At 42.9% G+C, this 144179-nt stretch overlaps 1 protein-coding gene across 1 annotated transcript; it reads left to right on the top strand.

The window, feature by feature from the left end:
- Nucleotides 1-80233: 80233 nt before the first annotated feature.
- PROM2 (prominin 2) lies at nucleotides 80234-136911 on the top strand. The gene is made up of 20 exons (XM_056569790.1): nucleotides 80234-80296; nucleotides 81234-81297; nucleotides 84530-84619; nucleotides 99777-99976; nucleotides 100090-100164; nucleotides 103713-103776; nucleotides 103869-104028; nucleotides 112459-112611; nucleotides 115663-115786; nucleotides 116101-116192; nucleotides 116671-116752; nucleotides 117201-117347; nucleotides 118759-118830; nucleotides 119986-120078; nucleotides 120951-121004; nucleotides 123666-123746; nucleotides 125497-125565; nucleotides 127053-127142; nucleotides 127563-127660; nucleotides 133335-136911. Exons 1-20 carry the CDS (start codon nucleotides 80234-80236, stop codon nucleotides 133351-133353), a joined length of 1890 nt encoding a protein of 629 aa, XP_056425765.1. The 3' UTR covers nucleotides 133354-136911.
- Nucleotides 136912-144179: the final 7268 nt, after the last annotated feature.

Here is a 144179-nt window from a genome sequence, read left to right as displayed (position 1 = left end):
TGGAGGGCTACAGTTTGGACACCACTGTATAGTGGTCTCCAATCTGTGCCCTTCAAGATGTTGCAAAACTACAACTCCCAGCATGCCGAGTGGGGGATCTGCTCTTTCACCCCCGCCCCTGCCCTGTGATTCTCTGGTCAGTCCTGACCGGCCAATCGTAGGATAGGAGGAGTTGGCACCCCTGCCACTTCACTCCTATCCTTCAGGATGGTCAGAGCTGTCTAAGGATACCCCCCCCCCCCCCCCCCCCAGGCATTGTCACGGGATGCCTGCTGATTGATTTCTTACTTAACGCACCAGGATGTACATTTACGTCCTATACATAACCGAGAGCATCGGATCATGCGCGGCAGGTCCCCACTGCTGATAGCAGCCAGGGACCTGCCGGTAATGGTGGACATTCGCGATCGCCATTAACCCCTCACATGCCGTGATCAATATAGATCACGGCATCTGCAGCATTGCGGTCACTAAAATGGATGATCCGATCAGGTCCCCTCACCTGCCTCCGCTGCCTTCCACAGGTCTTCTGCTCTGGTCTGCGATCAAGCAGACCAGAGCAGAAGATAGTCGATAACACTGATCAGTGCTATGTCCTATGCATAGCACTGAACAGTATTAGCAATCGAATGATTGCTATAAATAGTCCCCTATGGGGACTAATAAAGTGTAAAAATAAAAATATAAAAAGTTAAAAAAAAGTTTTAAAAAATGTTAAAAACCCCCTCCCCCAATAAAAATGTAAATTGTCCCATTTTCCCTATTTCACCCCCAAAAAGTGTAAAAAAATAAATATTTTATATACATATGTAAATATCCGAACTATTAACCCCTTAACGACGCAGGACGTATATTTACGTCCTGCGCCGGCTCCCGCGATATGAAGCGGGATCGCGCCGCGATCCCGCATCATATCGCGTCGGTCCCGGCGCTAATCAACGGCCGGGACCCGCGGCTAATACCACACATCGCCGATCGCGGCGATGTGCGGTATTAACCCTTTAGAAGCGGCGGTCAAAGCTGTCCGCCGCTTCTAAAGTGAAAGTGAAAGTGACCCGGCTGCTCAGTCGGGCTGTTCGGGACCGCCGCGGTGAAATCGCGGCGTCCCGAACAGCTGCTCGGACACCGGGAGGGCTCTTACCTGCCTCCCCGGTGTCCGATCGACGAATGACTGCTCCGTGCCTGAGATCCAGGCAGGAGCAGTCAAGCGCCGATAATGCTGATCACAGGCGTGTTAATGCACGCCAGTGATCAGCATAGGAGATCAGTGTGTGCAGTGTTATAGGTCCCTATGGGACCTATAACACTGCAAAAAAAATGTAAAAAAAAAGTGTTAATAAAGGTCATTTAACCCCTTCCCTAATAAAAGTTTGAATCACCCCCCTTTTCCCATAAAAAAAATAAAACAGTGTAAAAAAAATAAAAAATAAACATATGTGGTATCGCCGCGTGCGTAAATGTCCGAACTATAAAAATATATAATTAATTAAGCCGTACGGTCAATGGCGTACGCGCAAAAAAATTTCAAAGTCCAAAGAAGCGTATTTTGGTCACTTTTTATACCATTAAAAAATGGATAAAAAGTGATCAAAAAGTCCGATCAAAACAAAAATCATACCGATAAAAACTTCAGATCACGGCGCAAAAAATGAGTCCTCATACCACCCCATACATGGAAAAATAAAAAAGTTATAGGGGTCAGAAGATGACATTTTTAAACGTATAAATTTTCCTGCATGTAGTTATGATTTTTTCCAGAAGTGCGACAAAATCAAACCTATATAAGTAGGGTATAATTTTAAACGTATGGACCTACAGAATAATGATAAGGTGTAATTTTTACCGAAATATGCACTGCGTAGAAACGAAAGCCCCCAAAAGTTACAAAATGGCGTTTTTTTTCGATTTTGTCGCACAATGATTTTTTTTTCCGTTTCGCCGTGCATTTTTGGGTAAAATGACTAATGTCACTGCAAAGTAGAATTGGCGACGCAAAAAATAAGCCATAAGTCCTTAAAGGGGTACTGCTGTCACGCCCCCCTCTATAGGCTTGCATTGAGGGGGCGGAGCATGATGTCACACGGGGGCGGAGCCGTGACATCACTATGCTCCCTCCTCGTGATCGCCAGTAATCAGACCCGGAGCGAGCACGCTCCGGGGGCTGATTCTAGCGGGGTACGTCGTGGAAGATCACGAGGGTCCCCAGCGGCGGGACACCCACGATCAGGCCTCTTATCCCCTATCCTTTGGATAGGGGATAAGATGTCTTAGCGCCGGAGTACCCCTTTAAGGCCCAAAAGGGCTGAGTCCTTAAGGGGTTAAGTACCAGGGCGTCAGGGCGTACCTGTATTCCCTGGGTCCCTAAGTGGTTAAGGGGTTAAGTCCTGCCTTATTGTGCATCTTGAAACAGCCACACCACATTCTTTCAGTGAGTCCTGTATTTCACCTGAAGTTATTTATGGGTTTTTCCTTGCATCCCGAACAATTTTTCTGGCAGTTGTGGCTGAAAGTTTAGTTGGTCTACCTGGCCATGGTTTGGTTTCAACAGAATCCTTATTTTTCTACTTCTTAATTAGTTTGAACACTACTGATTGGCATTCTCAAGTCCTTTGATATTTTCTTATATCCCTTTCTAGAGATGAGCGAACTTACAGTAAATTCGATTTGTCACGAACTTCTCGGCTCGGCAGTTGATGACTTATCCTGCGTAAATTAGTTCAGCCTTCAGGTGCTCCGGTGGGCTGGAAAAGGTGGATACATTCCTAGGAAAGAGTCTCCTAGGACTGTATCCACCTTTTCCAGCCCACCGGAGCACCTGAAAGCTGAACTAATTTATGCAGGATAAGTCATCAACTGCCGAGCTGAGAAGTTCGTGACAAATCGAATTTCCCTTTCCTGTTTTCTAGCGTTCAACTACCTTTTCCAGCAGATCCTTTGACAATTCTTTTGCTTCCTCCATGACTTAGAATCAACAGCATCAATGCAGCACTGGTTGAAAGATACAAGGGCCTTTCAGGAGTCAAGAAAGTCATTACCTTTTATACACACCCACTAATTACAAGCAAACAGATCACAGGTGAAGAAGGTTGCCTTTAATAGCCATTGTAACCCTTTTGTGTCAAGCTGTGTGCATGTTATCAGGCCAAATCACCAATGCAGGGATGTGGAATTCCTATAGCCCGACACCCAGGACAAGCAGTTCCGGGCGCCGGGCAGGTGAATTTGTCCGGCCCTTAGCCCGGACCGCTGCAATCTGTATGGAGCGGGCTGCCGACTCCTGCCCGCTCCATACTCTGCAGCCTCCGGCTGTAAAAACCTGTGTCCTCCGAAGCAGAGCAGGGGAGATGAGAAGCTGTGTATGTCTTCTCTCCCCTGCTCTGCAGACGTACGGAGGGAGATGAGGGGGCGTGGCTTCTTGCTCCCCGTGCAGACCTGCGTCCTCTGCCTTCGCTCCCCCCAGCTGTAGCTTCGGAGAGCTGAGGGGAGAAGGCGCGTCTACACGAGGAGATGCATGCAGCACTCTGCAGTATGTATGGAGCGGGCTCGGGATCCTGCCCGCTCCATACTCTGCAGCCCCCGGCTGTTCTCAGTAGCCGGGGGCCACCGCTAATAGCCAGCATGCGGCGATTGCCGCGGCTAGCTATTAACCCTTTAGATCGCCGCTGTCAAAGCTGACAGCGGCATCTAAAGGGACATGTGAATGCTCCCTGGTGGGCTAGTGGGGTGGATCGCCCCCCCCCCCCCCGCAGCGCGATCGGGGGGGGGGGATCCACTATAGAGGTAGCCGGAGGGCTTACCTCTGTTCCCTGCTGTCCCGCTCTGTCATTGATAGATCCTGGCTGGACCAGGCTCTATCAATGGATCACAGAGCACATAGATTAATAGAGTTCAATAGAATCTATTCATCTGTCTGAGGAATCTAATGATTCCTCATATAAGTCTAATAAAGTGTAAAAAAAAAAAAAAAAGTTTTAATAAAAGTTTGAAAGACACACATTAACCCAGTGGTCTCCAAACTGTAGCCCTCCAGATGTTACAAAACTACAATTCCCAGCATGCCAGGGCAGCCGTTGGTTGTCCGGGCATGCTGGGAGTTGTAGTTTTGCAACAACTGAAGGGCCACAGTTTGAAGACCGCTGCATTAACCCCTTCCATGTTAAAAGTTCAAATCACCCCCTTTTCCTATATAAAAACATGTAAACATAATAAAAATAAACATTTTTGGTATCGCTTCATGCTTAATTGTACAACCTATTAAAATATAACATTATGTATGCCGTACGGTAAATGTAAAAAAAAAATACCAAACCACAGATTTGCAATTTTTATAATATCCCAGAAAAAAAAGTTAAAAAGCGAATAAAAAGTCAGATCAATACCAAAATGGTACCGATACAAAAAACAGATTATGGCGCAAAAAATGAGCCCTCATACAGCCTGGTATGTGGAAAAAAAATAAAGCTACAGGGGTTAAAAAATGGCAATTAAAAAAATTTGAAAAAGTCCAGATCTAGTAAAACATGACGTAAACGATACAAATCTGGTATCACTGCAATCAGGCGCCTAAAGTATAAAACTAACATGTTATCTCAACCACAAGGTAAATGGCGCAGAAAAGAAAAACCACCAAATCTGCAAAATGATCTTTTACTATTTCAATTTCACTTCCCTTAGTTATTGAAAAATTAAAAGGTGTCGTTATAGTAGGTAGTTATGGCTATTATAGGGCGAGGAGGAAAAGAATGAGAGCATAAAAGCAAAAATTGGTAGACATGTGCAATTTGTTTCGTAACGAACGCGGAACTAAACGAATTTTCCCGTTTTCGGATGTTCATTACGAAAAGAATGCACATAAAAAATAAATTACAAAATCCCGAAAAAGCATACGAATATGAATATACAGTTAACGAATGCATTTGTTAACGCATAGCGAATATGCATGTTAACGAACATGCATGTCGGGGCCATGCATCAACTGCTATCCGGCAGCGCATAATGCTTAAGCTGCTGCCGGATAGCAGTTGAAGCAGCCCGGGCAGGTTCACTCACCTTTCCACGCTGCTCCGGGCCTTCCTCCGGTGGGTTCTGGGCTGGTCCGGGGCCTTCATACGGGTCTCCCTCTGACGTCGTTATGACGCCGCCGCGCACGCTGTCCCGTCATCAAATAGGAACGGCGTGCGGCAGCGACGTGATGACATCGCTACGGAGGCCCAGTAAGGCCTTGCGGCAGACAACGGAGGACCGGAGAAGACCAGGAGAGCCCAGCAGAGCCCAGCGGAGTACCGAAGAGGACTAGGAGAGCCCAGCGGAGGCCCGGGGACACCATCGGGAGCAGCGGGGACAGGTGAGTAGGACTTTACTTTTTACATTGCACGAATCCCTCAACATACGAATTACCATTGTATGTTGAGGGATCACTAGACATGTGCAGAAACAAAAATCAGAATTAACAAATGCATTCGTTGTTTTCAACTAATGCATCCGTTTTCTAAACAAATGCATCCGAAAATGAAAAAAAAATTTGCGGATGCATCTTAAAACCGAATATGACGAATGCACAGCATTCCGAATATTCACAGAACCGAAAATTAAAAAAAAAAACGAAAACGAACATAACGAAAAAATTTTTTTTTGGGTTCTGCACATGTCTAAAAATTGGCCCGGACAAGTGGATCGTCAGGAGGGACAAGTAGATTTTGCTCCATTTTAGTCTCGTGGACAAGTAGTTTTTTATAAAATTTCCACACCCCTGCCAGGGTATGTAAACTTTTTATCAGGGTCGTTTGGGTAGTTTGTGTTGTGATTATGATGATTTAAAGAGAGTAAACACAATTGTTTGACAATAAATGGCTTCAGCCAACCACTAACCATGAGTTGCTAGTGTTATCATTCATATTCACTGAACAATGGTTAAGAAATCATAAATCCTGCAAGGATATATAAACTTATGAGCACAGCTGTGTTGCATACAGTAACACTGTAAGCACCGGAAAGCTGAACTAATTTATGCAGGAAAAGTCAGCAACCGCCGAGCCGAGAAGTTCGTGACGAATCGAATTTACTGTAAGTTCCCTCATCTCTATTTACAACAGCTGAAGTTATATAAAAGCATACAAGAAATAATACAGTATATAGAGAGGTATCGATGGCTTCTCGGTGAACTACCAGGAGATCAGTGGATATGTAATTTTCCATGTATTAATATGTTATATCTTATATTGAGCTATCACCAGTAGTAATACATGCCAATGGAATTTCTATGATGTTTCCTCATGGGCCGCAGGTTGGAAGTACAATCGGTATAGAGGGAGATGTTGTGTGGAATGGTAATAATATGTTTATGGATTTCATTGTAATAGGGGTTTAGTACATAGAGCCGTGCAAGGACTCAACAAGGATCTCATCACTATCAGAAAGACGGGATATATTGTGATACAGCACTGAATGAGGCTGAATCGTCACTGGGTGGAGATACGGCACATGTGAGATGATTTTATCACCTCCATCATTTAATCCTAAAGCTAATAAGGATGTTTCTAGCAAACATAGTAAAGAAATGTTTTGTTTCGTTGTTTTATTTTTTCCTTCTTTCCTTATTAAATGCTGTATTTCCATTGCCTGCTTCCCCAACACCTGACATGACATTGACACATGGCTAAATAGTCCCTTTTTATTTGTGGTGCTGGAGCGCCACCCGGTGGCCTTTGCTTCATTTCTTATTCATACAGATGAAATGTGACAATATTTATTTTGTTTATTTATAATAATCGTAATTAAGAGTTAGGATTATTTTGCTATTATTATTTCTATAGCTTTATTCTACGGCAGTGGTTTTCAAACTGTGGCCCTCCAGCTGTTGCAAAACTACAATTCCCAGCATGCCCGGACAGCCTTTGGCTGTCCGGGCATGCTGGGAGTTGTAGTTTCTGCAACAGCTGGAGGGCCACAGTTTGAAGACCGCTGTTCTACGGGATCAATTCTTTGATAGTATTTTACATAGAAGAGATAGCAAAGATGTAACTGAACCCCCCATTACAGTGCTGGATTTTGCCACCCTGGTGGCAAAACATTAGATAGGGTAAAATAAGGCTTCTCACCATGTCTGGATGTGCTCCTACCCGTCTGCGATAGTGTAGAAAACAAGTTTTAAAAGTATCCTGCGCAGTATGCTATTAAAGGGGTATTCCAGGATTTTTTTTTATTTGACTATGCTACAGGGGCTGTAAAGTTAGTGTAGTTCATAATATAGTGTCTGTACCTGTGTGTGACAGTTTTCTCACAATTCTTATGTGATTTTCCCCCCCAATATTTATTTTTAACAACATACAAAATGACTGTTGTCTCAGATTTTTCCCAGGTTGCAATGTGGCCGAGACCTGACATCACTAGTCAGCTGATGACAGGGAGCCTGTCTGCTTCAATGGGTGGAGGGATCGCTTGGTGGGAGAGAGATCAATTAGCAACTAATGCAACAGCTGTAGGCACCCTGATTGAAAACCACAGGTCTTTTGAATGGATGCAGCTCATATATGTTTCAATGGGTGGGGTGGCTGATGTGTAGGAGGGAAGAAAATGGAATTATGGGATTTGTACGCAAAAGAAGAAAACTCAAACAGGAAATACCAGTTCACAAGAAGCTAGCCACAGTGTTATGGTAATCTCACAACATAGCCATTTAGCCCCAAGACAAGCGCAGATCCTTCCTAAGCCTGTCCATTACTGCCTGCCAGGTATGTACTAAAATCACCTTATGGTGGATAACCCCTTTAAGGCTCAAGTAGCCACCAGGGCAGGATTAGAGCCTGAATAGGAGTGATTACAGCCCGAAGTGCCATAACTACTTCTCCATGCCACATGCCCCAATGCCACGTGCCCATATGACTACTTCTCAATGCCACATGCCCTAATGAATACTTTTCAATGCCACACATCCCAATAACTACTTCTCAATGCCACACGCCCCAATAACTTCTTCTCAATGCCACACGTCCCAATGACTACTTCTCGGCACCACACATGCCAATGGCTATTTCTCAATGCCACATGTCCCAATGACTACTTCTCAATGCCACATGTCCCAATGACTACTTCTCAGCGCCACACATGCCAATGGCTACTTCTCAATGCCACATGCCCCAATGACTACTTCTCAGTGCCACACATCCCAATGACTACTTTGGTCTCACTAGCATACTGAGCGGGACACTTTTACGACTTATTTTCTACACTATCCGACAGGAGGACATCCGAACTTGGTGAGAAACCTTATTTTACCTTATATAAGGTTTTGCCACCAGTTCCATAGCATTAAACCTGGTGAAAGGTTCCATTAAAGCCTTGAAGAGGATAGTATCATAGAAACATAGAAGGGGTAAGCAGATAAGAAACATTTGGCCGATCTAGTCTGCCCAAAATTATTGTCAAGATTGTCAAGAATGGATAAGTTGTACAAGGGCCATTCTGCATTTCACTGGTTTATCTTGGGCATCTGGTCAGAGAGCACTTCTGATGATACGCTTCACTGAGTGTTGCGTCACAGATTGCCACCAAAAGAGTGAGTTAAGTGGAGGCCTTAATATTGCATCTTATCCACAGTTTACTACCCATAAAGATCATCATCCAGTAGTATCCATAATTTGGACTTAGAACCCTGCACCCATATTTTTGCAGAGGAAATTCCCACATACACATGCTAGCAAAATATCAGCTAAAGAAGCATTCAGTACAAAGGGACAGTGACCAAATCTGCATTCTCTTGATTCCTAATCTCTACTATCAAAGCTGTATTTCAAGGGACTTGTATTTTATGGAATTGCAAAAGGAGTTCAGTAAAGCTACACGTTGTTCACAGGAATCCTGGCATTTCTGGAATTTATAAAATAAAAAAAGGTTGTGGTTCATTGAGGGATATTAAAGGGGTTATCCAGGAAAAAAACTTTATATATCAACTGGCTCCAGAAAGTTAAACAGATTTGTAAATTACATCTATAAAAAAATCTTAATCCTTTCAGTGCTTATGAGCTTCTGAAGTTAAGGTTGCTCTTTTCTGTCTAAGTGCTCTCTGATGACACCTGTGTCGGGAAATGCCCAGTTTAGAAGCAAATCCCCATAGCAAACCTCTTGTAAACTGGGCAGTTCCCGAGACACGTGTCGTCAGAGAGCACTTAGACAGAAAAGAACAACCAGAATTTCAGAAGCTCATAAGTACTGAAAGGATTAAGATTTTTTAATAGAAGTAATTTACAAATATGTTTAACTTTCTGGAGCCAGTTGATATATATATATATATATATAAAAAAAAAGTTTTTTCCTGGATAACCCCTTTAAGTTAACACCACTTAGTTACATGACACAAACAGCAGGGACTTCTAACCCCATCGTAACCCACAACATCATCCTTGATGCCCATCACACTTGATGCCAATGTTGCCAACATCATCCTTGATGCCAATGTTGTCACTCCATAGAGAGGAGTCCTGCAAAGGCTTCTGCCACTCTTCATTGCAAGAAGCATAGGACCAACCTGATCTTTCCAGTTGCATAGTCTGCCTCTATACTACATAGGCCCTTGCTTCTTCACTTCATTATTTGTACACAGACCTACAATTGTTCAAAGAAATAAATCCAAATATGGCAGCACTGGTCTTTCCAATATGAGAACAAGCCTGGCTTTCTTCTGTAATCTGTTAAAGGGGTACTCCAGCCCTGAGACATCTTATCCCCTATCCAAAGGATAGGGGATAAGATGTCTCACTGCGGGGTCCCACCGCTGGTGACCGCCGCAATCTTGTATTCGCCACCCACCTGTTTGAGCTGTACGCCGCGTGACGCCCCCTCCCATATACTTGCATAGCAGGGGGGGTGATGTCACATGGGGGCGGAGTCGTGACGTCACAATTCTCCAGCCCTGTGGTCGCCACCCGGCTGTTTGTGAGCTGGCGCCGCGGCATACAGCTCAAACAGGTGGTTGGCGAAAACAAGATTGCGGGGGTCCCCAGCGGCGGGACCCCCACAGTGAGACATCTTATCCCTTATCTTTTAAAGGAAATCTGCAGTAAATACACTCATCCCTTTATCAGCAGGATAGGGGATAAGTGTCTGATCTTGGGGGTCCAAATGCTGGGACCCCCCCCCCCCCCCGCAATCTCCTGCACGGGGCCCTGGCTCTGCCGCCGACACGCCTCCTCTATGTTTCTCTATGGGAGAGGTGACATTTGCGCCTCCCCGCCTCTACCATAGAGCTCTATGGAGGGGGACATGTCCATCGAGCTCAGTGAGCTCAACGCTACGCGTATTAGCTGGCGCACAGCGCGGCAACTACATAGGCCCGTTCGGGAGATCATGGGGGGCCACAGCGGCCACCCCCCTCGCAATCAGACACTTATCCCCAATCCTGTCGATAGGGGATAAGTGTTTTTCGCTGCAGTTGTCTTTTAAGGCGCAGATTTTTTTATACATCAATTTAATAAATAAAAGTTGAGCTCTGATTTGTTGTTGCAGACTGTTCAGTGGATTATTATGGTAATTTGCCACTAAGGAGGAGTCCTTTTTCCAGGGCTGCCTATATGCACAAGCCTGAAGTGCCTCTATATAAGACAGGCCTTAGTGGAAGCGCAATGGTTAACCCCTCAAGCATGTTGTTGTAGGGGGTAGTGCAGCAATAACTTGTTAGATGCAGTTTTTGCAAATGATTCAAGCAGGTTTCAATCAATAAGGGCACTGCAAGCTTAACAGTGGCACTAATATACAGTATATAGAAGAGAGTTCATCATAAGTTTAGGGTAAAATCAACAACAATTCTCACAATCTGCTCTACATGCATGCCACAGTGATGGCGCAGATTTAGAAACTGAGACAGCACCATCTGCAGCAAGTGTAAGCTGTATATTACAGTTAATGAAAAGTTAAAACCCCCAAATTAGTTTTGGTAGGTTTAATTCAAATCAGCAGTCAAATAAGCTTCAGAACCAATGGCCGATTGGAAATTAACCCTACAACCACTGGGCCAAGAACATACACCAGGTATAGGATCTAAGTGGTAATGTATAGCATAGCCACCTATCTTGTTTGGCCAAACAGTCAGCAGTGAAATAAGGCACCTCACTGCGGAGAGTAGAGGAGCTAGAATACTTGTTTTTGACAGAAGTCCTGCTCCCCTACAGTTTTCACCCTACACTAGGATTCAATGGAAAAAAAACTTGAAGGAGAAGAGATTCTCTATACCTTGCTGCTCAGTTAAACAGCTTCCGGACATACAGCATATGCTTCACTGCTCAGTCTACAGGAGCAGGGACAATGTACTGTGTGCCTTACTGCTTAGTGAACGCTCTCACCCACTGGAGCTAGCATGGCCACTTACTTCTGGAGCAGATGAAGTTCATTAATTCATTCTAAGTCAATTTAGATACTATGATCAATAGCAACAGAAGGAGTACCCACTCTGCAAAGTGGGTGCTGCATGGCAATGTGTTGTCATGGCAGCTGGGTGGCTTATAAAGGCCTGCAAGAGGTAGGGCCTAATAGCTTGTCTTTAGGCCATACAGTGACAAGCAAAAAAACACTACAACACTGAGGTAGTGCCATTTTTGTTTTCCCCAGACAGCCCCTCAGATGGCATATTCTATGGACACACCAACAATGTTGAGTTGTGGACCCCCAGCTGTGGCAAAACTACAACCCCCAGCAGTTATAGTTTTTCAACAGTTGGAGATCCACAATTTGTAGACCTAGGCTGTACAGATTTCAGAGGTAACTGCCACACCTAGGCCTTAGTGCCTAATGCCCAAATGTCTCCCTAATGTCTTTCCGTTTCCGGAAGAGCCAGGGTCCAGTGATCACAGGGGGTCCCAGTGGTTGGACCCCGAACCTCAACATGCCCCCCTCCCTCCCCCATGATCAGACATTTATCCCCTATCCAAATGATACATTTTTGGCACAATAGTTCTCCTTTAAAGGTGTACATGAATGGACTGGAGTCAACAGAAAAAAAATCACAATCTGAAGCTTTTTTTTGGCCGGTAAGCTTTAAGAAGCAAATATAAAAATAAGGAGCTGACAATGGAAGATATAATAGTGTGTAATGGAATGTGAGTAGGAGAATAAGCTGCCATATCTGGGACAAGCAAATCTCATCTGCTGCCAATTTTTATCTTCTCCGTAAGTAAAAAAATAAATAAAATAATAAAAATAAAACCCATTCCTCCCCCCATTTTACAACATCTTCAAAACTGATTCCTGAAATAGACTCTTTTTTTTTTCTTCTCAGGTTGTCTGCCGGCCAGAATTGAAAAAGACGGACGGAGTCTTCAAAGCCGAGGAAGGTTTTAGCTTTGCAAATCTTCAAAGATTTCAAAAAATAATTTCTAAGGCAGGTTGTTAGAGACCCTACTGTCAGCCCGAAGCTTCTATGAGAGCCAGTTAAAAAATATTTCCAAATATCCATCCACAGGTAGATTTTTACTTTTTTAGAAGGATGTATCTGACTCAGTTAATCAAATGCGCGGAATTGTATTTCTTCTTCATTTTACAAACTTGTATATTTCTTCCTGAACCGTTACAGTGGGTTAACCCTTTCATGTAAGAGCGCCCAGTTAAATCCAACAGTGAGTGCATTAAATAATGTGTCAGACTTTTTTTTTTCTTCCTCCTTTGATGCACGCTAGTCGTTTTATGTTGAAGACAAGGGACTTTGCACTTACTCCTCTGTTGAGGGCCACTTATATCAAATGTAGGTTCAAGTGTGCATGATGCCTTTGTAAAATAATGAACATATAGAAATATTCATGTGAAGAGGACAGGATCTGTCTGGATGACACCGTATCATGATATATTTACAATGGCTGATCAGAATCTTATAGGAGACCATTGTGTGCCTCCAACTAATTCTCCCTTGTGGAAGTTTTCAAGGGGCACTGAGCCACAGATGATACACATGCCATAGAGCCATCACTACAAAGGGTTCTCTGGGCTATACTATAACCCATACAGTGGGGATTGAAAGTTTGGGCACCTCAGGTAAAAATGTGTATTCATTTGCATAAAGAAGCCAAGGAAAGATGGAAAGATCTCCAAAAGGCATCAAATTACAGATTAGACATTCTTATAATATGTCAACAAAAGTTAGATTTTATTTCCATAATTTACACTTTCAAAACAACAGAAAACAAAAAAATGGCATCTGCAAAAGTTTGGGCACCCTGCAGAAATTATAGCATGCACTGCCCCATTTGCAAAGCTGAGACCTGTCATGGATTGTTTTCAATCATCATCTGGGAAGACCAGGTAATGTCAACCTCAAAGGTTGTAAATGTCCATACTCATCTGACCTTGCCCCAACAATCAGCACCATGGGTTCTTCTAAGCAGTTGTCTAGAAATCTGAAACTGAAAATAGTTGACGCTCACAAAGCTGGAGAAGGCTATAAGAAGATAGCAAAACATTTTCAGATGTCAATATCCTCTGTTCGAAATGTAATTAAGAAATAGCAGTCATCAGGGACAGTGGAAGTTAAAGCAAGATCTGGAAGACCAAGAAAAATATCAGACAGAACAGCTCGCAGGATTGTGAGAAAAACAATTCAAAACCCACGTTTGACTGCACAATCCCTCCAGAAAGATCTGGCAGACACTGGAGTTGTGGTATACTATTCCACTATAAAGAGATACTTGTACAAATATGGTCTTCAAGGAAGAGTCATCAGAAGAAAACCTCTTCTACGTCCTCACCACAAAAATTTGCGTTTGAACTTTGCAAATGAACATATAGACAAGCCTGATTTCTATTGAACTTTTTGGCCGGAATGAGCAAAGGTACATTTGGAGAAGAAGGGGAACAGAATTTAATTAAAAGAACCTCTGTCCAACTGTTAAGCATGGGAGTGGATCAATCATGCTTTGTGGTTGTATTGCAGCCAGTGGCACAGGGAACATCTCACAAGTAGAAGGAAAAATGGATTCAATAAAATTTCAGAGAGGATGGCTAAACACACCTTTGAAATCCATAGGGGATTACATCAAGAGGCGTAAACTGAAGGTTTTGCCATGGCCTTCACAATCTCCTGACCTCAACATAATTGAAAATCTATGGATAGACCTTAAAGGAGCAGTGCGTGACAGACAGCCCAGAAATCTCAAAGAACTGGAAGACTTTTGTAAGGAAAAATGGACAAAGATACCTCAAACAAGAATTGAAAGACTCTTGGCTGGCTACAAAAAGTGTTTACAAGCTGTGATACTTCCCAAAGGGGGCAGTACAAAACATTAACTCAGCAGGGTGCCCAAAGTTTGCAGATGCCTTTTTTTTTTTTGTTTTCTGTTATTTTGAAAGTGTAAATGATGGAAATAAAATCTAACTTTTGTTGACGTATTAGAAGAATGTCTAATCTGTAATTTAATGCCTTTTGGAGTTTTTTTTCTATCTTTCCTTGGCTTCTTTATGCACATTAATACAAATTTTTACTTGGGGTGCCCAAACTTTTGATCTCCACTGTACTTAGTGGTTTTGGTAATTTAGTGTATATATAGGTTCATAACAGTTAATTGAAGGCACAGTTTGTGTTATACCAGTTAATGATTCTTTATTTATATAGCACACACAGAATCCGCAACAGTCCAACTGGTACCCATCTCCATTGGTGCGCACAATCTGAATAAACCTATCTATATGTTTTTGGAGTGTGGGATGAAAACCCACACAAACACTGGTAGAACATCTAAACTTGTTGCAGATGTTGTAGACCTCAACAATTCAGGTCACAGACACTCCAACCAGGTAAGTACCAATAATCATTCACCTTTGTAAGTCTGACATCTCACAGCCCCAAAAAAACAAATAAACAGACTTTAAGAGCACAGCATGATAAGTGGATAGGAAAGGCCTGTAGTCTCTGCAACTGTAAGCACCTCAGGTGGTCATTGCAGCCGGACGGAGGATCAGCGGACAGCAGACATTTCTGATCCTCCATCTGGCTGCAATTATCGTCTGAAGTGCTTAGAGTTGCAGAGAGTGCGGGACTTTCATATCCTCTTTTTATGCTGTATTTTTATGTTGGTCGTTGGGTTCGTCCACCGTCGCTAGTATAACCCAGTTAGGTCCCTTCTGTATTGCTGCTATCCTAAATCTATACTCTTCAAGTGGACTTCACTGGCAGTGTTGTATTAGTAATGCTGCTCCATACTCTGTTACCGTTAAGAACAGCACAAGTAATAAAGTTTATAAACAACAACATAAGCTACGTGATTGAGAAAAAAAAAGGGAGTTACATGTGAAGAGTTCTAGTTATTTTGTCCAATTCCCTGGTATATCACACAGTAACATATCTATTGAGGATGCACAATATGCATTCTCACATGGACCCAGTTACTGTATGTAAGGTGGCTTTTTGCCATAAAAGATCAAGGACATCATTAAAGGGGTTGGTCGCTTTTATTATTTTTTTAATCCCTTAACCTGTTCAAGACGTAGGGCGTATGCATACGCCCTGCAACCCGAGTCCTTAAGGACGTAGGGCGTATGCATACGCCCATGGGAATTCCGGTCCCTGCCACTATCCGGTTGGGGACCGGACCGGGATGTCTGCTGAAATCATTCAGCAGGCATCCCGGCACATCGCCGAGGGGGGTCCTGAGATCCCCCATGTCGCCGATCGGAGAAAATCGCATGTCAATTAAGACATGCAATTTTCTCCTATTCCGGGCTGATCGGGTCTCTGGTGAGTAATAGATAGTGAGGTTGCAGCGCTGCGATCTCCTCCTATCCCCTGCCATTGGTCAGAAATGAGTTTTGACCAATGGCAGTGCACGACAGGGGGTTGCCATGGAAACCCCCCACTCTACCCACCCCTGGATGTTGAGCAGAACGTGTGGAGAAGATGGCGGCCGGTACCTGGAAAGAAGATGCCATGGGGACCGCCGATCATCGGTGGAGACAGCAGAGATCAGTAGCACAGGTAGGAAAGCGACGGTGGGGGGGGAAGGAAGGTGGCAGTAAAGCGATATTTACTGCTGCCCTTCTAGTGGTTGCCAAACTGCAACTCCCAGCATGCCCAGACAGCCAAAGGCTGTCTGGGCATGCGGGGAGTTGTAGTTTTCCAACATCTGGACGGAATTTTACCACTAACATAAAATAGAACATGTCACGAAAAAACAATCTCAGAATCAGATTAATCGGTAAAAGCATCCCAGAGTTATTAATTCATAAAGTGACAGTGGTAAGAATTGCGAAAAAGGTCTGCGTCCCTAAGAGGAAAATGAGCTGCGTCCTTAAAGGGGTATTCCGCCCCTAGACATTTTATCCCCTATCCAAAGGATAGGGGATAAGATGTCAGATCGCCGCGGTCCCGCTGCTGGGGACCCCCGGGATCCCCGCTGCGGCACCGCGCTATCATTACAGCACAGAGCGAGTTCGCTCTGCACGTAATGATGGGCGGTACAGGGGCCGGAGCATCATTACGTCATGGCTCCGCCCCTCGTGATGTCACGGCCCGCCCCTTTCAATACAAGTCTATGGGGGTCGTCACGCCCCCTCCCATAGACTTGCATTAAGGGGATGGGCCGTGACGTCACGCGGCTCCGTCCCCTGTATCGCCCGTCATTATGCACAGAGCGAACTCGCTCTGTGCTGTAATGATAGCGCGGTGCCGCGGCGATCTGACATCTGTCTAGGGGTGGAATACCCCTTTAAGGGGTTAAGGACTGAGCCCTTTTTCGCCTTAAGGACTGGGCCCTTTTTTGCAATTCTGACCACTGTCATTTTATGCATTAATAACTCTTTTACCATTTAGTCTGATTCCGAGATTTTTTTTTTTTCCGTTACATATTCTACTTTAACATAGTGGTAAATTTTTGTAGTTACTGGCATCCTTTCTTGCAATTTCATGATAATTTTGAAAATGTTGCATTTTTCTAATTTTGAAACTCTCTGCTTGTAAGGAAAATGAATATTCCAAATAAATTATATATGGGTTCACATATACAATATGTCTACTTTATCTTGGCATCATAAAGTTGACATGTTTTTACTTTTGGAAGACATTAGAGGGCTTCAAGATGCAGCAGCAATTTTCAAATTTTTCACAAAAATTTCAAAATTGGAATTTTTCAGGGACCAGTTCAGTTTTGAAGTATTCAACGTATTCAAAATGACATTCAGAAAGTTTGTTAACCCTTTAGGTGTTTCACAGGAATAGAAGCAAAGTGAAGGAGAAAATTCAAAATCTTCATTTTTTACACTCGCATGTTCTTGTAGAGCCATTTTTTTAATTTTTACAAGGAGTAAAAGGAGAGAAACCCCCCAAAATTTGTAACCCCATTTCTCTCGAGTAAGGAAGTACCTCATATGTGGATGTAAAGTGCTCCGTGGGTGCACTAGAGGGCTCGGAAGGGAGGGAGCGACAATGGGATTTTGGAGAGTGAATTTTGCTGAATAGTTTTTTGGGGGCATGACACATTTAGGAAGCCCCTATGGTGCAAGAACAGGAAAAAAAAAAAAACACATGACATACTATTTTTGAAACTACACGCCTCAAGGAACGTAAAAAGGGGCACAGTGAGCCTTAACACCCCCCAGGTGTTTGACGACTTTTCGTTAAATTCGGATTTGTTAATGAAAATTATAATTTTTTCACTAAAATGCTGTTTTTTTCCCCCCAAATTTCACATTTTTGCAAGGGGTATCATGAGAAAATGCCCCCCAAAATTTGTAATCCCCATCTCTTCTGAATATAGAAATGCCTCATATGTGGATGTCAAGTGCTCTGCTGGCGAACTACACTGTTCAGAAGAAAAGGAGTCACATTTGGCTTTTGGAAAGCAAATTTTGCTAAAACGTTTTTTCTTTTTGGCGGGGGGGGGGGGGCATGTCGCATTTAGAAAGCCCCTATGGTGCAAGAACAGTGGACCTCTCCAGCCCCCCCCCCCCCCCCCCCCACACACACACACACACATGTGACCCCATTTTTGAAACCACACCCCTCACAGAATTTAATAAGGGGTGCAGTGAGCATTTACACCCCACAGATCTTTGTAACAGTGGGCTTAACTGAGCTACCCTAACTCGGTATTTTCCAACCAGTGTGCCTCCAGCTGTTGCAAAACTACAACTCCCAGCATGTACGGAGATGTAGTTATACAACAGCTGGAGGTACGCAACTACAACTCCCAGCATGGCGAGATAGCCGTTTGTTGTTCATGCATGCTGGGAGTTGTAGTTTTGCAAGATTTAGAGGGCCACAGTTTAGAAACCACCGCACAGTGATCTCAAAACTGTGGTCCTCCAGATGTTGCAACACTACAAATCCTAGCATGCCCAAACAACAAACAGCTGTCTGGGCATGCTGGGAGTTGTAGTTTTGCAACATCTGGAGGGCTACAGTTTAGAGATCACTGTATAGTGGTCTCCAAACTGCAGCCCTCCAGATGTTTCTAGGCAACTAACCGACTTCCCTAGTCTGCACCTGGGAGCCAGCCGCACCTGATCGCCGCCCACCGCCAGTCACCATCGGTTCCCCCGTTCTGCCTGGACTACTGTGGGTGGGCAGAATGGGGGAACCAAACTTTAATCCCCCCCTGCCCCCGATCTGCTATTGGTCGGTTGCTTCTGACCGACCAATAGCAGGGATAGGAGGGGTGGCCCCCTGCAACCTCACTCCTATCCCTTTGGGGGGATCGTGGGTGTGTTGGACACCCCCGATCCTCCTTATTTTCCGGGTCACCTGAGACCAGTATGACCCGGAATCGCCGTAGATCACCAGTCTGAATTGACCGGTGATTTGCGGTGATCGCCGACATATGGTGGGGGGGGGGGATCTCAGGACCCCCCTCGGCGATGTTGCGGGATGCCTGCTGAATGATTTCAGCAGATATCCTGATCCCAGACCGGCTAGCGGCGGGGACTGAAATTCCCATGGGCATACCCATACGCCCTCAGTCCTTAAGTCCTTAAAACGGGGGCATATGGATATGCCTGCCGTCCTTAAGGGGTTAAATAAATCAAAGCAGTAATTATGAAGAAGTCACTCACACACACTATAAGGCTTCCCTTCAGCCCCCGTTCTCTTACATCACCCGGCTCTACGTGTTCTTCGTTCCCTGCATACAGCTGGATGGCTTATCATCCATACATGACTGCCTATGGAGGATCATGTGATGATACACATCACCATGCCTCCTTGTCACTCCATAGGCAGTCATGTATGAACGATAGACCAAAGATCGAGAGATGTAAAAGAACAGGGCCTCAGTAAAGCCTCCTAGTGTGCTTGAATAACTTCTACATGAGCACTGCTGTGATTTATTAAAGCAGTACTCCAGGATTTGAAAACGTATCCCCTATCCTAAGAATAGGGGATACGTTTCAGATCACCGGAGGTCCGACCGCTGGGGCCCCCACGATCTCCCGTACAGGGCCCCAGCAGTCAGTGGAAAGGGGGCGTGTCCGACCACTGCATGACGCAGCAGCCAACACACCCCCTCAATACATCTCTATGGAAGAATCGGAGCGCTGAATTTGGCAGTCTCCGGCTTTGCCATAGAGATGCATTGACGGGACATGTTGCCGCCACATTATGCAGTGGTCGACATGCGTTATTTCGGCAAAGAGCTGGGGCTGACCGTGATCTAAAACTTATCCCCTATCCTTAGGATAGGGGATACGTTTTCTTATCCCGGAGTACTCCTCTAAGAAAAATAAAGGTTGCCATACACTTTAATATGTAAAAGGATATGTGGCATGCCTGGACTGGAGTCTTCAGGCATGCCTTATGTCCTGTTACAGGCTGATTAAGCTTGAAAAAAGTCATAACATGACTGAAATGTCACTTTCAGATTAAACAAGTTTAACTTACTTCGGCATATTGTTAAAAAAAAAAAAAAAGACTTTAGCTGTGCTGTGGATTTACAAAGACCTCCTAGTATTAGACCTTGGCTAAAACTTTTCAAAAAGGTATTGGTTCTGATTTTGACTCAGATGTGCGGGTGTGTTGCTGACCCTGCTAGCTGACTATGGTATCATTGTGCAGAACACACCTGGCTACCTGCCCTGTCAGGTGGGTGTCACTTTAACGTGTCTGCTCCAGGCCCACTGCTCAGGTTTATATGTATTGTGTTTCATAATTTATTGCACTGTGTTATCTATTGTTAGATGCGCTTGTATGCCTTATTGTCTCTTCAAGAGTTAATCTTGTCTGTGCAGGAGGATGCTTAAGGGATCACATGATCACTTTAGCCAATCAGAGCCTCCTGTCCAGCATTCTCCCTCTCTGCCCAGACAGGGAGGAGCTAGTCAGTCAGAAGAGAGTTTGGAGTGAGTTGAGGAGAGGAGAGGTCAAGTCCAGACCTCTGCTGTGGACCTGTACCTCACAACAGGATAAGAGACCATGTTGCTGCAACAATCTGTTCCTGAGCGACATCCCCTTTCACAGGATCCTGCTGACCAGGTAGTCCATCAATCCAGACCCATGTTCGCTGTGGGGAGAAAAGCCAGTGAGCCGACAGGCCCCATTAGCAAAAGAAGAGGATTACAAGAGTGAAATCCTCAGGCAGCTCCGGTCCATACACGTCCAACGTGGTGGTAAGCTCTAACAGGATTCCACAAGTGATGTGCAGGTTCAGTGATTGTTAACTCCTAACTCTATTTGAAGCTCACTGTATTGAAGTCAAGCAACAAGATAGTCAAGGAGGACTATAAGTCTAATTTCTCCACAAGAAGCAACTGTGATTACCAAAAGTATCCTTCACGAATTATAATCTCAGTTCTCAGTCACAACACCCCATCAGTACACAACACGCCATTAACCCCAGCTCACTACATGACTATTCTCCCTGCCATTAGGATAGGTTTCCTGTGCACTCAGCTAGAAAGGGAATGTGAAACAGCTGGGGGTGTAAGCTCTTAGGACGGGGACTGCCAAGTAGGTAAGGACAATGGTTTGGGTGCAGTTGAGGGCTGCACTTCTTTGTCCCTTCCATTACACTGACTATCTCTTAACTCAAAACAGAACTCTTTCCTGTACATGCATGATATTTTCCTCTCAACTAAAAAGGGGATTGATTGACTAAGCAGGGCTCGTATACCTTCTAGGGTTTTCTATCCCATACATGTGCCTAGTTATTTGAAATCACTTGCTTTTGCCATATCACTAAATAACCATTATGCACACATTGGGCCTGATTTACTAAGAGTGGAGTGTAGTTTTCTTCCACATACAGGGAATGACGAGGGGTCACAGAGGTCGGACCCGTTACCCACCCTCCCCCACCACCTGATCTAAAACTTACCTCCTATCCTGAACAAAAAAACTCAAACTTTTTTGATTTATTTAAATTAACTATTTCATTTTCTTAAACTATACTTACGTAAAAGATACTCATCATATAACAAATTTTTGTACTGTAAATTTCCATTACTTTTTCTATAACCAGATAATGAGATAAGTCAAATTAGCCAAAGCAGATTGCATTTTCTCCATGTTCCTGTTCTAGAGGAGAAGGCGCCACTCACCAGGTGTTATTGACTTATATTTTTCAATCACACCATTGCTATTAACTGATGAAAGCAATTATTGTTCGATATACAGAATCATGAGTCATGGCGCTGAGGGGGTGTTGTGATTCTTAGCTTCATGAAGCATCTTTCATTAGCTACAATTAAAGGAACACTCCGAGCAAAGCTGATACTGTGTATTGTCCAGTGCAGGACCGGAAAGGCTCAACTGCTCTCAATATTTCTTGTTTTTTCTGTGTCCTCCTTGCCAATTGTGGTCAAGATGAGATTCTACTTTTCTTGCACTATGTTTTGGCTGGGCTGCACCGGGACAGGGTCCCTGTGCATCTCATTGTCTTTGAGCTTATATTCATTCCAAGAAAGACACACAGCTCGTTGGTGTGTGGGAAAAATCTCATCTGCCCTCCCACACTGAATTAAGCCTTCTAGGAAGTCAATGGCCAGGGGTCAGGCCTTCTATCCTAAGTTGTTTTGTTGTGTGGTGCCCCAGCACCGGAGGCTGTCCCGGACCTTTGGACTATCTCGGGCAGTTCGTCAGCACAGAGTGTTGGGCCCCCACCAGTTCTACTGGGATAATGTTCATGTTATAAATATGAGATCAAGTAATATATTTTTATAAATTAATTTTGTTATTTATGTGTATATAAGTTGTAATAAGTGTACTGTGCCTTTAAAATTTGAGCAGTGAACCCCATGTGACTCTGCCTGCCAATGAGACCCGAAAAGTCTCCCCTGTACAGTGAGGTACAGGGGAGGAGTTAGTCAGTCCACTGTTAGTTTCACCCTAGTGTGACTCAAGTGTGCTGTGTGTCGTGTGCTCTAAGTACTGGTACTCCTACAAGGTTCACTTGCAGGAGGAATTCAGGACCCTGCAGAACAGTCTTCAGTGCCTTGGAAGGACCCTAGCAACCAGAATCTAAAATTACAGGCTATAATTCCATCCGGTGAAAGCACCTCAAGTCTCAGAAAGGCAACAGAGCTCGCAAGGGGTAAGCTGCACTCTCACACCAAGGCCAGCTGTCTGTGTAATAACTTCTGCACAAGCTCAGTAAAGACAGTTATCCGTAACCTGACGTCGGTGTGTTTGTTTGCTCATCATAATTGGCACCAAGGCACCTGGAATATGCTGGGCACCGATTCATAAAAGAGACATTGTGGAGTTGGAATGGGTACAGAGGGATGCAACTTAACTAATAAGGGGCATGGAACATCTTAGCTATGAGGAAAGATGAAAAGAATTACATTTGTTTAGTCTTGAGAAGAGACCTTTAACCCCTTAAGGACGCAGGACATACTTAAATGGCCCCTTTTTCGGGTCCTTAAGAACTCAGGACGTTTGAGTACGTCCTGTCAAATCCCGCCCCCCCCCCCCGCCGCTAGCCGGAGGGGAGCCGGTGCCCGATGCCTGCTGAAATCGTTCAGCAGGCATCGCGGCATATCGCCCAGGGGGGCCATGATGAACCCCCTTGTCGGACAATTCAGTCCAGCGATCTGCGGCAGATTCTGGGTCAATCGGGTCTCCAGTGACCCGGAATTACAGGCTGTTCGGGGCCGTCTCTGATGGCCCCGAACAGCCATAGCCAGCAGGGGTGAGGTAGCACTGGTGCCACCTCACGATCGCCCTGATTCGTCGGCCGGTTTACCGGCCGACCAATCAGGGCACCTGCTGCGGGTGTCACTCCCGCAACCCGCTCCACCGCTCTTCCGGAGCACGTGAGCGGGTGAGGGACGTGGACCCCGTCAATGTTGGGATCGGGGCCCCAGGAGCGGCGGCGGGACTGACTTGTGCCCGGAGCAGCAGCAGGAGGTGAGTGACAGCCTCCTGCTGTTGCTTAGCAACAGCTCCCAGCATTCAAAAATGGCATGCTGGGAGCTGTAGTTATGCATCAGCAGGAGGCAGACCACCATAACTCCCAGTATTCCCTTATGGGCATGCTGGGACTTATAGTTTTGCAACAGCTGGAGGCCCTTTTTTCTATGGAAAAGTGTACCTTCAGCTGTTGTATAACTACAACTCCCAGCTTGCACAATCAGCTAAAGTGCATGCTGGGAGTTGTAGCGGTGCATCTGCTGGTTGCATAACTACAAGTCCCAGCATGCCCGTTGGCTGTCGGTGACTGCTGAGAGTTGTAGTTTTGCAACAGCTGAAGGCACACTGGTTGTGAAACACTGAGTTAAGTAGCAAACCAGTGTGTCTCCAGCTGTTGCATAACTACAATCCCCAGCATCCCCAGCCAAAGTAGTATGCCTCCAGCTGTTGCATAACTACAAGACCCAGCATGCCCTTCCGCTCTCCGTACATGCTGGGGGTTGTAGCTTTTGCAACAGCTGAAGGCGCACTGGTTGCAAAACACTGAGTTTGTTACCAAACTCGGTGTTTCACAACCAGTGTGCCTCCAGCTGTTGCAAAACTACAACACCCAGCATGCACTGATAGACCGTACATGCTGGGAGTTGTAGTTTTGCAACAGCTGGATGTTTCTCCCCCCCCCAATGTGAATGTACAGGGTACACTCACATGGGCGGAGGTTTACAGTAAGTATCCGGCTGCAAGTTTGAGCTGCGGCAAATTTTCTGCCCCAGCTCAAACTGCCAGCGAGAAACTACTGTGAACCCCCGCACGTGTGACTGTACCCTAAAAACACTACACTAACACACAATAAAATAAAAAGTAAAAAACACTACATATACACATACCCCTACACAGCCCCCCTCCCCTCCCCAATAAAAATGAAAAACGTCTGGTACGCCACGGTTTCCAAAACGGAGCCTTCAGCTGTTGCAAAACAACTACTCCCAGTATTACCAGACAGCCACTGACTGTCCAGGCATGCTGGGAGTTATACAACAGCTGGAGGCACCCTGTTTGGGAATCACTGGCGTAGAATACCCATATGTCCACCCCTATGCAATCCCTAATTTAGGCCTCAAATGCGCATGGCGCTCTCACTTTGGAGCCCTGTCGTATTTCAAGGCAACAGTTTAGGGTCACATATGGGGTATCGCCGTACTTGGGAGAAATTGTGTTACAAATTTTGGGGGGTATTTTCTGCTATTACCCTTTTTAAAAATGTAAATTTTTTGGGAAACCAAGCAATTTATGAAAACATTTTTTTTTTTTTTTACATATGCAAAAGTCGTGAATCACCTGTGGGGTATTAAGGTTCAATTTACCCCTTGTTATGTTCCCCGAGGGGTCTAGTTTCCAAAATGGTATGCCATGTGGTTTTTTTTGCTGTTCTGGCACCATAGGGGCTTCCTAAAGGTGACATGCCCCCCAAAAACCATTTGTCGCTCCCTCCCTTCTGAGCCCTCTACTGCGCCCGTCGAACAATTAACATAGACATATGAGGTATGTGCTTACTCGAGAAAAATTGAGTTTCAAATACAAGTAAAAATTTTCTCCTTTTTACCCCTTGCAAAAATTCAAAAATTGGGTCTACAAGAACATGCGAGTGTAAAAAATGAAGAATGTGAATTTTCTCCTTCACTTTGCTGCTATTCCTGTGAAACATCTAAAGGGTTAAAACGCTGACTGAATGTCATTTTGACTACTTTGGGGGGTGCAGTTTTTATAATGGGGTAATTTGTGGGGTATTTCTAACATGAAGAACCTTCAAATCCACTTCAAACCTGAACTGCTCCCTGAAAAAAAGCGAGTTTCAAAATTTTGTGAAACATTGGAAAATTGCTGCTGAACTTTGAAGCCATCTGGTGTCTTCCAAAAGTAAAAACATGTCAATTTTATGATGCAAACATAAGGTAGACATATTGGAAATGTGAATAAAAAAATGTATTTTGAATATCCATTTTCCTTACAAGCAGAGAGCTTCAAAGTTAGAAAAATGCAAAATTTTCAAATTTTTCATCAAATTTGGGGATTTTTCACCAAGAAAGGATGCAAGATACCACAAAATTTTACCACTGTGTTAAAGTAGAATATGTCACGTAAAAACAGTCTCGGAATCAGAATGATAACTAAAAGCATTCCAGAGTTATTAATGTTTAAAGTGACAGTGGTCAGAATTGCAAAAAATTGCCGAGTCCTTAAGGTGAAAAAGGGCTCAGTCCTTAAGGGGGATATGATCAACATATATAAAGTACAAGTATATAAGAGGTACAAAAAAGATACCAAAAAAGATGGTTAAACCCCCTCAAAAGACAAGAAGGCACTCCCTCTGGCTAAAGAAAAAAGGTTTAGTCTCAAGGGGTGACAAGCCTTCTTTACCATAAGCCAAAAGAAGAAGGGGTCCCGACACTCAGAAGCTTATGAAATCTCAAAGGTTTTATTTATGCAACATGCATAGCATACAGGGTAGGTACGCATTACGGCTCAATAGCCTTTGTCAACCAGTACAGGTAAATGTTAGAATGCAGCTTATATAATTACATCCGGTTCACAGGTACCACGTCATTAATTACTATCATTCAAAGCACATGATGTACTGTGAAGATGTATACATATTGAAAACAAAATTAAAAGACAAAAAATGAGAAAACAAATCATTAATGGAAAAATTTCATAGCGGAGATTTCCGTAGAGTGCAGATTCAGTTCCCGCTCTGTAAAGAAATTAGCAAATATATACATTAACTCATGTCATTCAGGTCAACATATATCTATAATAATCGTGAAAGTTCATAATCGCGGTTCATACCGCGCGGCTCCAGAGTCCCTAAACGGTGTATCCAAAACGCTTCTTTCTGGATCAGCAATTTTTTTATATCACCCCCTCTCCGTGGTTGCACGATCTCATCAATCACCTGATACTGTAATTGAGATATAGAATGATTTTTATTTTTGAAATGTGCAGGGATAGGGAGAAGAAGATTTTGGCATCTGATACTCGATTTATGGCGATTGATGCGGTCTCCTACACGCTGGGTGGTCTCCCCAACGTATAGGAGACCACACGGGCATTTTATTGTGTATATGACATTGCGAGATTGGCATGTGAAAAATTTGGTAATGGGGATTTTTTTTCCGGTATATGGGTGTGTAATTTGATTACCTTTGATCACTTTGCTGCATTCTTCACAGTACATCATGTGAACAGCGAGGAATTTTTGAAACTTAAAGAAAACCTTGATGCGCAACGATGAGGTCGTGCAACCACGGAGAGGGGGTGATATTAAAAAATTACTCATCCAGAAGGAAGCGTTTTGGATACACCGTTTAGGGACTCTGGAGCCACGCGGTATGAACCGCGATTATGAACTTTCACGATTATTATAGATATATGTTGACCTGAATGACATGAGTTACTGTATATATTTGCTAATTTCTTTACAGAGCGGGAAATGAATCTGCACTCTACGGAAATCTCCGCTATGAAATTTTTCCATTAATGATTTGTTTTCTAATTTTTTGTCTTTTAATTTTGTTTTCAATATGTATACATCTTCACAGTACATCATGTGCTTTGAATGATAGTAATTAATGAAGTGGTACCTGTGAACCGGATGTAATTATATAAGCTGCATTCTAACAGTTACCTGTACTGGTTGACAAAGGCTATTGAGCCGTAACGCGTACCTACCCTGTATGCTATGCATGTTGCATAAATAAAACCTTTGAGATTTCATAAGCTTCTGAGTGCTGGGACCCCTTCTTCTTTTGGATTATCGTTACATTGGTCCTCGGGCACCTACTATTGATTGCAGTGCCGACCTTCTTGGGACTTTGGCTTTCTTTATCATAAGAACTGTGAATTTATGGAACACTCTATCTCAGGAACTGGTCACAGCAGAAACAGTTATGGGCTTCAAAACAGGGTTAGATACATTCCTAGAACAAAATAACATCAACGCATATGCAGAAAAATAGAATCACATCCCGTCCCCTTTATTCACCCATACCCCTTCCCTTCACATCCTTTGCTGACCTTGACGGAAATGTGTCTTTTTTTCAACCATACTAACTATATACTATGTAACTTGTTGTCTCATTAATATTATCCATGTTATTTACCTTTATGTCTGATTCTGCTGTTTATGAACACACTATAAAAAAGTGTAATACAATAGGAGCCTATAATTTTAATATCATAGCAGCAGCAATTTAAAAAAAATAGTTTGACCTAATTTATACAGTATAGTGTTAAAACATGCAATTTTCTGATCCATTATTCTACATTGCTATATCCATTCTCTGAGTATACAGGAGACTAATAGATGCCACCAACAGTGCTTGTGGGTTCATTCAATTGTAAGAGGGCAACTTGAGAGGAGCCATTCTGTTAGATTCTTGTATAAAGCTCAGTGGGTAATTAAATAGAGGGACGTGTGTCATACGGGGTTATTTCTTATACTTCTCCATGGCAACCGCTGAGATTAATGTAAATAAGTGATTTGTTGTTTACATAAGAAATCTGTAAGATTATAATTGACAACTGTTACAATATGTCTGTGTGCCACTTACTGAAATGTACCCAGGGGATGCATTAGGGGGGGGGGCAACCAGTGTGATTCCCAGGTGCCCCATCCACAAGGGGGCCCCCAGAACAGCTATAGGACCACAGGCACACTACTGCATTTTACAGCGATTTGCGCAAAATCGATGTATAATCTTCCAATGTTGTGCAAATGCAGCACATTGCAGTAATATGAGACTGATCTTATAGCTATCTGGGCTGCACAGAGCCCATAGAGTGGCACAAACACTCTTACTGGACCTTCAAGGACCTTCCTGAGGATGTCATCACAGTGTACACAGAGGAAGAAGTAATATGGAAAGCATGGTGTAATGTCTGTTTATCTGTATTTTGTATTTTCTGCTTTGGGTCCTGTTCGGACATTATGTTTCTGTGTTAATTCTTCCTGGGATAGGAAGACTTAACTTTCCTGACTCCAGCACTGGGAGAATATATAAGGCCTCTTCAGGTGTTGTTCTTGGCTGGTTATTATACCTGTTACTCTGGCCATGTTTGCAATATGTTCACTATGTATGTTTTAGCACATGTATTCTGTGTTTTAACCTTGTTGATCTGTCCTGTTTGTACTTTGTCAGTGTTTTAGTATTCTTGTATGGTTATTTCTGCATATGCTTTGTGTTTCCTTAGTCAGTATTCACACTTTGTTTTGTCAGTCCTGTTTTGACCTTGTTTAATCCTGGATCTCCTAAGATAGAATCCTGTTCTGAGCCTTGTGCTATCCATCTATCTAGGAGTGAATTAGTCTTGTGTGTGTACCCGTGTTTTGCTTGTAGTTAGGATTTTTTTTCCTCCTAGGCTAGTATTCTGATCACTCTGGAGAGTGCCCACTAGCTAGGATCCTATTTGGTTTTGGTATTGATGTCCCTCCATGATTGGAGGGAGGTGTTTAGTGTGTTCCTTGTTCTGAGTCCAGTGTGAACAGTGCTCTTGATTTCCTGACCTGTTAGTATGCAATATCCTGCTTTGTTTGTATTTATATATCTGTTTGTTGTCCCTGTTATGTTCCTGACTTTTTTCCCGACTTTGTACAGTTCCGTTTGTTTTGTTGACTTCGACGCCCATGCACTTTAGTGCAAGGAAGGGAGCGGCTTCAAGTTGTCAATCCGTCATTTAGGGCTTATGGGCAGTAGCGCTGCTATGGGGGTCGGGGGGGGGCAGGCCACACCAGGTGACACCCCCCAAGTGGGGTGACACCATCAAACGGGAAATAATCCCGCTATGGTGTCACCCAGCAACGCAAGCAAGTGTACTGTCTCTGGGAACGCAGAGGAAGTACACTAGAATGGTGGAGCAGGACAAGCCAGAAGCAAAGGAGAGACCTGCTCGTGGGAACATGGATTAGGTGAGTATAATTGTTGTTCTTTTTTTTTTTTTTTTACTATGTTTGGGGCACTATGGGGGCATTATACATGGGCATTATATCTGAGGGGCACATTACAGGGGGCATTATATCTGAGGGGCATGGGAGAAGGGACATTTAACGTAAGGGGCATAGAACAGGGGGCATTATTAGTGAGGGGAACATGATGGGGCATAATATGAGAGGGGCACATGACAAGGGGCATCATAAGTGAGGGGCACATTACAGGGGGCATTATATGAGAGGAGCACATATGAAGGGGCATTGTATGTGAGGGACACAGGACAGGGGGCATTATTTGTGGCACATGACAGGGGGAATTATATGTGAGGGGCACAGGGTTACATGGGGCAGAGGACGAGGGCATTAGTATTATATGTGGGCGCACAGGACTGAGAGAATATGTGGGGGGAACAGGACGAGGCATTATTATGTGGGGGAAACAGGATGGGGCATAATTATTATGTGTGGGCACAAGACAGGGGGCATTATTATTTTGTTGGGGCACAGGACAGGGGGCATTAATAATATGAGGGCACAGGACAGGGTACAATGTGTGGTAGTATTATATTCAGAGGGTACAGTGTGTGATAGTATTATATTCAAAGAGTGCAGTGTGTGGTAGTATTTTATATCCAGTGGGTACAGTGTATGGCAGTTTTATATGCAAAGGGTACACTGTGTGGCAGTATTATATTCAGAGAGTAAAGTGTGTAGCAGTATTATATTCAGAGAGTAAAGTGTGTGCCAGTATTATATTCAGAGAGCATAGTGTGTAGCAGGGTTATAATGATTATTGTTTTCATATAAAGGATCAGAATAGCCCCTGTGAACAAGGTCCCCTACTAAGGATGGGACAACTGGTCCTGACAACACCATCTGTGCCACCCCAACGGGTCACCACTGCATCTCCCCCTATGACCTGACAGCTGAAAAACCATTATTCTAGTTTCCATTGTATAGAGATTCTTCTGCAGTGGGCACTGTTATTGACGTAGCTTGGATAACATATTCGAGGATTTATTTTATCATTGTGTTGTTGTGTACATATTAGCCATGTAACGTAAAGGACTACATGCCAAGCTATAAAAAATGTTCCTACCTAAGATAAATTTTGAGCCTGCCAACCAGGAATGGTTCTTTGCTCATAAATCCCTGTTTGCAGGTCATAAGGAGTGCAAAAGAAATGGGCAATTAAATTGAGATTACAAGGAGGGATATTTATTAAAACCTGTGCAGAGGAACAGTGGTGTAGTTGCCCATAGCAACCAATCAGATTGCTTTTTTTATTTTTAAAGAAGCCTGGGGAAAATTAAAAAAGCGATCTGATTGGTTGCTATGGGCAACTGCACCACTCTCCCTCTGCACAGGTTTTGATAAATCTCCCCCAAGGGGGGAGATTTATCAAAACCTGTGCAGAGGGAGAGTGGTGCAGTTGCCCATAGCAACCAATCAGATCGCTTTTTTAATCTTCCCCAGGCTTCTTTAAAAATAAAAGAAGCAATCTGACTGAGTTTTTTTTTTTTTGTGTATTACAGTGTTAACATGCAGTATGTTAAATACCCACTAGAGGTCACTTGTGGACAGAATTATTAAACCTGGGAATATGTACTTTATTTCTAAATCTAAAAAATCATCTTTTTTTTAAAACTATTTTGTTGTTGTTGTTGTTATTTTGTATTACTGTATATTTATGTAAATGTTCCACTAGTTTGAGAAGCATTCTCACTGGAAAATAAAATGTCACATAAAATGAATTATTGCAGGTATGGCAGATCTGACCAAGCAAAGGCCGCTGCTCAGTTTTTTGCAGTTTGCCAACATCACAACCAGTGCAAATTTACATGTGGAGCCAGCGTTATCAATGGTGTAATTACAATTTATTGCCTTGTCTCCTAAGGCCAACAGTCCTAAATAAACCAATAAAACAACAGTGTTGCTATTTATTTATTTATTTTTAAAGTTGGCCATACATTTGACATTTAGGGTCTGGTTATCTGACCATACATCAAGATATATATATATATATATATATATATATATATATATATATATATATATTATTATTATTATTATTATTATTATTATTATTATTTTATTTTATTTTAAATAACATAATACGCTTACACAAAATGACAAATGATTAGTCATAATCAGACATTTTCTTATGATTGTTTCAGCCAACAATGGTCCCGCTGTCAGCCATTATGAACGATTGTTTACAAATAATTTTATACAGTAATGGTTGGCCGAAATAACCAAAATCTGCCATTGAATGTCTGGTCACAAAACCGGATTCAGGACAAAAATGAGCTGCCCAGTTTGGAAATTTCGCAGCCGTAGGCACAAAATGTGATGTGAATGCAGCCTTATATGTATGGTAGCTTAAGAGAAGTGTACAAGCCAGAAGATGGTAGCCAAGGGGTAACAAGCCAAGGCATGTAACCTACTGACAGCAACAGTGTTCACTTGACAGTCATTATGGGGGAGATTTGTCAAAACCTGTGCAAAGGAAAAGTTGCCCAGTTGCCCATAGTAACCAATCAGATCGCTGCATTCATTTTGCAGCGGCCTTGTTAAAAATGAAAGAAGCGAGCTGATTGGTTGCTATGGGCAACTTTTCCTCTGGACAGGTTTTGATGAATCTCCCCCATTATCTTTAAGGCTAAGTTTCCACTTGGTTTTTTTGTGTGCGTTTGTCCCAAAAAAAACACTATAACAGCCCCCATGGGTTTTTTCATTGAAAAAACGCTGCAGCCAGATGTTAGCTGTAAATCAATGAGAAATTGCTAAATTCTATTTCCACTTTGCATTTTTCAGTTTGCATTTTTTTTTAATCCTTTTAGCGGCGTTTCACTCTTTTTTAGCTCCTTGGCAGTTTTGCAAAGTCGCAGCATGTTGAGCCTATGGCGTTTTTCCCCCTGAAATCACAGCGTTTTTCTCCCATAGAAGTCTATGGGAGTAAAAAAAAGCCAATAAAAACAACATGTGGGTTTTAACTTTGGCATTTTTGCAGGAAGTTATTATTCTTTTTTGGACTTTAGCGATCCAAAAAAAAGTGATGGAGATTCCTTTTAATAACATTTCGTAGGGTACCATTAAATAAAATTTAAAAAAAGATACAGTAGTGATGGAAAAATTTGTATTTAACGAAATGTATCTTTTTTCTAACAAAATTTTAATACATTTTTAAACAGGGATCAATTTATGTGTGCAGACAGGGCACCAAAAATATAGCCGACAATAATAAAAATGTAGTGTGTGTTTTTCACTTTTTTTTCTTTTTTTAACATTTTTTTAGGTAGTACTACTACTCCCAGCATGGAACACACTGTTCCAAGATGGGAGTAGTAGTACCTGTACTAATTGACAGATCGCCCCGTGTGTCACTTCTGACACCCGTTGCGATCCTCCTATATAATGTATGGTTCAATCCAATGACAACTCTCTGTGGGAAATATGAATAGGTGTATATACAGGTCAGTGCAGGGGACCATAGAAGAGCGGCCGCATCTATACATTATACAGGAGGATCCCATTGGGTGTCAGGAGTGACACTCGCTGCGATCTGTCTATTAATGCAGGTACTACTGCTCCCAGCAAGGAGCAGAGTGTGCTCCATGTTGGGAGTAGTAGTACCTGCAGTTAAGGACAGATCACAGCGGGTGTCACTCCTGACACCCGCTGTGATTATTCTTCATCCCTAAGATGCGGAGCGGCTTTCTCCTGTGCTCGCATCTCTGCTCTGTACTCTGGCCAGCCACTCACTCATTCATATTTTCCCCTGAGTGATTGGCTGCCACCACCTGGCCAATCCCCACTCTGGGTGGAAAATATGAATTTGTGATGTGAATTTCTATTCACATCACTGGCCGGCCCGGAGTATAGTGCAGAGATGTGAACGCTGTATAGAGCCGCTCCCCATTACTGCTATATTAAGGACGATCACATCGGGTGTCAGGAGTGACACACGGGGCGATATGTCTATTAGTACAGGAACTACTACTCCCATCACGGAACAGTGTGTTCCATGCTGGGAGTAGTAGTACTACCTAAAAAATAGGGAAAAAAAGTAAAAAAAAACACACACATACTACATTTTTATTATTGTCGGCTACCTTTTTAGTGCCCTGCCCGCCCACATCAATTGGTCCCTGTTTAAAAATGTATTAAAATTTTGTTATAAAAAATAGAAATTTCGTTAAATACATTTTTCCCATCACTACTGCATCCTTTTTTTTTTTTTTTTTTTTTTTTACTTTGGTACCCAACAAATTCTGAAAAAACGTCAAAGGGGCCAAAATGCAATTTCCACTCAAAGGCAAAAAACGCTGGAAAAAAACATCAAACACAGGAAAATGCCAAACACAGGAAAATGCTGTGGCTTTTTTTCTGGCGTTTTTTTTCTTGTGTTTTTTTGGGCCACAAAAAAAACAAGTCGAAACTTAGCCTAAGAGCAGAATATCTGTCCCTGTAGGAAGCCAGAAAGGGAATTGTTGCCAGTGTTTTCTGTTCATGTAGGCCCAGAGGAAAAGCCAGTTCATTGTGAAGAGTGTTCCAGTGTTCACATTCTGAAGGGGGAGCTCCAGTGCTGTGGACCCTAGCCAGCTTGTAGCATAGATGAAATTACTGCTGAGAGGAATCTGCAGGACAGTCCAGACCATCTGGGGTACTTGGTATAGGATGATGTTGGTAGTGAGTGACTCCGGAACATGGCTGTGACATTTCCCAGTACTTTTAAGTGTGTTACCCTTATTTTAGAGATTGAGCCTTCACTTGTTGTTGTGTCTGTTACTGCATCTTCAGTAAACCTTATTGCCCAAATTACTGTCATCATACGCCTGCACCTTACAAGCATTTTAGGACATTTTAGGACATCGTCAATTGTTAGACATAACTCTGTCCCACATCAGGGGAAACAACGTCCCGTCTACTCCTTCGGATCAATCGCCATCAGTCGTCAGCCGCAACTCCGTCCCCAGTCAGGCGAAACACATCCCACCTCCTCCCTCACACCAATCGCCGTCATCCTTCAGCCACAACTCCCTCCTCCTTCATCCGAAACTCCCTTGTCCAAAACGCTGCCATGCCTCAGACGATTCTCAGGTGCAACTTCCTGTTGCATAGCAGTGCTGACGTTGCACAGCATGTATAGCAGAGTCAAAACTGTGAAACTTGCACGTGTACTACAGACACTACATGTTCTATAGAGTTTGTATAGCAGAGCCGACACTGACACATGTACAGCAGAACCCGTATAGCAGAGAGCGACACTGACTCAGCTCTACTACACGGCAGGAAGGTTTTTCGTCTGAGGAATAATGGAGTTTCGGATGAGGGTGTTTAGGATGATGGAGGAGGGAGTTGCGGCTGATGCCTGACGGAGATTCAGGGACGTAGGAACCGGAGGGGACAGGGGGGATGGAGCCCCCCAAGAATTCTGGGTGGGGGACCGATAATAGTTTGATTCTGTGCATGCCGCCGCCACGACTATCAATAAGTGCAGTGAAGAAATACCTCCTTCTTCTGCAGGCCCTGCCGATGCCTGCGGCCTGAGTAATCAATTTCTGTCACTTTAAGGGAGTGAGGCATTCTGGGTGATGAGCCGACGTGCCTGTGCGCAGCTACGTTACTGCAGCGTAGCTCTACTTGCCCGCCAAAGAGGAGCTGTGAAGAAGTAGTAAATCTGTGCTGCCGGGACCTGGTGAAGAGACTCCAAAAGGTAAGCTCCAGCTATTAATCTTAGAAATATGGCTGCAATTATATTTCTCACAGGAATCGTCACTCAGCTTTCCTAGTAGGAAAGCTGAGTGATAATTCATGTGAAAAATATAATTACAGTCATATTTTTCTCACCCAGCTTTCCAAGACTTCGGAACAGCAAAGTTTATGGTCACTGTACAGGGAGATACAGGTCTGTATACAGCGGTTTTAGTCAGTAACAGTATGATGCATTAGTCAGTCACTGTGTGATGTAAAGTGTGTTCCTGATGAGGCAGTATTATTTGGTCCTGTTATTGATTATATTCTGGTATTTTTGGTATTGTTAGTCTGTACATAGTGGTTTTTACTTAGTATGGTGGTATTATCTAGTCTTTTTGTGCTGGTATAATTTGTTCCCTGAATACTGGTATTATTGGTAATATTGGTCTTAGTATTCAGGATTTGGTCAGTAATAATATGGTGGTAATATGTATGGAAATATTGTATTTCTCCTTGTATACTGGTTTTAATGCTTAAAATTGTCCTCTTCTATAAGGCTTTTACTTATGGGACTTATTTTTTGCTCCGTGGTCTGTAGTTTTATAGGTATCATTTTTGTTTTGATGGGACTTTTTGATCACTTTTAATAAACTTTTTTTTATGGTATATGAAGAGACCAGAAATCAGCAATTATTGACTTAGGTACCGTATTTTTTTTTATGTTTACACCATTTACCATGCAGTTTCACTAATGTTATATTTTTATAGTTCTGTCATTTCCACATGCGGCGATACCAAATATGTTTATTTTTTTTTTACACTTTTATTAGGGGAGGGACGTGATCACTGATGTCCGGCATTAGCAGTAAATGAAGAGCGCTCAGCTTGTAAGCGCACTTCATACACCCAGACTGCTACCACGGCATACATGTACACCATGTTTTGTCAAGGTGTCAATGGTGCCTTCACTAACCCCTCGTCCTGACCTCACACACACAGCCTACCTCCCACAGTCCTGACAGATCCCTATCCCTTAAATTCACTGCTCCCTGAAGGTACCTGTGATGAGGAGCCTGTATTGTCATTCAAAATTGAGTGACCCCACTAAGAAGACTCGGTGTATGAACTAAGTGTTGGCGCAGAGAGAGGTGCACATCCATTGTGACATCGTCCAGACCAATAGGATTGAGACTTGCCTCTCTCTACCCTGGATTGAAGCAACTATTAGGTGTATGATAAGCCTCTAGAGATGCCAATCAAACATATCGATGTCCTGATAAGACAAGCTTCCTCTATGTACACCTATTGGACCAATTTTGAGCAACTCCCAGAACGATGTCATAATAGGAGGTTTTATAAACCCCTGACAGCGACGTTGACATTGAGTCATGGAGCCTCTTGATAAAGCCACGAAACTGTGGCGAAACTGTCAAGGGGGACCCGAATGCATTCATTTTTTTAATTAGCTAGGATAGCCAGTGTGCATAATAGTGGTCTGCATAAGGAGATACAAATAAAACGGGCGGGATGGTCAAGGTGCTCTTACATATACAACAATGATATAAGATGCACTAACAGGCTATACCTGCTAATTAAATCACCCTTTTGTGTGTGTTTAACAGACACTACATGTTCTATAGAGTTTGTATAGCAGAGCCGACACTGACACATGTACAGCAGAACCCGTATAGCAGAGAGCGACACTGACTCAGCTCTACTACACGGCAGGAAGGTTTTTCGTCTGAGGAATAATGGAGTTTCGGATGAGGGTGTTTAGGATGATGGAGGAGGGAGTTGCGGCTGATGCCTGACGGAGATTCAGGGACGTAGGAACCGGAGGGGACAGGGGGGATGGAGCCCCCCAAGAATTCTGGGTGGGGGACCGATAATATCGATGTCCTGATAAGACAAGCTTCCTCTATGTACACCTATTGGACCAATTTTGAGCAACTCCCAGAACGATGTCATAATAGGAGGTTTTATAAACCCCTGACAGCGACGTTGACATTGAGTCATGGAGCCTCTTGATAAAGCCACGAAACTGTGGCGAAACTGTCAAGGGGGACCCGAATGCATTCATTTTTTTAATTAGCTAGGATAGCCAGTGTGCATAATAGTGGTCTGCATAAGGAGATACAAATAAAACGGGCGGGATGGTCAAGGTGCTCTTACATATACATATGTGTTTAACAATAAAGAATACTTGTTTTTATAAGTGGTGTGGGAAATGAGGGATTATTGGACCACCTTTTAGTTGGTCTATGAGTTAATATATTTTACAAATGCCCTCCACACACTGGTCTCAATAGTATGTATAGTTCAAAACCCTTTAACGCATGTGAACGGGCTGCAGCCCAATGAGAGGTGAGTCCAGTCACTGATCCAGTCAGTAAAAAACAAGCTGTCCTTGGGCTAAGAGCTGTCTATTTTCCTTAGCCTTAGGACTATTGACTATTATGTTCCATCAATGTTAATGATTATATCTGTATTGTGTTTCTAGTCACAGACTCAAAAGTTGGTAGGTGTTTGATAAATTCAGCTTAGTCTGAGCTTATGGTAAATCTATTATATGACATCTTAAATGGTCAAGGTCATAAAACTTTGCATACATCAATGGTACAAGAGAACATAATAAATGTTGTTTGTATCAGAGATAAATGCCCTTTTCTCCACTTCTATTTTACTGCTCTTCATCCTAGTAAACTTATCATCCACTCAACTCAAGTTGGTCTTAAGAGAGGAGTTAGACTTAATAAGGATTATCAATCACGGCATCCAGTGTTAGGAAAATGTTTTACTTCTTCACTCAATATCCATGAAAACTTACAGTATAAAAAATGGTAGGACAAATAGATGTTTGTCCTGCGATGACTTATATGATAAGTTTTCATTGTCAGCAACAGTGTGATGTAATATGTATGGTGATAATATTTCTCCTTGTATACTGGTATTAATGGTAATATTGGTCTCAGTATAGAGGATCTGGTCAGTAACAGTATGATGGTATTGGTAATGTATATGGTAATGATAGTCCTTCTTGTATACTGGTATTACTGGTAATATTGATCTTAGTATACAGGATTTGGTCAGTAACAGTATGTATGGTGATAATATTCCTGCTTGCATACTGGAATTATTGGTAATATTGATCTCAGTATACAGGATTTGGTCAGTAACAGTATGATGATAATATGCTTGCTGATAATATTTTGTAATAACCATAATAAAATACCAAAGCCCCAAATTGCTGCTTTTGGTCACATCACATCCCAGAAAAAAATGGAATAAAAAGTGATTAAAAAGTCAAGTATATGCAAAAGTGGTACTGCTAAAAACTGCAACCCTCATACAGTCCAATATACGAAAAATTTATAGTTATAGGTGTCAAAATAGGACAGTTTTAAGCTAATTTTTCTTACAAAAAGTAAAGAGAAGCATGTAACCATGGGTATTGTTTTAATCGTATTGACCCACAAAATAAAGAGAACATGTCAGTTTTACCGTTATGTGCACTGCCTAACAACCAAAGCCACCGAACTTAGCAAAATTGAATTTTTTTGGTTTGCTCAATTTGCTCCCCACACATAGTTTTTACATTGAGATGTACATTTTATGGCAAAATTAAAGGTGTTATTACAAAGTACAATTGGTCTCGCAAAAAAAAAAAAAAAAATTATAGGTCTTACAAGGCAAGGAGGAAAAACAAAAAAAGGCAAAAATTGAAACTAGTTGTGTCCTCAAAGTCAAAATGGGCTGTGTCTTTAAGGGGTTAAGTGTCACTTTGGACACATTTTGGGTGCATTGTTGGAACCAGTTATTAGTTTCCATAAAGTTACAGTATGTTCTCAAGTTACGGTGTTTTCAGTATACAACGGTCATCCAAGAATGAAGCAATAAAGTTCAGGGCCTCTTGCATATATTTACAGAAAGTCATGTCATTTTTCATTTGTGCCATTAGGTGGCAGCAATCATCCATAGAAGACAAAAATCAGGTAAAGCACAAATAATCTATGACTGTAACTTATACAATGGAATTCTGAAAATCCGTACCTAATGTGCACACCTAAGTGTCTATTAAGCGAGCACAGGAGCTGCGCTCCCTTCATGGGTGGTGAGCGACAGCTACTATCAGTAACCGGATACTCACTGCTGATGACAGGGAGCAGCGATCCTGACACTGTATGTCAATAACCCCTTAGAAGCCATTGTTAATGTCTATCACGGCATCTAAAGGAATAAATTACAGTTGCTGGTTAGTTCAGTGGTCTCATCGGTCCCCCAGTAATGCAGCCTCGCAGTCATGCTATATCAGTAGAGTGCTGATCACACTGCACAATGCTATGCAATAGTCATAGCATTGTGCAATGAAGGCATATCAAAGTCCCCTATGGAGACTCAAAAAATTTTAAATAAAAAAATGTTTTTAGAATGATGTAAAAAACCCATCCCCCTAATAAAAAATCTAATCACTTTTCATTTTATAAAATAAATAAATAAATAAATAAACAAACATGTTTGGAATCGTGGCATGCAGAATTTTCCAAACTAGTCAAATATAATGTTATTGATCTCTCCCGAAGATCGACATAAATGTGAAAAAACAAATAACAAACGCAAAAAATGCTGATTTTCGTCACAACATATCTCAGGAAAAAATAAATACAAAATGATCAAAAAGTCTCATCTGAACAAAAAACATACTGATAAAAACTACAGATCATGGCACAAAAAATGTGCCCTCATACAGGGTTCAGAATAGGGCAGTTTTAGGGTATTGACCTACAGAATAAAGAGAACATGTCATTTATTACCATTAATTCTACAGCGTAACAACAAAATACTCCAGATTTTGCATGACTGGAATGGGTCTGTAAATAGGAAAACAGACAAAATGCAGAAAAAAAAGCTGTGGACGTTTTTCTGGCATTTTTGTTTACGTTTTTGTTGGTGGAAAAAAAAGTGAAAACTTTATAAGTGGTACATCACAATTGGCCCTGACCAAAATTCATTTTGTATTGGGATTAAAGTTGCACCTATGTGTCAGTAATGATGCTGAGAGCGGGGCATGGTTCCCCATGAAGAGAAGAGATATTTGGAAGGGACGTTTTCTTCCACATAGGTTTTTTTCAGGCGTTTTTAGGAATATTGCCACTGCAGTTTTTGAGCCAAAGCCAGAAGTGTATTTAAAGGGGTACTCCTCCCCTAAACATCTTATGCCCTATCCAAAGGATAGGGGAAAAGATGTCTGATTGCGGGGATCCAGCTGCTGGGGACTGCTGCGATCTCAGTTGCGGCACCCCAGACATCCAGTGCACAGAGCGAACCTCACGATCACGCCTCGCTCGTGATGTCACGGCCATGCCCCCACAATGCAAGTCTATGGGAGGGGGCATGACGGCCGGCACGCCCCCTCCTATAGACTTGCATTTAGGGGGCATTGCCATGACATCACAAGCCTCCGGCGCTGCACCCAACGCTCTAAACGAACTCCGGGTGCAGCATGGAGATGGCGGGGGTTCCCAGCAGCGAGATCTCTGCGATCAGACATCTTATCCCATATTCTTTGGATAGGGGGATAAGATATCTAGGGGCAGAGTACCCCTTTAAAAGGAATAGGAAATATAAAGGAAGGACTCATGCTTATCCTTCCTACTGGATTCACTTCTGACTTTGGCTCAAAAATATTTTCCAAATAAAACACCAGAAAAATCCTGTGTGATGAATTTAATTTCATGAAAGTGAGTCGCAATAACAGTTCCTAACTTCCATATAAACGTCTAAAGTGTCCATTTCTGGAGCTGATGGTGATGCCATAGTATTTTTCCTAGCAGGGATATTGGAGTCTGTACAGGACAATGCATGAATAGGTGTGTCTGTGCATATATATTCCTCATACAGTATATGTTCGTATATCTTGCTGAACCAGTTTGAAACCACCCACAAAAAGTTATGTGGATGAGTTGCTGCATTAATTCCTAATTCCAATCCATTTGTCAGGTGGAGCTGATCTCATCGCCTGTCACTGTCTCAGTACTCTACTAGGAATTTACTTAGATTTCAGGGTATAATGTTTTGATGTGTATGAAGCTTTTTGGAAACATCAAGGAATACATGGGAAAAATCCTTCATGCTGAGAGATATTGTAGCATGATTACTAGGATATGCTGGCAGCATTCTCCATTTCACTGCATGAGAGGATCTCTATAAGAAGTCTAAGGAGCTCATCTTGTGCAGCAGTAAGCCAGGGAGTGAAGCACACAGCAGCACACTTCTCCAGGCCTGTTTTGATGATTAGTAGGTGTCTTGTTACATGCAATCCTGCGGTCCGGTGTCCCGGCTTCAGGCGCTCCCCTGCTACTATGGGCGCTCCTGCGGTCTGGTGTCCCGGGCGCAGGCACTTCCCTCTGCCCCCCTATGGTACTGTGGTCCGCTCCCCGGATCGTGGGCACTCCCATGTTCCCTGCCCCTACTCACCTCTCCACTCTTCTATGCATCCCCTAGTGTGCGTGAGTGCCGGCTTTGAGATTTAAAGGGCCAGCGTGGCGGTAATTGCAAGGTGCTGACCCTATAAAGGGGAGTGACTTCCCCTTGACCCCTGCCGGATCTTTGTGTCTACTAGAGCCTTCGAGAATGTGTTTTCTGTGTGTTCTGATTGTCCGTGTACCGTACCTTCCTGCTAAGTTCCTGACCTTGCTCCTGTGCCGCCAGCCTCTGACCACCTTGCTACATCCCTGTCCATGCTCCTGTGCCACCAGTCCTGACCTTTTGTCTGACCTGACTACAAGCTTGCTTTATCCACAGGAGCTGGTTTCTTCTTTGTGGGAAAAAAAGACGGATCTCTTCGTCCATGCTTGATTACCGGGGACTCAATAAAATCACCATCAAGTCCTCTCCCACTAATATCTGAACTATTCGATGGCCTACGGGGAGCCAAGATCTTCACCAAGTTGGACTTGTGAGGGGCATATAACCTTATCAGAAGTCGGGAAGGAGACAAGTGGAAGAGGGTTTTTAATACTCGTAATGGGCATTAAGAGTACCTTGTGATACAGTTTGGTCTCTGTAATGCCCCGGCTGTTTTTCAAGAATTTGTTAATGACCTTTTCCGAGATCTCCTTTATACCTGCGTGGTGGTGTATCTGGACGACATTTTGATCTTGTCGCCCAACTTAGAAGCTCATCGCACTCATGTCCATCAAGTTCTGCGACGTCTTCGGAGCAACCGTCTCTATGCCAAGCTCGGGAAATGCCTTTTCGACAAATCGAGTTTACCCTTCCTCGGCTATATTGTCTCCAACCAAGGCCTACATATGGATCCTGATAAGCTGTCTTCGGTTCTTAACTGGTGGCAACCTTCTGGCCTACGGGTTATTCATCGCTTCCTTGGGTTTGCCAACTATTATCGGCAGTTCATTCCGCACTTCTCCACCTTGGTAGCTCCGATTTTGGCCCTTACCAACAGAGGTGCCAACCCCAAGTCCTGGTCATCTGCAGCGGAGGAGGCTTTTTCTCGTTTGAAGTCTGCATTTGCCTCTGCACCCGTACTAACGAGACAAGCCGATCTTGACAAGCCGTTCTTCCTCGAAGTGGATGCCTCTTCAGTTGGTACCAGAGCAGTTTTTACACAGAAATCCTCCAAGGGCAAAACGCTGACCTTTGGCTTCTTTTATAAAACATTTTCTCCTGCTGAGAGGATTTACACCATTGGTGATCAGGAACTTTTGGCCATTAAGCTCACCCTGGAAGAATGGCATCACTTGTTAGAAGGAGCAACTTTTCCCATCAATATCTATACGAACCATAAAAATCTTCTTTACTTACAGTCCGCGCAACGTCTGAACCCTTGGCAGGCCAGATTGTCACTTTTCTTTTCCCGGTTTAACCCCTTAAGGACCAATGCAAATAAACCTGTACGCCCCTGAAAGACCAGGCCTGTTTTTTCAAATCGGGGATGTCTGTCTTTATTAGAGAATAACTCTGGTAACGTTTTGCCAATCACGATAATTCTGACATTGTTTTTTTGTCACAAGTTGTCCTTCATGTACATAGTAAAAGTAAGCCGATATCATTTGTAGTTTTTTTTTACAATGCAAAAAATCATGACATTTTTACAAAAATTTACGATTTTTTTGCTATTTTAACACTAATTGGTTGCATATATTTATACATACTGACCAAATAGTTTATGAAACTTGTACTTTCAGATGTCTACTTTATTTTGACGTAATTTTTTTGTTTTTAATTAACATTTTAAATTAGTTAGAAGCCTAACAATTTAACTTGAAATTTTGAAAATGTTGGAAATTTGAAAAGTAATTTTTTTTTTATGTGCTATGCAAGGTTTGCAGAAATTAAAATGTAGTAGAACATAGGAACACCCCCCAAATGACCCCATTTTAAAAACTAGACCCCTCAAGGTATTCGCTAGGGGGTACAGTGAGTATTTTAACACCATTGTTTTTTGGCAGGAATTATTACAAAGTCAGTGTTAAAAATTCGAAAATTGCAATTTTTCACAAATGCATCATTTGGGGGGCATATTTTTTGTACATCACTTCTGATATTGAAAGAAATGCACCCTATATTTTATTTAGCTGCTTGTCCCATGTTCGGAAATACCCCCGCTTAGGCCATATATGGATCCTTGGCCGCGTGGTAGGACTCAGAAGGAGAGGAGCGCCATTTGGTTTTCAGGGCAGAACAGCACCCCCACCCCCACAAGTGACCCCATTTATATACCGCACCCCTACAAGTTATTGTCTGGACCAGGGACCTCTCTGATTGGTCCTTGGTCGGCTGGCAGTATAACGCGTCTGTCTGTGACAGTTAAGGCTCCTGATGGATATATCCGCCATGTTGTGGGAATAAGCACCCGCTCATGGCGAATATATCCATTACTGCTGCGGCTGGGTAGCTCAATGTGTCCGCTCATGACTGCTGGCGGGAAATCCGCCGCTATGAGTGGACGCACAAAGCTACCCAGCCGCAGCAGCGTGCTCATTACCGTGACTGCTGACTAATGTGTAGGATCACGTGGCGGACATCTGCAGCATATTACATGCTGCGGATGTCCGCCAATGGGATCCTACACATAATGCATTTTTTTTTATTAGATTCATTTAATAAATGTATTTTTATATATATATATATATATATATATATATATATATATATATATATATAAATTATTTTTTTTACACTTTACACTTTTATTACATTTTTATTTATTTTTACACTTTTATTTTATTTATTTATTTATTTTTACACTTTTTAATGCTTTGGAATACTTAGTATTCCAAAGCATTGCAGTTATATGCTGCCTGCCAGTTTTCACTAGCAGGCAGCATATTTCACTAGCAGGCAATACCCAGGGCAGACCTGGGGGTCTTTGTAGGACCCCCGGCTGCCCAGGTATGCAGCAGCACCCCGCGATGCTCCGGGGTGCTGCAGGAGAGACAGAGGGAGCCCCCTCCCTCTGTCAGAACTCCTTACAGCGCGCGGTCACTTCTGACCGCGGCTGTAAGGGTTAAACTGTCGGGAGTGAAGTGAACTTCACTCCCGGCAGTGCGGCCACACACAGCACCCCGCGATCGCGATGCGGGATGCTGCAGGAGTGACAGAGGGAGCTCCCTCCCTCTGTCATAACACTTACAGCCTGCGGTCACTTCCGACCGCGGCTGTAAGGGTTAAAACTGCCGGGACCGAAGTTTACTTCGGTCCTGGCAGTGCAGCAGGGTCCCGGCTGTGTGATACAGCTGAGTCCCTGCCGCGATCTCGTGGGTGCACTGGGCAGCACCCACGAGAATAATGGACGAGTATAGACGTCCAGGTGCGGGAACGCCCGCCAACCTGGACGTCTATACTCGTCCATGGTCGTTATCGGGTTAAGCCTCCGATGTGGTAGACCAGGAACCTAAGCCTCGTCATATAGTGCCTCCTGATCGATTGATTTTGTCAGCACCAGACGATCTTCAGCAAGTTCCCCCGGCAAAGACTTTTGTGCCCACTCGCCTTAGGGCTCAGGTGCTGAACTGGGGACATTATTCCTTATTGGCTGGCCACACAGGAGTACATAAATCTACTTTGCTCATCACCTGTCATTACTGGTGCCTGAACCTGGAGCGCGATGTTGCTGACAATGTCCGCACCTGTGTAATTTGTGCCCATGACAAAATGCATTGTAGAAAACCTGTGGGCCTCTTACAGCCTCTGCCCGTCCCTGAGTGTCCGTGGACCCACATTGCCATGGATTTTATCACGGATTTGCCGTCTTCCTACAACTGCACGGTCATCTGGGTGGTCGTTGATTGTTTCTCTAAGATGGCTCATTTTGTACCACTGCCTGGACTTCCTTCTGCTCCTCAGTAGGCAGATCAATTCTTCATTTGTCTCAGACAAAGTGGTTCAGTTCGTTTCCAAGTTTTAGCTTGCCCTCTGCTCTCGTCTCAAAGTCAAATTGGATTTTTCATCAGCATACCATCCACAAACCAACGGCCAAGTAGAATGGGTGAATCCAGTCCTTGGAGAGTATCTTTGCCATTTCGTTTCTGCTCGGCAGGACGACTGGTCCAATTTGTTACCCTGGGCTGAGTTCTCTTACAATCATCGTGACTCTGAGTCTACTGGTACCTCTCCCTTCTTTATTGTCTACGGTCATCATCCTCGTCCTTCTCTTCCTATGCCCGCCTCTTCTGATGTACCAGCAGTAGCTGTTTTGGTTTGGGACTTTCAAGCTATTTGTCAGGAAACTCAGCGTTCTTTAGCTCTCCCATGAAGTCCCAGGCAAACAAGAAGAGGAGATCTCCACCAGTCTATTCTCCCAGGGACAAGGTTTGGCTCTCTGCAAAGTATGTTCAAGCAACCTAGTTACAAACTGGGGCCACGGTACTTGGTTCCTTTTAAAGTTCTACTCCACATTAATCCGGTTGCATACAAAGTACATTTTTCTCCTTCTCTGCGTATCCCGAACTCCTTCCATGTCTCCCTCCTCAAGCGATTGGTTCTTAACTGGTTCTCTCAGAAGAACATCTCTCCTACTCCTGTTTCCGGGGCCTCTGATGTGTTTGAAGTTCAGGAGATTCTTGCCACCAAGACCATCAGGGGAAAACAGTTCTTTCTGGTGGACTGGAAGGGGTTTGGTCCTGAGGAGAGATCCTGGGAACCTGAAGAAAAGATCTTAGACCGGGATCTGCTTCTCAGGTTTCTGCACCCTGGAAAGAGGGAGGTACTAATGGGGGGTACTGTTACGAGCGCTCCGGGGTCCAGGCCACAGGTGCTCCCCTGTTGCTATGAGTGCTCCTGCAGTCCGGTGTCCCGGCCGCAGGTGCTTGCCTCTGTCCCCCTCTGGTTCTGCAGTCCGCTCCCCGGATCGTGGGCACTCCTGTGTCCCCTGCCCCTACTAACCTCTCCACGCTCCTATGCATTCTGTTTGCCGGTAAGCGCACACCCGTCACCTAGTGCGCTCACCGGCTCTCTGAGATTTAAAGGGCCAGCACACCGGTAATTGGTAATTGCCAAGCGCTGACCCTATAAAGGGGACTGACTCCCCTTGACCGCTGCTGGATCTTTTTGTCTCCTAGAGCCTTTCGAAAAAAGCATTTTCTGTGTGTTCTGGTTATCCGTGTACCGTACCTTCCTGCTAAGTTCCTGACCTTGCTCCTGTGCCGCTAGCCTCTGATCACCTTGCTACGTTCCTGTCCACGCTCCTGTGTTGCCAGCCCTGACCTTTTGCCTGGCCTGACTACGAGCTTGCTTTATCCTTCCTGTGCCACGCTACACCTCGGCAGCCTGTGTGGACAAGTCGTATCAGGGGTACCGACCTGGGTGTCGCCTGCCGCAGCAAGTTTATCCCGCTTTGCGGCGGGCTCTGGTAAAAACCAGCAGCACCTTAGACTCTGTTCCCTGATCCGGCCCACATCATCTTCCAGACAGGTCCAGTGGATACACTTCTCCATGACTAGGTGTTACAGGTCTGAATACCCAGATCTCGACTGATCAAAACATTTCATATGTCTCTGCATGTCTTCTGTGGTTCCCCTGCATAGTGGAAGGCTGTGATGCCTCTGTACAGGGAAAGGTTGCATCAGCGTCCCCTTCATTCTCAGAATCGGTTGGGGTCCTAAAGGGTGGACCGCCTTGATGATAATGTGAGGGCATATGCTCGTGATAAGCCATCTCTCTATGTGATAGAATACCCTTTATGGTCAGTCAGACGACTGGTGTCACAATGACAAATTTGAAAGTGTAAACCTGGGCTTGGCGCCATAGGCTGTTGGGTATACATTATTAAGTGAAACCTGAGAGCATTACTAGATTTATGTCAACGGACCTTATCAGCTAACATCTAAAGCTGTACAATTACTCAGAATTTTCCGTGTGAATGAACACATCCAATTAAATCATAGTTGGAACAACAGGAAGCAAAACACACGTATAGCATCTGCAAGTCTTTCCACTAGTTGATAAAAACAGAAGAGTTCAAGTTAATGGTCCACTTCATGCGGGTCTCCTCCGTCTTTGGCTACAGATCACCTAGAAGGATTAAGCTCTCTTTATCTTCATTGCAAACAAAACAGTAGTGGAAGAACACTGTCTACCAGATATATAGAAAGGAACTTAAGTCTATTATTATTTTTATTTCAAAAACTTACTAGAAGAAAAGAAGATTTAGAAAAATGAAGACCTCCAGGAATACCTATAGAAGACTTATTTGTCATTCTTAAAATGTGCTCATAGGCATTGCAGGATGTGGAAAAGATCTTTGTTAGTGTTAAGCAATAATTTTCTTCAAGTGAATTAGCCACCAATATGTCTCCAGTGTAGGCTCTCCTTTTATTTCCTCTACACATGATGATCCTTACCCAGGAATACAGAAAGTATAAGGACTGTTGCCTGTGGCTGCTGATAATACTTAGGTATCAGACTCACCTGTCCATTCACAGGAATTTGTGACTCAGCAGAGGAGGATGTGTCTTGGATGCTCTTGCAGAATTCTGGGCCTGTCCCAACACAAATAAACAGGTACATCAGGTTCATCGAAACACATGCATTTACACTCACATAGTCCCAGGAGTGTCTGTATAGTTCTATTCTATTTTCAGCTGCCGACCAATCTCAGCAGGAGCCAGGTGTTTTGGATGATATAAAAGAGAAGACCTAAGGAGTCTAAAGAATGAATGAATGGTGACAGTGCAGCTATAGAAGATGGGTTCCCTGGATTTCAGGATAGGCTACTTGGACATCTTGTACTGGTTGCTCTGTCTCCAGTTCTTCAATATGGGGTCAGTGGCTCCTCAGACATGTGAGCTGGTGAATGACACAGGAGCACTACAGTTTTACACATTGGAAAGCCATCAAATTTCTGTGATAAAGCAAGATCCTGGAGGAATGGCCCCACTCTTTAGGATGCAAAAGTTGTTTCTGAAAGCAGTCCAACCGAACCCCTTCCCAGAAGGTAAGAAACCTGGAAACGTGTTTGATTACTATAGAACACATAGGGGTTTCCTTATTTAGGACATGGTAACATGGGTCACTGGTGCATAACTATTTTAACCTGGTGTCCTACATCATTCCATGCCTTTTTATCTCCATAAAGCATGATATTTAGGGTCATAACTTAGTTCACAGTCTTTTCTTCCAGCTAAATGAGGGTAAAATAGAGACAAAAACAGAAGAGTAGGACCATGTGATGTATAACTACACAGTTATCTAGAACTTATCATTGAAGAAGAATACTTAAAGGGGTTGTCTCGGGAGACCTATCCATGTGCCCAGTTAGAATATAAAGTATGAACATGATAGAAGGGGGAGTCTACTCTTTAGTAAAGAAATGCGTTGGGATCACTATCACCTGGAAAAAACATGAGCTCAGTGGATATGGTTCTTACCTGGAGAATGATATTGTTCTTACCAGGAGGAAGATAAATGTAGAGGTTTTAAGGAATGTCCCTTGCAGAGGGATGGAGAACCCTGAAGATAGTTCAGAGCAGTGGGATATTACTTTTTAAAGAAAGATGACTACAATGAGATAAAGAAATTGAATGCAGAAGATGAGTACATGAAAAGATTTTCTAGGATTTAAAATAAATGGTTGGTTTATAGCATTACTCTTGTCCATTGGCAGAGTCTGGTATTTAGGTGAATGGGGCTGAGATGCAGTAGCACCCGTAGCCCATGTAAGAAAAAAAAAAAAGATGCTTTTTCTAAAACCTCGACAACCAGCCTGATAGATGGTTAGGCTCAATTCAGTGCATTGGCTTACACAGGTGTTTGTAGTGTAGAGCTATGTTCACTTGCAGTATTTTAAGTCGAAAAAGTCCTAAAAAAAAGTAAGTTTTTTGATTTTTGGATTCTAATGAACTCAATAGTAAAACATCTGGTAATTCCCAAACAGTAAAAAAAAAAATTATGGGCAGAAATTTAATTGCAAGGTGCTTTTTTCAGCTGTTTATGGTTCAAAAAGCATCCTTCCTCTGGCCATTTTAGTCCAAAAAAAAAACCACTCATATTGAAATAGCATAATAGTAAGTGCAAACAAACAGATAAAAATTGTAAAAAAATAAATCTCAAATGGCTGAAATTTTTGGTTATTCTCTGCCTTAAAACAGATGAGTTTTAGGCTAAAAAATTTACATCTTATGGACTTGTGTTCTATGGGGTAATAATACTGAGCTTTTAGCCTTTTTATGGGCACATACTATACCCCTGTGAGACAGAACCCTTAGGCTATGTTTACATGGCAGATATTGCAGGTGGAATCTGTAGCAGGATTTTGCACGTATATATATATTCTCGTAACATATATTCTCCTTAAAAATACCCATGAATTAATGTTGTGTGAACAAAGCCATGCTGAACATATAACGACAGTACTGTTTGCCTTGACAAAATGCACACACTTGCAGAGTCTTGTGTTGCAATTTTTTAAAAGAACTATTTAGTTTGGGGTTTATATAAAATTGTGAAAGTATTATTGCAATTTTTCTTGAGATTTTTACAGAATATTTGTTGAGGTAAAACAGAAGGGCCATTAGATACAGTGATGTGAGCTCCTTAGGACTCGTGCGCCTCTGGAGCCCTGCAGATAGTGTTTTAGAATGTCTTGCCTGGGGATAGATGAATAAAGTCAATTATATAATGCCAGCTAGGCTATGATCATAGACATGTAAAAATCTGTATATTAGAGTGTTGTCTGTGTGTGTGTGTGTTACATCAAGGGGAATTATCAGCAAGGAAGCAAAATGGACCAAAATTGGATATCAGTGTCCCTGGTCCCCAATGTAGGATGGGGGCAGAAAGTAAAGCATACTACCATGCACTTATTTCAGCTCTTTCTCCTGATCGTTGAGACCCCAACCACTGAAAACGGTTGACATTTCTCCCATTTATGACAACTCAGTTTACCTTCTATGGGAAACCTGATATAAATACATCCTGACAAACTCAGCTCTGCTACACATGCACATGAAATAATTGTGATACTTTAGATACACTAGCATCTTTTTTTTGCACATATTTCAATGGTATTTGTTGCATTTTATATTCTAGACATGTTGCGTTCACTTTTCCGAAACTCATCAACCATTGAAACTTCTCAGGTGAGTAAACAATTGGAAAGGTAAAAACAACAAGACTCACTTATCATGAAAATACTTTTTTGAGTCATTTTTTTTCTTCTTGTCATTACCTGTATGCTTCTTTTTATTGGGACGTGTGACAAATTGTGCAGCACACCGTCAGGAATATGTCAGGTCAGATTTATCAATGGAGTACACATCAGCCCCTCTTTGGAGTGCCGGTATGCAAAAATAACTATTAAATATATCTAAAAACCTTACTCAAACCCAAGCCCCTAACAAAACTGGTAAGCAAGGTGTGAATACACCCAAAAATGGATCAAATGTATAATAAATGAAGGGTAGTGATGAAATAATGATGCAAGTTTCACCAAATATAGGCAAAATGTCAATGATGTATTCAACCCAATGCAGTGAGGAGGTTAGGACACAGCTGCTTGACCAAGTGTAATAATATATGACCCCAATTGTTGGTCAAAAATGGAGTTGAACTATAGCACACAGCATACTGGCCAACGGGACCCTTCAAACAGTTTTGCCAGGAAGTGAACAGACTCAAACAGGCAGATGTCACAGTTCAGTAGTCTTTGATTTATTGCAATATTTTACATACAACGATAATTATCATTTACATAAACATAAACTTCTGAGTTTCCCAAAACTTGGCCAGTCCCAAAGTAAATTTTTGTTTGGTGCAGTGTATCAGTATCCGACATATCACAGACAAGCTATCTGCTTCAGAGCAACTCCTCTTTGCTGTATGGGTGGGGCTTTATCTCCAGAGCCTTCAGTCACTTCCAGAACCTAGACCCAAACTCCAGTCTTATGTCACTGAGGCAAGAAGTCTCAGTGACACATTCCTCCCATCCACCATTTTACCACTGCTTGCTTACAAGTTATATATATATATATATATATATATATATATATATATATATATATATGTTAGCAACAAACATTCAGTTACACCCAACCAATTGAACTCTCTACAGTACCACGTCATATTCTATGGGATTGGGGTCTAATTTGCACTAAGTGCAATGTAGCTCAAAAATAGCATTATCCACCCAAAAGAAACAGAGCATTAACATTGCATAAAACATCAATTTTATTTAAATCCAAAATAGGGATCCCTTGGTAAAGTTTGTGGTAACGAAACGTGCGCCGGGGCTGGCAGGATTCAGGTCTCAAATGTTGGGTAAGCTACATTCACTGCCACAAATCAATTACTATGTAAAGTGGGGAAGTGCAATAGATTGTGTGGTATTGACTGGAGTCTGTGTACCAGCCGGCACCAGTATTGGCACAGTGCATTTTAGGATACTTTTCGGTGAGGTATATTTATAGCTGTCCCCATCAAATATGTGTAATAGTGTGATCTAATTACTTCATGACACCTGATTCCCATATTTATAAGTGGTCTGTCTCATAACATCTCTGTTTTAAACTACTTAATTTTTATTGGATTTAAATAAAATTGGTGTTTTTTGCAATGGTAATGCTCTGTTTCTTTTGTGTGGATTATATATATATATATATATATATATATATATATATATATATATATATATATATATATATATAGTGGAAGGGATAGCATCAAAGATCGCTTGGCAGCCTACGCTTCACATGTAGAGACAGGGACACTGTAGGTAAAGTCCAAGTCCAGGCTGAGCCTGGGTTTATTTTAAATGTCAACACAACAATACGGCCTTAATATCAGGCCAAACATACAAAATAAAAACCTGTTTGGCTGAGTTCTACCTAAACAAGGAACGACCCTAACTATACCAGAGACACACTAAGTGCCCCCATACGTGAAACAAACAGAAGAACACGGCCACCTTCAACATGGTTCTTAGCATTTCATCGGCAGCTGCACACAGGCCAGCAGACCCAGGCTTTATAGAGTCTGCACTCAGCCTCACCTGGTACGTAGGAGTGACCTCCCACCCATCACTTCGTCACTCCAGGAAAAACCGTCCCGGGCTAAGCGGGTTGGATCTGCTATACTACAACTAAGGTGTGTCAGTAACATAGTATCACTGACACATAAAACTGTTGGTTTTCCTTCACCAAACCCAGGCCTTTCGGTGACACATATCTGTCCACAAACTACCTAAAGCAGCATAGGAGAGCATCCTAGGAGAGCTATACAGTCCCTCAATAACTCCAACTGTCACTGTCTCACATACCCTTCCCCTCTGTTCGAGCTTATGGAATCGGACACTTTTAGCCATCAAACAGTGAAATCTTGACATTGCGTCGACATTGCCCAGTAGTTTTCCGGCCCTGTGTTCAACAGAGAAACTAAAATTTTGTAGTGTCAGGAACCACTTCGTGACCCTGGCATTTCTCTCTTTGGCTTGAGACATCCAAGTTAGTGGAGAGGGGTCTGTGATCAACCTAAAGTGACGACCCAGTAAATAGTACTTGTGCGACTCAAGGGCCCATTTGATGGCCAAACACTCCCGCTCAACAATACTATAGTTCCTCTCTGCAGGCGTAAGCTTCCTACTCAAGTACGTGACTGGGTGCTCTTGTTCATCTACCTCCTGGGCAAGTACTGCACCCAGTCCCACATCAGACGCATCTGTCTGTACAATAAACTCTTTTTTAAAGTTAGGGGTGATCAGGACTGGTCCTTTACAAATTGCTAGTTTAACACCTGGAATGCTCTTTCTGCCTCTGGATTCCAGGAGACCATGATGGACTTACTGTGCCTTGTAAAATCTGTAAGAAGTGCTGCTATACTCGCAAAGTTTGGGATGAACCGATGATAATAACCCACAATACCTAGAAAGGCCCTCACCTGTCTTTTTGTTGTGGGTTGTGGCCAGCCCTGTATAGCCTCCACTTTATTGACCTGAGGTTTTATAATGCCCCTACCTTATATGTACCCCAGGTACCGGGCTTCTTCCAGACCTAAAGCACATTTCCTAGGGTTGGCTGTCAGCCCTGCTTCTCTAAGAGAATTAAGTAAAGCCTGTAACTTCGCTAGATGGCTATCCCAGTCCTCAATAAAGATAAATATGTCACATAGGTACGCTGATGCATACTGACAATGGGGCTTGAGGACAATATCCATCAAATTTTGAAAGGTGGCTGGAGCCCCATGCAAACCAAACGGTAGGCAGACATATTGGAACAGTTCATCTGGCGTAGCAAAACCCATCTTTTCTTTGGCCCTATCTGTTAGGGGAACCTGCCATTGGCTTTTTGTCACAGCTTCTGGGACACGGTAAGGTTTCAAATTGACCTTGTCAATTGTCATGCTTTATGACGTTAGTACACCCGGTAATTCAGATAACACATCAGTATTTCTCTGTATGAACTCCAGGGTCTCCTGTTTCTGCGACTTTGACACAGACATTTCCCACCATTTCAATGATTTTTAGGGCCCTTACCATTTGGCCAGGAATTTACTTTTCACAGTAGGTACCAAAATTAATACCCGATCACCGGGGTTGAAGCTTCTTATTTTGGACGACCTATTGTACACTCAGCTTTGAGCTTCCTGGGCTTGCTGTAGGTGTTCCCTGACTATGGGAATAATTGCAGAAATCCTATCTTGCATCTGAGAAATGTGTTTGATCACACTCCCTGCTCCCTATGAACGTCTACCATAAACTAGCTCAAAGGGAGAAAAACCTGTGGATGACTGGGGAACTTTGCAGACTGAAAACATTACATAAGGCAAAAGACAGTCCCAGTCCTTCCCATCCTTCCCAACCACCTTTTTAAAATACTTTTCAGTGTCTTATTAAATCTCTCCACGAGACCGTCATTTTGGGGGTGATATAGTGACGTACGCAAATGTTTGATGTTAAGCAACTTACATAACTCCCTTGTGACCTCTGACATAAAGGGGGACCCTTGATCAGTAAGGATCTCTTTCGGTATACCAGTACGGGAGAACATATGGAACAGCTCCTTGGCAATAGGGCCAACGAGGTCCATTGCGATCGTCTCAAATGGTACTTCTATGATGGTTAATGGTACCAGGGGACTCCTGTAATGGGGCATAGGAGCTGTTAGCTGACACTCAGGGCCGGACTCACAATACCGCTTTACATCAACATGTACCCCTGGCCAGAAAAACTTTTGAAAGATACATTCCTTTGTCTTTTCGGTCCCTAAGTGACCTCCATAGTGGTCCCTAAGTGACCAAAGTGGGCAAGGTCTAAGACCATTCTTCGGAAAGGCTGTGGCACTACCAACTGTTTTATTACCTCCCCACGGACCTTAACATTTTCCCTAGCTTTCACTAAGGTGGGATCTCGGAGCTGGGCATTCCCAAAATTATCCTGTGAGACCCTCAGTTCAGGCATTGCAGCCACCTCTTCCTGTTCCTCGGTGTCACCGGCAAGAACCGCTAGGAGAAAATTATCACCATTTTCCTGGGTCATCCCTACTGTCTGGACCATAGCATCGGAGTCAAACGGATCTGGATCAGCAACAGGGTGTGCATTACCTACATTATTATTTTTCATAGTACATGAAACCTTGGTTTGCCACAATTCCCAAAACAGGGGAAAACCTCTTCCCAGGATTACTGTGTGCATTAGGGTCCTTACAAGACACACCTCGTGAGAGGCAAGTCCACATGGAGTCTCTAGCTTTACTAGGGCGGTGGGGTATGCCTTGGTGTCCCCATGGATGCACAGGACCCTTATGACATGTCCCATGACTGATGCAGGGTCTACCAGGCTGGCGTGCCCCAGTGTAACCAAGCTTCCAGAGTCCAGTAGTGCCTCTACAGGATAGTCATTCACTTTGATATGACACATTTGTTGTTCAGTTTCGAAAACAGCCCTGCCAAGCAAACCGGCCGTGCGAACAAAGACCTCCGCCACGCTGAGTCACATTTCATTGGCTCTACTGTAAGGGGACAGTTTGCTGCAATATGCCCAAGTCCTCAACACTGCCAACATGCTATGTGGCCCCGATTCTCTTGTGGCTCTGGCCTGGTCTGTACTGTCCATAAGGTTCCCATTTTCTCCTTTAAAGCGAGCTGATTAGCCTCTATCAGCAGGGCATTGGTTTCCGCCTGTTCAAAACGGAGCCTCCAGCTGTTGAAAATCAACAACTCCCAGTATTGCCGGACAGCCACTGACTGTCAAGGCATGCTGGGAGTTTTGCAACAGCTGGAGACATCCGCTTTGGAAAACACTGCCATAGGGTATTTTGGTGGTGGATGCAAATCCTCAATTGAGGCCTCAAATGCGCATGGCACTCTCTCGCTTTGGAGCCCTGTCGTATTTCAAGGCAACAGTTTAGTGCCACATATGGGGTACTGTCGTATTCGGGAGAAATTACATTACAAATTTTGGTGGGCTTTTCCTCCTTTTACCCCTTATGAAAAGGTAAAGTTGGGGTTTACACCAGCATGTTAGTGTAAAATGTTTTTATGTTTTACACTAACATGCTGGTGTTGCTCCATACTTTTAATTTTCACAAGAGGTAAAAGGAAAGAAAGACCCCCAAAAATTGTAATGTAATTTCTAAAGAGCACAGAAATCCCTCATATGTGGACGTAAAATGCTCTGCGGGCACACAACATGGCTCACAAGTGAGAGCGCACTATGTACACAAATTGGTGATTTCTACAGGGGTGGCTGATTTTACAGTGGTTCTGACATAAATGCAAAACAATAAATACCCACATGTGATCCCATTTTGGAAACTACACCCCTCACAGAATGTAACAAGGGATATAGTGAGCCTTAACACCCCACAGGTGTTTAATGAATTTTTGTTAAATTTGGATGTGAAAATGAAAAAAATATTTTTTTCACTAAAATGCTGGCATTACCCTACATTTTCCCAAGGGAAATTAGGAAAAGAAGCACCCTAAAATTTGTAGCCCAATTCCTTCTGAGTATGGAAATACCCCATATGTGGATGCAAAGTGCTCTGCGGGCACACTACAATGCTCAAAAGAAAAGGAGCACCATTGGGCTTTTGGAGAGAGAATGTGTCTGGAATTGAAGGCCATGTGTGTTTACAAAGCCCCCATGGTGAAAGTACAGTGAACCCCCCCCCCCACCACCACCACCACAGACACACACATGTGACCCCATTTTAAAAACTACACCCTCACAGAATTTAATAAGGGGTACAGTGAGCATTTACACCCCACTGGTGTCCGACAGATTTTAGGAACAATGGTCTGTGAAAATGAAAAATGTAATTTTTCATTTGCACAGCCCACTGTTCCAAAGATCTGTCAAACGCCAGTGGGGTGTAAATGCTCACTGCATCCCTTATAACATTTTGTGAGGGGTGTAGTTTCCAAAATGGGGTCACATGTGGGGGGGGTCCACTGTTCTTGCACCACGGGGGCTTTGTAAACACACATGGCCCCCGACTTGTATTCCAACCAAATTCTCTCTCCAAAAGCTCAATGGCTCTTCTGAGCATTGTACTTAACCTGCAGAGTACTTTACATCCACATATGGGGTATTTCCTTACTGAGAAGAGATGGGGTTACAAATTTTGGGGGGCATTTTCTCCTATTACCCCTTGTAAAAATTTTACATTTGGGAAAAATCTGCATTTTAGTAAAAAATTAAAAATTTACACTTCCAACTTTAACGAAAAGTCGTCAAACACCTGTGGGGTGCAAAGGATCACTGTATCCCTTGTTACATTCCCTGAGGGTTGTAGTTTCCAAAATAGTATGCCATGTGGGGGTTTTATTTTTTTCCATTTTCGCCCCTTCCCTTCTGAGCCCTCTAGTGCACCCACAGAGCACTTTACATCCACACATGAGGTATTTCCTTACATAAGAGAAATTGGGTTACAAATTTTAGGGAGATTTCTCTCTTTTTACTCAAAAACTGGGTCTACAAGAACATGCGAGTGTAAAAAATGAAGATTTAGAATTTTAAGGGTTAACACACTTTCTGAATGTCATTTTGAATACTTTGAGGGGTGCAGTTTTTTTTATAATGGGTCATTTATGAAGTATTTCTAATATGAAGGCCCTTCAAATCCACTTCAAAACTGAACTGGTTCCTGAAAAATTCTGATTTTGAAAATTTTGTGAAAAATTTGAAAATTGCTGCTGAACTTTGAAGCCCTCTAATGTCTTCCAAAAGTAAAAACATGTCAACTTTATGATGCAAACATAAAGTAGACATATTGTATATGTGAATCAATACATAATTTATTTGGGATGTCCATTTTCCTTATAAGCAGTTAGTTTCAAAGTTTAAAAAATGAAACATTTTATAATTTTTCACAACATTTTTGAATTTTTTACCAAGAAATGATGCAAGTATCAACAAAAATTTACCACTAACATAAAGTAGAATATGTTACGAAAAAACAGTCTCGGAATCAGAATGAAAAGTAAAAGCATCCCAGAGTTATTAATGCTTAAAGTGACAGTGGTCAGATGTGCAAAAAATGCTCTGGTGGGCTGGGTCGTTAAGGGGTTAATGTCAGGCCAAACATACAAAATAAAAACCTGCTCGGCCGAGCTCTACCTAAACAAGGAACGACCCTAACTATACCCATTAAGTGCCCCCCATACATATAACAAACAGAAGAACACGGCCACTTACAACATGGTTCTTATCATTCCATCGACAGCTGCACACAGGCTTGCAGATCCAGGCTTTATAGAGTCTGCACTCAGCCTCACCTGGTACGTAGGAGTGACCTTCCACCCATCACTTGGTCACTCCAGGAAAAACTGACCCGGACTAAGTGGGTTGAATCCGCTATACTACAACATGGTGTGTCAGTAACATAGTATCACTGACACATAGAGATATACATTCTCTCAATAACTCCAACTGTCACTGTCTAACAATATGTATATATAGCATCAGTTCAGCCTGCATTACAAAACCATCAATAGCTTATAATTTGGACACCCATATGCATATCACTGATCATATCCGTTGACATTTATTCAGTCCTCAGTGAGCCATAACATTTTCTTATCTAAACAAATCCCAAAAACTATGCTGATTCATTTCTAAGAATATATCTTTATAGGGATCAGATTTGTTACAGAGCTTCATACTTGCTTTACCTTATTCAGTCATAGAGTTAAGTGATAACATTCTCACCACCTCTAGCCACCGCTATGGGGATCCTATGAGTTGATCGAAGCTTTTCTAATCCAAAAAAAAAAAACAATGTTGCAGCCCACCAGAATTAAACCGCAAAGATAATAGTAGACTTTATTCACCCATGTTCTGTCTAACATTAGGACCTTTTTCAAGCGATCCACTGAATTGATGATAAGTGTATCAAAGGGAATCCAACCACTGGGAACCATCTTGAGAATAGGTGCTCCTGTGTAAATGGAGTGGAGGTCAAGTATACATCCCCCTCCTTTTTACATTTGTCAGCAAGCCCAGATTACTTTCCAATCTGTTATTCCCAGTATAAAGCTTGTAGTGTTGTCAGGAAGGAGTTTTTTCCCCTGGCATGGAGCAATTGGCATCAACCACTTAAGGTTTTTCTTGCCTTCCTCTTCATCAACACAGTAGAGACATAATAGGAATATAGGTTAAACTTGATGGACTCTGGTCTTCTTTCAACCTTATAAACTATGTAACTATATGACTATTACCAATATGTTGATTTGTAAAACATTTCTTATGACAGGTTGTGAAATATGAAGCGGGTTATGTGACCTGTGCCGTTATTGCTATCATTTACCTAATCTTCATGCTGGCCTTTGGAATAACTTTCTGCATATTCCAGTATCGAGGACGGAGGGTGCTCCCATGTGAAGGAGGCGTCTGCCAGCCAACCCCTATATTCACACTTCTTCTGTGTACCTTCTGCTTCTTGTTGTAAGTTTTATAATGTATATATATATATATATATATATATATATATATATATGTAGTGACATATATGTATAACCAGACTGAACCTATGACATTGAAAATGCAGTTCAGTCTGTAGACACCATGTTATAGAGTAGCAGTAGCTGAGCAAATTGTCATATAGTTTTTGTAGGAAACTTCACCATTTATTCATAGAAATCTCTGCTCATTCTGTAGTCAAGTGGTTGGTACTAATAATCCCTAATTAGCACCTCCCACTTGACTATTTAGCCCAGAATATGCAGAGATTTACATGTATAAATGACAGGTTATTCTAAAACTTTTCCCACAAAACTATATATTAATCCACTCAGCAACTCCTGCTCTATAACATGATACCCGCAGACTGGACTGCTTTATCAACGTGAAAGGTTCCTTTTCATAGTGTATATTTTGATATCACAATGTTTCCGATATAAATTGCAACAAAGTCAAATTGAACATTTAGATCTGCTGCATCTGTAGATATGACACCATCCTTCCAAAGTATCCATATGTCATACTCTTGCTTCTCACAGTCACTATGCAGTAAATGTCACATGCAAAACAATGAAATCTATAAGAAAATAGCTCCATCTGTATGACTTCCCATTCTATATTGTCATCTAGAATAACCATCACGTATTCTATCTGCCTGGAATTATTACATTTAATTTGATTCAGCTTTGGGTTAAAAATCCAATAAGCCACACTGGACGTAAAAACTATTTTACCAGTCCTCCATGTCCAGACTAGCCATAGGGATACTCAGTATGTTACATGTACCCACTATTGTGTCATTCACCTTGTCGCTATCAGGAGACATTGATGGACTTCCAGTACCATCCTGCCACAAGGCTGTAAGCTCCCAATCACATCACCATTAGTATGGCATTACATTATAAGCTTTTAGGATAAGCCAAAGGCTGTCCGGGCATGCTGGAAATTGTTATTTTGCAATGACCAGGCACCATGCAAAGGCCCTTTTTGACTGACATTTGTACCTGCTAAAGAGGGCATCCAAAGATGCCTATTGTCATCAACTAACAAGAATAGGGACACCACCTAAGAAGAGTAAAACTATTTGGATACAATATGGAGTTTAGAAGCACTTGTATGTGCCCGCACAACTCCCTAGTCACCTTTAATACAAATATCATGTACAGAAGAGAAACCATTATGCCTTATTTCACAACATATAAAAAAGTTGAAGGCAGTAATAAGAAGTAGTTATATGTGGACGTGCAATGCAGGTGTCATCCTAAACATGTTGGGTTCTAGTAACAGAATAATAATGTACAGGACGAGTACAGTAAGCAGAGGAGAAAACATTCACTTTTCATTATTCCCACATAAAGGATCTGATGGAGTGAGTATGGCAGGCAGGTCACTTGGCCCCATTTCAGTACTGCTGTCAATCCATTTTACCTCTACAGAGCCTGAAAGCCTCATAGAGAGTGTGCTAATGCACCTGAAACACAAAAGAACATGCAGTGCCTCTGGATAGTCAGTAGTTTAAACATCCTTCCCCCAATGGGGTCTCAGCATTGCAGGAGTTAAATATAAATGTCATAGTGTGGGAGATAATATCAGTCTCCATTGTCACATGAAGGTGAATCAGTGGCTAAAAAAGCAGCAGGACTCAGAGCTAAAGGTGTTTTCCCACTAGAAAAATTTAATTAAATATGACATCTATGTCAGACCGGTCAGGATCCAACCCTAGAACGAAAGGCTAACAATGCTTGATAAAGTAATAACCCATTCTGCTATTTAACAGTACACCACAACACATGTTTTGTGTTAAAATTGTAGCACAACCCAATTCATTTCCCTTGGCTCCTAACAGCTAATCATGAGCTCCAGTAGGACATCCACCCGTCTGACTACAGCTGATCATGAGGGTCCCAGTAGAACATCCACTGACATCCCCCCGTCTGACTACAGCTGATCATGTGGGTCCCAGTAGAACATCCACTGACATCCCTGTCTAACTACAGCGGATCATGAGGGTCCCAATAGGACATCCATCCGTCTGACTACAACTGATTATGAGGGTCCCAGTAGGACATCCACTGACATCCAGCTATCTGACTACAGCTGATTATGAGGGTCCCAGTAGAACATCCACTGACATCCCTCTTGACTGACTACAGCTGATCATGGGGGTCCCAATAGGACATCCATCCGTCTGACTATAACTGATTATAAGGGTCCCAGTAGGACATCCACTGGTCTGACTACAGCTGATCATGAGGGTCCCAGTAGGACATCCACTGACATCCACCTGTCTGACTACAGCTGATCATGAGGGTCCCAGTAGGACATCCACCCGTCTGACTACAGCTGATCATGAGGGTCACAGTAGGACATCCACCCGTCTGACTACAGCTGATCATGAGGGTCACAGTAGGACATCCACTGACATCCACCTGTCTGACTACAGCTGATCATGAGGGTCCCAGTAGGACATCCACTGACATCCCCCTGTCTGACTACAGCTGATCATGAGGGTCCCAGTAGAACATCCATTGACATCTACCCATTTGACTACAGCTGATCATGAGGGTCCTAGAAGGACATCCACTGACATCCACCCATCTGACTACAGCTGATCATGAGGGTCCCAGTAGGACATCCATTGACATCTACCCATTTGACTACAGCTAGCCATACCCATGCCAGCTATTTCTCCTGACATTTTTAAACAAGGAATAATAGCGCCCCACAGCAAAAATCTTAATGGACCCTCTAATATGGCATCTAATGTTTTCCCCCAAGACAGAAAGGTCTGGTGTTTGTTTTCCATGTCCTTGGATACATACCCCCATCTCTATTTGCCAACAATGCAGTTCCCTGTGTAGAAGAGTTCTGTATGTTTTTTTTACCAGTAGAAATAGGACCAACAAGTGCTTGGCCCTTCTTCTTCAAGGGCTCATAGCAGCCACATAGTTTGTCTTTATAGTCTTGTCTCCTGACATAAACCTATACCAAAGCTTAGATAAAATCCATGCCGCCTGACCTTTTATTTATTTATTTATTTTTATTTTTTTGGGAGGGGGGGGGGGGAGGGGTTACAAATGAGATAGCCACTTGTTTTTTCTACAAAATCAACAGGCTCCACCAACATTTGTCTTCTGCATATTAAGGTGAGGAAGGCCGCCATTAACATTGGCCCTCAGGTAGTACCTTACAACCCAGCCTGCCATGTCTCATTACTGTACACATTAAGTAGCTGTTGGCCTAACTTGTTATTTTAATGGGACCATCAAGTGTATGGGGGCATCTCCCAGCATTCCTCTGGTAGCAGGTGCCATGAGAAAGAAATAGTTAGCCACCTAGAGATTTGTATATTTAGTGCCGGACAAAAATAATTTATTTAGTGTTTATGCCTGAAGGTGAAGGCTGTTTAATTTGTTACTGAAAATACAGTAGAGGTCCTATTTAAATGTTACTTCCATGTCCCTGCCTCTGACTTCTAGCTATTTGACTGGCCTCTACTGACTATTTGAGTGCCCACAAACAAACAGCATTGCCCCGGTGCTAAAAATCAAAGACTAGACCTGTAAAGAACTACTGATGAATATGGGCAGCAGCTGTTCCTGACACATGATATTCATCTCTTCTCATGTATTGTAAATTTAAACAACAATGCCTATTGAGTTTCATATGTAGCCATTGAACTGGACTGTTCTCATGTAACAATATACAAAGAAGAGTAATTACATTAGTTGAGACATCTAGGTGTGCCATGTTATCTACCATTACTGTATATGCAAATAGATGGTTGTACATTACTTAAATTCCAGTTCTTATGTCATACATGTTTTGCCTAGTTCCAATGTGTGCGCCATGTATAACATATACTTCCAATAAATATTTTAAAGTGCCAGCCCCACTGACCAGAAGAAGACAAACCTGCAATACCAAACCCATGCCCCATAAAGATAAACGCTTGACTCAGCCATGCTTCCGTGTTTTGTGAATGGGGAAAGAGAAGTAAGCCGCTGCCAGACTTCTTTGCCTACTATCATCTAATGGGGGACCCCATCCACATAAGAGGATTATAGGGGACCCCATCCACATTAGAGGATTATAGGGGACCCCATCAACGTTATAGGATTAGCCAGTCTTGTCAAAATTAATGGGTTTTGCCAACATTCTATTGTGTATGGCAAGCTTTAGACCGAATGTATATAATGAAGTCCCCGATTAAGCTGACAAATTATAATTTTCGATGGTTAATACAATATAATAAATCAGTGCCATATTTTTTTTATTCTTCTATCCCAGTGCTGGAATAGTGTGTACTTTCTACTTGAACCAGAAGACACATCAAGAGGTTGGTAGTGGTGTGAAGGACTTGACTAGAACCTTGCAGGCTTTTCGATCTTCTGTAAGCAGTATTCCACAGGTATGGAAACAGAAGCTTTTGTATTTTTATAGGCTATTTTATTAAGTAATGTGAAGTAAAAGGACTATAAAAAATACCCATAGCATGATAAACACTGGGTGACAATGACACAGGTTCCATACAGGAAGCCTATGTATGCATTGGGACATATGAAAAGAAGAAACCCATGTCCTAGTTTATTCTATTCCCTTTGCTAAACTTCCCTTACCAGAAAAACTGCATTGTTTGCTAATTAGGGGATGAGGAATCGTGAAAAGGGCATAAAGGGTTAACCAGCAGACCTGTTTGTCCTGTCTGTATGTCACTGCTTGATGTGGAATTTTACTACATTTTTCTCATAGAGGTGTTTCAGTTTAGTTGTAACATTTTTTCATTCATGGCTCTTTTATTTTAAAGGAAATCTGTCAGTAGTATCACCCGCACCTGTCACCCAGGCTTGTAGTGCGGGTGATACTGATTAAAACGGTACTCACATTGTCCAGATTCACCCAGCCGTAGCCATTTATGCTAATGAGGGCCTTGGGGCGGAGCTCCAATCAGAGCTTGGGGCACGCTGATGTCATCTTCGCCCAGCGGCCGCTCCACCCGGTTCCTCAATATTCGTAACCCCCCTCCCTGCTCCTTAGTCCGTGTTAGTGTACGGCACATGCGCCATTTACTGTATACTATATAAAAATAGCGCAGTGACTGTAAAGGTTCTACCAAAATATATTAAATACAGAGGGTGATTGTATATCCCTAAGGAGATGGGAACCTAGCACACTGAGGGCTTCATATATGACCTCCTGGTAATAATATAATATAAAGTATTGTATGCTGCTTTGTATGCGCCTTAAGACTGATGTCTGTTTACTATTATGCATTGCATATATTTTGCCTTTTTGCACCTTATGTTTATGTTTACTTGTGTTGGCAGGCAGTGAAGCCCATTTTTGTCCTATCCCACCTGTGTCAGCCTTTCCCCAATATTTTAGTTTTTTAACTTAAAATAATAAAGTGTTTAATTTTTAACCTATAAATGACTCCAATTTTTCTGTGGTTGATATCGCTAACTGTATACTCCCGGAAGCTGCGTTCCCCTCGGCTTCACTGCCGCAGCCATTTTTGATAGGAAGCTGAGGGGAACACTACTCCCGAGAGTACACAGTAAATGGCGCATGCGGTGTACACTAACACGGGCAAAGGTGAATATTGATGAGCGGGGCGGAGCAGCCGCCCAGCGAAGATGATGTCAGAGTGCCCCAAGCTCGGATCAGAGCTCCGCCCGTGCCCCAAGGCCCTCATTAGCATAAGTAGAAAAACACGATTTGCAGCAGAACAGCTGGGCGAATCTGGACAATGTGAGTACTGTTTTAATCATGTGATACTACTGACAGATTTCCTTTAAAGGGGTATTCCAGGAAAAAAAACTTTTTTTTTTTAAATCATCTGGCTCCAAAAAGTTAAATAGATTTGTAAATGACTTCTGTTACAAAATCTTAATCCTTCCAATAATTATCAGCTGCTGAAGTTGAGTTGTTCTTTTCTGTCTGGCAACAGTGCTCTCTGCTGACATCTCTGCTTGTCTCGGGAACTGCACAGAGTAGAAGAGGTTTGCTATGGGGATTTGCTTCTACTCTGGACATCTCCCGAGACAGGTGTCATCAGAGAGCACTTAGACAGAAAATAAAAACTCAACTTCAGCAGCTCTTAAGTTCTGAAAGGATTAATATTATTTAATAGAAGTAATTTACAAATATGTTTAACTTTCTGGAGCCAGTTTATATATATATATATAAAAGTTTTTTCCTGGATAACCCCTTTAAGGTCTTGTCGCACCATTTTGGTTTAAAGGGGAACTCCGGCGGAAACAAGTGGAAAACAAATGTTTTCAAATCAACTGTTGCCAGAAAGTTAAACAGATGCGTAAAATACTTCTATTAAAGTAATATTAACCCTTCCATTACATATCATCTGCTGTATACTACAGAGGAAATTGTGCAGTTCTTTCCAGTATGACAACAGTGTTCTCTGCTGCCACCTCCTTGTCAGAAACTGTCCAGATTAGAAGCAAATCCCCATAGAAAACCTATCCTGCTCTGGACAGTTCCTGACATGGCAGAGGTGTCAGCACTTTTGTCAGACTGGAAAGAACAACACAAATTTCTCTGAGGTATACAGCAGCTGATAAGTACTGGAAGGGTTAAGATTTTTAAATAGAAGTAATTTACAAATCTGTTTAATTTTCTGGCACCAATTGATTTGAAAACATCTTTTTTTTCCATCGGAGTTCCCTTTAAAGTCAAGACTTCTGAGCGATAACACAAAGCTCTTGGTCCTCAAAGCAAAAACAGGGCCCTCCACTTTGTACAAAACTCGTAGGGGGAGATTTATTAAAACCTGTTCAGAGGAAAAAATGCTGAGTTGCCCATAACAACCAATCAGATCTCTTCTTTCACTTTTCAAAGGCCTTTTCAGAAATGAAAGAAGTGATATGATTGGTTGCTAAGGGCAACTCAGCAACTTTTCATCTTGACAGGTCTTGAAAAATCTCCCCCCCCCTCCCCATATAGTAGAAGATTGCGCTCACCGTTCCATAGATTGCAAGAAACCTAAGCCTCAACTCCATCCCAATGGTGCAAAGGAGAAGGATCCACCATGGCCGTGATAAAAAGTTTTGGAGTGTAAGCTTCTCCAGCACTTGTCATATTGAATAAAAAAGAGAAGTTTTTATTTCAGTCTGTTGAAAACTGGAAATATTTGGAAACCAACTGGTCTTAAAAAGTATTGAAAACCAACACGTTTCTAATCTCCGTACTGTAGATTCTTATTCATATCTAAAACGAATGCAAGACAACGAATACTGGATATACTTATCTCCAACAGGGCCCTCCAATCAGGATTTTAGCACTTGACTAGATGAATGGCCCTACTGAAATATTGAGCATGGGACTGAGGTCTGAGTGTCATTGACTGGAGAAAGATTAGAGTCTAACCTCACACAACCCCATTTAATTTGTCTGCAACTTCTGATTGTCCTAAAATTGCCCACAGCTGCAACTTTGTTACCAAACAACCCATTCACTTCTCTGTAAAGCATTGAATTTTATTAAAGTATCCCAGTCATTAAAATACATTTTTGATACTGTATGTGACACTCACATGCCAAAAAAATTGATTGGCCGGGGTATGGGTGCTCAGTCCCTCACTAATTGATAGAACAAGCCAGGAAAAGCACAAAGCTGAGCTCTTCTCTCCCCAGCTCACTGAGATCCCCATTTAGTTCAGCAAAATGAAGAGCTTGTGCTTCTCCTGGTTTGTTCTAACAATCAGTGGGGATCTGAACACCGAGACCTTGACTGGTCAAAACTTTTGTAAAATCTGCAGCAGAGAATGATTCCTGCACTCACCACAAATGTAGCCCTTCCGTAGTGAGCAAAGCCTGAACACACAGGGAGAGTGAGGCGGACAACGTCCGCCTCCCTCTCCCTGTGTGTCTAGGCTTTTCTGACTACGGAAAAGCTACGTTTGTGGAGATTACAGGAATCTATCTCTGCTTCTGATTTTATATTGCTTGATGTCTTTTGGTAACCCGATATAGTTAGACTAGATTGAGTAAACTCAGCTTCTGCCATGGTTTAGTGCTCTGTACTCATTTGCATAACTGGTGCCGCCCTATACATTTTCTTTTGGATTGATTGATCAAAACTTTTGACCTGTCAAAAATTATTTTAAATCACATGGACAATTTAGTAACATCATTTTTTTTAGAGGTAAAATAATGGCAGCTTAATTTGGTTACATCCTAGTTGGGTCAAAGTCATGGCCAGACTGAGAACCATCCACGAAAGAGTCCCCCCATGCTGTCTGTGCTGTGCTTACTTATAGCGGTTTCACCTTGCCACTCTGAGACGAATTCTATTTTTCCCACTTTAAATCCAGTATTTGATCATTTTATTTTTGATTACTTTTAAAGGGATTATAATCCCTTCAAATATACTAGTCCGACATTAAAGAAGGACATTATTTTCCATTAAGATGAGCTTTATACACTCTGACTCCTCCATGATCCCTCTCATGTGCGCGTTAATTCATAACTCAAGAAGGGGCCTGCGCTTGTGAGGCCTTCAACCCGTAACTTTATCTGCTTCACTGTGATGAGATCAGAAAGAGAGGATAATAGAGAATCCGGCTGACTGGCGTGGGATTCCGGATGCCAGTATCAGCGCCAGTATATAATTAATGTTGTAAGGAAACAAAGTCATAGCACTAGAAATGTAAGTCATCAGCAAGACATCTTAGCAGCATCTTTTTTTTGAATTTTAAAAAATGCCGGCTATATTTATTTAATGGAAATAAAATTTAAAGAACATTAAATATCAGCAAGGATAAGAGCACTGTAAGTAAGGGGCATGTTGCTCGGCATTTGAGAACAAGCTTCATACGCTCCATTGATAATATGGTCAGACAGCTGGAATCTCGTGGGAAAAAGGTAAGAAATCAAAGCAAGGACTAATCGGAAAAAAAGGGAACGTAGCAAAAGAAGGAGGTCGGCGTTGTGTAACGGCATGACAGGAGGTCACGGTAAATTTGAGATATGCCAGGAGACCACATCGATCCTGAGGCTTTACTGTAGGCCACAGCTACGAAATCTATATGACCCTTCCATCCCCACAGTTTACTGTGCTTAAAGGGGTACACCAGCCCTAAGACATCTTATCCCCTAATGGATAGGGGATAAGATGCCTGATCGTGGGGGTCCCACGCAATCTTTCATGCAGCACCACGCTATCATCAGCATCCAGATCGAACATCGCTCCGGGTCTGATGAATCATGATAACGGCGCCAGAGTAGAGATGAGCTGAATTTTCCACAAAAAATTGTTTCGGTTCGAATTTCTTTGCAGCGAATCGCTATTAAAAACGGCTCGCTTACAGCGAGCCTCAGTAGGGGTCTAGAACACTTTGCCTTGCTGTAACACGCATAGGGTGTGTGCTGGGTTAGTGAAATAATACTGTTGTTCGGTATGACATACAGATCAGAGGCGTCGCTATTAGAACTACTGTCGCAGAGCGGCAAAGTGACAGAGCCTGGAGGTGGCATCAGTATGAGGAGAGCATATAATGGCTGAAGGACAAAACATGAAGGCGGCAGAAGCATGAGGAGACCACATAAAGGCTGAATGACACAGCGTGGAGTTGGCAACAGCATGAGGAGAACATATAGTGGCTGAATGACACAGCCTGGAGGTGACAGAAGCATGAGGAGACCATATAGTGGATGAATGACACAGCCTGGAGTTTGTGGCAGCATGAGGAGACCATATAGTGGCTTAGTGACACAGCCTGGAGTTGGCGGCAGTGAGAGGAAAACACATAGTGGCTGAATGACACAGCCTGGAGGTGGTGGAAGCATGAGGAGACCATATAGTGGCTGAATTACACAGCTTGGAGGTGGCGGAAGCAGGCACAGCATGGAGTTGGCAGCAGCATGAGGAGAACATATAGTGACTTAATGACACAGCCTGGAGTTGACGGCAGCATGAGGAGAACATATAGTGGCTTAATGACACAGCCTGGAGGTGGCGGAATCATGAGGAGACCATATAGGGGCTTAATGACACAGTGTGGAGGTGGAGGCAGCATGAGGAGAACATATAGTGGCTGAATGACACAGCCTGAAGTTGGCGGCAGCATGAGGAGACCACATAGTGGCTGAGTGACACAGCATGGATTTGGCGGCAGCATAAAGTGGCTGAATGACACAGCCTGGAGGTGAATGACACAGCGTGGAGTTGGCTACAGCATATAGTGGCTGAATGACACAGTCTGGAGTTTGTGGCAGCATGAGGAGAACATATAGTGGCTGAATTACACAGCCTGGAGGTGACGGAAGCATGAGGAGACCATATAGTGGATGAATGACACAGCCTGGAGTTGGTGGCAGCATGAGGAGAACATATAGTGGATGAATGACACAGCCTGGAGTTGGTGGCAGCATGAGGAGAACATATAGTGGCTGAATGACACAGCCTGGAGTTGGCGGCAGTATGAGGAGAACATATAGTGGCTGAATGACACAGCCTGGAGGTGGCAGCCGCTATGAGGAGACCACATAGTGGCTGAATGACACAGCATGGAGTTGGCGGCAGCATATAGTGGCTGAATGACACAGCCTGGAGGTGGCGGAAGCATGAGGAGACTATATAGTAGCTGAATGATACAGCGTGGAGGTGGCGGCAGCATGAGGAGTCCACATAGTGGCTGAATTACACAGCCTGGAGGTGACGGAAGCATGAGGAGACCATATAGTGGCTGAATGACACAGTGTGGAGGTGGGGACAGCATGAGAAGACCATACAGTGCCTAAATGACACAGCGTGGAGTTGGCGGCAGCATGAGGAGAACATATAGTGGCTGAATACACAGCCTGGAGGTGGCGGCAGCATGAGGAGACCATAAAGTGGCTGAATGGCACAGTGTAGAGTTTGTAGCAGCATGAGGAGAACATATAGTGGCTGAATGACACAGCCAGGAGTTGGCAGGAGCATTAGGAGACCATATAGTGGCTTAATAACACAGCCTGGAGTTGGCGCAAGCATGAGGAGAACATATAGTGGCTGAATGACACAGACTGGAGTTGGTGGAAGCATGAGGAGATCATATAGTGGCTTAATTACATAGCATGGAGTTGGCGGCAGCATGAGGAGAACATATAGTGGCCGAATGACACAGCCTGGAGGTGGTAGCAGCACGAGGACAACATACGTGGACAGAATGAGACAGTCTGGAGGTGGCAGCAGCAGCATCAGGAGTCCTGAAAGTGACCTGGTGACAGAGTGGTGCTGTGTGTGGCAATACCAGTGCCCGGTGACAAAGGTGGGTGAAAAAAGGAGAACTTGGCATCAGATGTGTGGCATCAGGCGGGTGGCAGGATCAGAATAGTAGCTGAGGCAGGTAGGCAAAAGAAAACATTCTCTTTTGTAAAAGTGTTAGTGAGTACATGTAAGTAGTGAGGATATACATTACGTAAAACAACTTTTAATGCTTAGGATAAAATATATGGACCCCAATTTTTTTTTAAATCAAACAAAAGGAAAGGTGTGAAAAAAAACACAATGTGCCACCTACACCACCAATTATTGATGTGATGCAAAGACCTCTAAAAGGTGGAAGGGGACAATGTATGGTCCATTGTAACCGGTGGGGGTAAAAACTTCCCCTGTTGGTGTAGGTGGCACATGGTGTTTTTTGCACACCTTTTCTTTTGATTGATTTAAAAAAAGATTTTGGGTTGTGGCTGTGTAGGAACCACATTCACCCAGTGGGCCGTAAAGGACATGTATGGTCCCTGACCGTAGTTACAGCTCCACACGTCAACGCTGGTACACACCGACAGGCTCAAGGACTGGCCCACCTTCTGTTCCACAAAATTGTGCAGGGCTGGTACTGCCTTCTTCGCAAAGAAATGATGGTTTGGGACTCTACACCTCGGCTAGGTACAAGCCATCAGTTGAAATGTGCAGAGTCCACCACTTGAAAAGGGAAGGACTGCAGCACCAGCAACTTGGACAGGAGCACATTCAGCTTCTGCGCCGTTGGATGAATGGGCACATACTGTTGTCTCTTGGACATGGCTTTGCCGATGGATTGCTGGCGGAATGACTGACTCGAAGTAGTAGGAGCAGGAGCACCTGGAGCAACAGAAGATGGGTATGACACACAGCTCCCTTCGGCTGAGGTGGTGGCTTGACTGGCTGAAACAGGGAGCGGCGTGCCCGGGGTGATGCAACAGGCTGGACCACCACATTGGAGCAACGTGCCTCCCAGGCCGCTGCATATGTTGCCGCAGTGCCGTGGTGCCAACATTGGGACCCTGGCCAGGCTTCACCTTCTGCCAACACATCTTGCATGTGGCTATGTTAACCTCCTCTGGATACTTGATGAAAAACTGCCACACCGCCGAGAAGCTGATTTTCCACCAGCAGTCCACACTGATTGACTGCTACTGCTGCCGACTCCAGGAACCCCTGTTTCACTATCTCCTGTGAAGGTAGGCTGCCGCGAAGCAGGTGGTTTACCCAAGGCAGGTTTGGCTCCAGACTTTTCACTTCTGCCACCATGCTGACTCCCAACCATGCTACCACCTTGCTGGCTCAGCTGCTGCCTCATGCGCAACCTGCAACCCTCTTCTCCTGATGATGATGAAGCCCCTTCTGCACCCGGCTCCCAAGTGCAATTGTCTTCATCATCATCGAGTTGTGTCTGCACGTCACTGATGTCCTCCTCAGGTTCCTCAACAGTGTCTGCTTCAGGAGCCTTACCGCTTGCAACACCACCTCCCACGCCACTCTCCTCACCACTACTTGCCCGCCTAGCGGAGGAAGCGGCGGATGTCTCCTCCACTTCTTGGCTGGGCAGTAGCTGCTAACTGTCCTCTAGATCGTCCTCACTAAATAGTGGAGCTGAACCTACAGCATAAGATACTTCTGTGGGGGAGGGAACAGCATAGGACATAGGCAATGGGAGGACAGGGACTGCTCCCGGGCCATGCCAACTGAGGGTTGTGTCTGAGGAACCCGCCAACTGTTCACTAGGGGTGTCAGATGTCACTTGTGATGAAGTGGATGACCAGGTTAACCAATCGATGATGGCAGATGGGTTGCTGGTCGAGACACGACCTCTAGCTGATACCGGGAGCTGCCTGATAAATTTAGGCCACTGCCACTCCTATGTGCACGTCCTGGCACTTCTCAGCCTGACATACTAAGTGTGTTTATGAGGGCTGTACAATACGCTCCACTACGCTTAAAACAGTAGTGTGTTTTTTTGCCTGGCCTTTCACAGTATCTGGGCCCTTAAGACTTTAAAAGGAACCAAATAGTACACCACTTAGATTTACGTATGTGATTTGCACTTATGAGGCGAGGAAAAAGCGCTCCAGTGCGCTTAAAAAAGTATTTGTGTACAACAACAGCCAGTGTATACTTTTGCCTGGCCTTTCACAGTATCTAGGCCCTTAAGACTTTATCAGGAACACAATAATACACCATCGAGATGTACATATGTGGTATGCACTTATGAGGGGATGGCAATGCGCTCCAGTATGCTTAAAAAAGTATTTGTGTACAACACCAGGCGGTGTGTACTTTTGCCTGGCCTTTCACAGTATCAAGGCACTTAAGACTTTAACATGAACAAAATAATACACCACTTAGATGTACATATGTGGTATGCACTTATGAGGGGAGGACAATGTGCTCCAGTATACTTAAAACAGTATTTGTCTACAACACCAGCAGTACACACCAGTGCTGCAGCACACAGTCACTGTGTACTACACCCAAAATTGCACTCTCTCTCTCTCAATCTCACTCCCTTCACTATCAATGCTTCTAGACAGGATTTGGGCTTAACCTCCTGAGCGGTATTCCCGAGCGTGACTCGGGGTTAATTTTCCCTGCCAGGATCGGTAACCCCGAGTCACGCTCGGGGTAGAATTGCAGAGTTCCCGGCCGGGCTGCACGATATATCGCAAAAGCAATGCGATATACCGATGCGGCCCCCCGGGAAAACATGCGATTATCTGCTCTGGTCGGCTCCCGTTGCGGGGGCCGGCCAGAGCAGGTAAAGAAAAATACTAAAAGTCAGTGTTTCCCTACCAGGGGGCCTCCAGCTGTTCCAAAACTACAACTCTCAGCATGCCCGAACAGCCAAAGGCTGTCCGGGCATGCTGGGAGTAGTAGTTTCACAACAGCTGGAGGCCCCCTGGTAGAAAAACACTGAGCTAAGTGTAAAAGGAAGAAGTAGTAAAATAAAAAAACTTTTGCTCACCTAGTCCCGGTCCCTGCAGATGTCGTTCCCCTCCGTGCGGTCCGGGGTGTCCTCTCTTCACTATTCATCTTCTAGGACCTTTCACTTTTCAGCCAATCACAGGCCGCAGTGGTGTAAAGCCTGTGATTGGCTGAAGGGGAAAGGGCTTGTTCTGCAGCAAATACACTAGGTTTGAAATCTGCCGGCAAACCTAGTGTATTTGCTGCAGGACAAGGTGAGAAGGGGGGGGGGGGGGAAGAATGTGACAAGGGGGGAATGTGACAGGGGGGGAATGTGACAGGGGGGGGAATGTGACAGGGGGGGAGGGGAATGTGACATGAAGGGGGGATGTGACTGGGGGGGAATGTGACAGGGGGGGGGATGTGACTGGGGGGGAATGTGACAGGGGGGGGAATGTGACAGGGGGGGACTGTGACAGGGGGGGAATGTGACTGGGGGGGAATGTGACTGGGGGGAATGTGACAAGGGGGGAATGTGACAGGGGGGGAATGTGACTGGGGGGGAATGTGACTGGGGGGGAATGTGACTGGGGGGAATGTGACAAGGGGGGAATGTGACAGGGGGGGAATGTGACTGGGGGGGAATGTGACTGGGGGGGAATGTGACTGGGGGGAATGTGACAAGGGGGGAATGTGACAAGGAATGTGACTGGGGGGGATGTGACAGGGGGGCATGTGACAGGGGGGATGTGACAGGGGGGGAGGGGAATGTGACATGAAGGGTGGATGTGACAGGGGGGGAGGGGAATGTGACATGAAGGGGGGATGTGACAGGGGGGGAGGGGAATGTGACATGAAGGGGGGATGTGACAAGGGGGGGGATGTGACAGGGGGAGGGGAATGTAACATGAAGGGGGAGAATGTGACAAGGGGGGGGAATGTGACAAGGGGGGAAGAATGTGACAAGGAGGGGGGAGAATGTGACGGGGGATGTGACAAGGGAGAGGGGAATGTGACGGGGGAGATGTGAAATGGGCGGAGGGAGATGTGAAATTGAGTTAAAAAAAATTGTACCGCTTTTGGTACACATTTTCAGACAGAATCATACCGCCAGGGAGGTTAAGGTGAATCGCTGATGTTCAGTGCAACACACTGCTCTCTGTCCCTCTCTGTAATAGAACGCTGTAGTTACAGGGAGTTGAATCGCTGCTGTAAAAAAAAATTTCTGTGCAACACACACTGCTCTGCTCTCTGTCCCTCTCTGTGCAACAGAATGCTGATGTGAATGGGAGGTGAATCTCTGTTGGAAAAATGCTTTTCTGTGCAACACACAGCGCTGTCTGTCCCTCTCTATCTCTCTGAAATAAAAGGCAGAAGTGACTGGTCACAAGATGGCTGCCATTTATAAAGGGCTGTGAAATCGCAGGGGTGGCTGGCTGCTGATAGGCCGCATGCTGCATGCGATTCAGGGTCATCCCACCTACCCTTGTTCCCACCTTCCCAGGATTCCTTTCCCCATGTCCTCACATTGTCCTCACATGTGGATCCGCCATTTTAGATGCCCTGGAGGCTGGACGGCACTAAATGGAGTTTAATTAAGCGATTTGCGCAATCAAATTGTGGCAATATTCAGATTCGTTGCAAATCAAATTTTTCCTGAAATTCTTATCAAATTTGGATTTGGCAGATTCGATTCGCTCATCCCTAGGCCGGAGTATCGTGACATCATGGCTCCACCCCTGTGTGATGTCACGCTCTGCCCCCTCCATGCAAGCCTATGGGCTTTCATTGAGGGGGCGGAGCGTGACATTACACGGGTTGGAGCCGTGACATCACGATACTCCGGACCCGTGATCGTGATTCATCAGACCCGAAGCGAACATTGAGGGGGCGGAGCGTGACATCACACGGGGGTGGAGCCTTGACATCACGATACTCCGGCCCGTGATCGTGATTCATCAGACCCGGAGTGATGTTCGCTCCGGAGGCTGAGGATAGCACGGTGCTGCATGAAAGATTGCAGGGGTCCCCAGCAGCGGGACCCCCGCTATCAGGCATTTTTTCCCCTATCCTTTGGATAGGGAATAAGATATTTTAGGGCCGGAGTACCCCTTTAATCTCCCTCAAGTATAACCTCCGGCTGAGCATGACTTTGAGGGTGTAATTGTCCTAGGAGCTGGCAGAGAGTCTTAATGAAAGCAATCTGTGGCATAATCATTGCTAGGTAGAACAGTCACAGCAGTGGTAGAGATTTTATTATATCTGTCTATTTTATATTAAACTATTGAATCAAATATTATTTATTGGGGTATCTGCTTTAGGAAACCTATTTTAAAAATCCAATCATGAGACTTAGAGATGGTACATGGGGCCCTAACCAATCAAGCAACATCTCCCTCTCGGGAGTCATGTCCATGCATTGCAATGACGACCCTTTGAGTATTCTCAATTCAACAAGAAATGCCCTCCTCACAGGATAGGGGATAACTTGGGTAATAATGGTGGTCTGACCTCTGGGTCCCCTGTTGTTCCCAAGGATGCATTAAAGTGTGGCCTGCAATTAACAGAGTAGACATGGCATAACTAGAGAAGGCCACAATTTACTGGTATTCTCAGGACCGGTGCTGTGTGACTTCCACAAATGTGCAAGCTATTCTCTATTTTGTGGATAGGGAATAACTGGCTGAAGTGAAAACACCCCTTTAACTTATGAAAAATGGTGTAATGCTTTATTTCTCCTGCAGAGGCACTGCAGGAAAATTCAACGTCTGTTGCTTTCTTACAGGCCTCAGCAGTGATGCCAGTAAGAATGGCACATAACCACTGGTCCTGTTGCTCACACTGTGGTATGGCACATCATCATTTATGTAAATTAAGACAAGCAGGATGACCACTGAAGTGTTGGCATTTCCTGCTGCCATATTTTTTACCTCTTGGACCACCCAATAAAGCTAAGTAGGTTGAACTAACCAAACTCTAGAGTACTCATCTCAGGAACGGTTGAACTAACCAAACTCTATAGTACTCAGGAACCAGAATGCATTAGGGATACTTCCAGTAAGTCTATAATGTACACAGTATGGCTTATTTATTTGATAGCAATTAGGTTTTGTCTATTTAGGATTATATTGGTTTCTATATTCCTATGCATGAATATGGCCTTACAGAATATGTCTCTTCTTTGACTAAAACCTCATTCCGCATACTGCTAAATTGAAGTCATTGTCCCCGAAACACTGGGATGTGGTTTTTAATGTTTATAATGGAATGTAGACAAATCTGTCCACAAATCTGTCCACAAAAGCACTGAACAATAGCTGATGGTCATTCTAGGCACAACCTTCTTTACATTTACAGATTAACTGCAGGAGACTAGGAAAACATGGTGACTCTCTATCAAATATCATGTATGGTTGCCTAAGTCCCATTGTTAGCACAATTGCAACACACTTGTCACACCCTTCATTATCTGCTGGTTGAAAAGAGATTTGTTTGCAATAAACACAGCCTTTAAAAATAATTCAATTTTAGGGGAGGTTACCAAACAATGATAGCCATAGCTCACGAACATAGCTGTAGGCAGGTTAGAGATAGCAGTCACACCTAGTCAGGTTCCAGAACCTTGAGGGACTTAAATACTACTCAGCAGCAGAAAAAGACACTAGGATTCTAAATGGTAGGTAGGGGGCATTGGGGCTCAGGAGCTTCAAAGTACACCTTGCCACAGGAAATGGTATTGTGCCTGTAAAATTTAGTATTGGTCCTCACAGCAGAATGGAGAATGGTAATAGCTCCCATGAGTAATGGGGAAATGGTTGATACATTTATGACCTACTAGACTCCTGGCAACACCACCAACCAGCTGTTTAAAGGGGCTGCATGGAAAGACAAGCACTGCATCTCCTTTAAATATCTAATCCATAGAAGTGTCAAGAATCAGTCCCCCACTGATCTAATATTGATGGCCTATCGGGAGAAGAGGCCATCAGTTTTATAAGGTAGATATTCTACTGCAGAGGTAGAATATTCAATTTCTTGACTCAACAGGGGAACAAGTACCCAGTGAAAGATTAGCGAACACATGGAGAAGGAGAAATGTCGGCACTGCCGCACTCACGATTCTGCCGGAGTATACTGGATCACTGCACCTTCAGGTCCAAATGCCACAAGTCCGGTGCTCAGTCCGCCATAAGCATAAGCGTAGAAAACTTGAAAGAAGAGATCGCAGACGGCACTCACGGAAACAGCAAGAAGTTTAATTCGGGATCGCTGGTCCACGCAACAACAACGACAGGTAAGTCGACCGGTTTCGCGCTACACAGAGCGCTTACACGTGACCTCTGACATCAATTAACCCTTCCCCCTTAAATACATACACCAGGTAATACAAAAATAGAAAACTAGACATTACAGGGTTAAAAGCACAAATATGGTGTGTGGTATAGAAAGACTAGCATTAGTGTTTACTAATTTAGCTATGACAGCGCCTAAAACTGTGTAACACTAACGGAGGTAATGCATAGTATTTAAAACGCTAGGTGTGAACATAGATCCTATGCTAACAACATCCACCTGCACTATGGAAATACATTAAAATCCTCCCGTAGGTTTAATCCTAGTGGTCCTATGGCGTCTGTAAGTATAATCATTTCAGATTCTTTTTGTAACAATAATTTGTGTCTATCTCCACCAAATTTTAAGGGCGCAACTGTTTTTAATCCTAGGAATTTTAAATCTTCAACTTTGTTATTATGTTTATATTTCATATGTTCTATTACTTTTGGGCAGCCTTTTCCAGTAGTGAGTGAACGAAAGTGTTCCCTAATTCTTTTATGCAAAGGTCTTATGGTCTTCCCAATATAGTAAAAACCGCATGTACAAACTAATGCATAAACGATATAGGTAGATTTACATGTCACAAAATCATGGATATCAATATTCTGTGACCCTAAATGTATGTTTTTCGTTTGTATCATGTGAGAACATAAATTGCACTGTCCACATTTAAAACATCCTTGTGGTTTAGATTTTTCTATCCAATTTTTGGGCGTATCATCTTGTAATCTACCTCGTACAATATGATCTCTAATATTCTTAGTTCTGCGAAAAGAAATTAATGGTTTATTCAACTGTGTTTTACTTAAAATATCATCCTGCTGGAGAATATGCCAATTTTTATGTATCGCAGACCTAATTTTATTTTCCATAGGGCTGTACATAAAGGAAAACGTAAAATTTTTTGTTTGATTTTCTGTATTTAATTTAGCACGGTCATTATCATGTGTTTTATGTTTTTTATGCAACAATTGACTGCGAGGTATTTTCCTGACCTTAAGTAGTGCCTCACTCAGGATAGATATAGGGTAGCCCCTCTCTTTTAGTCTGTCCCATAATTGTTTCGCCTGTATTTCAAATGTTTCCGTAGTGGTATTTATCCGTTTCAATCGGACAAATTGTCCGAAAGGAAGGGATTTTTTGACATGTTGAGAATGAAAGCTGTCATATCTAAGTAAGGAATTAGTAGCTGTAATTTTTCTAAATCCAATTTGGATTGGATTTGGATTACCCAAAAGTAATAGAACATATGAAATATAAACATAATAACAAAGTTGAAGATTTAAAATTCCTAGGATTAAAAACAGTTGCGCCCTTAAAATTTGGTGGAGATAGACACAAATTATTGTTACAAAAAGAATCTGAAATGTTTATACTTACAGACGCCATAGGACCACTAGGATTAAACCTACGGGAGGATTTTAATGTATTTCCATAGTGCAGGTGGATGTTGTTAGCATAGGATCTATGTTCACACCTAGCGTTTTAAATACTATGCATTACCTCCGTTAGTGTTACACAGTTTTAGGCGCTGTCATAGCTAAATTAGTAAACACTAATGCTAGTCTTTCTATACCACACACCATATTTGTGCTTTTAACCCTGTAATGTCTAGTTTTCTATTTTTGTATTACCTGGTGTATGTATTTAAGGGGGAAGGGTTAATTGATGTCAGAGGTCACGTGTAAGCGCTCTGTGTAGCGCGAAACCGGTCGACTTACCTGTCGTTGTTGTTGCGTGGACCAGCGATCCCGAATTAAACTTCTTGCTGTTTCCGTGAGTGCCGTCTGCGATCTCTTCTTTCAAGTTTTCTTCCCAGTGAAAGATTACAAGCATCATGTGGGAAATATAACCATACACATTTTACTGAAATTATTGTCAGTTACTGATGACAACTAACTACTCAGTCCCCAGTATATGGACACTAATACAAGAATAGGTTGAGTCTAAGAGCCTCTCTGTTAAAGCAGCACTCTTTTCCATCTGAGTATGAGAACACCATCTATGATCCTTTTAGGGCATATGGACAAGGGTAAATACCCAGGTTGCCCAACTTGTAGCCTGTGGGTCCAACATGGAGGTGCAGGCTGCTGGATATCTCTAGCTGTAACCACACCAAAGAGGAAATTCTCTTTGAAGTTTCATGAGGTCCAGGTCCAGGCCCTGTGCTCCATGTCAAACAGTTGCCCACCCAGGACTTGCCACTTGCATGTAAGTCCTGAGTGACAGCACATCTCCTGCACAGGCCCACCCCCAAATAAAAGGAAAATAGGGGTGATGATGCAATATCACATGAGTGACAGGTGAGTGCGCCCTCAACTGCTGAAAGAGTATGCAATTTCTGGTTCCCCCTGCTAGAGAGCAGCTGCATTGTTTCCTGCCTTTTGTTATAGAGGTGTGTAGTACAGTGTCCAGATTTGGGGGGTGGGGATGCTATTGGTAGTGATGTTGGAGTGTGCTTGGGGGGTTGGTGGTCTTATGGTGGGCGTGTGGTGTACTCCAGAGTACTATTGGTGGTGTGCCACAATGGGAGTCATAAGTGTGGTATTGAGCAATGAACCATCCTCTATGACATCCATATGTCCTAATTGGTCATGTGACTGGTCATGTGATTGGGTTGCCTTCATTAAACCATACTACTCATGATATTCTATCCAAAAGCTATAATTGTGAATTTAAATAATGGTATTGAGAGTGGGGGCACCTCCTGAATAGTCATTCCAGGGTCCAGACTTTAAGAAGCTAAGTAGGAGAACAACTTTATGGGCTAACATACAGATCTGCTCTAAAGTCTACTATTTTTGTTGCTGTATACTTCTACAAAGTCTCAAGCCCTATTGCCCTAATAAACATTACTGAGAACAATCTCTTTGCTGAAATGCTTAGTAGGTAGATGTAATGGGCCTCTTTGTGTTCACTGTCAGACGCAGTGAGTATTATTAAGTTCCCTGCAATGAAGCTAAAAATCTGCTCTATTTAGGACCATGAAACAAATTCTCGGCACATTAGATGTTGTTTTGAGGTTTTTGTATTTGCAGGTTTTCTTCACCCACACGACCTACTTAATGGAAGTCACCGCTGTAATAAGCAGGCAAAGCCATTCCAGCACAGTGTATTGGGCTCTATTAGATCTGCCTGGCAACCTCAAGGAACCATTACCTGGATGAGTTTCTGGTGTCATGGAAAAAAATTAGTATCTTTTCAGGAAAGAATATAATGTTACTGTCTATAATCGTTCAACATGATGGGGAAAGATTTATGGTCTAGATAATAGGAGTCATACATATCAGAAGAGTAAATTAATATCATGTAAATGTTTCTCTTTATTTCAGGCCATTGATAGGCTGGTTTTAGAATATTCAGTCCCAAAATCAAGAGTTCTTGATGATTTAAAAAGTAAGTATAAATGTGTATCTACAAAATACATGCAACATAGTCACATGTATCTCTTGCGTAGAGACCTAAATGCCAACACATGAAGAACAATACCACAAAAGAGTCACAGTTTCAAAAAATAATTTATATCCACAAACATACATAGAAAGGGAAATCCCACAGTAAAGCAAAAAAAAAAAAAAGGCCAAATGTCATGTTAAAGGAGAAGTATCATGGAAAAATACTGGGGCCCCAAGCGATCTCCTGTACTCGGCCATGGCTCTCTCCGGGAAAGCTGGGTCACAACCCCCACACAGAGCGGTGGCCGACATGCCCTCTTCATATATCTCTAAGGGAAAGCCAAAGACAGCCGAACTGCTCTCCCATAGAGATATATGGAGGGGACTTGTCGGCCGCAGCTTCATGCGGGGGTCGTGATGCTGTGATCCTGGAGAGAACCCCAGAGGTCAGACCCCCTCGTTCTAAAACTTATCCCCTAACTTGCAGATCGGGGATACGTTTTCTTCTATGATACTTCTCCTTTAAAAGGGGTACTCCAGTGGAAATGTTTTTTTTATTATTATTTTTTTTTAAATCAACAGGTACCAAAAAGTTTAACAGATTTGTAAATTATGTGATGTGTGTGTGTTATAAATATAGAATATATTTATAGATACCAGTCCTCAAAAGTACTGCAGGTACAGAGTGAAATAGAGGGATAATAGCGAAGAATAAACAGATAAAGAGAAAGAACAATAGTAAAATTAATGCAAAATTTATTTATATCAAATGATGTATGTCGTCACCTTTAGCAGGGCCCTTGCGTGGGGTGAACGGCAATATTAATTAATAACAAAAATATGGATAGTATATATTAATAATAATGAATTAAAAATTAAAAGGTATAATAACATTTATAAAATAGCGCTTGAATAGATATGCTATATGTGGAAATATTCACAGTCGCTATTGCACTTAGTCCATTTGAATAGAATCCGTATGATCCGTATGATACAGTAATACAGTAATAATTATTAATATATACTATCCATACCTTTTAATTTTTAGCGCTAAGTGCATACGGATTCTATTCAAATGGACTAAGTGCAATAGCGACTGTGAATATTTCCACAGTGCTCTCTGCTGACACCTCTGTCCATGTCAGAGCAGGAGCAAATCCCCATAGCAAACCTCTCCTGCTCTGGACAGTTCCTGACATGGACAGCGGTGTCAGCAGAGAGCACTTTGGTCAGACAGAAAAGAACAACTCAACTTCCGGAGGAGCGTACAGCAGTTGATAAGTACTGGAAGGATTAAGATATAAATACATACATACATATATTTGTATACATTATGGATGAAAATGTATAAATTGTATAAAAAATAAATTAAAAAAATATGTATTATAAACAGTGGATAATATTGTGGTTATAGAAGTGTGGATAGGGTTCTTCAGAAGGTGTCCCTAGTGTTTATCTCCTATGTCAGTGTTTCCCTAGCAGGGTGCCTCCAGCTGTTACTGCAACTCCCAGCATGCCCAAAGGCTGTCCAGGTATGCTGGGAGTTGCAACAGCTGGAGGCACACTGATTGGGAAACACTTTCCTATGTATAAGTAAATTAGATTGAGCTGCAATACCTGACACAGCCCACGGACAAGAGTGGCACTGTTTGCGTGTAAAAATAGAATGGGAGAGATTTATCAAAATCTGTTCAGAGGAAAATTTGCTGAGTTACCAATAGCAACCAATCAAATAGCTTTGACAAATCTTCCCCAATACCTTTAGGCATTGTACCCTTGTACCCTTGCTGCCCTGTCAGGTGGCCTGCCTTCAGTGTCCCCTGGGCCTCCTTGTACTTGTCCCACCATGTACATATGTTTACCATGTATTGTACTGTGTAATGTGTGAAGAAAGCGTTGTCACTTTAAGACTGTTTAACATGTGAGTTGTCATGTGATTGTGACCAGGTGACCTAGGGGTGACCAATGGGACCCCACCAGATTCTCCCCCATATAAGCCCTGGGTGGAGCCTCTGCTCACTCTCTTGGAGCTTAGAGCTCTTGTTGCTGAGGTCCAGTGCAGTCGAGTCTAGGAGAGTGTCAGGAGTCATAGGAGGCCTCAAGTAGGCTACAGTCACAGTGTTGTCAGTCACAAGTCAGTCATCTGTCAAGTTAGCGTGGCCTGCACTAAATTGTCCCATTCTACTACAAGTCCCAGCAAGCCCTTAAGGTCTCTGAAGTCACTGGTCTCCTCCGTCGGCCTGGCTGAACTGTATGGACATTTCCATCTGTCCATCCTCAGTAAAGCTACTGTTATCTGTAACTTGGCGTCAGAGTCATTATCGCCTCCGTGCCTAGCCCAAGATCCAGCGGTATACCTTCGGGTGGTATTGAGGGTAAACCACCCACTGGTGTCATGAAAACAAGGGTAATGCCATTTGCCCCTAGGGTAATTCCATATGCCCTGCATCACACCTCATACCACATTCACATATCGCATCTTTTGTGCAAAAAACTGCAGTAATTTGCCCATTTAGAGGTACAAAAGGAGGCCAAGAAATAGACTTCTTTATCCACTTATTGGGGGAAATTTATCAAAACCTGTCCAGAGGAAGAGTTGCTGAGTTGCCTATAGCAACCAATCAGATTGCTTCTTTCTTTTTTTGAAATGTTTAAAAAAAAAATGAAAGAAGCAATCTGATTGGTTGCTATGGGCAACTGGTCAACTTTTTATCTACACAGGTTTTGATAAATCTCCCCCCATTGAGATCAATGGAACATAATGGAAAAACGGCACACATTTTATTATATAACCGTTATTTTAGAGTTTTTTTTATTTATTCTTTTTTTTTTTTAAGCAAAAGATGTGGAAACAAATGGGATATGTGTGAACATGGCCTTAAGCCAAATGCTGCCGATTGACATTAGCGATTCATTCTTCCCAGAATATTGTTGCTCTCTCTTCCTCTTTCTTGCTCAAGTGTTCATTTCAAATGAGCTCTTGAATGAAATGCGCGGCATTGTGCGAGCTTCTAATAGCTCGGAGCTTTGTTAAGAGCAATTATGTTGTTTCGATAAATGGAATCACCAGCTACAAATGCTTCATTTATCACTATCTCTGACGCAGCCATTAGCCATTCATGGCAGGGATCACAGGCTCTGATTTGTAGGGTTTTCAAGTATCCAGCTCATCGTATGTCACGACAGAATGCGTGAGATCTAAATATGTTCTTCTCTGTGTGGTGTCCTCATAGGCTTCGGTCCAGCCGTGAATGATATGGTGAATGCCAAGATGAATAATGAGATTCAGCCTCTCCTAGAAGAGTCGCTCCAGACAGCAAGAGGTAAATGTACTTTCCACCACTGGTACTGTTAAGTTTACCTTAACCACCTTTCTCAGTGCTAATCCAGCCTTTTATTAAAGACGGCATTACCAAAGACAATCTGGTTGCTATAAAATTATTTCTTGACAACCCTATATAAAAAGCAATGTTTGGAGAAACACAGCTACACTCCAGCCCTCTGAAAGTACCTGTGCAGCAGACCCGCCGGCACCGCCCCAGCTTCAAACACCAAAGTCTAAGTAGAAAATGAATGTCCATCACTAGGTGTTCAGGTAAAAAAAATGTTTGCGCTTTATTGGGATACAACAGGATAAAACAGGCACGATGAAACCTTTGACGCATTTCACACACTAGTGCACTTAGTCATAGAGTGGTTTCACAACACAACATGACATGTTAAAATGCTCATGGAATCGGATCACATGACAAACTTAAAGCAAACAGCTGGAAAACATGGTCCGGATTTGTGTCCAGCATAATTACATACTTACACAGGTATAGTTATTAAGCATGATATACATACATATTTCACATAGCAGAATACAGTTTAGAGAATTCAATACACAGTGATAAGGTCCAATCTCTGATTCAATCCCTGTTGGTGGATCGTTTTAAGGGCAAACATCTAGAATGTTTTCCTGTTTAGTGAAAATCCCTATATAGTGGTGCGTAATGCTGATAAGGGCGACAACATTGTTGTCCTGGACTCTGATCTATAGGGTTTTCAAAAAATTGTAAATTGAAAGTTGTAAGTTGAACCATGATATGTTGCAGGATGAAAAAATATATAAACATCTGAAAGAAAACCCCATGGAATGGGTAAAAACTAAACTTACAAAGGTACTGAGAGAAAGAGTAACAATGGGAGTGCTAGATGAAAAATTAGAAAAAGAAAAATACTTGTATGTAGAAAACCCAGTGGTGCCGGTCTTCCATTCGCTTCCAAAATTCCACAAGGGACTCTTTTCTCCACTTGTTAGACCTATAGTGGAGAGATTGGGCGAATGGGTAGACTTTTATCTACAGCCTCTCACAAAAATTTCCCCAACGCACATCAGGGACACTAGCCATACCATCGCCATGTTGGAGAATTTACAATGGGATGATAGATTTGCGTGGGCTACATGGGACTTTGTTGCCTTGTATCCTTCCATTCCCTGGAACAAAGGGATGGATGCCTTATGTTTTTGTTTGAACAATTACAGTACATACTCCCCTGGTCTGAAGGAATATCTCATGATAGCGGTAGAATTTTTGTTCAATCATAATTTCTTTATGTTTGATGAGAAATATTTCATTCAGACCAGGGGAGCTCCCATGGGGGCTAAGTACTCGCAATCGCTGGCAAATATATTTATAATATTTTGGGAAATACAGTTTATTTTCTCTCCAGACAATCCTTTTTTTGATTGCATCCAATAGATAGGGTGTTTAATTGACAACCTGCTTATCATATGGAAGGGTAAAAGGCAACAGTTTGACAGATTTGTAGAGTATATTAATGGAAACAATCTAAATCTCAAATTTACATGACACTTTGACACAGAAAAAAATGTATTTCCTTGATGTAACATTATCCATTTGTGCAAACTATATCATTTTTAGTCCCTATCGCAAGGAAACAGCCACCAATTCCATATTACTTGCCATATAATGTCACCCCATACATGTTACTCAAAATATACCATATCTGGAACTATGTAGGTTAAAAAGGAACTGTACACAGAATGACATTTTTTCACAGGAAGCAGAACAACTTAAAGGGGTTCTCCACTGCTTTAACCTTCTTGGGGCAGTTAGGTAGTACTGTGGCTATATGTTATTACCCCTTTGTTTCCTGCTGGTAACCCTACTGTAGTTGGGTTATTTTTTACCTGATTTTCAAATCCGGAAGCTGGTTACTTCATTAGTTTGCTGGCTTTCTTCGACCACTGTTTTTTTTTTCAGCCGCCGCCGCCATCTTTCCATCGCTACGTCACCCTGCAGGGTGTTGTGTTGGAGGCCGGCCTGCCCCACGCCCCGTACGTGCCCGCCTCCCGCGCTGATGAATATTCCAATGTCATAATCGCGGACCTCCTTCGTTTCAGCTTCTTATAAGCTGATTGCTGACTGGGCTGTTCGCGGCGAATCGGCTCCGTTGTTGGGCGCATGCGCAGTTCGTCCTCGGTCGGGAGGGTCATCTGCCAGAGAGCGCCTAGCAAACTTTCGGGAGTGTTAATACCCCAGCATGTCAGTCCCGAAGCTGAAAACACAATGGCACATGCGCAGATGACCCTCCCGACTGAGGATGAACTGCGCATGCGCCCAACAACGGAGCCGATTCGCCGCGAGCAGCCCAATCAGCAATCAGCTTATAAGAAGCTGAAAGGAAGGAGGTCCGCGATTATGATGGTGGAATATTCATCAGCGCGGGAGGCGGCCACGTACGGAGCGTGGGGCAGGCCAGCCTCCAACACAACACCCTGCAGGGTGACGTAGTGATGGAAAGATGGCGGCGACTGAAAAAAAGCAGTGGTCGAAAAAAGCCAGCAAACTAATGAAGTAACCAGCTTCCGGGTTTGAAAATAAGGTAAAAAATAACCCAACTACAGTAGTGTTACCAGCAGGAAACAAAGGGGTAATAACATATAGCCACAGTACTACCTAACTACCCCAAGAAGGTTAAAGCAGTGGAGGACCCCTTTAACAAGAGAATAGAGGAGAGGGGGTACACTAAAAAGAACTTAAATAGTGCCATGCAAAAAGTCAGTGAAAAGGACAGAAACACTCTAATAAGAGGACAAAAGAAGGTACGAAAAAACAAGCCAAATATTGCTAATAAAATTAATAAAAAAACAGCATTTGTTATGGCGTATAGTGCACAATTTGCAGCTATAAAACAAATCATTACAAAGTATTTACCAGTAGTGGAGATGGATACAGCTTTAAGGGAAGTTATCGCATCGGGTGTGAACATAGTCCCTAGGAGAGGATCGACATTAGGCTCAGTGCTTTCACCTAGCATGTACAAGAGTAAAAATAGCTCTAGACAGGAGAATGTGCACTGGTTAAAATACATTGGTAATGTAGGATGTGGGCATACGAGATGCATTACTTGCAGGTTTATGGAAAAATCTGACCAATTTACATCATATACAACTAATGTAACATATCCTATAAGAAGCTATATAAACTACAGTACTGACTACATGGTTTATTTGGCATCTTGTACACAATGCCAATTACAATATGTTGACTCTACGAGTAACCAACTTAAGGTCCGCATTAGGAGACATATCTCATACATGAAGGGTCTCAAAGTAGGGGTGTGAGCACTTACACAGCATTTTAGTGAGATCCGTGGAGGTAACACAAATTTCCTCAGTGTCCAAGGTATAGAGAAGAGCAATAGAAAACCCCGGGTGGAGACATGAGACATCAGTTAAACAGGGAAACGTTCTGGATGTTCTCCCTTAAAACGATCCACCAACAGAGATTGAATCAGAGATTGGACCTTTTCACTGTGTACTGAATTTTCTAAACTGTATTCTGCTATGTGAAATATGTATGTATATCATGCTTAATAACTATACCTGTGTAAGTATGTAATAATGCCGGACACAAATCCGGACCATGTTTTCCAGCTGTTTGTTTTAAGTTTGTCATGTGATCTGATTCCATGAGTATTTCATCATTTTGTGTCAACAATGAAACCACTCTATGACTAAGCGCACTAGTGTGTGAAACGCGTCAGAGGTTTCATTGTGATAGTTTTATCCAGTTGTATCCCTATAAAGTGCAAAAGATTTTGTACCTGAACACCTAGTGCTGGACATTTGTTTTCTACTTTGACCATATAAAAAGCTGAACCTACAACACATCTAGTTTTGATCTAAAAAAGTTTTAAATTGGGTAGGGTAAAGTGCAGCCCTGAGCATACCCAGACCACTGCCTTTTGTGGTGCCCACCTCCACCCCAACTAGTTGCCTCACCCTATACTACTACAGTGCAAGGTGCAGTTAAGTCCAAACTATAAACAAACATTGTACAGGAGTCAGGGAAGCAGGTCTGGATGCAAAGGATAGATCAAGCAAGGACCAGTACGTGAGCTGGTGCAGAAAGAACTCAAACAATACTCAAAGGTATTTAAAGGGGTGCTCTGGAGCTAGACATCTTATTCCCTATCCAAAGGATAGGGGATATGATGTCTGTTGCGGGGGGCCCCTTCAGCACCCAGCGTTCTAACTAAATGCCAGGTTCTGGCGGTAGCGCTTGTGACATCATGGCCTGATGTCACACCATGCCCCCTCTATTCATGTCTATGGGAGTGGGCGTAATGGCAGACATGCACTCTCCCATAGACATGAAGGGAGAGGGCATGGTGTGAAGTCATGAGGGAGCATGTCTGTGATGCCACGATCACGGCCTCCAGCTCCGAGCATTCTGAAAAAAAATGTTCAGAATGCTGGAGCAACAGTGTAGCCCTTTAAATCACAGACTCACTGGGTATTTATGTCCACCAAGCCCAAGCCTTCTGATTGACCCAGGCATCGTCATAGCAAAGCAAGATGCATCAGCCAAACTCAGGATAATTAATCCCTTCTGCTTGAACCAGATTCCCTTATTACAAAAAGATTATGATATGTTGCACATAAATGTGTATTTTCTCCAAACTTAACCAGCAGTGTAACTAGGTTTTGTATCTTCATATTTTTAATAGTGTTGTCTGGCCACTTACAAGTTATCCACAATCAAAGTTATCATCAATGCATAGGCCACTAGAACCACCACCGATCATGAGAATAGTGGTCCCTTGTCTCTTGGGTTAATAAAGCTTGACCACTACTCTATTCACTCTCTATGGGACAAACAACAATAGCTAAGTGCACTGCTTGGCTAAAAATCTTAAGAAGTTCCAAAAAGAGTGAATGGGAGAAGAGGCCCAGAGCACATGCTGCTACTTCATTCACCCAGGGTACAAGGGACCTCCTTTCTTTTGAATGGTGGGGTTCTCAAAAATTGGACCCCCACCTTTCAGCTATCCAGTGGACAGTTTATAACCTTTCATCTTAGGATAATCATAACCCCTTTAACAAATGTTTATAAAGCACTCAGATTCTAGGAAAATAATTTTCAAAAACATTAGTGCTAATAAAACTGAACCCTTGCCTCTCCTATTCCAATGCTTCCCAGGAACCCCACCAGTCTCTACTTCTTGCTTTATACTGTATTGATATGTGACAGCTGCAGCCAATCACCGGCCTCAATGATCATCCATACTCATTTCTTGTCTGGAGGATTGAGGATGAGTGTATGATCAATGAAGGTCCAACTACTGGGACCCGACCAATCACATGTGTCCCTCTATTTAAATGGAGCAGCAGTCAGCACACTGCCACTTTATTTTACTCTATAGGCCATACACAGTACTGTATTAGGAAATCTTCATCCTGCCCATAGTCTCTTGTGGTCAATATTTTCAAGGATTTCCATTTTTCGAAAATGTCCTGAAGTTCTTTCTTCTGGGGTATTTTTCTTGACTTGGTTGTCCCAATAATCAGAGACTCTGTGCAAAACTGGTTCCAGTATCTGCCTGCTTATTCTTAAAACTGATACTTGGGTCAACATTGTAATATTAATGACCTTTTATCAAGTATCATTATAATGTTTTGCCAAGATTTATAGAGACAGAGAAAGCCAAACCCAAAATATTGCAAAACAGCATTTTGCTGTAGCACGTGCTTTGCCACAAGGTACAGTGGGGCAATAAAAGTATTTAGTCAACCACCAATTGTGCAAGTTTTCCCACTTAAAAAGAAAATGAGAGAGGCCTGTAATTTTCATCATAGGTATACCTCAACTATGAGAGACATGAGAAAAAAAATCCATAAAATCACATTGTCTGATTTTTTAAGAATTTATTTGCAAATTATGGTGGAAAATAAGTATTTGGTCAATAACAAAAGTTCATCTCAATACTTTGTTCTACACCCTTTGTTGGCAATGACAGAGGTCAAACGTTTCCTATAAGTCTTCCAAAGGTTTTCACACACTGTTGCTGGTATTTTGGCCCATTCCTCCATGCAGATCTAGTCTAGAGCAGTGATGTTTTGGGGCTGTCACTGGCAGTGGCGTTGCTAGGGTTGGTGTCACCCGGTGCGGTAGAAAATGGTGTCACCCCCATACCTCCCCCCTCCCCCCAGTAAGTTTTTAGCCTGTTGTGACAGACACCACTGTTGTAGCGCATTGTGAGAAATTCCAGTATAATAATCAGATATACCAGTTGCCACAGAATGGGAAAGTGTTAAAGAAGTTTTCACCATTTAAATATACAGCTCCCAGAATTACTTAAAGGGGTACTCCACTGGAAAACATTTACTTTTATATCACCTGGTGCCAGAAAGTTAAACAGATTTTTAAATTACTTCTATTTAAAATCTTTATACTTACAGTACTTATAAGCTGGTGTATGCTCCACAGGAAGTTGCTGTCACGATGCCGGCTGGCAGGAGGTGGATCCTCTGTGCCAGAGAGGGATTGGCGTGGACCGTGCTAGTGGACCGGTTCTAAGTCACTACTGGTATTCACCAGAGCCCGCCGCAAAGCGGGATGGTCTTGCTGCGGCGGTAGTGACCAGGTCGTATCCACTAGCAACGGCTCAACCTCTCTGACTGCTGAAGATAGGCGCGGTACAAGGGAGTAGACAGAAGCAAGGTCGGACGTAGCAGAAGGTCGGGGCAGGCAGCAAGGATCGTAGTCAGGGGCAACGGCAGGAGGTCTGGAACACAGGCTAGGAACATACAAGGGAACGCTTTCACTGGCACAATGGCAGGGAGTGCAGGGGAAGTGAGGTATACATAGGGAGTGCACAGGTGAACACACTGATTAGAACCACTGCGCCAATCAGCGGCGCAGTGGCCCTTTAAATCGCAGAGACCCGGCGCGCGCGCGCCCTAGGGAGCGGGGCCGCGCGCGCCGGGACAGGACCGACGGAGAGCGAGTCAGGTACGGGAGCCGGGGTGCGCATCGCGAGCGGGCGCCACCCGCATCGCGAATCGTATCCCGGCTGGAGGCGGAATCGCAGCGCACCCGGTCAGTGGATCTGACCGGGGCGCTGCGGGAGCGAGAATGTAGCGAGCGCTCCGGGGAGGAGCGGGGACCCGGAGCGCTCGGCGTAACAGTACCCCCCCCCCCTTGGGTCACCCCCTCTTCTTGGAGCCTGAGAACCTGAGGACCAGATTTTTATCTAGGATATTGTCCTCAGGTTCCCAGGATCTCTCTTCAGGACCACAGCCCTCCCAGTCAACCAAAAAGAAGGTTTTTCCTCTGACCTTTTTGGAGGCCAGTATCTCCTTTACGGGAAAGATGTCTGAAGAACCGGAGACAGGAGTGGGAGAGATAAGTTTAGGAGAGAAACGGTTGATGATGAGTGGTTTAAGAAGAGAAACGTGAAAGGCATTAGGAATACGAAGAGAAGGAGGGAGAAGAAGTTTATAAGAGACAGGATTAATCTGGCACAAAATTTTGAAAGGACCAAGATAGCGTGGTCCCAATTTGTAGCTGGGAACACGGAAGCGGACATATTTAGCGGAGAGCCATACCTTGTCTCCGGGAGAAAAAATGGGGGGAGCTCTTCTTTTCTTATCAGCAAACTTCTTCATGCGTGATGAAGCCTGTAAGAGAGAATTTTGCCCCCCAGTCATCCTGGCGGGAGGAAACAAAATGCCGTAAATAATCACCCAGGACCTGGTTAATTCTTTCTACTTGCCCATTGGATTGAGGATGATAAGCAGAAGAAAAGTTTAATTTAATCTTGAGTTGTTTACAGGGAGCCCTCCAGAATTTAGACACGAATTGGACGCCTCTATCCGAGACGATCTGCGTGGGCAACCCGTGAAGACGAAAAATGTGTACAAAAAATTTTTTGCCAACTGAGGCGCAGAAGGAAGACCAGGAAGAGGGATGAAATGTGCCATCTTGGAGAATCGATCAACGACCACCCAAACAACAATGTTGCCACGGGATGAGGGTAAGTCTGTAATAAAGTCCATATCAATCAGAGACCAAGGCTGTTCGGGAACAGGCAGAGGATGAAGAAGACCAGCGGGCTTCTGGCGAGGAGTCTTATCCCGGGCACAGATAAGTGCAGGCTCGCACAAAATCCACAACATCCGTCTCCAGAGTCGTCCACCAATAGAAACGAGAGATGAGTTGTACGGATTTCTTGATGCCCGCATGACCTGCGAGATGGGAGGAGTGACCCCATTTGAGGATTCCGAGGCGTTGACGTGGAGAGACGAAGGTCTTCCCTGGAGGAGTTTGCCTGATGGAGGCTGGAGAAGTGGAGATCAGGCAGTCAGGAGGAATGATGTGTTGCGGAGAGAGCTCTACTTCCGAGGCATCCGAGGAACGAGAGAGAGCATCGGCCCTAATGTTCTTATCGGCAGGCCGAAAGTGAATTTCAAAATTAAATCGGGCAAAGAACAGAGACCACCTGGCCTGGCGAGGATTCAGCCGTTGGGCAGACTGGAGATAGGAGAGGTTCTTGTGATCGGTGTAAATAATAACTGGAAATCTTGATCCCTCCAGCAGATGCCTCCATTCCTTAAGTGCTAATTTAATGGCTAGTAGCTCTCGATCCCCGATGGAGTAGTTCCTCTCCGCCGGAGAGAAGGTCTTAGAAAAAAAAACCACAAGTAACAGCATGCCCGGAAGAATTTTTTTGTAGAAGGACCGCTCCAGCTCCTACTGAGGAGGCATCAACCTCCAATAGGAAGGGTTTAGATGGGTCAGGTCTGGAGAGCACGGGAGCTGAAGAAAAGGCAGACTTGAGCTGTTTAAAGGCGTCTTCCGCTTGAGGAGGCCATGACTTAGGATTGGCATTCTTTTTGGTTAAAGCCACGATAGGAGCCACAATGGTAGAAAAATGTGGAATAAATTGTCTGTAATAATTGGCGAACCCCAAAAAACGTTGGATAGCACGGAGTCCGGAGGGGCGTGGCCAATCTAAGACGGCAGAGAGTTTGTCTGGATCCATTTGTAGTCTCTGGCCAGAGACCAAGTATCCTAGGAAAGGAAGAGATTGACATTCAAACAGACATTTCTCCATTTTGGCATAAAGTTGATTGTCACGAAGTCTCTGAAGAACCATGCGGACATGCTGGCGGTGTTCTTCTAGGTTGGCAGAAAAAATCAGGATATCGTCCAGATACACAACAACACAGGAATATAAGAGATCACGAAAAATGTCATTAACAAAGTCTTGGAAGACGGCAGGGGCGTTGCACAGGCCAAAGGGCATGACCAGATACTCAAAGTGTCCATCTCTAGTGTTAAATGCCGTTTTCCATTCATCCCCCTCTCTGATGCGGATGAGATTATAAGCACCTCTTAAGTCCAGTTTGGTAAAGATGTGGGCACCTTGGAGGCGATCAAAGAGTTCAGAGATGAGAGGTAGAGGGTAGCGGTTCTTTACCGTGATTTTATTAAGACCGCGGTAGTCAATGCAAGGACGTAGGGAGCCATCTTTTTTGGACACAAAGAAAAATCCGGCTCCGGCAGGAGAGGAGGATTTGCGGATAAAGCCCTTTTTTAAATTTTCCTGGATGTACTCAGACATAGCAAGAGTCTCTGGGGCAGAGAGAGGATAAATTCTGCCCCGGGGTGGAGTAGTGCCCGGGAGGAGGTCAATAGGACAGTCATAAGGCCTGTGAGGAGGTAGAGTCTCAGCTTGTTTTTTTGCAAAAAACATCCGCAAAGTCCATATAGGCCTTAGGGAGACCGGTTACAGGGGGAACCACAGGGTCACGGCAAGGAGTACTGGTAACCGGTTTAAGGCAGTCCTTGAAACAAGAGGGACCCCAACTCTTGATCTCCCCTGTGGACCAATCCAGGGTTGGGGAATGGTGTTGAAGCCAGGGTAGTCCAAGGAGAATTTCGGAAGTGCAATTGGAGAGGACCAAAAACTCAATTTTTTCGTGGTGAGGTCCGATGCACATTAGGAGGGGTTCCGTGCGGTAACGCACGGCACAGTCCAATCTTTCATTGTTAACGCAATTGATGTAGAGAGGTCTGGCGAGACTGGTCACTGGGATGTTGAACCTGTTGATGAGAGAGGCCAAAATAAAGTTTCCTGCAGATCCGGAGTCCAAGAAGGCCTTAGTGGAGAAGGAGAAGGTAGAGGCAGATATCCGCACAGGCACAGTAAGACGTGGAGAAGCAGAGTTGACATCAAGGACTGTTTCACCTTTGTGCGGAGTCAGCGTACGTCTTTCCAGGCGGGGAGGACGGATAGGACAATCCTTCAGGAAGTGTTCGGTACCGGCACAGTACAGGCAGAGATTCTCCATGCGGCGTCGTGTCCTCTCTTGAGGTGTCAGGCGAGACCGGTCAACTTGCATAGCCTCCACGGCGGGAGGCACAGGAACGGATTGCAGAGGACCAGAGGAGAGAGGAGCCGGGGAGAAAAAACGCCTCGTGCGAACAAAGTCCATATCCTGGCGGAGCTCCTGACGCCTTTCGGAAAAACGCATGTCAATGCGAGTGGCTAGATGAATGAGTTCATGTAGGTTAGCAGGAATTTCTCGTGCGGCCAGAACATCTTTAATGTTGCTGGATAGGCCTTTTTTAAAGGTCGCGCAGAGGGCCTCATTATTCCAGGAAAGTTCTGAAGCAAGAGTACGGAATTGCACGGCGTACTCGCCAACGGAAGAATTACCCTGGACCAGGTTCAGCAGGGCAGTCTCAGCAGAAGAGGCTCGGGCAGGTTCCTCAAAGACACTTCGAATTTCCGAGAAGAAGGAGTGTACAGAGGCAGTGACGGGGTCATTGCGGTCCCAGAGCGGTGTGGCCCATGACAGAGCTTTTCCAGACAGAAGGCTGACTACGAAAGCCACCTTAGACCTTTCAGTAGGAAACTGGTCCGACATCATCTCCAAGTGCAGGGAACATTGTGAAAGAAAGCCACGGCAAAACTTAGAGTCCCCATCAAATTTATCCGGCAAGGATAGTCGTAGGCCTGAGGCGGCCACTCGCTGCGGAGGAGGTGCAGGAGCTGGCGGAGGAGATGATTGCTGAAGCTGTGGTAGTAGCTGCTGTAGCATCACGGTCAGTTGAGACAGCTGGTGGCCTTGTTGCGCTATCTGTTGTGACTGCTGGGCGACCACCGTGGTGAGGTCGGCGACAACTGGCAGAGGAACTTCAGCGGGATCCATGGCCGGATCTACTGTCACGATGCCGGCTGGCAGGAGGTGGATCCTCTGTGCCAGAGAGGGATTGGCGTGGACCGTGCTAGTGGACCGGTTCTAAGTCACTACTGGTATTCACCAGAGCCCGCCGCAAAGCGGGATGGTCTTGCTGCGGCGGTAGTGACCAGGTCGTATCCACTAGCAACGGCTCAACCTCTCTGACTGCTGAAGATAGGCGCGGTACAAGGGAGTAGACAGAAGCAAGGTCGGACGTAGCAGAAGGTCGGGGCAGGCAGCAAGGATCGTAGTCAGGGGCAACGGCAGGAGGTCTGGAACACAGGCTAGGAACACACAAGGGAACGCTTTCACTGGCACAATGGCAACAAGATCCGGCGAGGGAGTGCAGGGGAAGTGAGGTATACATAGGGAGTGCACAGGTGAACACACTGATTAGAACCACTGCACCAATCAGCGGCGCAGTGGCCCTTTAAATCGCAGAGACCCGGCGCGCGCGCGCCCTAGGGAGCGGGGCCGCGCGCGCCGGGACAGGACCGACGGAGAGCGAGTCAGGTACGGGAGCCGGGGTGCGCATCGCGAGCGGGCGCCACCCGCATCGCGAATCGTATCCCGGCTGGAGGCAGAATCGCAGCGCACCCGGTCAGTGGATCTGACCGGGGCGCTGCGGGAGTGAGAGTGTAGCTCGGCGTAACAGTTGCGTAGTTCTTTCCAATCTGACCACAGTGCTATTTGCTGACACCTCTGTCCATGTCCGGAACTGTCCAGAGCAGGATAGGTTTGCTATGGGGATTTGCTCCTACTATGGACAGTTCTTGACATGGACAGAGGTGTCAGCGCAGAGCACTGTGGTCAGACAGAAAAGAAATTAAAAAAGAAAATAACTTCCTGTGAATCGCTTATACAGCAGCTAATAAGTACTGGAAGGATTAAGATTTTTAAATAGAAGTAATTTACAAATCTGTTTAACTTTGTAGCACCAGTTGATTAAAAAAAATGTTTTCCAGTAGAGTACCCCTTTATGCAGTGGTGAGGTTATGCTGGGAGTTGTAGTTTCACTGACCATAACTGTAGAACTGACAAGCGACTACAGCTCTGATAGGACATAGAGAGGAGAATGTACAATGATATCAGTGACTACAGGTGACGTCTTCTCTATAGTGAGGAGAATACAGAATGATATCAGTGACTACAGGTGACGTCTTCTCTATAGTGAGGAGAATACACAATGATATCAGTGACTACAGGTGACGTCTTCTCTATAGTGAGGAGAATACACAATGATATCAGTGATTACAGGTGACGTCTTCTCTATAGTGAGGAGAATACACAATGATATCAGTGATTACAGGTGACGTCTTCTCTATAGTCTTCCCTTATCTAATTCAGATAATACATACCGCCTGGTCCAGCTAAAACTTCTGTCTGTAGAATGTGACGCCCAGATGTCTCCTCACTATGTCAGCGCATTCTCATCCTCTATATGAAAACAATTATTATTATAAACCTGCCAGACACTGTATCCTCTAAATATAATACTACTATACACTATACTCTTTGATTATAAACCTTCCATACACCATACCCACTGAATATAATAATACCACACACTGTACATTCTGAATATAATACCATCACATACTGTACCCTCTGAATATAATACTACCATATACTGTACCCTCTGAATATAAATCTGCCACATACTGTACCCCTGAATATAATACTATCACATACTGTACCCCTGAATATAATACTATCACATACTGTACCCTCTGAATATAATACCAACACATACTGTACACTCTGAATATATTACTACCACCCACTGCGCCCTCTGAATATAATACTTAGAGATGAGCAAACTACAGTAAATTCAACTCATCACAAACTTATCGGCTCGGCAGTTGATGGCTTTTCCTGCATAAATTAGTTCAGCTTTCAGGTGCTCCCGTGGGCTGGAAAAGGTGGATATTGTCCTAGGAGAATCTTTCCTATGAATGTATCCACCTTTTCCAGCCCACCGGAGCACCTGAAGGCTGAACTAATTTACGCAGGATAAGTCATCAACTGCTGAGCCGACAAGTTCGTGACGAATCGTATTTACTGTAAGTTCGCTCATCTCTAATAATACTACCACAAACTGCGCCCTCTGAATATAATACTACCACCCACTGTGCCCTCTGAATATAACACTACCACAAACTGCGCCCTCTGAATATAACGTTGCCATACAGTGCACCCTCTGAATATAATACCACAACCGCAGTAACACCCCTCAACATCCGTTAGCTGGTGCTATTACCACGGGAGGGGGGTATTGGTGGTGTTGCTAGTGGATGATCGGGGTGCTACTACTGGGGGGGGGGTGTTGCTGAAGGATGTTGAGGGTGCTACTGGCCATCCCCCCTGGCAGTATCACCCCCATCATCCATCGGCAGGATCATCCTCCTGGCAGGAGCACCGCCATCATCCACCATCAGGATCTGCTGATGGAGGTGCTGCTGGGGGGGAGGGTAGTTGCTGGCGGATGATGAGGGTGCTACTGCCAGGGGGGGGGAGCATTAGGTAGGCAGCAGTTCCCCCACATTAGGTAGGTAGCAGTTTCCCCACATTAGGTAGCATCTTTTCCCCACATTAGGTAGCATCTTTTCCCCACATTAGGCAGCATAGATTCCCCACATTTGGTATCAGTTTCCCCACATTAGGTAGGTACCAGTTACCCCACATTAGGTAGCAATTTCCCCATATTAGGTAGCACAGATTCCCCACATTAGGTAGCAGTTTCCCCACATTCGGTAGCACAGATTCCCCACATTAGCTAGCATAGACTCCCCACATTAGGTAGCATAGACTCCGCACATTAGGTATCATAGACTCCGCACATTAGGTAGCATAGACTCCGCACATTAGGTAGCATAGACTCCCCACATTAGGTAGCATAGACTCCCCACATTAGGCCGCAGGTTCCCTTGCAGGTTCCCCACAATGCGTCAAAGTCTCCCCACACACACACACACACACACATGCACACACACACAAAAAAAAAACACATACTACACAGAGAGACACACACACAAACACACACAGTCAGAGAGACACACACTCACAGACAGACACACAGAGTCACACAGTCACACACACAGAGTCACACACAGAGTCACACAGTCACACACACACAGAGTCACACACAGAGTCACACACACACACACAGAGTCACACAAACACACAGTCACACACAGAGTCACACAAATACACAGAGTCACACACACACTCAGAGAGTCACACAAACACACACAGTCACACACACACACAGAGTCACACACACAAACATAGATAGAGACAGACACACATACTCACCCATCCAGCGCAGCGATCCTTCTCACCGGGCGCAATGCGAGTGACGTAACTGACGTCCCCCTGCGCGGCCATGCGGTGTGACGTCAGGCCGGCGCAGACGTGGGAGCGGAGGCCGGGCACAGTACTGGTGAAGGTGAGGGGGGGCGTGATGACGGACGGGCCCACTGAAAGGGGGGGGGTTGCTAACGCACGGGCGCACCGCACACACAGCACAGGGGGGGTGTGCTGACGGATGGGAGGCCGGTCGGGCACATAGGGGGGTGTCAGTGTAGCTGGGGAGGGGGTGTGGGTGCTGCGGAGCGTCTTGGTGTCACCCCATTAGGTTAGGTTAGGTCGCAACGCCACTGGTCACTGGGCAACACAAACTTTCAACTCCCTCCAAAGTTTTTCTATGGGGTTGAAATCTGGAGACTGGCTAGGCCACTCCAGGACCATGAAATGCTTCTTACGAAGCCACTCCTTTGTTGTCCCACTGTACTTGACCAAGCAATATGCTAGCTTCAGCATTGGAGAATTCAGAAGAGTAGGCATGTAAGGATTCTAACAATAGTTAATACCAAATTAAAAAAGGTTAATAAGAACCAGCTGTAAAAGTCCATGTTCTCTTGTATCTCACTCAGATCTGGAAAGGGCAGCTCAGATTGTGGTGGACGTCAACATGACTCTTATGGACGTGCAGGCCAAAGAAATAGCTCTTATGGCTGAGCTCACCAGTCACAGAGATACTATATTAGCAGTGTTATCGGACCCAAGCTGTGACAACTGCAGAGATGCTGCCAGCATAATACAGAGGGTGCAGCTAGACAGGAACCAGAGCCAGGTGTGTCAATATTGTTATCCGAAAGCTTCCATCTGACTAATGGGAAAAACTATATCATTAAAAAATAGGCAGATAGATGGATGTACTTTTACTGATATTTATTTATATTTTAGGTTCCTTCTATCGGTGAATTTGTGGATAAATTAGTCAATGTGAGAAAAATCAACCTACCAGGGATTTTCGAGAAGGTGATATTTTATTTTTGTAAAGACTAAATCATTTTCCTACAATACCAGTGATATACCAGTGAATATGTCAACATTAAAGGGGTATTCCAGGAAAAAACTTTTTATATATATCAACTGGCCCCAGAAAGTTAAACAGATTTGTAAATTACTTCTATTAAAAAATCTTAATCCTTTCAGTACTTATGAGCTTCTGAAGTTAAGGTTGTTCTTTTCTGTATAAGTGCTCTCTGATGACACCTGTCTCGGGAAAAGCCCAGTTTAGAAGAGGTTTGCTATGGGGATTTGCTTCTAAACTGGGTGGTTCCCGAGACACGTGTCATCAGAGAGCACCTAGACAGAAAAGAACAACCTTAACTTTAGAAGCTCATAAGTACTGAAAGGATTAAGATTTTTTAATAGAAGTAATTTACAAATCTGTTTCACTTTCTGGAGCCAGTTGATATATATAAAAAAAGTTTTTTTCCTGGATAACCCCTTCAATAAATGGGAGGTGGCTAACATATAAGAGATAGTGTTGTGAAGGTAAAGTTGCCATTGTTTTAATTCCTCTTTGTGGTAGCCCTTTATTAAAGAAACATAAAAAAATGGACAATTTACACACAAAAAAACTCTGAAATTCTATATTAATCCTTTCCTTTAAAGGGGTATTCTAAGTTAAAATTACTTATGCCCCTCCCTATCTACAGGGGGAAGTGCTTAGTATACGGTGGTATCCTATGTATAAAAGCTGACTGCAGCAGGAGCTTCTCCCCTCTTTGTCTACATATAGACTAATAGAATGTATGTTTAGCCCCACCTCATTGGTTGGTCGCAACCCCCTCCGGTGAACATGAAATAAATCATCTTGTTTTTGGCTGGATTTCTACAAGATTGTTTCATGAACATTTTGTAGACTAGTAAACAGTTTGGACAAGGGGTACTCCGCCCCTAGACAACTTATGCCCTATCAAAAGGATAGGAAATGAGATGTCTGATCGTGGGGTACCCCCTGCGATCTCCATGCAGCACCCGGCGTTCTTAACAGTATGTTTAGAATGCTGGGTTCCCGCGGCAGGGGTTGTGGCATCACCCCACGCCATGTGACGCCATGCCCCTTTTATTCAATCCTAGCGGCGGGACCCCCGTGATCAGAGGTCTTTTCCCCTATCCTTTGTATAAGGGATTAGATGTCTAAGGGCGGATTACCCCTTTAAATTATTCATTGTTAGTGTTCCTTTTAAACTGGCCTTTACAGGGAAACACGTGTAGCAACTGTTCACTACTTGAAAACAGAAATTCTAATTTGACACAATGTAGATGAATGAGGAGGAAATAGATTCAAGGCTGGATAGTGAGTGGGTGAAAAATCATAAAAAATACAAAATAACAAAAGCATATAAACTTGTAGGCTTTACTATACCTTGAAAAAATTGCTCTCTTACCTTCTTTTACCAATGCTGATTTTACTTGGATTTTGTCTCTATTGAACTGCTGTCTCTATTGAACTGCTTTTTTTTTTTTTAACTACTTACAGCCTTATTATTTGTCCTTCTACTTCATTATTTGTTAAGTAGCATGATTTCCCATGTGTGAATGGATTAAGCTAAGCCATAATCATTGGCCGAATTGCTGACGTCTTCATCAGCTAAAAAGGGTTCATTGTTTTCTAATTTTATCAAATAAGACTATTTGTCGCCGTGGATTGCCATATTCCAGCAAGGTACCTGTCGTATGTGGATAACAGGTTTAAGAAAGTTCATACCTCATCCATGTAAAACTGTGTGAGAGAAAGGGAAAACAGGAAATAGTTAAAGGGAGCCAATCCCCAGACTTTACCCTATATAATGCTTGGCAATGTGTTATATAGGGAAAAATCTTTATCCTCACAATTCCCGGGGGACATTCCTGCCCCCAGGGATGGTAAGGATATGAACTTATAAACTAGTCCCTGATGCGACTGTAAGTAGTCCCCTGGGCGGGGAGCTACTCTCACCTACTCCAATGTCTTTGGCCGGCAGCGACGCCCCCTCGGGTTGATGGGCTGCGTCATCGATCTGCTCCGTCTGTTCAGTGAGCAGAGCGATGATGCGGCCCGTCAATCAAGCAGAGGGGGCGTCGCTGCCGGCCGAAGAACGGGACTAGGTGAGAGGAGCTCCCCGCCCAGAGGACTAGTAACAGGCGCGGCGGTGACTAGTTTATATGTTCATATCCTCACCATCCCTGGGGGCAGGAGCCTCCCCTGGGGATGGTGAGGATAAAGATTTTACCCTATATAACGCTTTGCCAAGTGTTATATAGGGTAAAATCTGATGATTGGTTCCCTTTAAAATCTCTGGGAGACTTAGCTTGCTAGGGAATTTAAAAAGGCCTATTATCGGGCCTGAATTTTTATGGGATGAAAGGAAGGTTTGAAAGTGGGGTGTTTCATCCTTTTTTTGGGCCAGTCCATATTTTTAGGTTGGCCCCAAGTCAGTACAGGGTCTGAGGCCAAATAATACTGGACTTGCCTGCACTGTTAATTTGTCCTAAAGGTATGCAGCCTCAAAAAAGAACGTTTAACTTGTGTGAGTAAGGCTGGGTTCCCATTACGTTTTCCCCCATATGGGAGCGCATACGGTAGGGGAGAGCTAAAACCTCACGCTCCTGTATGCCTTTCTATGCGCTCCCGTATGTAATTCATTTCAATGAGCCAACTGCAGTGAAATGTTCGGTCCGGTCGGCTCATTTTTGCACCGTATGCGCTTTTCCCCCCGCACCTAAAACCATGGTCGACCACGGTTTTAGGTCCGGTTGTAAAAGCGCATACGTGGCAAAAATGAGCCGACCGGACCGAACGCTTCACTGCGGTCGGCTCATTGAAATGAATTACATATGGGAGCGCATAGAAAGGTATACGGGAGCATGAGGTTTTAGCTCCCCCTGCCGTGTGCACTCCCGTATGGGGGGAAACATAATGGGTACCCTGCCTTTCACATTTTTGGTGACTGTTTTGTTAGGTGGCTAGTACTAAGCCACCTGTACAACTTGGGGGGATACTCACTCATGGGGATCACCATCTCCAGAGTCTAAATAGGTTGGTACACTAGAAATTTCAGTCCAGTGCAGCAAGGTTCATTTTAAACTAACCTCAGCCAGCTTTATTCCTTATACTACGAGGGCAAAAAAGCATCAACAACACTGTGCATATTAAAACAAAACCTGCTGTGCATATTAAAACAAAAACTGAGCTCTAACTAATAAAGGACAGCATCCCATATATATATATATATATATATATATATATATATATATATGCGTGTGTGCTAGAAGCCCGTAACTGACAAACATTTCTGGAAAACTAGTTTTATTCAGTTATCTATTAGCTGTTTATTTTATCCCTGTGGTGGCTTCTTATGATGTTGCTCCTCTACTGTTCTTCTCATTGATGTCTTATACCTAAGTGTTCAGAGTTCGTTGCTTGTGTCATTCTGTCATTCCCGTTCTTTCATCTTCCTCGCAGGCTCCGGCTGCTTTCCTCATCCCTCCCCCTCTCTGACATGTCATTAGTTCCCATTCTCTCATCCTTCCAGGCACTGCAAGCACTCAAGGATATGCCAAAACTAGTGAACACACAGACATCCAAAAGTATTAGTGGTGAGTCGTAAACCCAAAAGGCTTAAAGGGTTCTTGTGTTTTTATGTATAACTTCCTAAAATCTTCCCAATACTGTGTTTTTATAATTCCAGATGTAAAATTGGCATTAAACGAGACAGAACAAGTAATTGTATCCTATGCAGGCAAGATTCCTATTCTCAAATATATTGATCCTATAAATGAAGCAGTACTTAACTTTGAACAAAAGGCCGTATTGTACGGTGGTGAAGTAGAACGCTACGAATACTACAGGTAAATATAAATTGTACATACAAATAAGGATCAATTTTCGGTTATATACATGCAGTTTACTACGTATAAAATTACATGTTAAAAATGCCAAACTTAGTATATATTATGTGTGATACAGCTCCCAGGCAAATCAGGAGATAGCATAAGGGTGGGTGTGAGAGGCTGATAAAAACCCTCACTGCATTGCAGACTTCATCTTGGAAAGAAAGCTGAAAGCATACGGTGCACAGGAACTACTTATCCCAGAATGCCTTAATCCAATACAAAGCAAGCTGAGCAAAGCATTGTTCAATGGCTGACCTCAGCCAGTGACCTCCTGTCCCCTCCCTGCATTATGGTGTCCTGTTGGTGCACTACAGATCCTAGATGTGTCACATCAAAACAAGCCCATTAAAGCTGTCATAATACAATACAAAGCAAGCTGAGCAAAGCAGTGGGCTGACATGTATGTCAACACACATATTTTTAAATATGCATAAAAAATATGTTTATAGTGAACATGGAAAATGCATTTTAGGCCAAGTTACCTGTATTTTCTGGGTTTAACCAAACATGTAGGGGGAGATTTATCAAAACCTGTCCAGAGGAAAAGTTGCGGAGTTGCCTATAGCAACCAATCAGATTGCTTCTTTCACTTTTGAAAAGGCATCTGAAAATGAAAGAAGCAATCTTATTGGTTGTATAGGCAATTCAGCAACTTTTCCTCTGGACAGGTTTTGATAAATCTCCCCCATAGTATTTCTACTTGTGTTTAATATTATATGCATTAGAAGCATTGAGAGTTAAAGTTAAGTGGCAGTTTCTCCGACTACTTGGTGAGTGCCAAATCCCCGCAAAACATAATAAACTCCAAGGGGGAGATGTATCAAAACCTGTGCAGAGGAAAAGTTGTCCATAGCAACCAATCAGATTGCTTCTTTAATTTTGCAGAGGCCTTGTTAAAAATGAAATAAGCAATCTGATTGGTTGCTTTCGGCAACTGGGCAACTTTTCCACTCCACAGGTTTTGATGAATCTCCCTCAAATCTTTTTCAAGAAAAAAAGTCTCTTAAAAGAATGGTTGGCAAAAGGAAGAGGTAGAGAAAATAGTACCACTGCCATGTCCTTTGCCAGTTAACATGTTGGTGGCAGTAACAGCTATGTGGGCACCACCCATTTGCCCACTATAGGTAGCAGCAGCCATGTGCCTCTTAACAGTAGTAGCAGCAGCATTAGCAAGAAAAAGTTCTCTCTGTCATCCAGGTCCTCCAACAGTGCAAAACAGCGACAGACTACTTAATGCAGCAGACAGACAGTTTTTTGAACCAGTGGGACTTTCAGTTTAGGCATTGACAGCTAATCAGAGACACCTGTGGCGTGCTAAGGCCCTTCGAAGAGGCTACAAGATTTGTCAGGAAGGACAACAGCAGAATTAGTGCTGGTATGCCGCTGGTATTCTGGAACAAATGCTCACAGTGGTGATTGAGCAAAGAGTAATAGAGGAAGGTTCACATCTGGCTGGCGGCAATTTTAGGTTCTTCTTGAGGAGGAGTTAGATGAGGAAGTGGGACTTGAGGAGGATTTGGAGATGGAATCAGTCAAAAGAATAGGGGACGAGGAACCTACAAAAGCTACAAAAGGTGACAGTGATTATGACGATGTAGATCATGATGACTGACTTTGGCAGTATGGGTCTTGGAAAAGCTGACAAGGATGGCTAGTTGTATGGTTTTTTGCTTGCGCAATGACAGGCATTTTGCTTGCTTAAAGAGTACCTGTCATCAAACTAAACTTTTAATATATTGTTCCTTATGTAATTATAAGACACTTTGCTATTTACTTGCTGTTAAAATTCTCAACCTTTATATGTTTTTAATGTGATTGAAAAAACAGCCACTAGGTGGCTCTGTTCTGTTCCCTGCGCAAGTCAAACAGTTAGTTTGGTCTCCTCTCAGCCTGGCAGGAGACCAAACTCAGGAAGTGCATGCGGGGCATTGGGAGGCACAGCTCTCGCAGGCTTAAGTGACATTGCGCCTGCTGGAGAACGCCCACTTTCTCCTGCTGGGAGCTCACACAATGTGAGCAAGGGGAAAGGTATAATACAGAGCTTTTAAAGCTCTGAAAAAATGTTTAAGGGCAAGAGGGGTATAAGGAGTCCACGCATGCTGGGAGTTGTAGTTCGGCAACATCTGGCACTTCAGATGACATTGCCATAGCACTATGCACATTAATAGGGGCAATAGCCTGTTGGAGCTATATAGTAACATACTCTTGTAAAAATGGTAAATTTGGGAGGAAAAAACAGCATTTTAGTGAGAAAAAGAAATTAATTTACACATCCTAATTTACCAAAAAATCATCAAACACCTGTGGGGTGTTAAGGCTCACTGTACCCCTTGTTACGTGCCTTGAGGGGTGTAGTTTCCAAAATAGTATGCCATGTGTTTTTTTTTTTTGCTGTTCTGGCACCATAGGGGCTTCCTAAATGTGACATGCCCCCCAAAAAACCATTTCAGCAAAATTTGCTTTCAAAAAGCCAGATGTGGCTCCTTCTCTCTTCTGAGCATTGGAGTGCATTCACAGAGCACTTTACGTCCATACATAGGCTATTTCCATACTCAGAAGAAATGGGGTTACAACTTTTGGGGGGCATGTTCTCCTATTACCTCACAAAATGCATTTTTATGAAAAAAAAACTCATTTACACATCCGACTTTACCGTAAAGTCGTCAAACACCTGTGGGGTGTTAAGGCTTACTGTATACCGTGTTATGTTCCTTGAGGGGCTTCGTTTCTAAAATAGTTTGCCATGTGTTTTTTTTTTTCCGGTTCTGGCACCATAGGGGCTTCCTAAATGTGACATGCCCCCAAAACCATTTCAGCAAAATTGACTCTCCAAAATCACATTGTCGCTCCTTCGCTTCTGAGCCCTCTAATGCACCCACGGAGCACTTTACATTCACATATGAGGTATTTCCTTACTCGAGAGAAATTGGGTTACACATTTTGGGGACCTTTTCTCCTTTTACCCCTTGTAAAAATTCAAAAACTGGGTCTACAAGAACAAGTTAGTATAAAAAATGGAGATTTAGAATTTTCTCCTTCACTTTGCTGCTATTCCTGGGAAACACCTAAAGGGTTAACAAACTTTCTGAATGTCATTTTGTATACTTTGAGGGTTGCAGTTTTTATAATTGTGTTATTTATGGGGTATTTCTAATATTAAGGCCCCTCAAATCCACTTCAAACCTTATCTGGTCACTGCAAAATTCCGATTTTGAAAATTTTGTGAAAAATTGGAAAATTGCTGCTGAACTTTGAAGCCCTCTGATGTCTTCCAAAAGTAAAAACATGTCAACTTTATGATGCAAACATAAAGTAGACATATTGTATATGTTAATCAATATATAATGTATTTGGAATATCTATTTTCCTTACAAGCAAAGAGCTTCAAAGTTAGACAAATGCTAAATTTTAAACATTTTCATGACGTTTTGGAATTTTTCACCAAGAAATGATGCAAGTATTGGCGAAAATGTACCACTATAATAAAGTAGAATATGTCATGAAAAAACTATCTCAGAATCAAATTCATAAGTAAAAGCATCTCAGAGTTATTAATGCTTAAAGTGACAGTGGCCAGATGTGCAAAAAATGCTCTGGTCCTTAAGGTGTATACCGGGCATCACGCCCCCTACCATAGACATGAATGGAGGGGGCGTGACGTCACGTCCCCAGTCCCGGAATCCCGGAGGTTTCCAAAACTGGAGACTCAGCACCCGCATAGAATGCGGGTGCTGCAGGGAGATCGCGGGGGGTCTCAGCAGCGGGCTCCCTGCGATCAGACATCTTATTCCCTATCCAAAGGATGTTTTTGCCCAGAATACCCCTTTAAGGTGAAAATGGGCTTGGTCCTTAAGGGGTTAAGGAAAAAAAAGTGAGAACTGGATAAGACACACTTATAGACTCTCTGTATAAAGCCAGAATGGGGAATAATGTTTTCACCCTCTCAGGGTGCGTTCACACACTATTACTAGCAGCGGGTTTCACGCTGTGGGAAACCTGCTGTGAGTTCCACTACCATTGATTTGAATGGGTCCACAGTCAGTCCATAATAGTGTCAGATTTGCGGACTGTCCGCTGACCCATTTAAATCAATGGTAGCGTAACTCACAGCGGGTTTCCTGCAGCGGGAAACTCGCTGCTAGCTACTAGCATGTGAATGCACCCTAAGAAGGAGAGGGAGAAGCTACGCAGCCAGTTTGCCATAGCTTTCCAGCAGCAAACACCTGCCGAACAGGAGTCCAGTCTCTGCTCCCTGCTGAGTCACTGCATCTTTACCTTGGAGTACAAGATGACAAAATGTTTACATCCAGTATTCCATGAATCGTCACCAAAGGGCTGTACATCACCACCTGAACAACCAGGTTGCTGCATACATAAGCTGTGCCCTTTCTCTGACAGACAATATGAGCCCACACCCCTATGTACTTCTGGGTCACCAAATTAAACCATTGGCCAAACTTTGCCCAGTTTGCCATGGGTGTTCTGTTTTGTCCTCCCTTCATTGTAGAATCAGAGATAATGTTCAATGTGGAAGGCGTCCTCCTCACCCCTAAGCAAACAAGATTGTCAGCCAGCAACGTGGAAAAACGCACATTTCTTAAAATGAATCAGGCATGGCTCAATGAGGATTTTGAAACTCCTCCCAGATTATATAGTATAATATATATATATATATATATATATATATATATATATATATAGTGTTACCACCACCCCATATGTCCATAGGTCCCAACTCCGACCAATCAACCACTGCCTGCAGTCCACTTGCTACTGCAACTCCAACCAGTCCACCACTGCCTGCAGTCTGCGGGCTACTACAACTCCCTCCAGTCCACCGCTGCCTGCAGTCTGCTGGCTACTACAATTCCCTCCAGTCCCCCACTGTCTGCTGTCCGCTTGATACTATAACTCCCACCAGTCCACTATTGCCTGCTGCCTGTTTGCTACTACAACTCCCACCAGTCCCCCACTGCCTGTTGTCCACTGGCTACTATAGTTCCCACAAGTCTACCACTTCCTGCAGTCCCCTGGCTATTGCAACTCCCACCATTCCACCACTGTCTGTCTGCTATCCACTGGCTACTACAACTTCTACCAGTCCACCACTGCTAAATGCTGGCAACTACAACTATCCCCAGTCCCCCACTACTTGCTGTAATGTCTGCTGGCTACTACAACCAGTCCACCACCCTTGTTGCTGCTGCTTCTACTATCCAGGCCTACACGTACACAACCCATGATCCCCAATAAAGGGATAATTTTTCTGGCTTTTCATACAAAAGGTAATTCATCACCAATCCTGTTGCAAATACTCCTAATTTTTGGAACGCTTAAAAAAAAAGCCACTGCGTCTTCCAATACCTCTGTGTATTTTAACTCTGGCAGGCATCTGCCAACAGCTGTTAAAATGTTTTGAGGCTTATTTCATTGCCAGTTGGCAGAGAACCTATTCGCCACAAACCAAACTTTAAAGTGTACCTGTCAGATCCCACAAAAAAGAATATGTTGCTCAGTACCTAATCCTTACTATGTACATGTAACTTCTATCATCTATATTTATTATAAAAAATACCTCTTTTCATTACTTCACAGCGTTAGAAATCCTCTCAGGGGAAGGGGGTGTGTCCCTACCTTGTGGTGGTGGGAGGGGATTGGTGTGTCTGCTCATGCAGCCTTGTCCATGGGTCATCTTTTGTCCATGACTCATGGACAAGCTGATGCTGCTGCAGGACTTGTTAGTGTCCCAGTACGTCTGGGGACCCCTAGTGGTGGGATTTTAAGAAGCCGTTTCTTTTTATTAAATATTCAAAAAAATGTAAACAACCATATTACATGTCATCATATTTAATCAGTAAAAACATATAAAAAGTTTTTGGATCTGACAGTGCCCATTAATAAAAAAAAATATCACCAAGCCCGCTGAGCCAAACATTTGAAAAGTTTGCTCAACTCTAACCATGATGTGTGGGCGAAAACATGATGTGAATGCTTCGTTTCTCGCATCCCCTTGTCAATTTATTGCATAAAGCAAATGTGAAATATATAGATGACCTCCTCCTGATACGCCAGGGGCTGGGGGACAATCTTACCCAATTCGCCACTTTCTGTGATGACAATGACATGAATCTTCGGTTCACCACTCATGCAGAAAACTGTCAAATTGATTTCTTGGATGTCACCCTAATAGGGGACTGCTCCACAAAAAATATAGTCACTAAACTATATCGAAAGGAGACATCTGGGAACAGCATCCTCCATGCTCTCAGTGGTCACCCCACACATACAATTAAGAACTTACCAATTGGGGAATACATTAGAGCACGTAGAGCATCCTCCCGAGAATCAGACTATAAGAAATCGAGTGAGGACATTTCTTCCAGACTAAGAGAACGGGGATATAATAATTCCATCCTATCTAGAGCAAAAAATATAGCCAATGCTAAAACGAGAGAACAATATTTGGCCCACCTGCCATCCGATACACGGAGTGAAGAGCCAAATAATCAAATCCCCACATTCTCGACCCCTTACAGCCGCCACTTTGAGCAGGTTAAATCAATTATCAAGAAACACATGCCAGTCCTATTACAGGACGATACACTTGCCCAGATCTTAAATGGCGGAGTAAGATGTGTAGCTAGGAAGGCAAAGTCAATTGGGGCAACTTTATCCCCAAGTGACTTTCCTTTAGACAAAAAAGGTGACATGTGGTTGCGCACCACGGGTGGTTGTTCACGCTGTAGCACATGTAGATACATGGTCCCTACTCACAGATAAAGTCTATAATCACAGGAACTGAATATAAAATCTAAGATTACATCAATTGTGACAGTGACCATGTTATATATTGTGCCACATGCGAACAATGCAATATATCGGCTGTACCAGCCGTAAGCTCAAAAGGAGAATTTATGAACATTTACAATGTCCATTAGATTTCTCCAGTCGGTCAGTTTCAGGTCTTACTAGACATCTTATAGAGAAACACGAAGGAAAGAGTGACTCCATTCATTTTCAAGGTATAGAGAAAGTCCCACCTCCCAAAAGAGGTGGTGACTGGATGCATTCTCTGTATTCCAGGGAGGCTTTCTGGATCCTCAGAATGGATTCGCGGGCCCCTCTCGGTCTTAATTACAGAAATGATTTAATGTATTTTTACTAATGTAACACATGCTTCAATTTATATTTTTCCATACATTTTCTATAACTATGGAGGTGTTTTGAATTAGGTTATCATGTTACTATACATATAAAAGAGGATACATTTTTCATGTATCTGATTCAAACCTCATTCCCTCCCTTCATATATATATATATATATATATATATATATATATCATTTTTTATCACTTTTTCTTTTTCTATCTTTTCAGCATTTGTTTTATATAGGAGTGTTTTGTTCATTTGTTGCCATGTAGTTTAGCTCCATCCTTATTCACACGATGTGCTTATGTAATTGTATACCTTTTTCATTTCATTTAGGACATGCATCTTCTTAGATAACTATAACATCATATTGCCTATATGGGTTTTGGTAGCCAGTACATGTACATAGTTTTTAGTTTGCTTCACCTATATGTGGCATGCTTTGTCCATATACGATATAGGAGGTAGACCATCCTTTCACTCTAATCTGCAGTTGTGTATTTTTCTATATTGTCCGCAGTTTATATATATATATGTAGATACAACAAGAATTTTTCATTAAATAATTCTAGCGGACCATGGTTTTCCACATTAATATGTCTCTAATACTTTCTGATACTTTCCGCACGATGTGTTGGAATAAGTCTATGTTGAACATCTCGTGCGGATTATCAGATATACACCTACCGATAATCTAATTACCCTGTGCACACACAGTGCGGCTTCACAAGCAGTATCGCTTAACACAAAGGGAAGGTTCAGGTGGGGTGGAGATTTGAAACTAATTGCCTCTCACCTGGCCGCCCTGGAAGTCAGCACTGTGTTTCGTCACATCCTCTTTGTGGGCTTTTGGGGGGCGGTACGGTAAGGTTATGCATTTTAATTCATTGCTATATAAACCTCTGTACCGTATAGATTGTATGCCATGATTAAGAGCTCAGTCTCGAAACGCGTCGGCGTTCTATCACGTTTTTAATGTGGCATGTCACAGAATTTTGTACCCTCGTACATATAACTTTTTAAATGGACTTATTAAAGGCTAAGTTTTAACTTCCTTCCTAATGCACCTGGGAGCTGGATTTTGTCTTCTTCATTTGTTCCCCTCATAAAGCAAATGTACAAAACTAACTGTACAAATTGTCTTCTGCCAAACATGACTGGTTCTTGTAAGGATACTAAACTTGATGTAAATGTGCATTATTTTACTATACATTTTCACTATTTCTGAATCCACAGGTGGGTTGTAGGAGTTGTTTTGTGCTGTATACTTCTCCTGATAGCTATCACCACTATACTGGGGCTTCTCTTTGGAGTTTGGGGTCTCTACCTACTGAGAGATGCTGGGAACAGCAGACGGAGGAGAAGGGATGGAGTTGGATTCCTCCTAATGTAAGTGAATTAGGACTGAACTTAAAAATTCTCTGTTCTGTTTATGTCAGTAGATTAATAACACTTTTAATGTAAATGTTTCTGAAGTGTTGCTGTGATATTATTGAGGAACTGTATGCCACATTTGTATGTTCACTGTATAGTAGTATTATATAGTGAAATATTTTTAAGCTGACTACCAAAATTTGCACAAAAACATGGTCATTAATAAGGGTGGTCCCCTTCAAGAAAAAAGTATACAGAATACTGGTTTATATGTCTACTGAAGATAGCAAGAATGTACAGCACACAAATTGTGATGAAAAAACTACAAAAATCACTTTTTATCATTATGTTTGAAACTATAATCCCCGGCATGGTATACACTTTCATTCCTTGTCCCCAGCATTGTTCCCTGATATGATCTGTAGTGAAATACAAGGCTATTTACCTCATTTCTGTTTTCCAGCCTGGCTTATCATCTCATTCCTAGTCCTCAGCATGGTTTCCCATCTCATTCCTAGTCCACAGCATGGCTTCCCATCTTATTCCTAGTCCACAGCATGGCCTCCCATCTCATTCCTAGTCCACAGCATGGCTTCCCATCTCATTCCTAGTCCACAGCATGGTTTCCCATCTCATTCCTAGTCCACAGCATGGTTTCCCATCTCATTCCTAGTCCACAGCATGGCTTCCCATCTCATTTCTAGTCCACAGCATGGTTTCCCATCTCATTCCTAGTCCACAGCATGGCTTCCCATCTAATTCCTAGTCCACAGCATGGCTTCCCATCTCATTCCTAGTCCACAGCATGGCTTCCCATCTCATTTCTAGTCCACAGCATGGTTTCCCATCTCATTCCTAGTCCACAGCATGGCTTCCCATCTAATTCCTAGTCCACAGCATGGCTTCCCATCTCATTCCTAGTCCACAGCATGGCTTCCCATCTAATTCCTAGTCCACAGCATGGTTTCCCATCTAATTCCTAGTCCACAGCATGGCTTCCCATCTCATTCCTAGTCCACAGCATGGCTTTCCATCTCATTCCTAGTCCACAGCATGGCTTCCCATCTAATTCCTAGTCCACAGCATGGCTTCCCATCTCATTCCTAGTCCACAGCACGGCTTCCCATCTCATTCCTAGTCCACAGCACGGCTTCCCTTCTCATTCCTAGTCCACAGCATGGCTTCCCATCTCATTCCTAGTCCACAGCATGGCTTCCCATCTCATTCCTAGTCCACAGCATGGTTTCCCATCTCATTCCTAGTCCACAGCATGGCTTCCCATCTCATTCCTAGTCCACAGCATGGCTTCCCATCTCATTCCTAGTCCACATCATGGCTTCCCATCTCATTCCTAGTCCACAGCATGGCTTCCCATATAATTCCTAGTCCACAGCGTGGCTTCCCTTCTCATTCCTAGTCCACAACATGGCTTCCCATCTAATTCCTAGTCCACAGCATGGCTTCCCATCTCATTCCTAGTTCACAGCATGGCTTCCCATCTGATTTATAGTGAACAGCATGGCTTCCCATCTCATTCCTAGTCCACAGCATGGCTTCCCATCTCATTCCTAGTCCACAGCATGGCTTCCCATCTAATTTCTAGTCCACAGCATGGTTTCCCATCTCATTTCTAGTCCACAGCATGGCTTTCCATCTCATTCCTAGTCCACAGCATGGCTTCCCATCTAATTCCTAGTCCACAGCATGGCTTCCCATCTCATTTCTAGTCCACAGCATGGCTTCCCATCTCATTCCTAATCCACAGCATGGTTTCCCATCTCATTCCTAGTCCACAGCATGGCTTCCCATCTTATTCCTAGTCCACAGCATTGCCTCCCATCTCATTTCTAGTCCACAGCATGGCTTCCCATCTCATTCCTAATCCACAGCATGGCTTCCCATCTTATTCCTAGTCCACAGCATTGCCTCCCATCTCATTCCTAGTCCACAGCTTGGCTCCCCATCTAATTTCTAGTCCACAGCATGGCTTCCCATCTCATTCCTAGTCCACAGCATGGCTTCCCGTCCCCAGTAGTGTTGCTCGCGAAAATTCACAATGCAAATTTTATTAGCGAATATCGCATACTCGCGAATTCTCGAATATTCGCAAATATAGCACTATATATTTGCAATTACGAATATATATATATTTTTTCACAGTACATATCACAGTGATGAACCCTCTCTGCTTCCAGCTTGTGTGGTGTAAAGAAGGCTCTAATACTACTGTGTGAGACTGGCGTACGAATTTTCGCATATGCGAACATTTGCATATGCTAATTTTCGATTATGCTAATTTTCGCATATGCTAATTTTCGCATTTGTGAAAATAAACGCGAATATTGCGAATATGCGAAGTTAGCAAATATATGACGAATATTCGTCCATATATTCGCGAAATATCGCGGATTCGAATATAGCCTATGCCGCTCAACACTAGTCCACAGCATGGCTTCCCATCTCATTTCTAGTCCACAGCATGGCTTCCCTTCTCAATCCTAGTCCACAGCATGGCTTCCCATCTCATTTCTAGTCCACAGCATGGCTTCCCATCTCATTCCTAGTCCACAGCATTGCTTCCCATCTCATTCCTAGTCCACAACATGGCTTCCCATCCCATTCCTAGTCCACAGCATGGCTTCCAATCTCATTCTTAGTCCACAGTATGGCTTCCCATCTCATTCCTAGTCCACAGCCTGGCTTCCCGTCTCATTCCTAGTCCACAGCATGGCTTCCTATTCAATTCCTAGTCCACATCAGCTTGGCCCTTCTCTCCAGTGCAAGATGTGCGAAGCAACCTCCCTGTCTCTGACAGCCATTCTTCTCCTACCTCATAAACCTTTATCCACCATTTCACCCTTTATGTGCCTTACAAGTCTTCTCTTCCTTCTTGCTCCAAGATGGTGAGGCAGTGCATTGATTTAAAGCACACAAAACTGGGGCTCCCACTGAAAAAAATTGCAAAAACATAGGATAGGATATCCTAGCAATGGTATATATGATGGAAATACACCTTTTAATACATTCTGATTAGCTGACATTCTAATACACATGTTTATGTTGCAGTGAGGTCTATCTCTCTTTTATATTTTCCTGGCTGATCATCCTCTTTGTGTTCATCACCTTCCTGATCGGAGGAAACGTACAGACTCTTGTGTGCAAACACTGGGCCAATGGGGATATTTATAGGGTGAGTAAACAGAATACCATGTATAAAATAGCATCTTCTGCATGTACATTGAGCATGCAATATTTCTTGTAAGTATACTAGATTTATAGGAACAGAACGTTGATCCAGGGATTTATTCTGATATTCTGACTGCTATATTTGGAGTCGGGAAGAAATTTTTAGCTCTAGTATGAGGGTTTTTTGCCTTCCTCTGGATCAACTGAGTAGGGACTCATTAGGGATATAGGTTGAACTTGATGGACTCTGGTCTTTTTTCAACCTTATGAACTATGTTACTATGTTACTATGTGCCCCCTATCTTTAATTCTTTGCAGTTTCTGGATAATCCAAACAATCTGCCTCAGAACATCAACTTGAAAAGACAACTTGGGCTCAGAGAAAATTCTAACTTCACCGACATGTATAGGTGAGCATCATGCACTCATATGATAACTGACTGTGGACTGTTTTTACATCTGATACATAGGCTTTGGCCAAGTATCTGTTTTAAAACAAAAAGAGCTGATTGTTGGTTGTCTAGTTACTGGGACTCCAAAATGATTCACTCTGAGGAGTAATAAAGCAGCAAGTGTACAATTATATTGCAGTACCTTCACAGGAGAAATTGACCATGACAGTCAATGGGCTACCTTTCCTCCAGAATAAGTTCCTTTTTAGATAATAGATCTCATAAACTTAGATGTCAGGGCAGATAAGGATTGAGCATGTTGGAATCCAACTGCCTGATCCTTTTCTCTCTGATGTAAGGCTGGGAATATAAAGTGTATGTCAAGTCTGCTTGTCTAGTTGATATAGTATTTTTTATATAAGCAATATATATTAGTGACCATAGTAGGAAAAGTAGAAATAAGATTCTTATCTTGGACTTTGTTCATCCTCTCCAGGCAGTGCAAACGTGGCGCTCCAATATGGAATGTTCTTCAATTAAATCCTATTGACTTGGATTCTGCTTTCAACATATCTAAAGTAAGACTTACGAACGTATGATTAATGTGTGGTACTGTGCTCCAGCAGTTGCTATTCTACAACAGAAATAGCCCTTGTTAGTCTTACAGTATGTGAATACCATATAACAATGATAATTACGTTTTACGTATGCTAAGAAACCCCCTAGGGCGTGGGTGCCGTATAAAGCATGTAATACATAAAATTAACGTAACACTAATACTCATCATTGTGTTCCTCTATATACAGCCATACTATCATTTGAGTTATTTTGGTTTCAGCTTTAGGCTAGTATTGTGTTCAGGGTTGAGACATTACAATGTACTTCATGAAGTGAATCATCCTGAGTTACCTGCATTAGTATCTATTGAGTAATATTGATGACATGAAAGGAGCTCCTCTAATCCCAGTGTATATTTGTATCAGCATTAACATGTTTTCTTATTACTTTCTTAAAACTTCTTTCCAGTATACAGGACAACTGAAAACAAAGATAGATAGCTTGAATGTGAGTGTGGATGGACTTGACTTGATCTCCAATATTGCAGTAATGGTTCTACAAGACTATAACAACAGTGGATTGGATCAAGTTCCATATGAAAGCATCCTTACACAGGTATGATGTTCAAGATCTAACTAATTCATAGGTGACTCCAGATTAAGGAAACTGAAGGTCTGCGTACACATATAAAATATTTGTACAATTTAGAGATAAATAATAATCTTCCAGCATATATGTCAAAAAATAATAAAAATATTTACTCATATTGCCTCTACATATTCCACAGCACTAGAAACACATATTTTATCCAGGAAAAGCTGGGATAAATATGGAAAATCCATAAATAGTTAAATCCCTTAGTTTATTGGAAGTGGGCCTTTTCATCCCCTTGCTAGGCTACTCCAGGTTTTTAGACTACCCCAGATCAGCACAGGTGCAGAAGACAGCTTGTCACTAGGCTTTAAAACTAGTTACGTGTCAGTCTGCAAAAGAATCTTGGAGGATCCTGCATCACTAATGAGAAGGTGAATCTGTAGGTTTGTATCATCCAAAGGGGACATTGTAACCTGAGTAACACATTTGTTGACTGTTGTGTTTTGTGGCTGGTAGTAAGGCACCTGTATACAGGAAAAAGATCTGTATATTTAGTGCTGAATAGGAAAAAGATCTGTATATTTAGTGCTGAATAGGAAAAAGATCTGTATATTCAGTGCTGAATAGATTTATTTTGGTGTTTATGCCGACATTTGGGTCATGTAAATGGCCCTGTCAATGAGCAGCGATTGACTTGTACATTATTGATCAGCGCTCGTAAACAGGCAACTATCTGTCCCTGTAAAAAGGCCTTAAAGGGGTACTCCACTGCTCAGCGATTGGAACAAAATGTCCCGAATGCTTAGAGCTGGCGTCGGGAGCTCGTGACATCATAGCCCCGCCCCCTCATGATGTCACACCCCGCCCCCTCAATGCAAGTCTATGGAAGGAGGCGTGAAGGCTGTCACGTCCCCTCCCATAGACTTGCAATGAGTGGGTGGGGTGTGATGTCATAAGGTGCCGGGCTATGATGTCACGAGCTCCCGGCACCGGCTCTAAGCGATCAGAACATTTTGTTCCAAATGCTGAGCAGTGGAGTAACCCTTTAAGGGCAAGTCCATGTCTATTTAGACACAGGATCCATGACAGTTTTCACAAATCTATGTGCTCCAGCCTGGATTCAACTTTTTTATTTTTTAAACTGCCACAGCAATTGTTGAGCCAAAGCCAGATGTGTATTCAAAAGGAATGAGAAATATAAAGGAAGGACTTATACTTTTCCTTCCTACTAAATCCACTTCTGACTTAAAAACCGCAGGAGCAGTTTTCCAAAAAAAAAAAAAAATGAAAAGTGGAAACACTAGCTTAGTTTATTATTTTTTGCTTTTGTTAATATTCTATTTCTGCTGTTTGTTCTTTTTTATTACCATTCGGATACTGAAGATGTAGCATTTTTATATCTATTCTATTCTTTTCTCATGTTTTTCACCAGATACAAGTGCCTCCTGTGATTCAACAATTTGAACAATTTATCCCAAACCTGGAAAGTCTTGCCTCCATCCAGGTAAACTGTAAATCATGATTATATTTCTATACATTTTAGAGCTGAATACATTTATTAAGTCTATTTGAGACTTTTATGGTATTAGGAATAGGTCAAAACACTAATTTTTAGACAGTTAAGGGACTATGGCAGATTCTAATATATATACAAAAAAACTGGCCTGGATTTTCTTTTTTGTTACCTACTGATGCAGAATCCTTCTAATAAACATATTGTGATCTGAAGTGTAACTTGAACATCTTAGACCCTTATTTAAAATCTGTTACAAGGCTGTGTGTTATTTATGGTGTCTCCTAATGTAGTAGATGATCCTTTGACCTCCTACCATCCCCTGGAAACAAGGGCCCAATTATGACTGCTACCTCTGTACCCCTTAACTGTTGTTTTAGTTGTACAATCCCTTAAAATGGGCACCATCATTAAAAAAATTTTTGCTATTGCACTCCTTATGGTAAATAAAAAATATTTCTAATGTACTTCCCTAATGGTCCAGCTCACATTTCCCCCCATCTCTTGCACAGACTTTGGACTCCTACTGGCCTGGCAGAAGTCCAAAATAAGGAAATGCAGTCAGGGGCCATGGGGCCATGGTGCAGTATTATCCAAGCATAGCTCATCTCACACTGAACTGCTCTGGGCTGAGTGAGGGAGGAAGTTCTCCCCTGTATGGCTTCAGATGATATCACACCTGCTGGGGAACGCCCCTTCCCAGTCTGTGAATCTGACTGAGACTGAGCAGAAAATACAGAGCAATATCAAGGTAGAAAACTAAAAAATAATAAAAATAAAGACAGGGGTGGTTTATCACGATGGGGGGGGGGGGGGGGATTATAAAATTTAACAAGATAATGAGAGGTACTCTTTAAAACCATGCATCAATTGCATTTGGCCCCTGAATGCCCAACATATGACCTTTTCAGTGCAGTCTTACAGAACCACTATAGTAGAGCATGTGTAATACTTCTATTGTATACAGCATGATTGCAGCTACAATAGTCATGGTCAGGATGGCAATGCCATCATTAATCTGTGGGATTCAGTTTTGTAATTACATCTGGATTAAGCAAAGTGGCTGTATTCCCATCATGACATTTATCTGGATCGGGGTCATTCTCCTCACTCATCATCCTGTTGGATTATCTTTTCCTCAATCAGAGTAACGCAACCATAAGAAGTGATCTGGAGAATGAGGCAGCCGCCCTGAGAAATATACAAAATACAGCCAAACAAGATCAACAGTCCTTCATGGTAGGTATCTACAATACATAATACAAAAGAGCAATAATAATTGTTCCACAAGAAGAGGGGTTTCTACTTTGGTTGGTGCCCAACAAAAATGTCAAAATGCGCTCTATAAGGCTGGGTTCACACATAATGGAAGTCATGTTCTACATCGAATATGCAGAGGTTTCATGGTGAAATTCCTTCACACTAAGGGATATATCACAGAGGGTTTGGGTACTAGAACCTCCCGTCCAACTGTGTTCCCGAGTTCTCTGAATACCATATGAGTTAACAACATAGTCTGAAACAATTAACATACCATTGTTATTTCTTCATCTTAAATTAATTTTTAGTAAAGACTATAGAACACATAGAATCCGATTAATGTAGATAATGGTGACATGCTGCTACCTGTTTATATTTATATCACATGTCGAGCAAAACAGGCTTAACCTGGTATCTCTTCATTGGATGAGGCATAATAACCGTGATAATATTTTTAATTGCTATATGAGTCAAGAACTTATATTATTAAAGTCTGATGTGGCAATCCTGGCATAGTGCCAGGGTATCATATATAAACCCTTACTGAATATCTACAGAGGAGTCATCTTGGGGCTTTGTTGCATGGTAGCCGCAAGGCAATAGGCAGACATACGCTAATCCCAGGAATTCATTAAGTTTGATGATGGATTGACTGTATTCAAGATATGGCGGCCATAGTAAATGTTGAGTAATGATGCAACGTTTGCAGTGTTTTTGTTGCAATAGCAATAGTTGTTCTTCAGTCACAGGCCTGAAAAATTATGTGGGTCCTAATCAAAATGCACAGCATGCCAAAAAGCAGTTTATTGATCATAACCTAATTTTTAATTATTATCATTTTTTTTTTTTAGGAGAAGTTGAACAACAGTGTCCAAACTTTGGCTGTGTTGGCTCCTAAACTTAAAGTAAGTATAGATGGGGGTACACCAGGGGACCCTTTGATAGGTTGATGTTGAGTGCTGCGGACCCAGATGTCACGTAGCTGGAGTGGTTCAACCCTTGCCTTGGCCTCTATGTCTCTTTATCAAGATAAGCTGTTAGCCTCACACAAAGCCCAGGAAATACTTCTGACAGACAGGGTTTGGAAAACAACAGTAGATTTTACTGAACTTGAAGAAAGCAATACAATGCAATGGTGCTTGAATTCTGTACCGTTCTTGGTAGAACACTTGTTATTTGGGGAGCCACAGAATCTGGTCACTAGTCACAACCCCTTGTATGCGGTGCGCTATGTTGGCATTTGTAGTTCTCCTTGAATTTGGTAGCTTTGATGTTGCACTAGCTGGGTGTCCTAGGTACAGTAATTGAGAAGACTGTGAAGGATCCTTGGGCATAGGTGTGTCATCATGGTAAACTATGTAAACTTCCCTTCACTTACTGCTTCATGGATATTGTTGGGACGCGTCTGGCGCATCTAGTCTTACAAAGGTTCAGTATGGCACCGAATCAGGACCGGAAGCAGAATGTCACCCAGTGGATCATACTAGCAATGGAGTCCAAGAATAATTCCCTCCAATGTGACCCCTGTGTGTTGTACTTTCCTCTGTTGGTATATATTCTTAGGACACAGCACAATTGGTCATAAACTATAAAGACTGACATAAACTACAGACATAAACTATAAAAACTGACCATGAGGCCCAGAAAAAGCTAAAAGCATCCAACAGGAGACAATGTGAAATGGGTGGAAATGACTGTAGAATATCTCCAACCTAGTAGTCTAATACACAGTAAGAAACATCATTATAGTTTTTCTTCTGTTAACACACCATGATGTTACTGAATGACATGGATTGCTTCACGTAGAAACATCATAACATACTGTTATGTCATAGTGATCCCAACGCCCCAAGGGCTGTGCCTTTAAGCCTAACAAAGGCCCAGAATTGTAATAATAAAAACTGCAACCTGTCCCAAAGAAATGGGCTATGTTGACAGAAAATTAAATATTATATTATATATTAAAAATTACTTTTTACCAGCTTGTTTTTATGGTATAAAAGTGTTTAAAAAAAATAATAATTACACATATATATATATATATATATATATATATATATATATATATATTCATATTTGGTATTGCCATGTTTAACATGATCCATGTAATAAAAGGTAACTTGTTATTTGTATCACACCATAATGCAAGACAATTAATGCACAATTTATGAGTCTTATTGATAAACACAATTGGGAAAAAAGGCTTGGGGGTGGTCTGGCAAAATAAAAAGTGTACGTCTGGAGTTGGGTTGGGCTAAAGATAAGAAAAAAAAATTATATACTCACCTGCCCAATCCCCTGCTGCATCCATTCTACCATGCCTGATCCTGACTGAACAGCACTTCCTGCGTTTCATTTCAGCCAATCACTGACCAAGGTGGGTGAGTATATATTTTTTTCCATTTTTATCCCAGCCCAAGCCTGGACACATTTTATTTAGCTGGACAGCCCCTTAAAAAAATTAGGGTAGTAGCAAGGCGCTTCATTGCAGAGCCCGTGTATAATAGCACAGAACATATGATATGCCTACCCCTGACCGTGGCACCAAAGAAGATGACACCTATCTGCATCGTAATCTCTTTAACAGATTTATTGTTTAGGTAGCCTAATGCAATACAGTGATCCATCAACTTACAATGGCCTCAACATGTAATAGTTTCAACATACAATGGTCTTTTCTGGACCATTGTAACTTGAAACCATACTCAACATACAATGCTTTGGAATCTGCAAAACATGTCAATGGCTGGAAGAACCGACCAATCAGAATGGATATTTCACTGGTAAAACCCCTGTGCGTGCACTGACTGGTGTCTGGTAGCGCCCCCTACAGTACAGGGAGGTATTACATGTTCTGTACTACTCTTTACCTGTATTACTGAAGTGCATGCACTGACTGGTGTCTGGTAGTGCCCCCTACAGTACAGGGAGGTATTACATGTTCTGTACTACTCTTTACCTGTATTACTGAAGTGCATGCACTGACTGGTGTCTGGTAGCGCCCCCTACAGTACAGGGAGGTATTACATGTTCTGTACTCTTTACCTGTGCCAGGGATAGCTTCTCCTTTGGGCATCAGGTGAGGACGGCTCCATGTTACTTTTTTTAGGACATTGCATGTTCTGTACAGGACCCTGAAGAAGCTTCTGTCCTCTACATAGACCAATGTTTCCCAAAGAGGTTGCCTCCAGCTGTTGCAATTGTACAACTCCCAACATGCCCGGACAGCCTTTGGCTGTCCAGGCATGCTGGGAGTTGTACTTTTGCAACAGCTGGAGGCACCCTGGTTGGGAAACACTGAAATAGACAAAGATTTACAGCTCCCAGCAGACTTTCTTACTTTTATATGTAAGGATTTGCTTTATCTATATTAGTTATCTATTTATTTTTCTTTAATTCTCACCTTTTCCTATTTTTGGATGACATTTTGGGGGCTTCAGAACCAATTACCAGGTTTCCATAGAGTTATGGTATCAACATACGATGGTTTCAACATACAATGGTCGTCCTGGAACCAATTAATATTGTAACTTGAGGGACCACTGTACACATCTTTGTTCTTTCAGGTTGGGATACAACGTACCGTGCAGAATATCTACACGCTGAAAGGGCCTTTGATTCAGGGAACAATTGACCAATTGAAAAATGTAAGTCACACACATTACTATTTACATAGGAGCCTCTATGCAAAAGAAGTCACTTACCTACCATGGGCAATTTTTCATACTGTTAGACCTTAGGTGACAAAGGGATCAATATGTCCCCAGACAACAGGGCTCAGGTGCAACTGCAACTCAGCACCCAATATAGCCAATATATGAAGGGGCCTATTGATTTTGGCTTAAATTTTACTACTTGAACTTACTGGGGGAGATTTATCAAAACCTGTGCAGAGTAAGAGTGGTGCAGTTGCCCATAGCAACCAATCAGATTGCTTCTTTCATTTTCCACAGGCCTCTAAAGAGGCCTGTGGAAAATGAAAGAAGCAATCTGATTGGTTGCTATGGGCAACTACACCACTCTTCCTCTGCACAGGTTTTGATAAATCTCCCCAGCTGTCCATATACATTCACATTGGCTTAATTCTGATCTGTGCAGGTTCCATGCATATTTTTGCTATAGAAAACAGATCTTATGAAGGAAAGGTAGTAATATTACTTAATGTCAGGATCATATTTTGGCCGTGTTTCTACCTTATGGCAACAATGTCAGTTATGGCGACCATGTCACACCATGTCATAACATTGGGAAACCGATAGATAAGGCCAAAAATATGTTATATCATGGTCTTTCCAGACAAAATAAATAAATGAATAATAGGGGCATTTTGGTGGTAGCTCAGCCCTGTCTCCCAGAATTCCCAGTGCAGCATGAACATCTTTATGGCACTCTCCTCAAGAAGAAACATCATAGCATTGGTCTCACAGCCCTTATTTATAACACTATAAGGAAGGGGCTGCATAGGTAACATATATGTCACTTTAAAGAGGATATGTCATCTTTTTTTAATTATCTGTGTTATTAAAGGAAAACTGTCAGTGGTACTGTCTGATGCGGAGGACGCTGATCAGTTTGATGCTTACTGTGCCCGGAATTGAGTGCTAACTGGCACAGGGGGGGCATTAACTACCACTCTGACGTCACCACCTCCAGCCGCAGCGCCACGCAGCTCGTCAATATTCCATCCCCTCCACCTCTCCCTCTTCATTACAGAGTGGGGAGAAGAGGGAGAGGCGGAGGGAGGGGAGGAATATTGATGAGCGGCAGTGATGTTAGAGTGCCAGTTAACATCGCTTGTGCCAGTTAGCACTCAATTAGCATATAGGGAAAAATGAAGATATCGGCCAGGCGGATTCGGGCACAGTAAACATCAAACTGATCAGCGTCCCCTGCACCAGTACCGCTGGTTAGTGCGGGGGGGGGGGGGGGGAGGAGAAAGCTGACAGTTTTCCTTTAAATACTTGTATTCCCTATGAATAACAATTCTCGGTCATCTTTTTTTTTTTTTTAGAACTGCACATTTAGCTGTTCCTCAGTTATTCCTCCTGAAAATGTATGAATATAATGTATGATATATTGGGTGTTACTAGTTTGAGACTGTCCAGTTTGATGTAGCATAGAAGATAAACTGGAACACCAGTCCCTACTAACCGTCCAGTCTGAGTATTTTGACAAAAGGAATGGTAACACCCAGTTGTCGATTTATGTATGTAGAGAGGAACAGCACAATACATAGTTCTAAGTCATAAAGACCCAGAACTGATATTTCATAAAGAATAAATGTATTGATAAAATATATATACATGTCAGGAGAGAAGACAGGTCCTCTTTAATATGTACTTCAACCATCAATTGCTATTAAATCGTAAATGACGCATTTTCTGGTTAACTCAACAGGAGAGCAAGTGTCTGCTTGACCAGGCTATAGGATACTTTTCTCAATACATTGAATGGGTGAAGCAAACTGTAAGTTGATCCAACTCTGACAAAGAATCATTAAAGTTATGCGAGATGTAAAACAGGTCTTTTTACTTCCTGAAACAGCGCCACTTTGGTTTATAGGCTGTGTCCGGTCCGGCAGCTCAGCCCTATTCACTTGAATAAGCGCAATACTGGAAACAACCCAAGTGGTGCTTTTTCAGAAAGAATACAAACTTTTTATACAGTATGTAGGTTACTGAAGGTGTATTGTAAAGGTATCAGATACTGTATAATCATAATCACTTTAGCTAATTACTAACCATCTGGATTTATTGCAAAATATCTTAGGAAGCACTTGTCAATGTCTATTCAGGCTTCTTGGGCGTGTTTGACATTCACTTTATTACTCACAGTATATAATCACCATGGATTAGTACCAGTAGAACCTGTTTTTGCCTATAATAAACTGGTTTTATAGGGCATTACCAGTTACTGTATTAGTATTCACAATAACTTATCTAAACACTTTATTTTATACCAGCATCAAACTTGGGCACCTAGGGCCCTCCATCAACCTATACAGATCCTGTGCAGGATATATTGTCAAGAAGATTTAATAGGTTATTTGTAAATTGCCTCTTAAGAAATAGATCCAAAGTCTGCTCAAATTTGGGTTGTCTTCTACTGTACATATAAGGACATTACTGTGTCGTAGTTTACGCCAAATGTAGCCATAGAACCCCTATTGACCTGACGGAGGTCAAAATTGTATTGTTTTTCCTAACTGTATAGGAAAAACTTCCCTTTCCTGTACATTAGACTAATACAAGAGAACATATACCTTGTAGGATACAGGTTTTTTTTTTTTTTTACATTTTGGTCAGTTGTTGATGCATGCCAATGTATGGCTATGGAATGCCATACATGGAAGATATACGAGGGGGAATACTCTGATGTCTACCCTTATTGCATACCAGAATTGTGATGTGCACAAAACCCATTCTTTTCTTTGGATGAAAGGTATAGAAGGTACCATGTAGTCCAGAGAGATCCTGCCTGTAATACTATTGATAACATTTTAAGGGTTCCTCCATGTTCTTTTGTTCCCCCCTCCCCCCCAAATGCTTTCAAATAATAAACCAGCAGTTACTTACCGCTCCGGTCCCACACTGATCCCCAATTTATTCGGCCTTCAGTACCCCAGTCTTCCTTTTGAAATAATTGTTATGTGACCACTGCAGCCAACCAGCGGCCTCAGCGGACATGGGCCTTACCGGGCACCATGGCACCTATCACTAAGCAATAATGCTCAGAGCATAGCCAGTGACCGCTTAGGCTGCTAATTGGCTGCAGTGATCACATGACGACCACTTCAAAAGGTAGACCATGATGCCAATAAGAGACTGAACAAACTGGGGATCAGTGAAAAATCAAAAAGGTAAGTAACTGCTGGTAAATTATTTTAAAGCATTTTGGGCTCTCTCTGTGATCCATTGAGTATCTGCTAACCTGACTGTGTGTTATCCTTCCAGATCACAACTAATATTGCTTCCTGCCGTTATTTGCCCACAACACTTGACAGCGCTCGCGTTGTGCTCTGCGACCATGTGACGGATCCCTGGGTGAGTGGAGGAGCGAGAAAGAGACTTACACTGCAAACCCTATATAGATTTGATATTGAAATGATTTCATTCATTAGTTCGGCAATAATTGTTTAGGCTAGACTAATAAGTAGTGCTGCTCATATCAGTCACACATATGCAGGTAAATGTTACTGAAGGTTCCTGGAGCTTTACCTTTCATATCTCAAGTAATTGATGACGTAATGTAAAGGCCTACATGTGTGCTGTATTACAGCAATACAATGTCCCATGGAAGGCCCAGGGATTTCGGAAGCATGCACATAGATTTATGGATAATTCTCTGAAAATGGTAGATGTACCAATACCCTGCTCTTATTGGGCCAAGGAATGGTGAAGTATTTTTGCCTAAATGATCCTGCTGAAAGGTAAATATAATGCATGTTTTTTTTTTCTTTTTAGAATGGCTTTTGGTTTTGCCTTGGTTGGTGCACTATTCTCCTGATTCCTAACATATTACTGAGTATTAAAACCGCACAGTATATTGCTCCCAAGTCTCGGTGAGTACTCTCCATGCTTGATACATTCATTTTATCCTAATACAATAACAGTGACCAACAATCAAACAAGGACAGGGTCAGCATGAAGGTCCACTATTACAAGTGCACATGCCCATATTTCCAGAGATTATTTTTTTTTTACATATTCCCACGTATTCCCATCTGATAAAAGGGGGCTGCGGCACTTAGCTAGTGTTACTTTTACTTTATTCTCAGAATTGGTGGGTGTTTTGAAAGTTAAACCTCCGTCAATTGTAAAGTGGATCTTATCCTTTATAGGCCATTCAGTGTGTTCAGGCAGCATTAAAGTAATGAGAGGTTCCCTTTAAACAAATATTCAATTTTGTTTTTAAATTTTTCATGTCACTTCCTATTGTGATGATAGATAACACACACATATATAAATATATATGTATCATCACACCAGAATTCCCCTCCTACCCCACCTCATGCAAAATGACCTTTGCACAGGTCACAGAGTGTGCCTAGAAAACACTGCTGTAGAAGTCAATAAGTCATCTCCAGTGTACAGGTCCCTATGGTCCACATGGTGGCTATAGAGCATACATTCACTATACAGTAAGAGAAAACTTACGGCCTGGTGTTTGGTCCTTTTTGCTTAGAAAGGGAGATCTGTTTTATTTACAGATTTTTTTATACTGTGAAATACAAGTTAAAGAAGTTGCATGATTATATGTTGAGCTGATAGTGGTTACTATTATACTATACAAATACAGTGGGGCAAAAAAGTTCTCCCACTTAAACAGATGAGAGAGGCCTGTAATTTTCATCATAGGTATACCTCAACTATGAGAGACATAATGAGAAAAAAATCCATAAAATCCCATTGTCTGATTTTTAAGGAATTTATTTGCAAATTATGGTGGAGAATAAGTATTTGGTCAATAACAAAAGTTCATCTCAATACTTTGTTATTTACCCTTTGTTGGCAATGACAGAGGTCAAATGTTTTCTGTAAGTCTTCACAAGGTTTTCACACACTTTTTGCTGGTATTTTGGCCCATTCCTCCATGCAGATCTCCTCTAGAGCAGTGATGTTTTGGGGCTGTCACTGGGCAACACGAACTTTCAACTCCCTCCAAAGGTTTTCTATTGGGGTTGAGATCTGGAGACTGGCTAGGCCACTTCAGGACCTTGAAATGCTTCTAATGAAGCCACTCCTTCGTTGCCCAAGCAGTGTGTTTGGGATCATTGTCATGCTGAAAGACACAGCCACTTTCATCTTCAATGCCCTTGCTAATGGAAGGAGGTTTTCACTCAAAATACATGCCCCATTCATTCTTTCCTTTAACATGGATCAGTCGTCCTGGTCCCTTAGCAGAAAAACAGCCCCAAAGCATGATGTTTCCACCCCCCCCCCCCCCCCCCCATGCTTCACAGTAGGTATGGTGTTCTTTGGATGCAACTCAGCATTCTTTCACCTTTTAACCATGACGAGTTGAGTTTTTTTTGTGTCAAAAAGAGAAATTTATTAAAGCCAAACATAGTCATACATCGTATACAGGAGATACAAGGGATACAATAAGATTGCATTAAAGAAAAATAACCAATAAGAACATCAAACTGTGTTGACCACTGCTCATAAAGGGGACTAATAATAATAAAAAACATGGAGAAGGAGGAGTGGAGAAGTCGTTGCCTAACATATAAAAAAAAGGGCTTTGGAATAGCCATTATCAAAAAGAGTAAAGTTTTGTTGTCAAGCAAAAGGGAAAACATAGGACAAGCATTTCACAAAGAAACGTAATATGTCATATCTGGGGCATGAGAAGAGGAGGTCCATGGATCCCAGACCTTATTAAATATATCCATTGTGTCAGCACGAATGGCATTTAACTTTTCCGACAACATAATGGTATTAATCCGGGAGATCACAGCTGCAAGGGATAAATCTGGGGACCTGTGGATCAATCACACAACGTGTGGTTTACGGGGGTTAAAACTCATAACAGTTGACCTTTAAAGGAAGAGTAGAGAATAGACAAAGAACCTGGACGTAATGGGGAGTACAGGGCCATTGTTTCAAAGGACGTGGAGTTCAGGACAACATCCTGGGGAGCGAAGGAGCGGAGGAAAGAAAATACTTGAGATTCTAAAGGATTCAGCAGGGGGAGGGCTATAAGTAGAAGAGAAAGTCCCTGTAGACTTCAATTTCTTCCTCACCAAGAAATTGTGGAGAGTAGTCAAGTTGTGCTGGTCCACCACGAGAAATCAGAGCTTCGGAGGCCCGGGGGTAGCAGGAGAGATAGGAGATTGAAAAGAAAGCTTAAATCGTACAGATCGCCACAAAAGAAGAGAATATAGCGAGACAGTAACTTTTGCAGGGACAAAAGCAACAGGCCCAGCGAGCCACATCAAAGAATGGAAAGAATATGGATAGAGTAAATCATTTTCCAGTGATACCCACCTAGGAAAGGAAGAGGGAGCATTACAGAGAAGAAGCTGAGAATGTCTAGCAGCATGAAAGTAGAGTAGAAAGATAGGGGTCGAGAGTCCTCCCACCCTCTTGTGATAATACATAATACATGGACTTAGGTATACGTGGGCACAGTCCTCTCCAAATAAATTTAAAGACATCAGATTGTAGTTTCCAGATGTTTGCTACCTGAATCGGAACGGGGAGCGTCCAGAATAAATACAACAATTTCGGGAGTACCACCATTTTCACCGGAGTGGAGACGGCCCAACCAGGAGATATGTGGAAGGTTCCACCGAGCTAAATCCTCCCTAATAGCCTTGAAGAGAGGGATGTAATTCAATTTATAAACTTCACAGAGGGAGGTAGGAATGGAGACACCTACAGTAGGTAGGGGAGAAAGGTAGAAGAGGGTCGCAGAGCAAAGTTAAGGGAGATAACATTGCAGAACTTACGACTTGGATCTATTCACAACCAGGCCTCATAAGGTTGGAAAGTGGTCCAGAACTGCAAATAGGCTGGGGAGGGAAATAAGTGGCTTTGTAAGGGTGAATAAGAGATCATCCACGAACAGGTTTACCTTATACACGGATCGATCGATAGTCACCCCTGCAATGTCTGGGTTGTCACAGAACGTCTTCGCCAGGGGCTCCATTGCTAAAGCGAACAAAGCTGGAGACAGGGGACACCCCTGGCGCGTCCCCCGCTCAATCTTAATTGGGGAAAGCGAGAGGAGGAAAGTTTTAGATAAGCTAATGGACAGGAGTACAGTGCTCTAAGAGCATGGACAAACGTGCCTGAAAATCCCATAGCTCATAGGACCCCAAAAAGATAGGGCTACGAAACTGTATTGAATGCTTTTAAATATATTGAATGTATTGAAAGCTCTAATAAAGTGACTGGGTGGAGGTAGTAGAGACCCAATTAACAATATTAAGGACCTTGTGAATATTATCCGGGGCTTGTCTACCTCTAATGAATCCAACCTGGTCATTATGAATTAGCTCACGGAGGATGGCATTTAATCTATTTACCAGGATGGAGGTAAAGATTTTCGTGTCTAGGTTTATTAAAGAAATAGGGTGATAATTAAAGTGGAGGAGGGGATCTTTATGAGGTTTGGGGATAACTATAATGGAAGCATTTAGAAATTCAGGGGGCATAAGAGAACCACTTAATAGTTTATTACAGAAGGCAACAATATAAGGGGAGAGAATGGGACCAAAATTTTGTAAAAAAGGGATCTGGGGCTTTGCCTTGTTTCAAGTCGGAAATAGCTGCAGAGACCTCTCCAGGAGAGACAGGAGCGTTAAGAGCATCTCTAGTAGAAGGGGAGATTGGGGGAAGGGAAATAGAGCAGAGAAAGGCAGCGATAGAGAGATTAGAGGGTGGAGTGGCGGTCTCCTTATACAAAGAGGAATAGAAAGAATGAAAGACATCATATATGGGGGATGGATCTGACGTGGGCACCCCTGGTCTAAGTTGTATGCTATGTTTGAGCATGGACACCAACAAACGGTCAGGCTTATTAGCCCATTGATGGTATGTGGCTTGAGTCCATCTCAATGCCTTCTCCGTATGTTCTGTAAGCACCGCATTCAGCTGTAATTTCTTTGTCCGCCGCGCCTGTAGAAGATAAGTAATAGGATTGTGTTTGTGAGCAATGGCTAGTCTCGCTAGTTTATTCTCTAAAGTAGCCTGTACCTTGTTACATTCTCTCTTCAACTTAGAAGCCGTAGCAATAATTTTACCTCTAACATAGGCCTTGTGGGCCATCCAGATCCATCCCACATCCAAGGTCTCTGAAGTATTATTGGTAAAATAATCGGAAAGGTCCGATTTGAGTTGTTTGTGGCCAAAAAGTTTTACTTTGGTTTCATCTGACCATATGACATTTTCCCAATACTCTTCTGGATCATCCAAATGCTCTCTAGCAAACTTCAGACTGCCCCGGACATGTACTGGCTGAAGCAGGGGGACACGTCTGGCACTGCATGATTAGAGTCCCTGGCGGCGTAGTGTGTTACTGATGGTATCCTTTGTTTCTTTGGTCCCAGCTCTCTGAAGGTCATTCACTAGGTCCCTCCGTGTGGTTCTGGGATTTTTGTTCACTGTTCTTGTGATCATTTTGACACCACGGGGTGAGATCTTGCGTGGAGCCCCAGATCAAGGGGGATTATCAGTGGTCTTGTATGTCTTCCATTTTCTAATAATTGCTCCCACAGTTGATTTCTTCACATCAAGCTGCTTGCCTATTGCAGATTCAGTCTTCCCAGCCTGGTGCAGGTCTACAATTTTGTTTCTGGTGTCCTTCGACAGCTCTTTGGTCTTGGCCATAGTGGAGTTTGGAGTGTGACTGTTTGAGGTTGTGGACAGGTGTCTTATATAGTGAGAACAAGTTCAAATAGGTGCCATTAATACAGGTATTGAGTGGAGGACAGAGGAGACTCTTAAAGAAGAAGTTACAGGTCTGTGAGAGCCAGAAGTCTTGCTTGTTTGTAGGTGACCAAATACTTATTTTCCACCATCATTTGCTAATAAATTCTTAAAAAATCAGACAATGTAATTTTATAGATTTTCTTTTCTCATTATGTCTCTCATAGTTGAGGTATACCTATGATGAAAATTACAGGCCTCTCTCATCTTTTTAAGTAGGTGAACTTGCACAATTGGTGGCTGACTAAATACGTTTTTTTTTTGCCCCACTGTAACAGGCATTATTTCTTCTTTCTTTTTGGGGACATTTGGGTGAATTTCTTTGCAATTTAGGAAAATGTTTTTCATCGGTTTGATTCTCTGAACCTGTAACCATAACATTGAGCATCTCCTTTAATATCTGTTCTTTATCATGTTATTTCATCTGCTAAGGTTAAATTCTCGTGTCTGTGTTGTCTTTAGGTTATGTTCACATAGATAAAAAATACACAGCAAAAATTCAGAGAATAGCCTCGAATTTCTGGAACATATTTTATTTTGATTAAAAATTTTAAATCGATGGGGCTTTTCTACAACATTATTATTGTTAAATGGAAGTTCAAATAAACAGTGTAAACTGTAATGTGTTCCCATCGAAAACTATGGGTGCACTTTACACATGTTTTCGTTTCCAAAAAAAACCCATGTGAACATAGCCTTAAAGATATGTATTATTCTATACCATTCCTGCTCATATATTTCCAATGTCACCTACTAACTCTGTCACTGTCTGTTTCCTGTTTCTTTGGGTTTCTTATGCAGAACATCTGTGACTCTCTAGCCCAAGATTGTGGCCCCTAATTTCTCTGCTCTACCTGTAGAGGTCCATCCCCTGAAGAGGAAAATCTCTTCCCATTAACTCCAATTGCAGATATTGGAAGATACTGATTCTGAGATCTAAAGGGAAAGTTTTATATGTGGACTGGCTGGACACCACCTTGAAGAAGTCCACATCACAGCTGAATCACAGAACTAAGAGATTTGTTTACAAGAGAGAGACTCTGTATAAGAGAAAGGGATATAAAGGAGTGGAATATTATGTTAAAATTACACTAAATTTGATGGGCAACTATATTGGGGACCAGTGTCCTGTAAGTATGCATTTCTGTCATATGCAAGAACAAGTGCCATTTGTGGGCAAGATGTGCACATATGCCAGATTGAATGGCTTGGAAACAACAAAACTGGATCTTTCTAAATTCCCTGACCACATGGCAAACTGCATTCAGATGTTGGTAGTCATGTGGACCAAAATTATAATTAAAAAGGTTGACTACTTATTTGGGAACCACAAGAAATACCATGTTACAGGGGATCTACTGCTTACAGCCCTGACAAACAGCTGTCACATGTGGCTCCGCCATCCTGCAGCACCCCCGCAGGGGAAATTAATAATTCCACAGTTGTTACTGAAGTCAACCAGATATCTACGTAATGCATAAAAGTGTTGGGTCCTCCAGAGGAACAGATGTTCTTTTGTAGCTGCTCTTGCCTTTAAATAAAGGTCCTCAGCCAGAGACTCTCTTCTAGCTAAGAATATATCAAAATGGGTTTTCTGAACCAGATGAGCCCTTAGAGGGAGTTTTTAATGTATTAGGTTGATGCTATGTATGGTAAACTATATTGGCAATCGGACATGTCATCATGGTTTTGCCATGTAAGTAAAGATTACTCTACAAGAACCAAACCTAACAGAGCCGGAATAATGCTGAAGAACCGGTCCATGACTCCATGCTTTTAGTATGACTACTTCTGACAAAGGTGTAATGGAGCCTGGCATAGTTTAGCTAAACGAATATGGTTCCTCCTCCAAATATTATCTGAATGCCACTTCACATTCATGAATGACCTACCTCACTAAAGACTATTCAAGACGTATTTTCAGATACAGTTGCACAAACTAAACAAAACTAAGCTTCAGTCTTGGACAGAAATACAATCCTTGGCTAGTATGCTACCACACCATCTAAGGGAAAGTGAATGAGGACTGCTTGTTTCTACATACACCAACGGGTACATAGAATGAATATAATAAGTTATGTAATATGAGCTTATACTGTATATAAATACATTAAAAATGTGTAAGCAATGTCAAAAAGCATCTGTATTACAGATCTGTGTTGTATATCCATGATGCAGTTGCCCATATGCATCAGCTAAGGGTTAGAGTGCAAGGGCAATGGAGTCTAAGTGGGATTTAAGTGTATGGTGAAATAATGAGGGTTGTAGTACTCTGGTTGTCACAGTCTGGGTTATATATATATATATATTATATATATATGATTGTGAAATTACATTTTCTACAACATCTCTCGGTGGTGAACTGGCAGGAGAGGAGTAGGTAGGGTGGAAGGACTCGGAAGAAAAGCAAGGCGTTCTGGAAATAGTGGTACTAAGTAACGGCTCAAAGTACAGAACAAATACCCCCAAAACAAATATTTTTTGGTGATTTAAAACAGGAGCAGATAGGTAAGCAATGCTATATGCTTCTACAGCATCTATATATTTTTAGATGATGTTTGAGTACCCCTTTTAATGATTACCAATTGAACCATTACTCGCAACCCTTCATGTCAGCAGCGTTTATTTTTAGCTCTGGTTCATTCTCTATATACAGTGATCTGATCATCTAATCGAGTTACAGTGAATTTCATGTCACTATTTATTCCAGAATTAGGACAATTAGTGGATTACCCTGAACTTTCACACAACCCTCTAACCACATAGATTCTGCTTCATCCTAATGAGAACAACAAGGACTCATTACCACCAAGATACAGCAAACACTATTGACCTTGTACAAAAATAATCTACAGTATCTAATAATGCCACATCAATCACTCTTGTAACCCAAAGAAGATTTAAATAACCAATTACAATGTATAGCTGAGCTAAACTTGTCAATGTAGGGTCTGAACCACAATGTTTCCTTCGTATGAAATCTAAGGCACAGGTTGTGCCTTCAATATTATATGCTACAACACAGATCTGTAATATTAAGATAAATGAGTTATTTCAAGAATAAAAGTCATCCCCTATTCACAGGATAGAGGATAGAGGGGGTCTAACACTAGGGCCCCCACCAATCATGACCAGATGTGCCCTGAGTGATTGAGGATGTAACGCACATGCTCAGTCATAGCTCCATTCATTGGATATGGAACATCAAAACAAAAAGTTTAGTGCATGCCATTGTTTGGCAAGTCCCATAGATCAGTGGTTTCCAACCCAGTCTTCAAGGCCTGCCAACATTCTGGGTTTTTTCAGGTACTCCATTAGAATAGACCAGGAAAAATGGAATCCAGAAATGTTGGTGGGCCTTGAGGACTGGGTTGGGGACCTCTAGACAGTAAAGGGAGCGGTGACTAGGCACAAGCATTGCATTTACTCGGGTGACATTTTACCTCTGTTCTTGTGGTTGGGGGAGATCCCAGAGGTCAGAACCCTAGTTATCCCTTATTTTGTGGGTAGGATGTAACTAAATATTGGGATAGCCCCTTTAAATGGGCACTGTCAGATCCAAAAACTTTTTATATGTTGTTACTGATGAAAATCAAAAACCTTTATAATATGGTTGTTTAAAATGTTTTGAATATTTAATAAAGAAAATGGCTCCTGAAAATTCCACCACTAGGGGTCCCCATACCTTCTGGGACACTAATCAGTCCTGCAGCAACATCATCTTGTCCATGAGTCATGAACAAGAGGTGACTCATGGACAAGGCTGCATGAGCAGACCCACCAATCACCTCCCACCACTGCAAGGAGGGACACACCCCCTTCCCCTGAGAGGATTTCTAACACTGTGAGCTAATGAACAGAGGGATTTTTATAACAAATATAGGTGATAGAGGCAGAAAACCTACATGGTACATGGTCAGGATTAGGCACTGAGTAACTTATTAATTCTTTTTTTTTTTTTTTTTTTGTGGGATCTGACAGGTACAATTAAAGGTAAACCTTTTACACCATATCATTTTAAGGTCTAATATGGTATGTAATTCTATTTCCTAATACTGTATATGGGGTTGAAGCTCTGTTTTTCTCATATCCTGTAGAGCACCAGATCCCTTGTGTAGACAGAGTTAAATAAGAAAATTCTTGCTGTTGAGTCTCCTTGTGGTAATAAAATTAAAATAAATGATGGCCATGTCTTTAGTATGCTGCCCTGTGTTCTTTCTCTTACTAACCTAGACCTATATATGGAGAATCAGAATAATGAACTATTAGTGACTAATCTTAGTAACAGAGCAGGCCTCCCGAATAATAGAGAATAAATGTAGCTGCAAGCCACAATTAACACATGTAATGTATTGATGTCTACATTGCATGCTCCAGTGAAGCCAGAAAATATGAAATAAAGTATGTAAACATCACATACACGTAAGCCGACGTCAACAAGGAGGCAGATGTAATGTATCCCACTATACAAGGGTGCATTCACACCACGTTTTGGCAACATGGCAGCTGGATCCGGCTGCCGTATTGCAAAAACTTGGTGTGAATGCACCCTATATGTGTAACAGATTGTTAAAAAGGATTGCTAAGCTGCTATAATGAATTGAATTTCAGAGAAATGAATGGGATCTGTTAAGAATTTTTTTTAAATAAAATAGGTGTCAAAAAACATGAAAGAAAAGTAGCATTAAGGCTCATCCATGTGGCATAGCTGAGTATGAAATGTACAGGGACCATATGGCCTGGTATGGATATATGCAGTTTTCATGCGCTGCCGTCAGGCTGTATCAGATACCAGTGCTTTAAGTGGAGAATAGATCTGTACATATCAGAGTAATTAACACTAGCATGTGCCTAACCCAGTGTTTCCAAACCAGTGAGCCTCCAGCTGTTGCAAAATTACAATTCCCCGCTTAGGAATTGTAGAACATTGTTTCTTATAGCTTTGGTTTGTGAAATTCCTCTGTTATTCCTCCTACAACCTATTACTAAATAGACAAATGGGTGTTACCAGTTGGGAGGGGAGGTGCCCCTACACCGTCTGGCAGTGTCAACTCTGACATGCCACCCAACTGGTAACACCCGATAAAAAAAAAAAAAGAAAAGTTGCTCCAGAATTGCTATTTCATTGGAAATGCAAGTGGGGTGCCCACAAGAAAGATGGGTGAAGTAGGTTAGGGCAGCGGGGGTAGTATTTTTGGTAAAGTTTCTAGTATCGTCACATGCTGCTGCCAGGAGGGGATTAGCCGTCATCATACGCCCACCCAGGTCATTTATCCCGCATCATGGACGGTATCTTAGGGTCTGAGTGAGTGGTCCCCACTGGACCGAACATCTTATTTTCATACTAACTGGCGTTTTTTTAACACAGCTGCATAACTTTAGTTTAAGTTTTTTCCTACATCTTTTTCCCCTAATGAACCCCGCATAGCTCCTACTATCTATTTTGAAGGGGGAAACGCGTTGGGCTTATATTTCAATTGTGTACTTTGACACTGTTTATATTCTGTAGGAATTTTTTGTTTTTCTAAGGGAAGAATTGAGTCTCATTATATCTATCTGAGCTCCACGAGCTAACCATTGCCCTTCTGTGATATTTATGGTCACAGATGGCCTTGTGGCAGGCTAACCCTGTATGTCCCCCTGTGTACCCAGGCAACTTTTGTAAATGCGGGAGGCTGCCTAATTGTAGCAGTTGAAGATCGGGTGGGGGGGCCAGTGCCACCATCAGGGGGATGTAGCCAGCACCCCCCTGTGGGAGCTGAAGCACAGAACCAGAAGACCACTGGAATGATCTACCTGGGGCCACTAGCTACTGAGTGCATTACCTACTTGGGCCACTACCTACCTGGGGACACTATCTACCTGGGGGCATTACCTACCTGTAAGTTCTGTAAGCAACACCCTATTTTATGTCCACCAACACAAAATACTCTGATAGTGCCCCTCCCCGAGACTAGACTCTGGATCAGCCTCTGAATTGTGGGAAGTCCTCGACCCTAGGGTACACTTTAGTGAGGTGTCTGGGGCTGTACCCGCAATGGTGTATGCAATAGATTCAGTCCAGGCACATGAGTAATGAAAAGAGGAGTTAACTTTACTGAAGTTCTACTATGCACAACCATACAGCATATATAATCCTGTCAGCAGAAGATGCAGTCTTAGAATGGATGCTTGAGATTTGGTAACATTTCCCTTTAGTTGCTTTAAGAGTACTAATACTGAAGTAAGGTTTCTGAATATGCTATGAGCACATAAGTGTTGCTAAGGGAGATATACACAGTCCAAATCAAATATCTCTGCTGAAGAAGGTCTTCACAGTTTTTCTCACTGTAGTAGATTTACAATTCTCTACCACAGGGTGTAAGATAAAGATAATCGTAATGTCTAATCCATGCAGCACTGACTCCAGCCAGAAGCCCCAAAAAGTGTAGTGTTGGAAGAAGAGTTCTTGTACAGCTATTCCCTTTTCTGGCTTGACAACTTTTCCTCTTACAGCAGGAATAGAATTATAGAGATGGGAGAGACTCCAAAGCCACATGACAACCTTAGACTACAGCAGCTAGGACACTGTACCAGGACATTGCACAAATATTTACTAAAACTGACATGCCAGGAGATGCCACAGGTCCTCTTTAAAGAGGCATTCTAGTTTTTACAACTTGATCAAGCACTAAAATAGCATTATTGAAAGTTCAGAAGTATAAAGTCAGCGTTAAGTTTAAAGTTAACTATATACCCAAACCTGATTACATAAGCCACATTGAGAAACACCAAAAAAATTCCAATGATGTAGAAATCACAAAGTTTTAATCCATAGACAGGGAATAAAGAGCTTGTGGTTTGTCTCAATAACTATTCAGAAGATAGTTAAAAGAAATCAAGAAATACAGTATATATCAGAGTCAACTCACAGGTACATGCATGGTGCGCCATACCAAGACATATATGGGCCCGGATTCATAATGACAACCAAAAGTAGTACATTTGTTCAAGAAATGCTCAAATGTTCCTTTGCCACATAAGACACCATTTTCTAAATAGAAACATGCTATAGGTGGGGTAGGGGGCTATAGGTGGAGTGGGGGGCTATAGGTGGAGTTGGGGGCTGCTATAGAACTTGCTTTGAAGCCCAGGAAATTCAAGTTACATCTCCAATTCAACTTGATGAAAATCTTAATGAAAAGTAACCAGAATATTATATTTTCATTATTTTACTGGTGCTAATTTATTATAAAACGGTGCATATGAAGCCGAAAACTGCTCATACGCTTTAGAATATATCCTCAGCCCTGGATAAGAGAGGACTCTTTGAAGCTGCCGCTAGGTACCTAAGCTGACTCTCTGAGATAATGTTTTCATTGTTCTAGGTTGCAATGTGCATATGCAGCCTGTAAATAAAGCCATGTTTTGTTGGACAGACTTGTGTGACATATTGATTATTTTTCAAATTCTTGTTGACAACGATGAGTGTTACCCCTTCAACAACTCTGCAACACTTTGTTCTCCATACAGATACCGCTTCACTTGGCAGCCTGGCTGGAAAATCAGAACATACGGTTTATGTAAATGAGTGTAAAGTGGCATGAAATATAGCTATAGAGAACAGCCGGTTCCTATAATAATGAGATTTCACATTAAGAGGCCCAAAAACCCAAATTAATAGCCCATTAATAAGTTCATGCATGTCCAGAGATGGGAGATTGAATTATTTTGCAGCCTGACTCATTATCTCGCTAGGGGCAGATTTATTCATTTTGGATATAGCTGTCTCCAAAATAACTTTATCTATGACATATCAGGCTCTAGATGAAGAATTCCACATTTGTGTGGTCTCGGTAGAGCTGATTTAAAGGAACAGGATTGCTGTGAGGAAATGGGGAGGCACTAATAAAGATTATATAGAAGATCTTTAGACAACTTTTATCTCATATGTATGGCCAGTTTAAAGGGGAATCCAAGGAGCAGAAATAGTATTATTGTTTTTCGGTCCCTGGTGCTCCACTTCTACATTGGTCCCATCTTGGCTGTATAATGTTTGAGACAGGGGAGAAGGTAGTAATCAAAAAATTGTAATTGTAATAATCAAACGTAGGGGAACCATGTACCAATACACAGGGCAGTTTGAAGGAATTTGGGGGCCCCAAGCAAAATAGACATGGAGCCCCCCCTCCCCACATGAGGCATTATATGTGGGGGCACAGGACAGGAGTTATTATAAGTGAGGGGCACATGTCAGGGGGCATTATATGTAAGGGGCACATGACAGGGGGGCATTATAAGTCAGGGGCACATGTCAGGGGGGCATTATATGGGCACATGACAGGGGGGGGGGGGGGCTGTCATGTGCCCCCTCACATATAATGCCCCCGTCATGTTCCCCTCCCATATAATGCCCCCTGTCCTGCCCCCTCAGAGGGCATTATACGTGAGTGGCACAGGACATGGAGCATTATATGTGAGGGGCACACGACAGGGGTTATTATAAGTCCAGGGCACATATCAGGGGGGCATTATATGTGAGGGGCACATGACAGGGGGGCATTTTAAGTCAGGGGCACATGTCAGGGGGCATTATATGGGAACATGACAGGGGAGGGCCCTGTCACGTGCCCCTCACATATAATGCCCCCTTTCATGTGCCCCTCATATATAATACCCCCTGTCCTGTGTCCCTCACATATAATGCCCCATGTCCTGTGCCCCCCCCATATAATGCCCCATGTCCTGTGCCCCCCCATATAATGCCCCCCCGCCCCCCCCCCCCCCCATTTTCATAATTCCCCAGTACCATAACGCCCAAGCAGCTCTCACCTTTCTCACACGCTGCTCCGTTCTTGCAGTGTGAGCCGCGGGGACGTGATCTCTGGGCGCCGGAACGATGGTGTGACATCATCACGCTGGCCAGCCGTGGATGGCGTCCCCGTGGGCCACACTGCGTGAACGTAGCAGCGTGTGAGAAAGGGGGGAGAATGATGGAGCAGGACAGCTGACAGCTCCCGCTCCACCATGCTGTGGGACAGGAGGGGCTTTAGTCTCTGCCTCCTGCCCGACCGGCCGACAGGGCGAGCTGCTGAACCGGGATAGGGGCAGGAGGATGGCCCGGCAGGACAAGCAACGGCTCTGCTTGGGGCCCAAGGCCAGCTCGGGGCCCCAAGAAATTGCTTGGTTTGCCTGTCCTGTAGCAACGGGCCTGCCAATACGGTGGCCATTAGCTGCATGATATTGCCACATCATCATGCAGATATTGGTCACTAAGGTGTAAATGGAGCACCAGAGAACGAGAAAGTTAATGTTTTAATACAATTTCTGCTTCCAGGATACCCTAAATGCTGTATTTGTTATCTTCACTAGCTCCCATAGAAAACTATTCGCGTGGCAGTGAACATGTGCCACCAGCTGCTCCATTCTAATGGAAGACTCGGTTCTCCATTCTTGAGATTGCAGGTGGCCCTAAAGGTCAAACCTGTCTTCACTTTAAGACTGTAATTGCAGCATGAAAGGGATGGCAGATCCCCTTTAAGCATAGATGTTTGTATTTGTAAAAGTGTTGTGCCCCAGTACCTGTTTTCCAGCTGCCATACATATGAATAGAGATGAGCGAATTTTTGAAAAATTCAATTCGGACGATTCGCCGAATTTTCCCCCCAAAATTTGTTTCGGTCCAAATTTATTAGTGGCAAAATGGCTATTTCTGGCCTACGGAGAGCCTCAATAGGGGTGTTGAACCCTTTGCCTTGCTGTAGCACGCATAGGGTGTTGCTGGGTTAATGAAATAATACTGTTATTCAGTATGACATGCAGATCAGAGGAGTCGCTATTAGAATCACAATCGCAGAGTGGCACAATGACAGAGCCTGGAGTTGGCATCAGTATGAGGAGACCATATAGTGGCTGAATGACACAGCGTGGAGTTGGCAGTAGCATATAGTGGCTGAATGACAGAGCCTGGAGTTTGCGGCAGCATGAGGAGAACATATAGTGGCTGAATGACACAGCATGGAAGTGGCGTGAGCTTGTGGAGACCATAAAGTGCCTGAATGACACAGCCTGGAGGTGGCGGCAGCATGAGGAGACCATATAGTGGCTGAATGACCCAGCGTGGAGGTGTTGGCAGCATGAGGAGACCATATAGTGGCTGAATGACACAGCATGTAGGTGGCGGAAACATGAGGGGACCATAGAGTGGCTGAATGACCCAGCGTGGAGGTGGCGGCAGCATGAGAAGACCATTTAGTGGCTGAATGACACAGCCTAGAGTTGGCAGCAGCATATAGTGGCTAAATGACAGAGCCTGAAGTTTGCGGCAGCATGAGGAGAACATATAGTGGCTGAATGACACAACATGGAGGTGGCGGAAGCATGTGGAGACCATAAAGTGCCTGAATGACACAGCCTTGAGGTGGCGGCAGCATGAGTAGACCATATAGTGGCTGAACGACCCAGCGTGGAGATGCATTATTAAATCCCTTTTCGGAAAGTGTTACTCGCCCTAAAAAGGGCAGCTCCACACAGGAACCTCTCCCTATTTCCATCTACAAACACTGCCATTTTTAAGATAAATAACACTTTCCTCGAAAAGGTGGAATGGAACAACGTATTGTCCATTGTAGCAGGTGGGGGTAAAAACTTCCCCTGTAAGGCCCTATTCTCACCCTATTAATTACCTTCTTGGCAAGTGTTACTCACCCTAAAAAGGGCGGCGCCACACAGGAAACTCTCTATTCATACCTAAAAAAAAATGTTTTCATTTTCCCATCCAACTTTAACAAAAAATTGTCAAACACCTGTGGAGTGTTAAGGCTCACTATACCCCTTGTCACGTTCTGTGAAGGGTGTAGTTTCCAAAATGGGGTCACACGTGGATATTTATTGTTTTGCATTTATGTCAGAACCGCTGTAAAATCAGCCACCCCTGTGCAAATCACTAATTTAGACCTAAAATGTACATGGCTCTCACTCCTGAGCCCTTTGTGCGCCTTCAGAGCATTTTACGTCCACATATGGGGTATTTCCATACTCAGGAGAAATTGCATTACAAATTTTTGGGGTCTTTTTTTCCTTTTACCGCTTGTGAAAAAAAATGTTTTACACTAACATGCTGGTGTAGACCCCAACTTTACCTTTTCTTAAGGGGGTAAAAGGAGAAAAAGACCCCCAAAATCTGTAACACAATTTCTCCCGAGTACGGAAATACCTCAAATGTGGCCCTAAATTATTGCCTTGAAATACGACAGGGCTCCAAAGCGAGAGAATGCCATGCGCATTTGAGGCCTGATTTGGGGATTTGCATCTGCCACAAAAATACCCTATGGCAGTGTTTCCCAAACAGGGTTTCTCCAGCTGTTGCACAACTCCCAGCATGCCTTGACAGTCAGTTAATGTCCAGCAATACTGGGAGCAAGGCCGGTTTTAAGCTTAGCGTGTCCCTGGGCAAAATCAAACAAGGGGCCCCAAAAGTTGTAATAGTGCACTAACCAGATGTGCAGATTTTTGGTCACTTCAAATACCTTAAAAAATATCTAAAAAGCTATTGAAAAGTCCCATCAAAACAAAAATAGTACCGATAAAAACTACAAATCACAGCGCATAAAATGACCCTCATACATCCCCATATACAGAAAAATAAGAGTTATAGGGATCTTTGGG

This window comes from Hyla sarda, chromosome 4 (genome assembly GCF_029499605.1).
Source record: "Hyla sarda isolate aHylSar1 chromosome 4, aHylSar1.hap1, whole genome shotgun sequence".
Lineage (NCBI taxonomy): Eukaryota > Metazoa > Chordata > Amphibia > Anura > Hylidae > Hyla > Hyla sarda.
This window is presented reverse-complemented; position numbering and strand designations above follow the sequence as displayed.

Coding starts and splice junctions, on each gene's coding strand:
- PROM2 (XM_056569790.1), top strand. CDS start 80,234: ATGCAATTTCTGGTTCCCCCTGCTAGAGAGCAGCTGCATTGTTTCCTG. Junction 80,297..81,233: donor TCCTGCCTTTTGTTATAGAG/GTGTGTAGTACA, acceptor TCTTTATTTCAG/GCCATTGATAGGCTGGTTTT. Junction 81,298..84,529: donor AGTTCTTGATGATTTAAAAA/GTAAGTATAAAT, acceptor GTGTCCTCATAG/GCTTCGGTCCAGCCGTGAAT.